The 144,179-nt window shown below is 43.9% G+C and overlaps 1 protein-coding gene across 1 annotated transcript; it reads right to left on the bottom strand.

Moving 5' to 3' along the window:
• Positions 1 to 31,316: 31,316 nt before the first annotated feature.
• BACE2 (beta-secretase 2) lies at positions 31,317 to 118,710 on the bottom strand. Its single transcript, XM_089677897.1, has 9 exons — positions 118,334 to 118,710; positions 75,982 to 76,070; positions 67,015 to 67,231; positions 63,248 to 63,376; positions 62,109 to 62,243; positions 57,284 to 57,385; positions 46,799 to 46,951; positions 41,723 to 41,891; positions 31,317 to 31,883 (listed from the first exon to the last, which is right to left on the bottom strand). The coding sequence occupies exons 1-9, from the start codon at positions 118,601 to 118,603 to the stop codon at positions 31,639 to 31,641; spliced, it is 1,509 nt and encodes a 502-aa protein (XP_089534023.1). The 5' UTR covers positions 118,604 to 118,710; the 3' UTR covers positions 31,317 to 31,638.
• Between the last annotated feature and the right edge of the window lie 25,469 nt (positions 118,711 to 144,179).

The following is a 144,179-nucleotide window of genomic DNA, read 5'->3' as shown; positions in this document are numbered from 1 at the left end:
AAACTCATTGAATATTTATACACTGACACGAATTGCAATTTAAAAAGCCACAGATGTGGGACATTAACCTCTAATTGGCATTGTAACCCGTGTGTGTCACCTTGTGTGTCTGTACCAAGGCCAAACATTCCAGGGGATGGAGACTTCTGATCCGGGCCATTTGGGTGATTTCTGTTATTATGATTTAAAACGGAGCCAAACAACTATTTGATAATAAATGGCTTCATATGATCATCATCCTTCAATAAAAGTGGATTTTTTGGCATGATCACTCATATTTTCAATATCAATGCCAAAATTTCACAATTTCTGCCAGGGTATGCAAACTTTTGAGCACAACTGTATAAAGCACTGTCAATTTTATGTAGCTCTTTAGACATACTTTTTATTGCCAAAAGTATTGGTCTCCTGCCTTTACACGCACATGAACTTTAATGGCATCCCAGTCTTAGTCCGTAGGGTTCAATGTTGAGTTGGCCCCGCCCTTTGCAGCTATAACAGCTTCATCTCTTCTGGGAAGGCCGTCCACAAGGTTTAGGAGGGTGTCTATGGGAAGGTTTGACCATTCTTCCAGAAGCACATTTGTGAGGTCAGGCACTGATGTCGGGGGAGGAGGCCTGGATTGCAGTCTCCGCTTTAATTCATCCCAAAGGTGTTCTATCGGGTTGAGGTCAGGACTCTGTGTAGGCCAGTCAAGTTCCTCCACCCCAAACTGGCTCATCCATGTCTTTATGGACCTTGCTTTGTGCACTGGTGCACAGTCCTGTTGGAACAGGAAGGGGCCATCTCCAAACTGTTCCCACAAAGTTGGGAGCATGAAATTGTCCAAAATGTCTTGGTATGCTGACGCTTTAAGAGTTCCCTTCACTGGAACTAAGGGGCAAGCCCAACCCCTGAAAAACAACCCCACACCATAATCCCCGTCCACCAAACTTTACACTTGGCACAATGCAGTCAGGCAAGTACCATTCTCCTGGCAACCGCCAAACCCAGACAAATCCATCGGATTGCCAGACAGAGAACCATGACTGGTCACTCCAGAGAACATGTCTCCCCTGCTCTAGAGCCTAGTGGCGGCGTGCTTTACACCACTGCATCTGACACTTTGCATTGCACTTGTTGATGTAAGGCTTGGATGCAGCTGCTCGGCCGTGGAAACCCATTCTGTGAAGCTCTCTATGCATGGTTGTGCAGGCCAGTCAAGTTCCTCCACCCCAAACTGGCTCATCCATGTCTTTATGGACCTTGCTTTGTGCACTGGTGCACAGTCATGTTGGAACAGGAAGGGGCCATCCCCAAACTGTTCCCACAAAGTTGGGAGCATGAAATTGTCCAAAATGTCTTGGTATGCTGACGCTTTAAGAGTTCCCTTCACTGGAACTAAGGGGCCAAGCCCAACCCCTGAAAAACAACCCCACACCATAATCCCCCTCCACCAAACTTTACACTTGGCACAATGCAGTCAGGCAAGTACCGTTCTCCTGGCAACCGCCAAACCCAGACAAATCCATCGGATTGCCAGACAGAGAAGCATGACTGGTCACTCCAGAGAACATGTCTCCCCTGCTCTAGAGTCTAGTGGCGGCGTGCTTTACACCACTGCATCTGACACTTTGCATTGCACTTGTTGATTTAAGGCTTGGATGCAGCTGCTCGGCCGTGGAAACCAATTCTGTGAAGCTCTCTATGCATGGTTGTTGTGCTCATCTGAAGGCTACATGAAGTTTGAGGGTCTTTAGCTATTGACTCTGCAGACAATTGGCGACTTCTGCGCACTGTGCGCTTCAGCATGTGCTGACTCCGCTCTGTCATTTTATGTGGCCTACCACTTGGTGGCTGAGTTGCTGTTGTTCCCAGTTGCTTCCACTTTGTTATAATACCACTAACAGATGAGCGTGGAATATTTAGTAGCCAGGAAATGTCACAGATGTACTTATTGCACAGGTGGCAACCTATCACGGTACACACTTGGAGTCACTGAGCTCCTGAGAGCGACCCATTCTTTCACAAATGTTTGAAGAAGCAGTCTGCATGCCTAGGTACTTGGTTTTATACACCTGTGGCCATGGAGGGGATTTGAACACCAGAATCCAATGATTTGGAGGGCTGACCCAATACTTTTGGGAATATAGTGTGTGTGTGCGCGTGTGGTCTGTGTGTGTTGAGGGATTATCTCAGTAGTGGGTTGTGCTTGACCCCCTGGATGAGTCAGAGCACGGTAAAAGAGGCACAGCACAACAGCAGGATCTTGGTGAAGAAAGTTTATTTACAAGGCTGGTGATCACAAGGAGCATATATCCAAAAACAGCAAGAAAAAACAAACAGAAAATAAAACCTTGCCACGTTGGGCAGCTACCTGCAGGCACAGGTGCCTATCTACTTGTCTGGGTGCAGCCTAACACTGCTCAGACACATGGCGTTCACACAGAGCGTCTCCAAATTCATAATCACACAGACTTACTCTCACCACAGTATTGTTTGGTTGCTCCCCAGTCTGTCCTGCATTACAAAACCGCCAAGTCATTACAAAACTGCCAACTTCCATCTGGTTTGGGCCCTAACACAATAGGACTGGCCCAATCGCTATTTAACTCCTCTATAACCCCCAGTTCGAGCATATTTTTTATTTCTTGGCAAATTGTCTCTCGCCGACCTTCTGGAATACGATAGGGTTTCAACTTGACCCTTTCCCCTGGGGGGAGGGGTTAATAATGTCATTCTCAATCCCGGCACCCACCCAGGGAATGCTGAGAATGTTTCTTTATTGAGAAGCACAAATTCTCTAGCTTCCTGTTGCTGTGTTTTTGAGAGTCTCCACTACCCCGACCTCTGGGACTTCCAAGGTAGGCGGAGCAGGAATCGGAGCAGTCTCAGCGACCAAGGATTCCCTATCCTTCCAGGGTTTTAACAAATTTACGTGCTACACCTGCTCAGGTTTTCGTCTTCCTGGTTGGCTAATTTTATAATTCACGTCACCCATTTTTTCCAACACTTCATATGGGCCCTGCCATTTGGCCAGAAATTTACTTTCGACCGTGGTGACCAACACCCTAGCACCAGGTGAAAAAGAATGGACCCGAGCCCCATGATTGTCATTTCTTTGTTGAGCCAACTGGGCTCGAGCCATATGTTCCTTCACAAAAGGCATTACTTGTGTAATTCTGTCTTGCATTTGGGACCACCTGTTCAATTACGCTTCTATGAGGGGAAGTCTCACTCTACCATGTTTCCCTCGCAATGTCCAAAGGCCCCGTGGGTGTCTCCCATACAGTAACTCAAAGGGAGAGAACCCTGTGGACGATTGGGGAACCTCTCTGATCACAAACATTAAATAAGGTAGTAGACAATCCCATCTTTATCGACTACCTTCTTCAACATTTGTTTTAACATTTTGTTAAACCTTTCTACTAACCCATCTGTCTGAGGGTGATACACTAAAGTACGAAGTTGTGTCACCTTCAGAAATTTGCAAAGTTCTTTAGTTACCTTAGACAGAAACGGGTGCCCTGGTCAGTTATACTTCTTTGGGAAGGCCTACATGGTTGAAAACCTGAAATAGCTCTTTTGGCAATTGTTTTGGCAGAGATGTTTCGGAGAGGAATTGCCTCTGGGTAATGGGTGGTATAGTCTATTATCACAAAGATGTGTTGGTGCCCTCTAGCGGACTTTAGCAAGGGGCCAACCAAATCCATGGCAATTCTCTCAAAAGGGACCTCAATAATGGGCAGGGGAACCAAAGGACTGTGGAAATGTGGCATTGGGGCAGAAATCTGACACACTGGACAGGAACAGTACATTTCTACTTGCTTAGTGATCCCAGGCCAATAGAACCTCTGTACGATTCTTTATCGGGTCTTTTCAGCTCCTAAATGTGCCCCTAGAATGTGCCCATGGGCCAGTTCGAACACCAATTTGCAGTAAGATTTAAGCACCACCAGTTGTTCTATGGTTTCCTCCGCCCTCTGACACCAGGTATAATAGGTCCCTTTCTATGATGAAGTATGGGAGGGCAATCCTCTCATCGGGATTCACCAATTCCCCATCTATTTTTACTATATTCTCTCGGGCCCTTAGTAATGTAAGGTCCTTCAATTGTTCAGTGGTAACATTTTCTCTGTGTACTTCTAAATCAAACACTAGGGGTTGCTGTTCCACTTCTGAGGTTGCAGGCTCTTCCCTAGGCCCTGTTGTTTCCTCTGCGAATACTGACAAGGGAAACTCAGATGAATCCTCACCCTCAGAGGATTCCTTAGGAGAACCTTCAGGCTCTGAAGGACCATTCAATGGGAAATCTGGGCCATTGCAGAGATCCCAGAATTTTGGGAAATCCCTCCCCACAATGGCGTCATGTGGTAGTTGGGGAACCAGAACCACCTGATGACACAGGTTATCCAGGGAGGTCTCAAAGGACACTGTTGCCACCGGATACTCTGGAGTGTCCCCATGAACATAAATGACTGCCAGTTTTCTAGGGTGCAAGGCTTTTCCTGTTACCAGTTCAGTTTTTACCAAGGTAACCAGGCTATCTGAATCCAACAATACAACATTTTTACCATCAATACACATTTTGCATAAAGGTTTCTCATTTCCCTTTACAGCAGTGCAAGTAACAGTTGCAAATAGGGACTGCCGTCTCTCTGTAAGAAAGTCACAGTGCATTGGTTCGTCAGTACTTGGGCAATCTGCTGCTACATGCCCCTCTTCCCGTCAGCGGTAACAAATTATCCGTCTGCTCACCTCCTGCGGGTTTGGCCTTCAAGGCCGCTCTCGCCAGACATGAGAAACAGTTCCCACAGTACCTTTAGTTGCCCTTTTCCATTCTCTCCATCCCCATCCCTTGGTGCAATCTTACCCATAGCCGGGGATGGTTTTGTCTTGGGGTGGAAAGTCTGAGTCCTTGAAGGAAAACGTAAGATTTTCGGTTGCTAGGTACCTCTCCACAAGATCCATAAGCTTTGTCTGCTGTTTCTGGATCTCCATGACTCACCCATTTCTGCAAGGTAGTAGGGAGAGACCTCAAAAATTTGTCCATAACCACCCTTTCAACAATCTTTGGTCCAGACAGTGTATCTGGCTGCAACCATTTCCTGGTCAAATGAATAAGGTCGTACATTTGGGATCGGGTGGTTTTCCCAGCTGAAAACTCCAGTTGTGTACCCCCTAAGCCCAGACAGCCAGGATTACGCCCAGCCGTGCCAAAATTTCTATTTTTAAATGATCATAGTTCTTGGCTCAAGATCAAAATAAGCCTTTTGGGATTCATCAGATAGTAGGGGGGCAACTAGTCCAGCCCACTGTTCTTTAGGCCAACTTTCTGTCTCAGCTGTTCTTTCAAAAGTGGTCAGGAACATGTCAGGGTCATCATCTGCAGTCATCTTTGGCAACAGGTGACTTACATGGAAACATGGTATGGTACTAGAATCACTCCCAGCCTCAGTCTGCTGCCTCTGCTGAAGCTGTTTCATGATGGCCGCAATTTGCTGTATCTGTTCCTGCAGTTCCAACGATTCCCTATGGCTGGCCTCCACCTGTTCTAGGGCTTGCTGCTGGGCTGCAAGGCTCTGTTGCAAAACTTGCTGCTGGACTGGAAGGCTCTGTTGCAAAACTTGCATTTGCTTGCTGCTGATTTGCTTTTGCCAAAGCAAACTGTCTCAGTATCTCTTTCATGCCGGCCTTCACCTGCCCCGCAAACGTCCACCATATGTGAGGGATTAGCTCAGTAACGGGTTGTGCTTGACCCCCTGGATGAGTCAGACGACGGTGAAAGAGGCTCAGCAGGATCTTGAAGAAAGTTGTGCTTTATTTACAAGGCTGGTGATCACAACATGCATATATCCAATAACAGCACACAAACAGAAAATAAAGCCTTGCCATGTTGGGCATCTACCTGCAGACACAGGTTCCTATCTACTTGTCTGGGTGCAGCCTACCACTGCTCAGACACATAGTATTCGCACAGAGCATCTCCAAGCCCATAATCACATAGACTTACTCTCACCACAGTTTTGTTTGGTTGCTCCCCAGTCTGTCCTGCACAGCAAACTTGTTCCAGGTTGGAGCATTCCCCCTAAGCAGCCTGGGAGTTTTATACAGCCCAGAGCCCTTAGGTTCACATCTGTGTGGGTGGTGCCGCTGAATATCTGCACGAACACATATATACACAGTGAAGGAAATAAGTATTTGATCCCCTGCTGATTTTGAATGTGCCCACTCACAAAGAAATGATCAGTCTAAAAATGGAATGTTCGGTGTATTGTAACACAGAGACAGAATAGCAACAAAAAATTCAAAAGAAATGCATGTCTAACAAAGTATGCACCGATTTGCATGTTCATGAGGGAAATAAATATTTGATCCCCTTTACAAAACATGACTTAGTACTTGGTGGCAAATCCCTTGTTGGCAATCACAGAGGTCAGACGTTTCCTGTAGTTGGCCACCAGGTTTGCACACATCTCAGGAGGGATTTTGGCCCACTCCTCTTGGCAGTTCCTCTCCAAGTCCTTAAGGGTTGGTGGCTGACATTTGGCAACTCGAACTTTCAGCTCCCTCCACAGATTTTCAATCAGATTTAGGTCTGGAGACTGGCTAGGCCACTACAGGACCTTAATGTGCTTCTTCTTGAGCCGCTCCTTTGTTGCCTTGGCCGTGTGTTTTGGGTCATTGTCATGCTGGAACACCCATCCACGACCCATTTTCAATGCCCTGGCTAAGGGAAGAAAATTCTCACCCAAGATTTGATGGTACATTGCCCCGTCCATTGTCACTTTGATGTGGTGCAGTTGTCCTGTCAGCTTAGCAGAAAAACACCCCCAAGCAGAATGTTTCCATCACCATGTTTGACAGTTGGGATGGTGTTCTTGGGGTCATAGGCAGCATTCCTCCTCCTCCAAACATGGCGAGTTGAGTTAATGCCAAAGAGCTCGATTTTGGTCTCATCTGACCGCAACACTTTCAACCAGTCCTCCTCTGTATCATTCAGATGTTCAGTGGTGAACTTCAGACGGGCCTGGACATGTGCTTTCTTCAGCAGAGGGACCTTGCGGGCACTGCAGGATTTCAATCCTTGTCGGCGTAGTGTGTTACCAATTGTTTTCTTGGTGACTGTGGTCACAGCTGTCTGGAGATCATTGACAAGATCCTCACGTGTAGTTCTGGGATGATTCCTCACTGTTCTCATGATCATTGACACTCCACGAGGTGAGATCTTGCATGGTGCACCAGACCTAGGGAGACTGACAGTTGTTTTGTGTTTCTTCCTTTTGTGAATGATTGCACCAACTGTTGTCACCTTCTCACCAAGCTGCTTGGCAATAGTTTGGTAGCCCAGTCCAGCCTTGTGTAGGTCTACAATCTTGTCCCTGACATCCTTGGACAGCTCTTTTGTCTTTGCCATGGTGGAGAGTTTGGAATCTGATTGTTTGATTGCTCCTGTGGACAGGTCTCTTTTATACAGGTAACAAAATGAGATTAGCTGAATGATAGGGGATCAAATACTTATGTCCCTCATGAACATGAAAATCAGTGCACAATTTGTTAGACATGCATTTCTTTTGACTTTTCTGTTGCTGTTCTGTCTCTCAATGTTACAATACACCTACCATTCGATTTTTAGTCTGATAATTTTTTTGAGAGTGGGCAAACATTCAAAATCAGCAGGGGATCAAATACTTATTTCCTTCACTGTGTGTGTATATATATATATATATATATATATATATATATATATATATATATATATATATATATATATATATATATATATATTGTACATTCACATCAGTTCCTAACCCTCATGGGGCGTACAATCTAAGGTTCCTAACTTACATTTATAAACATGACTAAGGTATAGCAGATATTACGGCTGCTCCTAAACCTTTAAAATCCCCCACCTAAACCTGTGACCTCCCTGATCAAAAATGACACTGACTCACATTGGACTTTAAAGGCCACAGCAGCCATTTTTATTAAACAACAAGTTTACAACATTTTCCAAAAATACAAATTCTTTGTAATAACTCACCTAATCATTAATCCCCTTACTGTTACTCCAGATTACCTCTTTAAAGTCTAGGGTCTTAGAAGGCGACTTATATATTGAACAACCGGCTTTATCTACCACCAACATACACATCAAGGCCCCCAGCCGCAAATACACCAACTCGGGGACAATTTCCTAAAATTACCCTTGATACAGCCAACTTACTCCTGCACCATTACTGCAGTAAATTTGCTAGTGTAGGTACACCCATACCTGTGATGGGTCCAACCCACCATTCACCAAAATAATAAAAACCGTCACTGCCTTCCAAGACCCTGAGACCCCTGCCACAAATGCCCAAGCATGAAACCTTATGCTTGGGTGGCCCTCCAAACCCCAAGTGCCCGTTGGATGCCCTCTTGCAAGCCCAAGAACCACGTATCTATGCCAGCCACACTAAGATGAACACCATCACAGCGCAAATATAAAGCGGGATCTTTCTCCAACTCCAAATGTCGAACTGCAAGACCCCCATTCCAAACAAAAAACCTGGCCACCTCCTTGTTAACTCTAATCCTAGCCTTATTAAGGCTAGCCACTGAACGAGCCAGGCGCCAACTGGTCCTGGCCACAATGTCTGACCACACTAGAACAGTGTCAGGAAAAAACAACCGTAATTGCAGAAAAAAAAAGGAAAAAAAAAAAGAAGAAAAATCGCACTTGATATCCGTGATGAAGTCACGCATAGATCATAACCCCAAATCATTCCCCCCAACATGTAACAATAAAATGTCAGGGGGCCCATCCAGCCTTGCGTACCTATGCACCTCTGGCAGTACCCTGGACCAGAACATGCCCGGGATTACACACCCAGCGAACCCTGACCTCCTGATGGCTGAAAACCAACTGCCGGCCATCAGGTCATACAGCTGCCCTCTTGGCCCCCCCAGTGGCCGAGGATCCAAACTAAACAGTCCGACGTATCTGCAAGAGCAAAAGGAGGAAAGTGTGCCAACACCAAGCTTGCCGCAAACTACAACAAACACAAAATGACAAACATTTAACAGTACGAAAACAAATCCCAGGCCACACAACCAAAAGCACTACAACAGATGAGGACGAACATATAACTGGAAATGCCGGTACTCCCAACACCCTATATGCTGAATAGCTTGCACGCTCAATCCCCAACCTGCGCCTTAGTAGCCGCACCTATCTGGAAGGAATGAGCCGAATAACCGGTAGTCGGACAACCAGCCAACCGCAAGGATTTTCGAAAACCGGAAGTGAGCTGGTATCTAGTTAAAGCAAAGCCATCAGCATGCCTCAAGAATGGCTGTCAGGAATGGACTTGCCAGTAATGGTGGGACTCACCTGCCTTGTGGGCTGCAGTACCAGGGCTGGCCAGCGGGTGCTCCCAGCAATCAGACTCAACCCTGCAGCCACCCAAACACCTGAAGTTGATTATACAGGTGTATTTAAGGGATGGCCAGACCTGCAGTCTCTGCCTTGGTGTGTGTTTTTCCTGGGCCCTGTATCTTGTTCCTGCATCCCTGTCCCTGTCTGATTCGTTGCTGACCCTGCCTGATCCGGACCTCTGCTGACTTCTCCTGTTTCATCCCTGGCTTGTGACCCCGACCATTCTCTGCCTGACCCCCTGTACCTACCTGCCCGATTGTTATTGACCTGGCCTGCCTGACGACGCTTGCATTGTATGTACTGTTATCTGTGGGTGGTTTGGTTCGTTTGCACTGTGTTATGTTTTAGTATTGCACTGCGTTTATGTTTGTATTGTTAGTCTTTAATAAATTATATTGTTCACAACTTATCTGAAGCCTGCGTTTCCCTGCGTCAGTCACATACCTCTGGTCACACCCCGGAGCCCTGACATTACACCAAGGCCAATCCTGACCAGAAGTGGCTGCACAGGGAAGCCATCTTGGCTTGTTGCTGGGAAGGATGGATCTTGATGAGGTTGTGTATTTATCTCTGCTAGTGTTTGATGACAGAGAGTATGCTTATCAAACTCTGAAGGAGTATCCCAGGGATGAACTGCTAGAATGTATACGGATCGCTCATGTTCTAGTAGATCAGGGCACAGAGTTCTCTGAGGTGCAGCCATTGATTCAGGTTTGTGCTGAGTTGGTTTCATCTGGTACCCCCGAATGCAGGGAGAGTATTTTTGCCGCCATTTAGTGCCGACCAGGTAGAGTGCCTGGTATGGTTATTATGATGTGGATTACTTTCTGGAGCGTTATTCTGCATGTTCACCACAGGTACTAAGAGATTGTATAAACGCAGTGCAGTCATTGACCAGACAGGCTTTGTGTAAACTGAGCTTTGTTCAACCCATACTGCAGACATGGTCAGACTTGTTGCACCCAGCCTCAGTCAGCTTACAACATCATTCCTCCACTCAAGGCACTCTTCCTGCATCCCCGACAGCACCCCCAGTGACTGCCCAGTATACTGTAACTACCACATACCAGTCCTCTGCTCCCACTCGCTGCACCTATCCTTTCTTTAACCCTGTAAAGAATTCCTCTGTAGCAACTGCTCCCTCCTCTGTTCCATCTTCCAGCTCTTCTCTGTCCTCAGCTGCTCCATTCGTTTGCAGACCTGCGTTTACTTGCAGTGCCCCAGTAGTTAAAACCAGAAAAAAGGGGAAATTCTTTCCAACCAGTACCATCCTGCCAGTATCCAAACCGGTGAGCCTGCCGTCTGAGAACCTGCCTTCCGTGGTTCAGCCTGGTGCCTCGGCACCCGCACTTCAGCCTGATGCCTGTACCCAGCCTGATGAACTGATCCAGCCTGATGATCCTATCACGCCTGATGACCCAGTGCCCGCTGTCGAGCCAGACGATCCGGTACCTGATGACCCGGTGCCCACTGTCATGCCTGGTGACCCGATGCCCGCTGTCGAGCCAGACGATCCAATGCCTGATGACCCAGTGCCCGTGGTAATACCTGGTGACCCGATGCCCGCTGTCGAGCCAGACGATCCAGCGCCAGATGACCCGGTGCCCGCTGTCGTGCCAATTGACTCAGAGCCCACTGTTGTGCCTGGTGACTCGGTGCCCACTGCCTTGCCAGATGACGCGGTGCCCGCTGTCGAGCCAAATGACCTGATGCCTGGTGACCCGATGCCTGCTGTCGGGCCAGACAATCCAATGTCTGACCCAGTGCCCGCGGTCATGCCAGTTGACTTGGAGCCCACTGTTGTGCCTGGTGACTCGGTGCCCACTGCCTTGCCACATGACACGGTGCCCGCTGGCGAGCCAAATGACCTGATGCCTGGTGACCCAGTGCCCGCTGTCATACCTGGTGACCCGATGCCCGCTGTCGAGCCAGACAATCCCATGCCTGATGACCCAGTGCCCGCTGTCATGCCTGGTGACCCGATGCCCACTGTCGGGCCAGACGATCCAATGTCTGACCCAGTGCCCGCGGTCATGCCAGTTGACTCGGAGCCCACTGTCGTGCCTGGTGACTCGGTGCCCACTGCCTTGCCAGATGACGTGGTGCCCGCTGGCGAGCCAAATGACCTGATACCTGGTGACCCAGTGCCCGCTGTCATGCCTGGTGACCCGATGCCCACTGTCGAGCCAGACGATCCAATGCCAGATGACCCGGTGCCCGCTGTCGATCCAGACGATCCGGTACCTGATGACCCGGTGCCCGCTGTCGTGCCAATTGACTCAGAGCCCACTGTCGTGCCTGGTGACTCGGAGCCCACTGCCTTGCCAGATGACGCGGTGCCCACTGTCGAGCCAAATGACCTGATGCCTGGTGATCCGATGCCCGCTGTCGAGCCAGACGATCCAATGTCTGACCCAGTGCCCGTGGTCATGCCAGTTGACTCGGAACCCACTGTCGTGCCTGGTGACTCGGTGCCCACTGCCTTGCCAGATGACGCGGTGCCCGCTGGTGAGCCAAATGACTTGATGCCTGGTGACCCGATGCCCGTTGTCGTGCCTGATGACCCGGCGCCCGCCGCCCCTCCTGGGGGCCCGGCGCCCGTTGCTCCGCCTGGGGGCCCGGCGCCCGCTGCTCTGCCAGGTGACCCAGCGCCCGCTGCTCCGCCAGGTGGCCTGGCGCCCGCTGCTCCGCCTGGTGGCCCGGCGCCCGCTGCTCCGCCTGGTGGCCCGGTGCCTGCTGCTCCGTCTGGTGATCCAGTGTCCAGCCCGATGTGCCTCTGCCCGGAGTCCAGCTCGATGTGCCTCTGCCCGGTGTGCCGCTGCCCGGAGTCCTGCCCGGTGTGCCGCTGCGCGGAGTCCTGCCCGGAGTCCAGCCCGATGTGCCTCTGCCCGGAGTCCAGCCCGATGTGCCTCTGCCCGGAGTCCTGCCCGGTGTGCCGCTGCTCGGAGTCCTGCCCGGTGTGCCGCTGCGCGGTGTGCCGCTGCCCGGAGTCCTGCCCAGTGTGCCAGTCTTTGATATCCCGCCAGTTACCAGACCCGGGCGGTGGAACATTTTGCCCAGCTAGGACTGTTTGGAGCGTCCTGAGGCCGCTCCTTGAGGGGGGGGGGGTACTGTCAGGAATGGACTTGCCAGTAATGGTGGGATTCACCTGCCTTGTGGGCTGTAGTACCAGGGCTGGCCAGTGGGTGCTCCCAGCAATCAGAGACTCAACCCTGCAGCCAGCCAAACACCTGAAGTTGAATATACAGGTGTATTTAAGGGATGGCCAGACCTGCAGTCTCTGCCTTGGTGTGTGTTTTTCCTGGGCCCTGTATCTTGTTCCTGCATCCCTGTTCCTGTCCCTGTCTCTGTCTGATTCGTTGCTGACCCTGCCTGATCCGGACCTCTGCTGACTTCTCCTGTTTCATCCCTGGCTTGTGACCCCGACCATTCTCTGCCTGACCCCCTGTACCTACCTGCCCGATTGTTATTGACCTGGCCTGCCTGACGATGCTTGCATTGTATGTACTGTTATCTGTGGGTGGTTTGGTTCGTTTGCACTGTGTTATGTTTTAGTATTGCACTGCGTTTGTTTGTATTGTTAGTCTTTAATAAATTATATTGTTCATAACTTATCTGAAGCCTGCGCTTCCCTGCGTCAGTCACATACCTCTGGTCACACCCCGGAGCCCTGACAATGGCTCAGCACCCGCCGTCTGCACCTGCAACCACTCCCCCACCGTAGTCACAGGACAAGCCGAAGAATGGGGTACCCAGCTCAAATCAACGTTGGCCCCTCGCCCCAACTGATCGGTCTTCGATGTACAAATCAGTAAATATAAAAAAAATTTTCCCCCAACGCCTTCACATCCTGAAAACGACAAACCCCCTTCACTGTTCCTTGAGGCACTAACCAGTTCACCTATTCTCAATGGCCAAAAAAAGGAAAAACAAAAACCAGTTTTAAAAAGCACCACTTCATAAGAAGAGGAACAGACTAGCGGCAACTGTTCTAAAATACTCCCCAGCAACTCAAACGAAACCGGGCGCCTAGAATTAGGAACCACCCTACTCGTCTTGAAACCCCGCATAATCTTCCAAACCAGAAATGTTTAGTAACATCCACAAAACCAGACAACTGAAACAGAAAAGCAAAACCAGTCATCTGGCACGTCATGGAAGACAGACACCCCTTCCTCAAATCTTTTCCCAATAAAATAAAGCAAATCATGCAACCGCTCTTCATTGCGAAAACATCTCCGTGCCAAACCTACCAACCCATGCCAGTCCTGCCAGACCTTCCCATAAGCAGTCCACGTTGAAGAACTCACTGAATTGCGTATCAAGCCAACTACAGTGGCAAGGCGATGGTCCACAAAGGGCAAGGGATCCCCAGCCGCTCTGCTTCCGGTGCCAGCCGACGGAAACTATGCCACTGAAGTCAAGACAAAGCATCAGCCACAGTGTTGGTAACCCCCGGCACATGCACAGCATAGACAAAAGAATTAAACAGCGCAACACCAAATGCCTAAGCAATCTAATAACGGGAGGGGAAGAAGCAGAGATGTTGTTGATGGCCTGCAGTACTCCCATATTGCTGCAATTAAACTTGACTTGCTTATTTCGAAATTCCAGTCCCCACAATTCCACAGCCAACACAATGGGGAATAATTCCAGGAACACCAAATTACTCAGCAAAGCATCCTCTCTCCAGGACTCCAGCCAGCTCCCCGCTCTCCAACTACCCAGAAAATCCGCCGCATAACGTGTTGTTAAACAACTCTGAATAACAATTAGACATGGGGGTGGCCATCCCAAAGATCGACCATTGTAAGATGCCAAAAACATCTCCCACATGGAGAGATCCTCCTGATTTTCTCTGGACAACCGGATGTAATGATGAGGAGTTGTACAGCCCGCTGTGGCATTGGCCAAACGGCAGCACAAAACCCTCCCCATTGGCATGATACGGCAGGCAAAGTTCAACTTGCCCAGAAGAGACTGCAAAGATTGCAGTCGAATTATTTTGCAACGCTTGGCCGCAACCACTGTTACCCGCAAATCCTCCAGCTTGTCAACTGGCAAAAGACATTCCATGGCCACCGGATCAATGACTATGCCCAAAAAATGTAATGTAGTGCAAGGGTCCTCCGTTTTATCAAGAGCCAGTGGAACACCAAACTGGGAAAAAACATGCAGCAATGTAGCCAACAACATCGTACAGATCAACTCGCCAGGCGGGCCGATCACCGAAAAACCATCCAGATAATGCAAAATGGAAGTCAAACCTGAAACGTCCTTCACCACCTATTCCAGAAAAGAACTAAAAGCTTCAAATAACGAAACACAATATTGTGCAACCCATGGGCAAACAACAGTCTACAAAGTATTCCCCACCCTAACGGCAGCCAAGCAAATGGAGACTCGTCGGGTGCACCGGCAGCAAATGAAAAGCTGACTCAATATCCATCTTAGCCAGCAAAGCTCCCACCCAAACCTGCGCACCCAGACCACTGCCTGATCAAAAGAAGCATGGGACACGGCCCACAACGCAGGGTCAATGGCACCATTGACAGATCCAACAGCAGGGTGGAAAAAAATGGTGAATAAGCTGAAACTGATTGGGTTCCTTATGGGAATTACCCCCACAGGAGACACAACCAAGTCCGTCAAAGTAGGAGAAGGGAAAGGGCCAACCATGCTGCCCAGTGACACTTCCTTAAATAGTTTAGCCAAAAACACGCACGGATGAGACTTGGCCGACCGCAAATTATCAACCTCAGGAGGGACGACTGTTAAAGAACAAGGAATCATGAAACCCTCCGAAAAACCGTGGAACAGAAGCCTAGCAGTCTCACGGTCCGGATACCTACTTAGGAACGGGGCCAATTTTTCCACCCTCACCGGCATCCTCCCTTTTTCTAGCGTCCACCCCCCTGCCCCTACCCTACTTGAAACATCTGGACAAAGGGTGTGTTCCACCACAACCCGAGAACTCATGCCAAAAGCGTTAGGAACCTCCAAAATCGACAAACCCCCTTGTTAAATTGCCAGCAGTACCCCTTTCAATTCGTGGGCAAAGGTGTGGAAGTCAACACGCCCCCGACCCCACCCTGAAAGGGGGAACTAGTACCTCTTGCCTGAGTCATGAGCTTCATCCGAAAGCTAATATCCTTGTGGTCCCATCTCAGTGAAGGTCTAACCACCTTCCGCTGCCGAAATTGTTCGTCGTAGCGCAGCCAAGCTCTACCGCCGTATATCTGTTGTGCTTCGCTAATGGAATCCAGATAACCGAAGAGGGGAGAGCAATTCTCCAATGCCCATTCCCAATCACACTGGCTAAAATGTTGAATGCCTGTAACCAGTTGGAAAAGGTCCTCAGGATCAACCGATAACGACGCCCTTCTTCTTCCTCCTTCTTGCCCTCGTGTGGCTTAACTCTATCGAGATTGAACTTCTCTAATGGCAATAACAAAAAAATCTCCACATACTCACCTCTCCATATTTATTCTCAGATATGATCAGTCAATCGAGCACCCAGTGCAAGCATGCTCTCCATGTCAAATAAAAAGTGATAATATGAGCGCTATCGGAAGTAAAATGTAGCGGCTAGAACACAAAAAGGTAACCAAATGACACCTTCAAAATAACATAAAAACAAAATAAGTGCAGCGCTGGAAATCAAGTAACAAACTGGATAAATATACAGATAAAAAGTAAAGTCACGTCACTCAAGGTGACTAATAAATAAACACATATAAAATGAATGTCCAAAAGGTATGAGGATCCCCTACGTGGGCTCCTCATACCTTTGGACATTCAATTTATACGTGTTTATTTATTTATTATTAGTCACCTTGAGTGACATGTGACTTTACTTTTTATCCGTATATTTATCCAGTTTGCTACTTGATTTCCAGCGTTGCACTTATTTTGTTTTTATGTCCTCCATGTCACTCATGCTGTCGGGCCCAGTCTGCAGGATGGCGAGGAATGAGAAACTTGTCCTACGCTGTCCCAGCTCCGACTGACTCCGACCACTTTGGAACCGCCCTACTAATTCTCCCAGCCACCCGGCCCCTCTTAAGCCCCCACCCGAGCCCCCTCCAATCAGCCACCACCTTCCCACTTCAAACCAAACTCCTCTATTAACCCTACGATGCTCCGCTCTGTCCTGACAACCTAGTCAAGTCGGGCCCTCCGCCTAATGCTGTGCACTGAGCTCCAGGCCTTATTCTTACTAGGGCCAATTTAGACAGGATCCAATTAACCTACCAGCATGTCTTTGGAGTGTGGGAGGAAACCCGAATACCCGGAGGAAACCCACGCAGGCACAGGGAGAACATGCAAATTCCAGGTAGGTGGTGCCGGGGTTGGGATTTGAATCAATGACCCTAGTACTGGCAGGCGGAAGTACTAACCATTTAGCCACTGTGCTGCCCTATACCTGATCTGTGTCTGCTGTACCCTGTACTTGTATGAAAACGTCTTCTGCTCTCTTTGTATTTCTTCTTTGTGTGAAATCCCTGGTGCTCCTGCCAGTCCCTCTGTGCTCCTATTAAAAACTGACCACACTAGACATGAGAACACAACATGTCCAGTTCTCTAATTGTGCTGGGAACTCAGTCCACTCTCCTCCAGTGATCAGACTTCTGTTGACACCCCCCTCCCCACTTCCACGCACACAGCCATTCACTGGGAAGATCAGTGTGCTGCAGTTTCTCTTCCTCCAGCTCTAATGCAGCTGAGAACAGAGGGAATGTGATCACTTATTTAAAAAAAAAAAAAAAAAAAAGAAGGGAAAAGTGTGTTTATAATGTTCTTTTTATATCTATACACAAATGTTTTGCCTTTCATTTCTATTTAAACAGAATGGGCTGTTTTATAGGGTGAGGGTTCACATATGAAACTAATAAGATCACAGCAGCTGTACTTTGCTTTTCTAAAAACACGCCAGGCCTAATCTGGATAAATTCAATTTTTATTGAGTCCAGACTTGTTTGCAGTTGTTTTATAAATACAAAAGATGACAGTAAACACATTCCGGATGTCACGCGCCGTATTCAGGAAAAGCAAAGAGCGATCGGCTATCGCCAACTGGAGTCTTCTCACTGACGGGCCCCGCTTTAAATATTGCCTGAGAAAAGAGCCCATCTGCACCTGTGTGTTAAAGCGGAGGCTGAAGACCTAGCAGCACATTCAGTATGTATGGCAAACTTTTGTAAAGCACATAGGGCTCATTCACAAGTGGTTGAGGAGCGGTAAAATGCAGTGGTTGAGCTCTGCTTTTACTGCCCCCAACCACTACCCCTCCCCCCTTTAGTTACAGAGGTAGCAGTCAGAAGTGTACACATGCTGTTTTGCGACCGCGGCAGAAATGATACCCCGTTTCTATGCCTGCTGAGTGCAGCCCATTCAGGTGAATGGAGCCGCTCTGCATGCACCCTGCAACCGTTTGTGATGCATGTGGTTGTGGTGCAGTAGTCCAGCATCAAAGGGGTTAAAAGCAGGAGGTGATAAAACACTTCCTTACCTGCCTCTCCAATGCTCCATGAAGAGCAATCCAAAACACAAATTGCTCTTCAGAGAGCACCAAATGTGTAAACTAGCCCTTACACAGTTTTTGGCAATGGCAAGTTTAAGGCTAGGTTCACACCTATGCAGTTTGTGTTTGACCCGTTTCTGCATTGCGTTTTGCGTAACTTTTTGCACCTGCGTTTTTTTTTTTTAATTTTTTTCCTTGTTGCTAGGCAGATTTAAAAACGCAAAATGCATCAAAACGTACTACGTGCTTTTCTGCAGCATTTCCATTGAAGTCTATAGAACCAAAAATACAACTTTTTGCATTAAAAAAATTCCCTGACCCTTTCCAAAAAACACACCGGGTGAAAACGCGGAGATGTGAACCTGTCCCAGAGGAAATAATGTTAAATGGACTGCTGTGCGTTTCTGCAAAACGCTTAAGTATGAGCCTAGGGTTATGCAGGATTTTTTTTAAGTCTTTAACCCCCCTGGCGGTATTCCCGAGTGTAGTTCGGGGTAAAGTTTCAGCACCACAAGCGGTAACCCCGAGCTACACTCAGGAATACCATGCGGCGTTGCTCCGGGATCTGTTCTTCACTTACCTTGTCCTGCGCTCCCGCGATGTCCCTCCTGCAGTGTCCCCTGCCATCTTCTCCGGCTGCTGACGGCATCCGTCATCCGGTCCCTGCGAGCGTCGGTACGTACGGGGGACGGAACTGGCGGGAAATTTAAAAATGTCAAAAAGTGACATTCACTAAATACACTAAAATCACATAGTATTACATTCCTGTATCAAACCATTTCACATACATATTGTCCCGAGTGCTTTGTCCTGCGCCCTGCCTGCATTTTTACTGTTCTTTCTGCCTGGAAACTGAGAAACGCCCATGGCGTCCAAAAAGCGTCTCTTTAGGTCAAAAGTGGTTTTAGACCGGCTAGAGAACAGCGATAGTAAATCAGAACCACTTGCAGAATTGAGTGATAATGATTTGTGGGGAAATTCATCATCAGACACTGAAAACGATTCTGCGACTTTGCTCAGTGATGTGCAAACTTGGCGCTATATTTCAAATTTCTGTGTTTTTGGTTTGATTATATTATTGAATTAAATTTATTATTTTTTATGATTATTTATTAAATTATAATTTATGATTTCAGGTTTCAAATTTTATCCTACCTGGGATGTTTACTAGACTCTTGTTCAGACAGATTTCAGTGAGTTATTCCTAAAAATTACAGGCCTACAATAAAAAAAAATACATATTTCCATGCAAAAAAATGTACCGCTTTGAGCACAGAAATACGGACATAATCAGAACGCTAGGGAGGCTACAGTGATAAAATAAAAAAATAAACTCATAGTGCTGTATGTATTACTACTCACCTTGTCTGCTGGTCTTTTTAAGTTTACAGCTGTGGCATTAGCCCCTTCCCATCCAGCCCCAATGTCCCTTTAACAGGTTCTGTATACCTGGGTGGGTGGGGGGCACAGGATGGATCAGATGATCACAAAACCTCCTTTATTGGCGGTCACAGTGGTCATATGATCGGGAGCCGGTTATATTCGTTGGCAGTAATGCCTGGAGAAAAGAACAGGAGGCTTGATTTGTGTAAAGCATCACCACGCAGCATGTGTACAGCTCTGGAAGGGGGAGAGATCACGGCTCAACCACCTGCGTTTACTGCCCCTGTTGCACATCTGAACAGCTTATGGGGAGATCACTATGGCACCATTTTCTGTTGCCCATTTTGGTGCTTTGTTCAAAATTTTACACAATAGTCAATAATAACACAATAGTGCTGTCAATCAGAACTTAAAGTGTAAGTTTACCTTTTCAGAAAAAATGAAAGATTAAAAAGGTGAACACCCTACAGCCCCCCTTCCTCCCCCCGTACTTACCTCTATGGGTGATGAGCCTTCAGAGGATACTGACATGGCGAGGAAGCAATGTGACCCCTCCTCCCTGCCTGTTTTAACCTCATTTTTGCAGATAAATATGCCGCAACAGCATGTATTGCATGTGGTTGCGGGGCGTTTGTGGCGCTTCACAATTTGCTTGGCTGTAAAGTGTTCAGCAGCCTTACTGCCCCACTGATCACTACATGTTGGGTGAATTTTGCCGCAGGTGCAAATCAAAGCGTCACAGCCGTGGCATGTCAACAATCCCATCCAATGCCTATTAAAGTTTAAAAGGGGGCGGTTGAGACTCCACCATGCATTTTTGCCACCCCCCTTAAAGGGTTAGTTCACCTAAAACAGTGAAGTAACACTGTACACCCTCCTCACGTCCCCTGGTCCCTGCTGTACTTACCTCCTTGGGTGATGAGCGGTAGGTGCCTATGAAGTTGGTGTAACGGTCTTGAATATGTAATCCCCACTATTCTCCCTCTTCTTTCTGTAGGGCTTCTACGATGGATCAGAGCAATTCTGCTTGGTCAGCAACAACACGACTGCTTTGACCAATCAGAATTGCTCTGATCTGTCCTAGAAGCCCTACAAAAAGAAGAGGGAGAAGAGCGGGGATTTCACATTCCAGACTGTTAAATCAACTTTAGGGGCACCGACAGCTCATCAGCCAAGGAGGGAAGTACAGCGGGGAGCGGGGGAGGAGAGGAGGGTGTACAGTGTTACTTTAATGGTTTAGGTGAACTAACCCTTTAAGGGGTTGGCAAAAATGCATGGTTATTTATTTCAGGTACTTATATAGCGCCGTCAATTTACACAGCTTAACATATATATTGTACATTCACATCAGTCCCTAACCCTCAAGGGGCTTACAATCTAAGGTCCCTAACTCACATTCATACATACACATACTAGGGACAATTTAGACAGGAGCTAATTCACCTACCAGCATGTCTTTGGAGCGTGGGAGGAAACCAGAGTACCCGAAGGAAACCCACGCAGGCACAGGGAGAACATGCAAACTCCAGGCAGGCGGTGCCGTGGTTGGGATTCGAACCCTAGTACTGCCAGGCGGAAGTGCTAACCATTTAGCCACTGTACTGCCCAGCTGAGCCACATTTGTGCCAACCGTCCCCTCAAACTGCAGTAGGCATTGGATGGAATGGTTTACATGCCGCGTCTGTGACGCTGTTTTGCACCTGCGACAAAATTCACCCAACATGTAGTGATCAGTGCGGTGGCAAGGCTGCTGATCGCTTTATGAGGAAGGGGTCAGAAATGCGCGATTGAGACACATTTTTGCCACCCGCTCTCTCTTAAGCTGCAATAGACAGCAGGGAACAGGGGAGGTGAGGAGGCTTTAAAAGGTTTACGTCACCATTTAATTGTTTTCTGTAAAAAGTGAACTAACTCCTTAAGGGGGAAAAAAAAAAAAAAGCGTTTATGCCGCCCCTCTTAAATTGCACTAGGCAGTGGATGGGGATGCATACTGTATAAAGCTTTGCTTTGCGCCCATGCAAAGTTACCCTGACATGTAGCAGGTCTGCCAAACACTACACAATCAAGCGAATGGGGAAGCGCTGCAAATGCCTCGCGGCCGCATGCTATGCACATGGCTGTGGCGCATTTGTCGGCAAAAGTCCTCAATGCCCGTCAGTAGCCTCTGACGTGCGATTGTGGATCCGGACTTCAGAGGCACACATCTAAACCTACCTGAAGTAAGTCATACCAATACAAGATTAATTCCAATTGGTTTGAATACTGCACAGTGTTCCTTGCGCATTACATTAATTACATAAGCCCCATACAGAGCATTTCTCATGTAATTCAGTGTACAGAAGTGGCACCGCTCATCTCTCTTCCCTGTAAGCTGAAGCACACAGACGCTATTCCAAAAGGGTTTGAAACGCAATGAATCAGAAAATGCTTAAAATACAATAAATATGCTTGTAGTCTTCAACACACGGGGGCAAATAGGCCTTCAGTTTGTTGGAAACATTTCATAAAAGAGAAACATAATGAAAATATTACATATCAGAATAACCAAAAAGAGACTCAGGTTTGGTAAATCACTTTTTAATCAGTTCTTATTGGCCACAATGGCTTTGAAGTATTACAGAAAATATTAACATATAATTACAGCAGCAAGAAAAAGATTAGACCTCTCTCCTCAATCAGCGAGACTCGTACCCAACGTATTCATGATTAAGACTCTTTGTACAATTAATATTTTAAGGGTTAATCCACTTCAAAATTATATTTCAGGTTTGGTAGATCATGGCAGCTTGTCTCAGCCCTCATTCTTCTGTATCCTGGGACTCTAGTGGGGACACTCCTGTGCTCAATTTTCCAGATTCGCCCATTGGCCGTAAGTATTAGATCTCATGATCTCCTTTTGAACTTTCCATGTGTTTTTATTATAGAGAATGCAGCAGAACTGAGACTTTCCATACCATAGGAGGCATAAGTCCAAAAGAAAATTTTAAGGTAAAAGCAAAGTACATTGGTAATACTATCTCTGGAGTTGAACCTTGGGTGATACCTGTAGCCAGTGGGTGATTCAACATATTACCATCTACATCAGAAGTCTTCAAACTTTCTTCAGACTTTAGGGGAGCTGGACTGTGGCCATTAAACAATGCCTCAGGCTTGGTGGTCATTGGAAGAAAAAAAAAAAATTATATAGTGCCTGCTGTCAACAGGAGGACTAGTGCCCCATAAATGTTATTAGAGGGAGAAATAGTTGTCCATCATTGGTATCAATGGGAAGAACGATGCCCCATCGTTGGTGGCAGTGGGAGCAATAGCACCCCATTGTTGGTATCAGTGGGAGGAACAGTGCTGCATTGTTGGTGTCAGAGGGAGGAATAGTGACTCAAGGGCTGGATAAAGGCAAGCAAAGGGATGCATCTGGACCATGGGCTACAGTTTGGAGATCACTGATGTAAATGATCAGCCTTAGGCGTTTTATGTGTGCAGACACAGCAACAAAATATGTCCAATTGCTTACTGTTCTAGTGACAACCTGGAAAGCAAATCTAGGATCTAAACTTTCAACATTCTATACAAAACCAAAAAAAGAGGTTTTTTGAGCTGGCCATTAGGGTAGGCATTGTCACATGGGTTCATACAGCACCTTACCAGACAGTTTTACTTGATGAAGAGGGCCTGTCACAGTTGTGGTAAGATACCTAAAAGTAGAAATGATGAGCAAATTGGCATTATCAAAAGATCGGTCAGAACATAACACACAATGGCTCTAGTGAAGCCACTCTTGACAAAAATAGGATATTACAGAGGAAGCCAGGATCCAATTTAAAGATGCACATGAACAAAAAACTAATGGGAGCACCAAAACAGCCTAAAAGACAACATACACATTTCAAGGGCTCTAGGACCTTCTTTCTTCAGGGCTTAAAAGTAATGGTTAGTCACAAGCATTCAAAAATGGACCAATCACAGACAGCTTAAACTAAGCTTGGAACGCCGCTGAAAGCCGAGGATTTTGCTCCCATGATCCACAGGAATAAAGGGATGCAAGCTGTCAGTATTTCTATCCAGAGAGATATGTGTAGTGAATAGAGGAAACACCTCTCTCCTGACCAGCCACCATAGAATGTCAGTGAGGATCGGCTTCAGCCTACAAGTCTCCACTAAGAAACCATGTTTTCAGACACATTTCGTCCCACCCTATGACTAAGCCTCAATGGGCAGGGTGAAATGCATCAGGGGTGAGGCTTTTTTTGGTGAAGACGTAGGCTGAAGCCAATCCTCACTCGTATGTTATGGTGGCTGGTTGGAAGAGCAGGGTTTCCACCATTCACTGCACAATCACAGAGAATGCTTTGCTGTATGGTATATGACAATTTTTGACTCTGGCTATACCATATAGAAAAAATAATTAACTCTTGGTGATATGACTTGAGTCCTTATGACTACCCCCTACATGTAAGTCTTGAAGAAAGAGGTCTTTTGAGTCTCTGAAACCTGTTGGATGTCCTAAGTCGGTTTGCGAACCAATACGAATTTAAATGTTTTATTGACTCTCAAACTGTGAGCATAAACAACATGAACCTTCTGTTAATAGAAAGCAGTAGAATGTATCCTAGAGTACACTGGCCACTTGTACAGGTACGTTCTCAACTGAGAATCATGATACAGTCACACATGAAGTATTGCGAGTATATGAACCTGGTGCCCAAATGCACACACTAGACTGAGTCATCTGACAGGACAAGTGCTAGCTTCCCCATGTCCTAACCTTCTAATCCTACTACTAAAGCTCATAAACAGTACCAACGCTAGTAAAGCAAGAACTAGTGTCAAACAAGACATTGCTGAAATACACCAAACATCCATAACTGGAGGAACCAAGTATGATGGCGATTTCCTCTTTTGCAGCATTATATTCAATACTAAACTACATTTGTTCTGTAAGTGCTACAGTGGCTGAGAGTATGAAAAATTCAATAAATTCAGCAAAAAAAAAATTCAAAGACCTGCTTGTACAAGGAGATAACCCAGATCACCACTGGTTTGGTTGCTGGGTTGCCAACCATCATGAAATTCAAGAACAATTTGTAAAAGCCATGATATTTACATATGTCCATTACGGACGGATTTTACAAACGGTCCATGAATTTACTGACAGTGGACAGCCTTGTTTGGTAGAATCTTTGATGCATCCATCCTACCAGAAATCAAGATGGAATGAATGCAATGGGGTCCTGTTCTCAGAACTTTACTAATCTTAGATCTTACAGCCCTACTGTTATGAAATGTTCTCCCCAATTTTAGCAGCTGTATTGTAACTTTAGAATCCCAAAAGTTGAAAATCCAAGTCAAGCGTTATTTATACCAGTCTTTCTCAACCTTTTTGCCCCAGAGGAATCCCCAAAATAAAATACATTTCAGGTCTTGGGGAATCCTTATTACAACCAATTCATCAGGGTCAATAGCACAAATTCCCCCTACAGTGGTGGCCAGTAGAAAAAGTGCAACTCTTACAGTGGTGGCCAGTAGAAAAAGTGCAACTCTTACAGTGGTGATCAGAATGCCACCCCTACAGCCTGCTAAAAAGATAAAATGTTGCTTTGTTTGCCAAGCGACATTGTTCCAGGAACCATGCAGGCACCATCAGTTGGGAGGTCAATCAACAACAGCTCAAGGAACCCCTCGCAACCTCTGGAGGAACCCTAGAGTTCTACAGAACCCTGGTTAAAAATGGCTGATTTACACATTTGAATATTGTATATGAATATATATCTTGCGATTTGCACAGCCAGGCAGGAGGCCTAACTTTTCAGTCTTACAGCTTCCTTTGTCAATGGCTTTATCGCGATGACAATTTATTGAGCATGTAGGTAGAGGAGTGTAAATCGCAAGACATTGTGACATATACACTCTCATTGGACATTCTTTTTATTGACAAAGCGGAATACCCATTATTTTTGCACCACCTTACGTTATGCAATTAACCATTTAGCCATTGGAATGTAATCCAATTAAAGTACATACCTGAACAAAGAGCCGCTAATTCACTTTCAACTTTTATTGGATCAGCAGGCCCTATATGCATTGGATGTTGCACAATTTTGAAACCCGATTTTATATAACTGCTACACAGCTGCCTATTGTCCGTTAAAACGGAACATAAAGTGTTCTCGCCACTTTGGCAAAAGAAAAGAGACCATGGACAGGCTAGAAAAGAAGATGATCAATACATACCTGCCCAGGGGGTGGCAAATCAAATTTTGCTTTTCTTCTAGAGATTCTCAAGATGCTGTAATCTATATGTGCCCCACTGTGGTTCCTCCCGTTACGTCAGCAGGAGAAAACAGTGTGCATGGGGGAGGGACACATGCTCTAATACGAAGAAGTGCATTAATTAATAAAAAAAATAATAATAATAGGACAAATGTCACATTTGTGCTGGCTGAACAAATTTCCCTGTATTTTCTGTAATAGATGAATTCCTATTACCATCAGCCCCATCTAGAGGTCAAAATACAGTAGTTTTCTGAAATACCTCAGTGAGAATAAATACCAAATTTTGGCCACTAGATGGATCCGAAGATTAGAATAATTAATCCACTTCAAAACATAAAGAGAAAATTTGTACAGCTAGCACGAATGTGTATGACGTTCATCCAATGAATTATAAATAGACCCCATAGAGCCAAATCTTTTTCTTTGAGAGATACCAGTGCCACTGCTGGGACACATTTATGACACATAAGCTGGTAGGCGAAAAAGCTTTGCGTCTCAACACAGGCTGCTGCAATTGTATTTGGTGGGTCCTGCTAAGGGTGCAGGAAGAGAGAGTCTGTCCTGATTCTGTATGAATATGTAAGCAGGGATTTGCCACACACCATACAAGGTCATTCATTGTCAACTGATGGCAGCCTCGGCCAGCTCCATCTGAGCACCAACGCATTTCACCCCGCCCCCCTGGAGCTTAGTCATGAAGGTAGAAGTCCCAAGTGAAAGTGCCACTTGGGACATCTAGTTCCATGACTAAGCTCTGGGGGCAGGACGAAACAAGCTGGCTCAGATGGAGCTGGCTGAGGCTACTATCATGAATGGCCTTGTATAGTGTGTGGCAACTAGAATACTTTCCCTGTTTACAGAAGCTGGTAGGACTAAAGTACGTGTTGGACATGCTTTCTGGCCCACCCAAGGTGTCAGATAGCAGAGGTTTCTGGGAATCTTAAAGAAAATGTTTTGACTCCCCACCTACCACACAGGTAAGTATTGATCTCAATTTATAGCCTGCCTGTGTCAATTTTACTTTAATAAGAACCATTGACATTCAATGAAACCAGCAACCACCACTCATTTTTCACCTGTCTATTCAAAAACGGCTGCAATAAATGGTCGTTGGGGTAACTGCACTTAATACATTGCACCAACCTAAACAGAAAACTCATATTAATGATTTTGGCATTGACTGCTGCTTATGTTGAGAATTGGGCCCTCAATTTAAAGGTGAGAATTATCCAATGGAAATAAAGATCATCAAATAAGAAATGTGGTATTGCGTTACCTGTAAGGTCCATATAGGTGAAGACTAACAAATAATTTTGCAGAGATCATCACACAATTCCTAGGATTAAAACAATTAGTTGATATTCCAAACTGGGAAAAGGTCCTACAAACGTTGCAGGTTTGCAACTTGTCCCTTGATAATGGTTTTTATGATACCCCTTTTATGAAGCCCCCTTTAAGCCTTGTGAGTGGACATCTCAATGACATCAGTATTGATAAGCACAAAAATTCTGAAAACTGAACCATGGGTCTGTCAAGTAGTGGTGCACCGAAATGAAAAATCTGGTGCTGAAACTGAAAATTCAAAATGCACTTTTGAAAACCGAAGTTTTTAAAAATGAATATATATTTTTTGGAAAAAATACACTTTGATTAAAAAAAAAATATATACCCCAATTGTTTTGGAAAATATGTAAGAGGATGTTATGGCGAGTAATTAGATACCCAACATGTCTTGCTTTAAAATTGTGCATGTCGTGGAATGGCATGAAACTGCATTATTTAAAAATCTCCATGGGTGATGCTTTAAAATCTTCTACAGGTTAGCAGTGTAAAGTTACAGAGAAGGTCTAGTGCAACAATTATTGCTCCTGTTCCGATGTTCGTGGCGACACCTCATATGTGTGCTTTGAACACCATTTACATATGTGGGCCTGGCCTACATATGCGTTCACCACTATGTGCAAGCACGGGGGGATGGGGTCACTTTAAACTTTTAAAAAAAAAACCTTTATTTAATGTTTTTTTTGAACGGTTCGTTTTAAAAAAAATTTTAATCACTTTTATTCTTATCACAAGCAATGCATGCATCCCTTGTGATAGAAAGAATTAGTGACTGGCCCTCTTTATGTCCTCCAAGGACATAGAGATGTGTGGCGGCCAACTTTCCTTCTCTCCTTCTCTATGCCCAGATCGATGGTTTCTCAGGTACGACTGAACTACCGAGCGGTGGCCGGTGGTGGACAGGCGGCGGCGAGGGGTGGGTTTTTTTTGGCACCTGTATCGGTGCTTTTATTTCATTTCGGCTGACAGCAGAAAAGGGTGTTTTTCGTCCGAAACGTTTTGGCCACTGAAATTTCGGTGCATCCCTACTGTCAAGGGATGGCTTTCACCAGATTTCAGATATACCCCAGCTGGAAAGGAATTATTTAGAGTCTACAGCACAACTTTAAATGAGGTTCTTCTGCAAATAGTTAAACCCTTGCCACCTATACACAGGTAGCCCTATTCAAGGGTTGACAGCTCTCAGCTCCTTATCTTCCACGGGAGGCTGTGTGAGGTCTGTACCAGGGGCGGACTGACCATTTGGAAACTCGGGCACTGCCCGAGGGCCCGGGGTCAGAAGGGGGCCCCATGAGATGCCCCTGGTACCTGTTTCATAGGCTTTTTTTGAGTTTGGGCAAGGACACGGGCCCCATGATCCCCTATTGCCCAGGGGCCCTATGAGTTGTCAGTCTGCCCCTGGTCTGTACCCCAACTTAATTTACCAGTGCTAGGATAAGAGCTGCCCTAGATCTCGACTTAGCCTGGTAAGCATCTATGGCAACACCTGCAATGGATTTCAAACAATGATTAGCCTGGTAAGCATCTATGGCAACAACGGTTAGGCTTCCAACAACCCTTGTTCTGCATTGTAAGTTAATGAGCTGAGGTCTAAAAATCTCTGTGTGAGTATTAATGGTTTTATAAAGAACATCATCTGGAATGAAAAGAAGAAAAGACATCAAGTGGGTTTCCGAAGATTAAGTGCAAAGAGATTAATAATCTACAAAATTTAAGGTACACCTGTTCTAAGGTGCAACAGGAGTAACAGAACAAACAGCCTTGTATAGGTACCCAAGAACACTTCCAGCATTTCTGGAAACCCCTAACAGCTGCTCCAGCCCTGCCAAAGATCCAGTGAAAACAAAGACTTTCTATAATTCAGCATTTGATCAGCTAGAAGTCCACTTGAAACATATGGATAAGCAAGAGATAGGACTTCTGTCAAATTTAAAAGGCATTTTCCATTGGAGAGATTTAACCTGACTTCATTGTGATTAACCCCAACGCCACTGGAAATGGCAGTTAGGACACTCAAAGGTTCTAACCCTTCCACACACTACTAAAATTGCAGTTACCTTGCCGTCTTTGTTACTGATGGAATCATATAGCAAAACACTAAGGGGTCTATGTATGAAAGATTTGTTGGACAACTGTCACAAACCCTCACAAATTCTGGCCATACCTTGCTTAACACATTTTGGATAAAGGAAGAAGCCAACAAAAGAGAAAATATATCAAGTGTATTGAACAAAATGTAAAGAGGACATAGTTGACCATATCCATGCAATATATCCAGGTATAATTCACACCTGTACTACAGAGAACATTCCTGTCTTTACATAGAAGGTCCCCGTTAAGAAGCTCGACACAATTTGAAAACACTTTCTTCTTCAGGAGTCAATGTGAATACGTATGATATCCAAGAACATGGGTCAATGCATTAAAAACAATGTCCAAACAAAATCAACATTCTTTTTAATGCATTGACCCACATTCTTGGATATCATATGTGTTCACATGGGCTCCTGAGGAAGAACGTGTTTTCAACCGCGTTGAGCTTCTTATGTGGACCTCCTTTGTAAAAACAGAAATGTTCTCTGTAGTAGAGGTGTGAATTATACCTGGGTTAATTTCATGGATATGTGCACTACCATTTGTATAATGGAAGTGCTGCCGCGGCCATGTTGACTGCTGATATTTATTAAATTATCCCTATACTTGGAATATCTATTATAGGAGTCTCCTTTGCTTTATGAGGAATATGGAGGATGGGCTCTTGAAGTGAAGGAAACCTTGGAAGTAATTCTTGTAACCAGGAATATCGAGCTAAGCTTACGAATACTACCAGAGGGTAATGGTATTTAATATCACTATTTGGAGTGGTCACGGAGTGCTCACTAAATGAATTGAAGTGGTTGCGGAGTGTTCGCCATATGTATTGAAGTGTTTTAACATAGGATTTGGTTCACATGTACTTTAGTTGATGATTTAATGGGCAGCACAGTGGCTAAATGGTTAGTACTTCCGCCTGGCAGTACTAGGGTCGTTGGCTCGAATCCCAGCCGCAGCACCACCTGCCTGGAGTGTGCATGTTCTCCCTGTGACTGCGTGGGTTTCCTCCGGGTACTCCGGTTTCCTCCAACACTCCAAACACATGCTCGTAGGTTAATTGGCTCCTGTCTAAATTGTCCCTAGTATGTGTATGTATGAATGTGAGTTAGGGACCTTAGATTGTACACCCCTTGAGGGTTAATGACTGATGTGAATGTACAATATATATGTAAAGCGCTGCGTAAATTGACGGCGCTATATAAGTACATGAAATAAAATACCTGAAATAAATAAATGATTCTTATTTAATTTTTGGATAATATATATATATTTTTTATTTTTTTTCCTCTTTCTTTCGCATGATTCACAAGAAATCACAGTTGTAGTGGTTTTGATTTTGTGCACGTATTCATTCATTGCACTTTATACTGATATTTGTTATTTAGAAGATGATGCACTATAGGAGTATTCTTTTTTCGAGGTATCACGAGGATTGAAATAGGATTTGGAATCCTTCATACTGGACATATTTGGTTTTGGTGGACTTTTGATTTGGACTTTATTGGGACTATTGTTAATTTATTTATGTATTATCTATTTTTGGGAATATTTGGTTAGGTGGTTAAGAAATACTCAGATTACTCACTTGGTTTTGGTGAGTTAGGTGTAAGAAAGGTTTATATCTTATCATTTGTACAATACGCTTAGCATTTTATGGTAAATTTTCTCTTTTGTTGGCTTTGTTCACTACCTATATACTACTGACCTATAGTCTCTTTGTTCAAAAGGTTTTTTGTTGCTTAATCCATTAATTGCCTATGATCATCGGCTCCACCTAGTGGCCATATTGTGATTTTTATCAGATTAAGGCATTTTAGGAAAATGTGCAGATTATGGCCACTAGTTGGCGCTGACGATTATAGGAAATTAATGTATTCGGCAAAATACAGGCAAATTCCTGAGGGCTAGGTGAATGCTTGTGAAATTAACCTAATAAATGCTTTATACATAGACCCCTAGGTGAGAGTAAGTCTACCCAAAAGAAGACAGAGACAGAAATATAAGCCTTGCAGGGGTAAAACAAAAGTTTTGGGTAGACTTCTGCTTTATGCAAGGTATTCTCCCTGACCCGTAAGCACCAACACCTGGTTTTGGCTATAGGCTGCTCAGATCATTGTGGTTGGACATTCTGGCTTATCCCATACCTCAAAGGCTGGTGTGTGTTTTGGGGGTTGGAGAACCATTTAGAAGGGGCTCAAGGAACGTTGGATGTGTGCCTGGGTGCCTTGAGAATCTTACTTTTCATAATCTTTGTAAAATTTACGAGGTCTCCTAAGTTGAGGTTCACTTTAAGAGTAGCAAGGATGCCACCATTATGGCTTTAGTGGTCATGACTATGGCTTCCATAAAATATCAAAAAAGGCATAATTGTTTCAATCACCAAAGTCCAGAGTGCATCCGGTTAGAAAATGATCAGTACAGTAGTGAGACTTCGCTCTGGTGTGCGCTTTGAAATCTGCCCGGAACGTGAAAAGTAATAAGTTACAAATGCCACTTGCTGTGGACAGCTTTGGTTGTGATTGCGACATTCCCAGCAGCAAAAAAATAAAAACAACAATATTACTGGGTGAGAGTACACCAAGTCTGCTGGCCAAAAGCTCCATTTTGGTATACAGAGTCCTCTTGGCTATTTCCACCGATGGCGCACTAGCGAAGACTCATCGTTGACCGCCTCGGGGAGATTGTCCCGTCTTTGGGGAATAAGCAGCAAGACCACCAGCACCAGCAGGATAATGCCGCAAAAAGTCATGAGCGCGTACGATATCATCCACATGACGGGCTCTCGGAACGGGTTGCTGGAGATGCAGTTACTGGACATGTCCGCGGTGCTGAATGGACCGGCGATCTCCGAGACCTTTACGCCATTCACATCTGCAAAAAAGAACAAGATTAAAAATGAGGCAATTTCCACTTAACCTCTTTGCGCCGGCCACACGCAAATGTACGGCCTCCTGGCCTTGACGCCGAGTGGCTGCACATTTGAGTGCAAATAAGAAAAACATATGTGCTGAGAGCGTGCTCCCATCACAAACTCACGGTACTCACAGAAAGGTCCCGATCTCCTTTTTCGATTGGGACCTTTCCCGATCATGTGACCACCGTGACAGCGAATCACAGCGGTCACAGGACCCTAAAACCCCACCCTGCCTCCTGAAACCCTTAAAGGACCGGGAGGTGCCGGCGCCAAGGGGGTAAGATCCTATGCAAGAGGTTCTATAGGTTAGGGTCACACCCAGGGGCGGACTGACAACTCATGGGGCCCGTGTCCTTGCCCAAACTCAAAACAGCCTATGAAAAAAGGTACCACGGGCATCTCATGGGGGCCCCCTACTGATCCCAGGCCCTCGGGCGGTGCCCGAGTTTTCAAATGGTCAGTCCGCCCCTGGTCACACCTATGCAGGTTGCAGTTTAATGCGTTTTTGAGATGTTTTAATAAAGCTATGGGGAGGTGTCTGTCATCATGCATAAAAACATACCACAAACGCATGCATTTTTATTTGTTTTTGCGTGTCCATTGAAGTCTACTGAACCAAAAACGCAACCTGCTGCAGGCAGAAAAAAAATCCCTGACCCTTTCCAAAAAACCTACCAGTTGAGAATGCAGATGTGAACGTGACCCATAGGAAATCATGTAAAAGGGACTGTAGGGAGTTTCTGCAAATCCAACAACGCACTGCAAAATGCACAGGTGTTAACCAGGCCTAAGATTGTATAGAACAGCATTCAATGTACAAAAGAAAAGCGGGACTCAAAATGTATCTGAGCAACACAAACTGAAAACGATTTAATTAATTATAAATATTCAAAGCAAATTCCCCCATCCATCCATGTCTCCATACTATAATTGGTTGAGAAAGAACTTTGAAAAACACCCCCCTAGCATCAGTAGCCATGGCCATCTTGAGTAAGGGCAAATGTAGCATTTACTTCCTGGAATCTATCTGCCCTAAGCTTAGGCATGCAGGGAGGAGGGTGTGCTTGGCAAAGAAAGCCCCTCCTCCAGATAAAAGAAAAAAAATGTCCATGAAGACTCCTGCAACGTGACATCATTTTGGCCTAGGTAAGGATTCAGGAAGCAACTAAAGAAATGTAAAAAAAGAGAAAAAAGTTTACAACCTAAATCTAATATTCCTTCCGATCAATTTAGGAATGCTAGCAACATAAGGATTAAAAATAGTCAGTATTGATTGACAGGAGTTTAGTTCTACTTTAACATGACTAAGGCTTGGTTTACACTGCTGTGACCCCAAATTCGTGTGACTTCGCATTGCGACTCTGGGACCAAATATGTCAAAAACTTTTCGTGCCGCTACTAGAAAAGATGGGACTATTGAGACAGCAGCAAACACCTGGCTATACCACTAGCAAAAAACAACAAACAGAAAATTGATGTTGCGCTAATCACAATAATTCCACAGACATTCCAAGACAAATAATGAGATGAGAAGACAATAGATAATACACCATAACATAATCAGTAAATGGAAGGAATATGGGAGTGAAGGGAAAGGTGAAATAATAAAGGTCCAAAATGAGGACCAAAAAGGTTTAACAGACAATAAACCGTGACCATGGTGAAAAGGCACAGAAATGATCAGGGAAACATAAAATTATTAATTAAATCACAGTAAAAGTGGGACATAGGAGTCCGTCATAACATAAATTAAATAAATACAACTGATGAGAAAATGGAGCAAAATGTGAAAAATACAAAAGTAAGTGCTTAAATATTAAAAGTGGACAAACCACTTATCACAGAAGAATGACAATAACAACGCACCATGAGACCAGAAATTGTGACCATGCGACTAAAGCAGGGCTTACAATTTCAAGTCCTCAGCTACTAGCCAGGCCTTAGAGTTACTCGTCACCAACAAACACAAACAGAGATACCTGTACACACACACACACACACAGAAACATGTACACACATACACAGAAACATGTACACACACACACACACGTACATACATACATACACACACAGAAACATGTACACACACGCAGACATGTACATACACAGAGAAACGTGCACACACGCAGGCATGTACATACACACACAGAAACATGTACACACGCAGACATGTACATACACACAAACATGTACACAAACGCACAGAGATACACGTACACACATACAGACACATGTATACACACACAGGCACGTACAGACATACATACACACAGATACATGCACATACACAGAAATACACACACACACAGACACATGTACATACATACACAGACATATGTACATACATACACAGACACACGTACATGCATGCACACACACATGTACATACACACAAACACAAGTACAATTGTACATGCATACACACATGTACACCCCCCCCCCCCCATAAAAAGTTGCAGTACTTCGTTGCTCACTCACAGATCCGGGTACTGCACTCTAGGGGGAGGCAGAGAGCACAGCACACACTCCTTGCTTTGCTTTCACTGCGCTCAGCTATTGAGCAGTCTGACAGCTCCTAGTGCCATTGACAGATCCGGCCTGAGCTCTGAGTCTGCTCAAGAAGTTGGCCCTGGGGGACACATTCGCCCCCACCATAATTTCCACTCGCCATTGGCGAGCAGGCGAGTGGAAATTTCAAGCCCTGGACTAAAGGATCATAACATAGTATGCATCAAAAGGCCATGTGACATAAAACGACTAATAAGTGACCATATAAATACCATAAATAAATGTGGCAAATATAAGTAGAGTGCAACTAGTATAAAATAGAAAATGGTGATACAAACGCACAGTGAAACCAAATGAATGTATTACTGTGCAACGTAAAATACAACACAATGAAGAAATAAATAAAATGTGACTAAAAAATCATAAATGCGACAAAGTCCATGTGCAAAAACATCCCACAAAAACGCATCCAAAAAAACCCAACGTGGATAGGTAAATGATTATTGAATCCCACACCGGCTAGAAAAGGATACAGCGGCGACCTTTCGTCTAACAATATTTGCATTGCAACTTGATGCGACTTCAATGCAACCTCCATGAAACTTTCGTGAGCCTTTGATGTTTTGCTACTGACCTAAAAAAAAAAAAAAAACCCTCTGAAATCTAAAGTTGATCCAGGGAATATCTGATTTCCTCTCGGGGGATCAGGAAGGAATTTTTTCCCCTGCAGGAGCAATTGGATCATGCTTTGCTGGGTTTTTTGCCTTCCTCTGGATCAACTGTGGGTATAGGATTATAACTTTTTTTTTTTTTATTTTATTGGTTGAACTGGATGGACTTTTGTCTTTTTTCAGCCAAAATAATTATGTATGTCACATCCAGAGTTGCAAACATAAGAAAGACTTGCGAGTTTTGTGATTTTAACATTGCAGTCTATAGCAGTCATGTCGCACCAAAGATGCAAAAAATCTAGTGCAGGAACAATTTTTTTCTATCACTGCAACTTGAGTCAAAGCAATTAAGACAGCACCCATTGAAATGAATGTGTTTTTACTTGTCTTGCGACTTTGTGGGGCAGGTCGCAGCTAGTCACATAGTTACATATTTAGTCAGGCTGAAAAAAGACAAAAGTCCATCCAGTTCAACCATAGAAAAAAAAAAAAGTTATAATCCTACACCCACAGTTGATCCAGAGGAAGGCAAAAAAACCCCAGCAAAGCATGACCCAATTTGCTCCTGCAGGGGAAAAAAATTCCTTCCTGATCCCCAGAATCCCCAGAGAAGCAATCGGATATTCTCTGGATCAACTTTACCTATAAATGTTAGTATCCAGTTATATTCTGTGTATCCAAGAAAGAATCCAGGACTTATTTAAAGCAATCCACTGAGCTGGCCAGAACCAACTCTTGAGGGAGTCTATTCCACATTTTCACAGCTCTTACTGTGAAGAAACCTTTCCGTGTTTGGAGATTAAATCTCTTTTCCTCCAGATGTAAAGAGTGCCCCCTTGTCCTCTGTGATGACCTCAGGGTGAAAAGCTCTACACTGAGTTCACTATATGAACCACTGATGTATTATACATGGAGATCATATCCCCCCCTTATGTATTATACATGGAGATCATATCCCCCCTTATGTATTATACATGGAGATCATATCCCCCCCTTATGTATTATACATGGTGATCATATCCCCCTTATGTATTATACATTGCGATCATATCCCCCCCTTATGTATTATACATGGAGATCATATCCCCCCTTATGTATTATACATGGTGATCATATCGCCCCTTATGTATTATACATGGTGATCATATCCCCCCTTATGTATTATACATGGAGATCATATCCCCCCCCTTATGTATTATACATGGAGATCATATCCCCCCTTATGTATTATACATGGTGATCATATCCCCCCTTATGTATTATACATGGAGATCATATCCCCCCCCTTATGTATTATACATGGAGATCATATCCCCCCTCTTATGTATTATACATGGAGATCATATCCCCCCTTATGTATTATACATGGTGATCATATCCCCCCTTATGTATTATACATGGAGATCATATCCCCCCTTATGTATTATACATGGAGATCATATCCCCCCTTATGTATTATACATGGTGATCATATCCCCCTTATGTATTATACATTGCGATCATATCCCCCCCTTATGTATTATACATGGAGATCATATCCCCCCTTATGTATTATACATGGTGATCATATCGCCCCTTATGTATTATACATGGTGATCATATCCCCCCTTATGTATTATACATGGAGATCATATCCCCCCCCTTATGTATTATACATGGAGATCATATCCCCCCTTATGTATTATACATGGAGATCATATCCCCCTTATGTATTATACATGGTGATCATATCCCCCCTTATGTATTATACATGGAGATCATATCCCCCCTTATGTATTATACATGGAGATCATATCCCCCCTTATGTATTATACATGGAGATCATATCCCCCTTATGTATTATACATGGAGATCATATCCCCCCTTATGTATTATACATGGAGATCATATCCCCCTTATGTATTATACATGGAGATCATATCCCCCCTTATGTATTATACATGGTGATCATATCCCCCCTTATGTATTATACATGGTGATCATATCCACCCTTATGTATTATACATGGTGATCATATCCCCCTTATGTATTATACATGGAGATCACATCCCCCCTTATGTATTATACATGGAGATCATACCCCCCTTATGTATTATACATGGAGATCATATCCCCCCTTATGTATTATACATGGAGATCATATCCCCCCCCCCTTATGTATTATACATGAAGATCATATCCCCCCTTATGTATTATACATGGAGATCATATCCCCCCTTATGTATTATACATGGAGATCATATCCCCCCCCCCCTTATGTATTATACATGAAGATCATATCCCCCCTTATGTATTATACATGGAGATCATATCCCCCCTTATGTATTATACATGGAGATCATATCCCCCCCCCCCTTATGTATTATACATGTTGATCATATCCCCCCTTAATCTCCTCTTCTCAAGAGAGAATAAATTCAGTTCCTCTAATCTTTCCTCATAGCTGATCGCACCAGAAGTTGCAGCATTGTGAACCAGAGCTGAGGGCCCGTTCATACTATAATCCAGTGCGGGAAACTGGAGTTCTGTGCTGGTTTCTGGCACTGCATTCAAATCGTGCTGCCCTTGCTATCTGCAGCAGGTGTCAGTGCCAAGTTATTGACACCCGAAACGCAGGTCGCAAACGCAGTGTATTTGCCCACACCGAATTGCATGGTACAAAAGTATCATGTGATTTGGTTGCAGTGCGTTTCCAAAAGTAATTCATGCACCATTTTTGGTGCGGTGTGATTTCAGCTCAATGATTGGGCTGAAATGACACTGCACAAACTATTTGGTGAAGTTTCTATGCATTTCCAAGTGAAGAGCAGCTGCAGTGCGATTCTGCAGAGATTTTGTGATTTCTGTTCTGGTTAGTTTGGTAACATGGGTGTATCTTGCACTGAAATTGCATTGCATTACATTCAAACACCTATGCGTTTATACTGCTAAGTCCATTCAAGTCTACGGAGCTGAAAAACGCCCCACACTGCGCCAAACATGCACAGGACCCTTTCAGAAAACGCATTGCTTTTGAACGCATATTAGTGATTGACCCCCATAGAAAGCCATGTTATCTCCCTTGACATGCGTATCAGTGCATTCTGAAACGCATCCAAAATCGCATCGTGTGAATCTCACAGGAACTGCAGCGCGAGTCACATGCAGTCCCTAGTGTGAATCTGCACTTACGCTGGCCATACATTATACACATTTCTTGAGAATTTTGCTTTAGATTTACCAAAAACCATATAATATGAGGTCAAACCTAAACAACACTTTCAATTGTGTCCAATCAGGCAGGCCCTTGCACTACATAGTTGAAGGAAATTAGGCAGAAATTGGACAGAAAATTGTATACAGTGTATGGCCAGCCTTAGAGCTGTTGCAACAGATTTTACTTCTGCCCCCTGCTGGTGGAATCTGAGAATGCAGCACAGCCATGCAGATTTCACAAGAGCAGTGCACAGATTCACTAATACCCGGAAATCATGAAGAACCTTCCAGACTTCCTCATATAGAATACACATTAGTGGGTGCCAGCAGGTTCCAGGGGAATGGAGGAGTCGATTTTCACTCCATAAGGGCGGAGGACGTCACCGGCTGGTATTTAATAATCCAGAATTTATACCGCCCCAGGCACAATCTTCTGTTTCATTTGGTTGAACATTCTGTTTGCCTGTCTAATTGCCCCAAACCCGCGTATAGGTGCAGCTATCCATTGAGTCAACACTTCAAATGAAATCCAATAAGTCTTACTTAACTTGTTGGCAAAGTTTCCTCCTCCAGAATAAAAATCCGATGTAATGAGGTTTTTGTAATACGAGATTTGGCTGCTACAAGGACACATTATGGAGCATTTTGAAAAAACAGCGCCAATATAAACAGACACCTCGCCAGCAGGTAAACAGAACGATTAAAGATTTCCATTTCTGCTCTGCTGGGAGGACCTGGGAAACACTCCGCTCATATATCCGAATACTACAGAGTAAAGTCGTTTTTTTAAAGACTGTCATCCGTGTAAAAAAAAAAAACAGCAAGTAAAAGCAAAAAAAAATCAAATAATATACCATATCAAAATCATATAAATGTTTAAAGTGCTATTAAACCCCGGGGCCCTGCATTCACTATATCCGGTTTCCCCGGACCCCGCATTCACTATATCCGGTCTCCCTGTACCCTGCATTCACTATATCCGGTTTCCCCGGACCCCGCATTCACTATATCCGGTCTCCCCGGACCCCGCATTCATTATATCCGGTCTCCCCGGACCCTGCATTCACTATATCTGGTCTCCCCGGACCCTGCATTCACTATATCCGGTCTCCCCGGACCCCGCATTCACTATATCCGGTCTCCCCGGACCCCGCATTCACTATATCCGGTCTCCCCGGACCCCGCATTCACTATATCCGGTCTCCCCGGACCCCGCATTCACTATATCCGGTCTCCCCGGACCCCGCATTCACTATATCCGGTCTCCCTGGACCCCGCATTCACTATATCTGCTCTCCCCGGACCCTGCATTCACTATATCCGGTCTCCCCGGACCCTGCATTCACTATATCCGGTCTCCCTGGACCCTGCATTCACTATATCTGGTCTCCCCGGACCCCGCATTCACTATATCCGGTCTCCCCGGACCCTGCATTCACTATATCTGGTCTCCCCAGACCCTGCATTCACTATATTTGGTCTCCCCAGACCCTGCATTCACTATATCCGGTCTCCCACAGTACACACAACATGAAAATGTAATTATTTTAGTAAATTTAAACTGCTAAATACCTTTTCTCATCAGCAGTATATAGCCGTCTTGCGACTTCTAGCAGTGTTCAGCAGAACACTGGTTAAAGCTTGTAGGAGGAGTTTTCATTCTGCTCTAGGAGGACGCAGAACCCCTGACGTCGGTCTGGACAGTCATGATTGGCTCTGGGCTGATCACTTGCACTCTCCCAAGGAAAAAAAAAAAAAAAAAAACCTCTCTAGCAATACACACCAAACTGTGCATGTCTCCACACCGTATGTCTTATCAGAAGATAAGAGGGGGACACTGGATGAAGGGGAGGATCAGAGAAGTCTGGATCAAACCGCATGTTTACACAATGCAGAGAATTAAACTCTTAGATTCCACAGTGAGTATAACAAGCATGCTTTACTGCATATACAGACTGATTGCACTGTTGTGGTTTTAGTAACACTTTAACAGCTTCGCTGCCACTCTGTAGCAGAAATACTGCTACAGGGCGGCAGGCTGTGCAAAATCACGTATATATACACAAGATTTGCATTTCCAGGTAGGAGGTGTGTGTGCGCTGCCCTACCCACACAGCCATTGGCGGCTACAGATGTCGATCACCGAGTCCTGGCCAGAGATTCCCCGCCGGCACCCGGCGATCATTGAGTAACACTGACAGAGGAGAGATCTGCGTGTAAACAACACAGGTCTCTCTCCTGCCAGCAGTAACATGCTTCCCAAGTAAAACACACACAGCACCAGGGGCGAACTGACCATTTGGAAACTCGGGCACTGCCCGAGGGCCCAGGGTCAGTTGGGGGCCCCATGAGATGCCCCTGGTACCTTTTTCATAGGCTTTTTTGAGTTTGGGCAAGGACACAGGGGCCCCATGATCCCCTATTGCCCAGGGGCCCCATGAATTGTCAGTCTGCCCCTGCACAGCACATTATGTTAAAGAGCACTTCCTGCCCAGTGTCCATAGTACATAGTTTTTATTAGCACTGATCTCTGTATTAGTGTCATTGGGATGTCAGTGGCAGTTAGTCAGTTCCCCCCCAGTGTCAGAATGCCCGCCGCAGTCCCGCTATAAGTCCCTGATCGCCGCCATTACTAGTATTAAAAAATAAAAATTTGAGTATACCGCCATTTGTAAACGCTATAACTTACACATGAACCAATTAAGTTACACATATTGGGATTTTTTTTTTTTTAGCAAAGACATGGAGCAGAATACATTTTGGCGTAAATTTCTGCCGAAATTTGATTTAAAAAATTTTTTTTTTTACATATTTTATAGCAAAAATTAAAAAAAATTGTGTTTTTTTTTTTTAAATTGTCAGTCTTTTGTTTATAGCACAAAAAAAAAAAAAACCGCAGAGGTGATCAAATACCAGCAAAAAAAAGCTCTATTTGTGGGGGAAAAAAAAGACAAAATTTTATTTGGGTGCAGCGTTGCATGACTGCGCAATTGTCAGTTAAAATAACGCAGCGTTTTCTGGAATGGGGGTAAATCATCTGGAGGGTAAGTGGTTAAGATAAACATTTTTCAAGCTTCATAATACAAAAAAAAAAAAAAACACAAAAAATGCACGAAAAGCATGTAAATGCATAAGCAAAGCTACCACCTGGAACACAGAAGTTGTGGAGTGATCCAACCCCTAAAGGAAGTATGCAAGCAATGCAGAGAGCCATATGTTGTTGTGTTTGATATTCTCTGACAGTTAATAAAAAAAGTTTTATTTAAATGAAAAAAAAAAAAAAAAAAAGTTTCAGTGATAACAGTTCAGTTTTTGGAAAGTGGAGCAGAACTGACATTACTGTGTTTTTATTTCTGTCTGTGACCCATCGGCAGGATTTTCTCTCATTTCATATCAGGAACTCTTGGTTCAGCTTCACCCACCTGCACAGCTGCTGACCGCAAAACCGACCCGCTTCTGTGCTCTGTCGAAAATGACGTAGAAACCTTCCATGACGGTGGCCCCGATAACCAGCGCGTTGGAGGATGGCGAGATGCCGAAGCGGTAACAATGCATGTCCGTACGGAAGGTCATCACGGACTGGATATACAACTATGGAAAATAAGAACATCATTACAACAGTGCATGTGTACAGAAATATACAGACAGGATATTACAGAAAAACAGCATATGCGCTTTGTTTTACTATTTCTCACGAATATACAGGGGTTGGACAAAAATATGGAAACACTACCTGATTTGCAGGTGTGACAGGCTTGGCATTGAAAGTGGAAGTGTTATAACATTCTTTTGCTTCCACTGTGTGATGAGACACCTAGCTAACAGGTGGGAAGCCTCACTTTCATCATTCACTGCATGCGCTGCTAGTAATACGGAGTCATGTCAGAGCTTACTGAACTTCTAAGAGGGCAAATTGTTGGTGCCGCTTAGGTCAACGTGGTCAAATGACCGAAAGAGACAAAAAGGACATTGCGCAGGATTGTGACTCTGAGTAACAAAAAAAACAGATGCAAAAGTGTGCTATTGTATTCTGACAGCAGGACGCCTCCGCTCAGCAAGACGCCGCCGCTCAGCCAGCAGGACGCCTCCGCTCAGCCAGCAGGACGCCTCCGCTCAGCCAGCAGGACGCCTCCGCTCAGCCAGCAGGACGCCTCCGCTCAGCCAGCAGGACGCCTCCGCTCAGCCAGCAGGACGCCTCCGCTCAGCCAGCAGGACGCCTCCGCTCAGCCAGCAGGACGCCTCCGCTCAGCCAGCAGGACGCCTCCGCTCAGCCAGCAGGACGCCGCCGCTCAGCCAGCAGGACGCCGCCGCTCAGCCAGCAGGACGCCGCCGCTCAGCCAGCAGGACGCCTCCGCACAGCCAGCAGGACGCCTCCGCTCAGCCAGCAGGACGCCTCCGCTCAGCCAGCAGGACGCCTCCGCTCAGCCAGCAGGACGCCTCCGCTCAGCCAGCAGGACGCCTCCGCTCAGCCAGCAGGACGCCTCCGCTCAGCCAGCAGGACGCCTCCGCTCAGCCAGCAGGACGCCTCCGCTCAGCCAGCAGGACGCCGCCGCTCAGCCAGCAGGACGCCGCCGCTCAGCCAGCAGGACGCCGCCGCTCAGCCAGCAGGACGCCTCCGCTCAGCCAGCAGGACGCCTCCGCTCAGCCAGCAGGACGCCTCCGCTCAGCCAGCAGGACGCCTCCGCTCAGCCAGCAGGACGCCTCCGCTCAGCCAGCAGGACGCCTCCGCTCAGCCAGCAGGACGCCTCCGCTCAGCCAGCAGGACGCCTCCGCTCAGCCAGCAGGACGCCTCCGCTCAGCCAGCAGGACGCCTCCGCTCAGCCAGCAGGACGCCTCCGCTCAGCCAGCAGGACGCCTCCGCTCAGCCAGCAGGACGCCTCCGCTCAGCCAGCAGGACGCCTCCGCTCAGCCAGCAGGACGCCTCCGCTCAGCCAGCAGGACGCCTCCGCTCAGCCAGCAGGACGCCTCCGCTCAGCAGGACGCCTCCGCTCAGCAGGACGCCTCCGCTCAGCAGGACGCCTCCACTGTCAGTGTACACTGATCAGGGGCTGCACCCAGGTGGCTGCAGCTGCTGATCGATACAAGATTTGCAACATTCCCATTCAAGTGTATCGTGAGAACAACTTCTGACAAGCGGGAATGGCCATAGATGGATTGAAATCTTTTTGGCAGTGCATTGCACTGTTACATTGCATGTTTGGTGAAAGGTGCGTTTGGAGTCCGATCAGAAATCATGGCTCCACATAGCATAGTACCAATGCACTGAACAAGAGCTGAAGTAAAACAAACCATCAATGCCAGCTCCATACTTCTAGAATAGCAGGTCAAACAAAAATTCAAATGTATCTAAACACATGAACCAAAATGCAATATATTGCAACTTATCAGTCCTTTGATGTTTTTCTGTATTTGCAGAAAAGAAAAACTAGCCACATCTGTTGAAAATCCAGTGTCCTTGCATCTTCATGTGCCCAGAACCGATCTCTAAAACAACGTTATCATCCTTCTTAAATACCTTCTACAAACTACAAAGCACCTCCTCTCCATGCAATGCAGGTGAGGAAGGGGGAGGTGTTCTGTAGCCCTAACCTAAGTCAACTACACAGCTCCTCTATAAATACAGTACAGGGAGTTAGCACTGACACTCTAGGACAGGAAGCACGTTTCTGGCAGAATCACCAGGTGAAAGGACGAAAAGCATGACAAAAAGAAAACTAATGCAACCATCACATCTAAGGGCCAGTAAGGTGCCATATATAAAATTTTTGTTTTTTGGGGTTTGGATATACTATTTTTTGGGAAATGAGAATGAACTGAATGTGTTCTCTATGCAGCGTTAGATCTGCTATTTTGAGAAGTGTTTGTTTCTAACTGTCTGCAGGTTTGGACAGGCTGAACCTATTTCGCAACATGGAAAATAAACCATTCTTGCTTTGTGTAGAGCTGTCAGCAAATCACAGGCCGAAACGACAGTTTACTTCTCCGAGTGCAAACACTGGTGCTTTATGGACATAAATCCGGCTCACCCAGAACCTGGCCTGATGTAGAACATGTGTTGGCTGCCTTATCAATTGCTGGGAACCATATGAATCAAAGAGCACAAATAGCAGATCATTTTAAAGCATTCCCTAGGAGACATCCATTATGGATGGATCCAGATATAGACAGCCACAGATCTATATACATATCATTTATGAGTACTTCTATAGGTTAAAGCCATACTTCTAAATATTTACATCTAGAGAGAGAAGGAATAAATGAAAAACTACCACACAGAGCCCTTATGCCCATTGGTGGTTTTAAAGTTGTCAGAGGTGGGATGGATGTTCTGCTAGAACCACAGTTGGGCTGAACCATGTAAGAGCACATATGTGACCCACCACTACCATGGCTGAACCATGTGAAAGTAACTATGTGAGCCACCATCATCGTGGCTGAGTCATGTGAGAGCACATATGTTACCCACTATCACCATATCTGAACCATGCAAGAGCACCTATGTGACCCACCATCACCATGGCTGAAACGTGTGTGAGCAACTATGTGACCTACCACTACAATGGCTGAACCATGCAAGAGCACCTATGTGAGCCACCACCACCATTGCTGAACCATGTGAGAGCAACTATGTGAACCACCACCACCATAGCTGAACCATGTGAGAGCAACTATGTGAACCACCACTACCATGGCTCACCCATGTGAGAGCAATTATGTGACCCACCACTATCATGGCTGAACCATATGAGAGCACCTAGAAACAGAATAAATACGAGTGCTGGATAAACAACCAGAGAGCGACTAGCATGAAAGGCAAATACCAGGAGCCTCAAAAGAATTATATATCAAACAGCCATGCAGCGCTAATACGTACAAAGATGCATGCAAATAGTCATTTGGTGCATTTAATAGCTAGTAAAGTGAACACCACTTAGTACTAAAAAAAGATCTTGGAAATTATCTAAAGTCCAGGAATAATAATGATGGTGAATATAAATCTTTCAACAAGAGTGTTCTTGCGGTGCATAATATATAGAATTTCAGGACAACAAGGTGACACAATAAGTGACTTCTGTGACCATATTCCTCCCACAGAAATGAGTGTAGATTGCACTAACCAGAGAGCGCAATCTTAATGCGCATTTGAGTGTTAACCAGCTCCTGGTCATCTGGCTACTGCAAACTGGAACTGGATCACAGAGTGGTCATCTGGCCTGCATCAGCTGGGCAAACATCACAACCTCAGGGACACCAGATATCAGAGGGTGTGTAGTCGTCTCACCACCGGGGGGAGTCTAACCAATCCTGATGTGGCCACCAGATCATCCCAATAAGCCTTGAAGGAGGGGGGGCTCGGAAGTAACGAGCCAAGACAATAGAAGATTCTGATAGTGCAGTACTTTATTATCCAGCAGAAAAATATACAAATAGCTGAAAATCTTACTCACATGTGTAGTGAGCAGCTCGTAGCAGGGAATTCCAAAATGGCCACCGGCCGTCCACAGGGGCCATGCAGTGTGACGTCACAGGGTATAAGGCACCTCCCTAACGCATTTCGTGCGATGGCACGTTATCAAAGGGGATAATTTCCAAGATCTTTTTTTAGTACTAAGTGGTGTTCACTTTACTAGCTATTAAATGCACCAAATGACTATTTGCATGCATCTTTGTACGTATTAGCGCTGCATGGCTGTTTGATATATATGAGAGCACCTATGTGACCCACCATCACCATGGCTGAACCATGTAAGAGCACCTATGTGACCCACTATCACCATGGTGAACCACGAAAGAGCACCTATGTGACCCACCACCACCATAGCTGAACCTTTTCACAGTACCTATGTGACCCACCATAACGATGGCTTAACCATGTGAGCATAACTTTGTGACCCACCATCACCATGGCTGAACCATGTAAGAGCACCTATGTGACCCGCCACCACCATAGCTGAACCTTTTTTCAGTACCTACAGTATGTGACCCACCATAGCTGAACCTTTTGACAGTACCTATGTGACCCACCATCACCATGGCTGAACAATGTGAGCGGAACTTTGTGACCCACCATCACCATGGTTGAACCATATGAGAGCACCTATGTGACCCACCATCACCATGGCTGAACCATATGAGAGCACCTATGTGACCCACCATCACCATGGCTGAACCACAAAAGAGCACCTATGTGACCCACCACCATAGCTGAACCTTTTGACAGTATCTATGTGACCCACCATCACCATGGCTGAACCACAAAAGAGCACCTATGTGACCCACCACCATAGCTGAACCTTTTGACAGTATCTATGTGATCCACCATCACCATGGCTGAACCATGTGAGAGCAACTATGTGACCCACCACGAACAATTAAAATGGGCCAGTCTGCCAAACCTGCATCCCCTTGTCACAAATTAGGCCTACTTATGGCCATCTCCCATCTGTACATTAAGCGGCAAATATTGACATGACAGAAGCAATAAATGGAAAGACAACCTGAGGCTTCATGGTGAGGCGGAAGGAGTGACTGGAATTGTCTTTGTCACGCAAATAGATGGAGAGGTCCGGGAAGTATGTCCATGGCTCATCTGCTTTCTCCCAACAAGCCAGCTGTGAACCTGTCCAGAATTCACTATTGAAGTTCTGAATCTGCAGGACAGAGGAATTCAACGTTAGTTTGAAATACCAATATTTGCTGGACAAGATAATAGGTCAAACTCATTATATAAAGGGGCAGTATTCAACCTGAACTCCAGGCAGATGCAAAAGACCTACATATATGCAGCTCTGTATTCATCAATACATCATTAATTTGTTTTTTTTTTTTAAGCACTGTAAGGACCTGACTGCGATCTGGTATCAGCCTATTGCAGTCCCTGTACAGCAGAACTGGAATGGAAAAGGAAAAAGCTGATAGGAGGAGAGAACAGAGTGACAGTGAGAGAGAGTTCATCACTTTGTTTAATCTCTGTACAGACAATCACAGACTGAGGGTAGATCCAGTAAAACCTGGGCTCAGAGGAAGTGGGCTTAATGGTGCTGGCCATCAAAGGACATCTAGTGGCAGAAAAAGGTGGTGCAGGGAAATCTCTGGATTGAAGATGCATATTGTAGCAAAAAAGGAATTTTGACTTGCATGTAAATTCTATATTTTGGAATTACAGGCTGAACATTCATAGGCTAAACAGCCTGTGAATGTTCAGCCTGTATCCTGTACTGTATGATTAAGATAACTGGTTTTATTTCATTTTTAATGGGCTATTCATTTGTATTGTCTTCGTTTTGGCTGCAGTTTGGCTTTAAATATACCTTTATGTGAACAATCCTTCTTGATCAGGAGCATCAAAATCCTCTCTTTGTGTTGGGGAAAGGTGCTGCCCTATCCACCACCCAATTGATAGAGACATATGGGAACTGCCACTACTGACTTGTTTTTCAAGGTGCACGTTCCAGGGCTATCATCCTTGGGCTCGCTTCACTATCCAAAACAAGCGTGCAGCCTGGGACTGCCCACTAAACCAGATGAATGCTAGTTTCGGGCCAGTGACTCACCAAGAAGGTAAGACATCCACTTTGCGTGCATCAAATGTCTCTGCAAACCCAGATAATACTTTGAAAAAGTAGCAGTGACATACATCTATATGCTGTACATAGCCTGTGCAGGGAGTAGTGCTGTGGGAGGGACCCAGGAGGCTCCACCCACTACCGTGTCTGCAGAAACATACAGGGGGGGCAGAGACTAGACCAGTCACCCTGCACATGGACAGAGAGTAGCAGTGAGCGGTCTTTCTTACAGGAAGTCTCACACGGGATTACTACACAGATCAGAACCAAACACCAAGATTCAATGAAGAATACACATGATGAATGTATTTAGATATTATTTACTTATCCTGAAGTTCAGAATTAAATAGAATATACCACTGACAGTGTAAAAAAAAAGAAAAAAATTCATGTTATGTCAAACACTCAGAGCTGTCCTGTGTCATTTCAAGGAGTCTAGTTAGCTCTGATCTTGGGACTACAGAATGATTACCTTCTAAGTTGTGGCAATGTCAGAGTGGGTGGGTTTTTGAAATGTTTAGCAAAAGACAACCGGACAGGGCTGACACCATTCCTTGTAATTTCAGTCCAGAAGGATTTACTAAAACTGGAGAAAAAATCTGGTGCAGCTCTGCATAGAAACCAATCAGCTTCCAGGTTTTATTGCCAAAGCCTAATTGAACAAACTGAAGTTAGAAGCCGATTGGCTGCCATGCACAGCTGCACCAGATTCTGAGTATAAACAGTTTTAGTAAATCTCCACCACTGTGTTGTCAATAGGATATACAGTGAGGAACAGAAGTATTTGAACCCCCTGTGATTTTGCAAGTTCTCCCACTTAGAAATCATGGAGGGCTCTGAAATTCACATTGTAGGTGCATTCCCACTCTAAGAGACAGAATTTAAAAAAAAAAAATTCAGGAAATCACATTGTATGATTTTTAAAGAATGTATTTGTCTTGCACTGCTGAACATAAGTATTTGAACACCTGAGAAAATCAGTGTTAATATTTGGTACAGAAGCCTTTGTTTGCAATTACAGAGGTCAGACGTTTCCTGTAGTTCTTGACCAGGTTTGCACTGCAACAGGGATTTTGGTCCACTCCTCCCCACACAGATCTCCTCTAGATCTGTCAGGTTTCGGGGCTGTCGCTGAGCAACACGGAGTTTCAGCTCCCTCCAAAGATGTTCTATTGGATTTAGGTCTGGAGACTGGCTAGGCCACTCCAGAACCTTGATATGCTTCTTACGGAGCCACTCCTTGGTTATCCTGGCTGTGTGCTTCGGGTCGTTGTCATGTTGGAAGACCCAGCCACGACCCATCTTCAATGCTCTGACTGAGGGAAGGAGGTTGTTGCTTAAAATCTCAAAATAAATGGCCCCATTCATGCTCTCAATACAGTGCAGTCATCCTGTCCCCTTCGCAGAAAAGCACCCCCAAAGCATGATGTTACCACCCCCATGCTTCACAGTAGGGATGGTGTTCTTGGGATGCAACTCATCCTTTTTCCTCCAAACACGACGAGTGAAGTTTAGAGCAAAAAGTTCTACTTTGGTCTCATCTGACCACATGACTTTCTCCCATGCCTCCTCTGGATCATCCAGATGGTCATTGGCAAACTTCAGATGGGCCTGGACATGTGATGACTTGAGCAGGGGAACCTTCCGTGCAATGCATGATTTGAAACCATGACGGCGTAGTGTTCTACCGACAGTGACCTTTGAAATTGTGGTCCCAGCTCTCTTCATGTCATTGACCAGCTCCTCCCTTGTAGTTCTGGGCTGATTCCTCACCTTTCTTATCATCAGTGATACCCCACGAGGTGAGATCTTGCATGGAGCCCCAGTCTGAGGGAGACTGACAGTCGTCTTTAGCCTCTTTCATTTTCTATCAATTGCTCCAACAGTTGATCTACTTTCACCAAGCTGCTTGCCAATTGCCCCATAGCCCTTTCCAGCCTTGTAGAGGTCCACAATTTTGGTTGCTGGTGTCTTTTGACAGCTCTTTGGTCTTGCCCATGGTAGTAGTTGGCGTCTGATTGACTGTGGGATGGACAGGTGTCTTTAAAGAGCTCAGACAAGTGCTACTAAGTTAGATTAATGAGTGGAGTAGAGGTGGACTTTTTAATGGCACAGTAACAGGTCTTTGAGAGCCAGAATTCTTGCTGTTTCTTAGGTGTTCAAATACGTGTGTTCAGCAGTGCAAGACAAATAAATTCTTTAAAAATCATACAAAGTGATTTCCTGATTTTATTTTTTTAAATTCGGTCTCTCAGGGTGGGAATGCACCTACAATGTGAATTTCAGAGCCCTCCATGATTTCTAAGTGGGAGAACTTGCAAAATCGCAGGGTGTTCAAATACTTCTGTTCCTCACTGTAGAAGCGGAGTGCTGGGGGATCAATAGGTATTTTTCTGTACTTGCAGTGTACATTTTGGGGAATGTCCATGTGTTGTAGAGGTGTATTGCTTGTGGAGTTTGTTGCCCTGAAATACATTTAATCTACTTTAATATATTTATCTTTTATTCTATACAAGTAAAAAATATAGACTCTGGCTTCCTCTAAGCCCTGAAAATGGTAAAATGGAAACACCATTTCTGTAGAATTTTCCATCTCTAGTCCTTGTGGTTCTAGAGGGCGAGGTTGTGCCATTTCATCATAACTCGCCCCTCTTCAATAAACAAAAACACGTCAATGGAAACTGCCGCCACTGATCCAGACAGGCGGCTCCGACATTTCCTTGTCACTAGAATGTAATGCTGAACGCCGACTTCTGCAGATGGGAAACTTGAGAAGGGAATTTACTACCTATATTGTTTCCTTATGTTCCTGGTGCCCAACCTTCAGCCTTCTGGCAGTTTTTGTGAGGCCCCATGGGGCCCCTACAGGCACTTACAGTCATGGCCGAAATTGTTGGCACCCTTGATATTTCTCCAGGAAATCATGTATTTCTCACGAAACGTATTGCATTAACACATGTTTTGCTATACACATGTTTATTCCCTTTGTGTGTATTGGGACAAAACAAAAAAAGGGAGGAAAGAAAGCAAATTCGACATAATGTCACACAAACCTCCAAAAATGGGCTGGACAAAAGTATTGGCACCCTTTCACAACTGCGGATAAATAAGAATGTTACAAGCATGTGATGCTCCTGTAAACTCACCTGGGGCAAGTAACAGGTGTGGGCAATATAGAAATCACACCTGAAAGCAGATAAAAAGGAGAGACGTTCACTTAACCTTTGCATTGTGTGTCTGTCTGTGCCACACTAAGCATGGACAACAGAAAGAGGAGACGAGAACTGTCTGAGGACCTGAGAACCAAAATTGTGGCAAAATATCAACAATCTCAAGGTTACAAGTCCATCTCCAGAGAACTAGATTTGCCTTTGTCCACAGTGCGCAACATTATCAAGAAGTTTGCAACCCATGGCACTGTAGCTAATCTCCCTGGTCGTGGACGGATGAGGAAAATTGATGAAAGATTGCAACGCAGAATAGTCCGGATGGTGGATAAGCAGCCCCAAACATGTTCCAAAGACATTCAAGCTGTCCTGCAGGCTCAGGGAGCATCAGTGTCAGCGCGAACTATCCGTCGACATTTAAATGAAATGAAACGCTATGGCAGGAGACCCAGGAGGACCCCACTGCTGACACAGAGACATAAAAAAGCAAGACTACAGTTTGCCAAAATGTACTTGAGTAAGCCAAAAGCCTTCTGGGAAAACGTCTTGTGGACAGATGAGACCAAGATAGAGCTTTTCGGTAAAGCACATCATTCTACTGTTTACCGAAAACGGAATGAGGCCTACAAAGAACAAAACACAGTACCTACGGTAAAATATGGTGGAGGTTCAATGATGTTTTGGGGTTGTTTTGCTGCCTCTGGCACTGGGTGCCTTGACTGTGTGCAAGGCATCATGAAATCTGAGGATTACCAAAGGATTTTGGGTCGCACTGTAGGGCCCAGTGTCAGAAAGCTGGGTTTGCGTCCAAGATCCTGGGTCTTCCAGCAGGACAATGACCCCAAACATACGTCAAAAAGCACTCAGAAATGGATGGCAAAGAAGCGCTGGAGAGTTCTGAAGTGGCCAGCAATGAGCCCAGATCTAAATCCCATTGAACACCTGTGGAGAGATCTTAAAATTGCTGTTGGGAAAAGGTGTCCTTCCAATAAGAGAGACCTGGAGCTGTTTGCAAAGGAAGAGTGGTCCAAAATTCCGGGTGAGAGGTGTCAGAAGCTTATTGATGGTTATAGGAAGCGACTGATTTCAGTTATGTTTTCCAAAGGGTGTGCAACCAAATATTAAGTTAAGGGTGCCAATACTTTTGTCCAGCCCATTTTTGGGGTTTTGTGTGACATTATGTCATATTTGCTTTTCTGCCTCTGTTTTATATTTGTTCCAATACATACAAAGGGAATAAACATGTGTATAGCAAAACATGTGTTAATGCAATACCTTTTTTGTGTGAAATACTTGATTTTCAGGAAAAATATCAAGGGTGCCAACAATTTCGGCCATGACTGTATCTGTGTTTCCTCATTCCCCCTGTTATAGCAGTGATGTCTAGCAGTCTGGTGTAATAGGTCTCCAGGCATGTTACGAGCCTCTGACCATCTCTAGCATCATGCCCACAGCCTCTGACCATATCTTGCGCCGTGCCCACAGCCTCTGACCATATCTTGCGTCGTGCCCACAGCCTCTGACCATATCTTGCGTCGTGCCCACAGCCTCTGACCATCCCTGGCGTCGTGCCCACAGCCTCTGACCATCCCTGGCGTCGTGCCCACAGCCTCTGACCATCCCTGGCGTCGTGCCCACAGCCTCTGACCATCCCTTGCGTCGTGCCCACAGCCTCTGACCATCCCTGGCGTCGTGCCCACAGCCTCTGACCATCCCCGGCGTCACGCCCACAGCCTCTGACCATCCCTGGCGTCGTGCCCACAGCCTCTGACCATCCCTGGCGTCATGCCCACAGTCTCTGATCATCTCTTGCATCCTGCCCACAGTCTCTGATCATCTCTTGCATCCTGCCCACAGTCTCTGATCATCTCTTGCATCCTGCCCACAGTCTCTGATCATCTCTTGCATCCTGCCCACAGTCTCTGATCATCTCTTGCATCCTGCCCACAGTCTCTGATCATCTCTTGCATCCTGGCCACAGTCTCTGATCATCTCTTGCATCCTGGCCACAGTCTCTGATCATCTCTTGCATCCTGCCCACAGTCTCTGATCATCTCTTGCATCCTGCCCACAGTCTTTGATCATATCTTGTGACATGCCCACAGCCTCTGACCATCTCTTGAGTCATGCCCACAGTCTCTGATCATCTCTTGCATCATGCCCACAATCTCTGACAGGGTGGATTGGATTTAAATCAAGTTGATTTAAATCACTAGTGAAAAGCCTCAATTTAAATCATAAGTTTTAAAGAGCAACTGTCATCTCTGTCCCGCATTAGCACCTCCTCTGACCCGCTGTTGACTCCCCGACAGTCCCATTCACTTTAATGGGACGGCTGGTGATGTGGCAGTGACACAACAAGATGAGGGATGTGGCGGCAGCAGATGAGTGGATGCCCACTAACAGGCGCTGCCATGATGGATCTAAAATGACAGGTGCTCTTTAAATGTAAGGAATCCGACTCATTCTTGCTGGTAGTTAGAATCTTTAATATTTGCAAATCAAATGAAGGTTTCCTTTTTAGAATTATAAGCGGTCAGGTTAGTAAAACAGCGATATATCAGAACCGATTTTAGGTTAATAGGTTAACCACACATAGCTGGAGAACGACTCAGATTCTTTTATTTCATGTTTTTTCTCATGATTACTGTGACATTGTGTGAATGTAACAATGCAGTGCATGTTATCTCCGCTTGCAGAGCTTGGATTCATTGAATGAGTTTACCAAAAATGTAAATATTGCAGAATATACAGCCTCATGGTACATAACTAAGCTCTATTTCATGCTGAATAAACTACATTATTAATGTATCTTAAATAGAAAAAACAATCTTTAGATAGATTTTTACTCCAAAAGCATTTTATTAAAATAAATTTGATAAAAATAAAAAAATCAGATTTAAAAAAAAAAAAATCATCGATTTTTATCCACCGTGGTCTCTGATCATCTCTTGCATAATGTCCAGTGTCTCTGACCATCTCTTGTATCATGCCCACAGTCTCTGATCATCTCGTGACTCGTCCGCAGTCTCTGATCATCTCTTGTGTCATGGCCAGTTTCAAAAAATATCTTGCAATATGTCTGCAGTCTGACCATCTCTTCAGCCAAGCCCACGGTCTTCGATCATCCCTGGTCTCATGCCCACAGTCCTGGATCATCCCTTGTCCCATGCCCACAGTCCTGGATCATCCCTTGTCCCATGCCCACAGTCCTGGATCATCCCTTGTCCCATGCCCACAGTCCTGGATCATCCCTTGTCCCATGCCCACAGTCCTGGATCATCCCTTGTCCCATGCCCACAGTCCTGGATCATCCCTTGTCCCATGCCCACAGTCCTGGATCATCCCTTGTCCCATGCCCACAGTCCTGGATCATCCCTTGTCCCATGCCCACAGTCCTGGATCATCCCTTGTCCCATGCCCACAGTCCTGGATCATCCCTTGTCCCATGCCCACAGTCCTGGATCATCCCTTGTCCCATGCCCACAGTCCTGGATCATCCCTTGTCCCATGCCCACAGTCCTGGATCATCCCTTGTCCCATGCCCACAGTCCTGGATCATCCCTTGTCCCATGCCCACAGTCCTGGATCATCCCTTGTCCCATGCCCACAGTCCTGGATCATCCCTTGTCTTGTGCCCACAGTCCTGGATTGGATCATCCCTTGTCTCATGCCCGTAGTCCTGGATCATCCCTTGTCCCATGCCCACAGTCCTGGATCATCCCTTGTCTCATGCCCACAGTCTCTGACCATATCTTGTGTCATGGTCACAGCTTCTAAACATCTTTTGTATCACGTCTGCAGTCTGACCACTTTTTGTATTATGCTCATAGTCTTTGGCTATATTCTGTTATATGTCTGCTGGTATAAGTAGGGCCCTTTGGTGATGTCAGTGGCAGCACTTGAGGGTCCCCGTATCCAGAAAGTTGACCACCACTACCTTACGTGTATCCTCCAAGCCTTAGAGGCATGCAGTGGGCCCAACTAGCATACATGCAATATATTTCACATAAGAGTAGAGGCTCTGTATGCACAGCAAGCGTTCGTAACTAGCGAAAGACCTGACAAAGGATTTTGCTAGCACAGGACTGGATCACCAGGGGCCCCTTCATACCCAAGTGTTGCAGTAATGCACCATGACAAATCTGCATTGTACTGCCAGAGCACTACTGTGCATTGTGGTACGCTGCGTCACGGGGAAAAAAAAAAGTGCATTTGAGTTTTGTCTTTTGTAGTGTGTAAGAAGCCTCAAATGAATAGGGTACCCTAATATGATGGATGTGAATGTACCTGCATTGATACAATGCACCAGAACAGCAAGTACAAAGAGACCAATAAATTTGCTAATACCTTTTTTTTTTTTTTACTTTGCAGAAAAATTTAAGTTCCTCTGTACTAAACTATCTCAACCAGTGTTTGCAGCTCTCATTCATTTTTTCTGTGAACTACAGATCTCCTCCCCCTATGTTATGAAGGTGTGAGGGGATATGTGTTTAGTCCAAATCAGGACAGCAGCAGCACCCAAAAGGTAACAATGCTGCTCCTCCATAGATACAGTACAGTGTAGTTGAGTATCTATGTATCTACAGTAGAGTGCTGTCTCCCTAGGAGAGGAAGTGTGTTCCTGGCAGGATCATCAGGTGAAAAAAAAAAGGATAGCACCTAAAAATCTAATGCTGCAACTAACCGTCACATTTTGTTCTGGGTTTAGATTAAAAGGGTGGTGAACATGTAGGTTTGAAGTTATATTTATAAATGGCACTTCAGAAACCACAGTTGGAATGTCCAGTGTGCTCGTGAATGCCACTGGACAGCTCAGATCACAATGTACAGAGCCAGTCAGAGTAGCTCTGTACCTTGAGATCACTGTTGACCAATTACAGCCATCACACTGGAGGGACTTACAAACATTCAGCACCCCTTCCTCCATTGTGAATAGGATGAATGTGTGTGTGTTGTGTTCTTAAAGGGCCACTGACCACCAATGATTGTGTGGTATTTTTTGTTTTTAAATGTGGGGGTATTTTAAAGTATCACTGACCACCAATGAGAACGTTTTTTTTTTTTTTTTTTTTTTTTTAAGGTGGGGGGGGGTTGAAGGGGCACTGGCCACCAATGAAGATGAAGTCGTTTTTATTAAAGGGGGAAGGGGGGTGTTCAACGTTCCAATGACCACCAGTGAATGCATGTTTTGTTTTTTTTTTTAAAAGGTGGGGGAATTTTTAAGGGCCATCAACGACAATGGGTTTGTTTTTTTTTGGGGGGGGGTGGGGGATTTTAAAGCGCCACTGATCATCTATGATTGTGTGTGGTTTTTTTTCTATAATGGTAGGGGGATTTTAACGGGCTACTGGCCAAAAACGATGCAATGATGATGGGATCATTATTTTAATAAAGGAGAGGATTTTAAAGTGCTACTGATCACCAATGGTTGTGGGACTGAAGGGTAAATGTAAGCAAACCAAACTTGTTGCCCTTTTATCTTTATATATGGTAAAAATTAAAAAGCGAACAAAAAAAACAAACTACCTCCCCCCCAAACAAACACACACAGCCTAGTGGTTACTATACATCACCAATAAAAAAAAAAAAAAAAAAAAAAATATGAAATGTATTTGGGTACAATGTTGTATGACCAGGTAAATGTCATTCAAACTGAATGAAAAACTGAGAAAATGGCCTGGCAATGAAGGGCAATACACAGACTAATACTTCAATGGTTAAGATATGTTGCTTCACTTTCCCTACAATTAGATTTACCTATAAAAAAAAATGCAAGGTTGGGAAAATATGACAGCTAAAATTTCACTTCCTACATCAGCAAGTCCAAGAAGATTTGCATCAATATGTTAAACCATATTTCAAGTCTGGCTTTAAGAACATCAGATTTTCTTTGCTGTGTGGGGCAGCACTGTCATGGTGTAAACTAGACCCAATTTCTTTATTATTCCTTCAGTTTCTTGTAGTAAATCTCGTGTTATACCACACATCAGGGGCGGACTGACAATTCATGGGGCCCCCGGGCAATAGGGGATCATGGGGCCCCTGTGTCCTTGCCCAAACTCAAAAAAGCCTATGAAAAAGGTATCAGGGGCATCTCATGGGACCCTCTACTGACCACGAGCCCTCGGGCAGTGCCCCAGTTTCCAAGTGGTCAGTCCACCCCTGCCACACGTGTACAAGACCATTTGGGCTTCTTTGGACCCCCACATAGGAGACAGCAGTTATTCTTTGTATAGGAAGATCTTACCAAAGATGTTTGCATGATCGCTTCCACCATGGCATTGAAGACCTTGTCTGGGAGACGCAGGAGTGTTGTGCCGCTGTCCACAATGGCTTTGTCTGAGTTGTACTGGAAGAAAAGAAAAGGGCCAGAAGTAGTGATTAGGAGATAAACACTGGCATGGGAGCCTGTCCAGGGGCCCGGACATCTAAATCTCAAAAAACAATAACATTCTATTATATTATATTAAACTTTTAATACAATAAATTCAAATATTTTAAAGCGGTATTAAACCCAAAATGTAATATATTGCAGCTTGTCAATCATTTGATGGGGTGGCTGCATTCATTTTCTTTTTTTTACACCTCCCCCTCTGTTTTCACCTGGTGATCTGGTCAGTAACATACCTCCTGTATTACAGCAACTCCATTGTGGATGAAGGAGCACCTTGTGACAGCAGCATTGTCAATCTGGGGGAGGGGAGTGTTAACTGCAATAGCAGATTTAAATGCACTAACAAACTGAAGCCACACTCCAGCTCACACTTTAAAAACAGTTACAGCAAACAGTTGTGTTCCTTTTGGGATAAAAGTTTCATAGAAATAAATACAAGCTGATCCTTGTAAGCAAGCTTATCATGAAGTAAATGGTCTGGCGCTGACTTGCTGCAGCTTCTAAAGCACATTGTGAGAAGTGCACAGTGTGCGGTGAAATCAGAGTAAGCAAATTTCAGTCCAGGAGAGGAGTCTATACAACTGTGCAATACTGAAGGGAAAGCTGGAGGTCACCTTAAAGCCTATTCTTATACGGACTACTGGGAAAGTATAGGTGCATTTTATGGATATACTTTTTGTCAGCACTGGGTGCCTGGTGCTGGTAGTTTTTTTTGCACAAGTTGAGAATTAGTGTGCAGAGAATAGCTGGTCAGCATTCTGGAATAGAATCTTAATACTTCACCACTAAAAGGACCTTAATGCCTAACCTTTCCCAATCCTAACTAACCTATCTGCTAAGTGAGCCCAACAGTAACCGAACCCTTAAAGGGGATCCAACACGAAACGAACCGCTAAAGCGGATCCAACACGAACCTAACCGCTAAAGCGGATCCAACACGAACCTAACCGCTAAAGCGGATCCAACAAGAACCTAATCGCTAAAGCGGATCCAACAAGAACCTAACCGCTAAAGCGGATCCAACACGAACCTAACCGCTAAAGCGGATCCAACACGAACCTAACCGCTAAAGCGGATCCAACACGAACCTAACCGCTAAAGCGGATCCAACACGAACCTAACCGCTAAAGCGGATCCAACACGAACCTAACCGCTAAAGCGGATCCAACAAGAACCTAATCGCTAAAGCGGATCCAACAAGAACCTAACCGCTAAAGCGGATCCAACACGAACCTAACCGCTAAAGCGGATCCAACAAGAACCTAATCGCTAAAGCGGATCCAACACGAACCTAACCGCTAAAGCGGATCCAACACGAACCTAACCGCTAAAGCGGATCCAACACGAACCGCTAAAGCGGATCCAACACGAACCGCTAAAGCGGATCCAACACGAACCGCTAAAGCGGATCCAACACGAACCGCTAAAGCGGATCCAACACGAACCGCTAAAGCGGATCCAACACGAACCTAACCGCTAAAGTGACCCAGCACTAATTAACCCCTAAAGTGAGCCCAGCACTAACCTAACCCCTATAGTGAGCCCAGCACTAACCTAACCCCTATAGTGAGCCCAGCACTAACCTAACCCCTATAGTGAGCCCAGCACTAACCTAACCCCTATAGTGAGCCCAGCACTAACCTAACCCCTAAGGTGAGCCCAGCACTAACCTAACCCCTAAGGTGAGCCCTGCACTCACCTAACCCATAAAGTGAGCCCAGCACTAACCTAACCCATAAAGTGAGCCCAGCACTAACCTAACCCCTAAAGTGAGCCCTGCACTAACCTAACCCCTAAAGTGAGCCCTGCACTAACCTAACCCATAAAGTGAACCCTGCACTAACCTAACCCTTATAGCAAGCCCAGCACTAACCTAATCCCTATAGCGAGCCATGCACTAACCTAATCCCTATAGCGAGCCCAGTATTAACCTAACCCCTATAGCGAGCCCAGCACTAACCTAACCCTTATAGCGAGCCCAGCACTAACCTAACCCCTATAGCGAGCCCAGCACTAACCCCAACCCTTATAGCGAGCCCAGCACTAACCTAACCCCTAAAGTGAGCCCAGCACTAACCTAACCCATAAGTGAGCCCAAGACCAACCTGACCCCATAAGTGAGCCCAAGACCAACCCAATCCCTTAAAGCGGAGGTGCTGCCAAATTAAAAAAAAAAAAAAAAAAGTCAGCAGCTACAAAAACTGCTGATAAAACAAGAAACTCACCTGTCCATCGATTCAGCGGTGTGTTCACACCAGCCGGGTTCACCAGCCACCCTGCGTCTCTAGCACCAGCATCTTCAGTGTGGGCACCCGGCTGTGACAACTTGCGGACTCAAAGCTTGGTGCCCACTGCGCATGTGCGAGTAGCGCTGCACTTTGTGATTGGCCCCATAGTCTTCTGGGACCTGTCATGTGTCCCAGAAGACTATGGGGATGGAGGGAGGAGGACAACTTCCACTTCCGATCACCTAGATGATCGCAGAAGTGGGAGTGGTTACCTGTCAAATTCAGGGTAAACACCCACCCCTGCTTCCCAAAGCTGCCAATCCTTAACGGGGAGTGGGGGATGAAGCCTGAAGCCTAAAAGTGGAACTTCCCCTTTTGGGTGGAGCTCCACTTTAAGTAAGCCCAATACTAATCTAACCTCAAAAGTGAGCCCAACACCAACACCAACCCAACCCCTAAAGTGAGTCCAACACTAACCCAACCCCTAAAGTGAGTCCAACACTAACCCAACCCCTAAAGTGAGTCCAACACCAACCCAACCCGTAAAGTGAGCACAACACCAACCCAACCCCTAAAGTGAGCACAACACCAACCCAACCCCTAAAGTGAGTCCAACACCAACCCAACCCCTAAAGTGAGTCCAACACCAACCCAACCCCTAAAGTGAGTCCAACACCAACCCAACCCCTAAAGTGAGTCCAACACCAACCCAACCCCTAAAGTGAGCACAACACCAACCCAACCCCTAAAGTGAGCACAGCACCAACCCAACCTCTAAAGTGAGTCCAGCACCAACCCAACCCCTAAAGTGAGCACAACACCAACCCAACCCCTAAAGTGAGCACAACACCAACCCAACCCCTAAAGTGAGCACAACACCAACCCAACCCCTAAAGTGAGCCCAACACCAACCCAACCCCTAAAGTGAGCCCAACACCAACCCAACCCCTAAAGTGAGCCCAACACCAACCCAACCCCTAAAGTGAGCCCAACACCAACCCAACCCCTAAAGTGAGCCCAACACCAACCCAACCCCCAAAGTGAGCCCAACACTAACCCAACCCCTAAAGTGAGTCCGACACCAACCCAACCCCTAAAGTGAGTCCAACACCAACCCAACCCCTAAAGTGAGTCCAACACCAACCCAACCCCTAAAGTGAGTCCAACACTAACCCAACCCCTAAAGTGAGTCCAACACCAACCCAACCCCTAAAGCGAGTCCAACACCAACCCAACCCCTAAAGTGAGCACAACACCAACCCCTAAAGTGAGCACAACACCAACCCCTAAAGTGAGCACAACACCAACCCAACCCCTAAAGTGAGCACAACACCAACCCAACCCCTAAAGTGAGCCCAACACCAACCCAACCCCTAAAGCGAGCCCAACACCAACCCAACCCCTAAAGTGAGTCCAACACCAACCCAACCCCTAAAGTGAGTCCAACACCAACCCAACCCCTAAAGTGAGCACAACACCAACCCAACCCCTAAAGTGAGCACAACACTAACCCAACCCCTAAAGTAAGCTCAACACTAGCCTAACCCTTAAAGTAAGACTGGACACCAAGAACTACTCTTCTACAAACTCACCTGCTCTTGCCCTGGGAGCCTTTACGGACTCAAACAGCCAGAAAAACCTGATCTGACATTTTAGTGTTAAACCAAGGGACACATTGTTTACCAAGCACTACAGGAAATACAAGCAGAGTCATCTGTAAACAGTTTTACAGTCTCATAAAACAAACTGCCACGCCAATAGCAATAATGTTTTGATTTTGTATATAAATACATAAAGGTATTAAAGCTGCACGCTTACAGGGTCCCATCTTTGGGCTTTATATAATTTTGAAAATGGTTACAAGGAGGAACAAAAGATGAACCGATGTGTAAAGGGATCAAAGGGGACTCCTAATGCTTGTATTAATTTAGCCAATAAAAAGTATTCCTTCTTTAAATTTCTTTTAAGTATTTTTTTTCCCTACAGTTCACTTTCATCATTCTCGCCAAGCCGAGGATGATGTATCCAGACTCAACACATATGCAGGAGTGCAGGTGGGTCACTCTGGGTATTTCAGGGTGCAGATCATGGGATGAGGTTTACTGGCAGGAGTCTGCAGTGTGTTTGTACATGCGCAAGGGGTCCAGCACATTTGCAGACATGCCATGGAGATCTGCCAGGCCTTGTAGACCTGGTAAAAACTCCTACAGTGGATGCACCGATAATGAATTCAAAATGGCGGTGACGGAGAGGAGCAGTGTAGAGAACTTTCCTTACAAAACAAGACAACGCTGGACCCCATGGACTAGCATGTTTTTTTTTCACTTTCATACAGGGTTTAAAAAAATTTATTTTGATAGCTCCAAACTGCCTGCATTAGTCAATGGCTTACATGATACAAAGAGAATACATAAGAGAAATACTTTACACATCCTTAATAGACCTCGTACCTCTATGCAGTCCAGGTTCAGGTTCATCCCACCAACTTCAAACTTGAGAACTTCCACTTGATAATACCACTCCTCCATGATGGCGGTGTACCAGATGTTCCCTGAGTAAAGTGTTGGTTCTATCCCACCCATGATCTGCAAGCACAAACACGTCTATCAGAATGGAGCTGAATTCAAAATGAAACAATCTGCCATCTTCCAGTTAACACCAAAAATGTAAACTGTGTCCCCCAAAAATGCACTGTTTATCTTGAATTGTTATTGAGCAATAGCAGTGCAATTCTTGTGCCTAGGTACTTCTATGCCTTGAGCCTCATAGCTGCATATCTGCAGTGTAAGATCTTCTAAGGCACGCATGTCTCTGACTGCTAGTCTCTTCAGATTTGGGGTGAGATTCGGTAATCTAATTACTGTGCTGTTCACTGTTCCCCTTGCTGGAGAGGAAGCTGTCCCTGAGGACCTGCAGTGCAAGGATCTCCCTGCTCCATTCATTCTGTGGATCTGTGCTTCCTCCCATATTCCAAGAATTCCTGCTAATTCTCTCTTCTGCTATGATGGCCACCTCCATGCAGAGACACGGAACAAGACATGATAGGTCATGTCACAGAGATCACAGGCAATAAGGGTGGACAGTGCTTTGCCCTCTGCCTGCATCTTGGGTATTTCTTTACATGATTATGTCACAGGAAGTAATACAATTTGTTTTTTTGCTACAGGAACATGAAGAGAGAAAAAAATAAGTGTGGGATGTGATCTAAAAGGGGAGAGGAAGGTTTGGGGGTAAATGCCTGGGCACACATTTTAAAGCAGTAAAACCAATGAGCTAAAGGGGACCTCAAATGGTGACACCACCAAAGGGCCGCACATAATGTTCAATATACAATCACCAGACACTTTACACCTTGCAAGTACCGGGTTGAACCCCCTTTTGCCTTCAGAACTGTCTTAATTCTTTGTGGTATAGATTCAACAAGGTGCTGGAAACCCACCAACATATTGACATTGTCCATGTTGAGTTACTGTTGCTTTTCTATTATCTCGAACCAGTCTACCCATTCTCCTCTGACATCAACAAGGCATTTTCCTCCACACAACACAAAATAAAAGCATAGGATGAAAGGACTCCTGGATGTACTTACAAGACTGCCACCATTGAGTCCGGCCCCAGTCGTGGGCAGGCCAGCCCCACACATCTGCATGGAGAAAATGTTCGCAATATCTGCCTGCTTCACCAAGGAATCAAAGAATGTTTCCACAGAGCTTGATGGCTGCAAGGTTATATAAAAAAACGTTTTTTATACAATTACTTATAGCAATAACTTGGGCATAAACTGTCTCAAAGTAATGTAGCCATTGAAGTTATGGCCTCATCCACACTACATGTAGCAGGAACACATATTCCCAGTTGCGATTTTGCGTGGGCAATATTCCCGTGATTCCACATGTTGCGCGCATAGGGCAGCCAATTCATTTCAATGGGCTTCCCTATGCGCAATGGTTGCCCAAACGAAGCTCCTGCTCCTTTTTGGGCAACAAGCTTCATGAGATTTTTAAAGGTGCGTTTTTCCTAAAATTAATTTTAGGGCACATACAGTGCACACAAGGCCCTCCATTACCATTTGATAGGGGATGCTTTTACGATCGGTTATGACTTATTACAGTTTTTAACAATTATGTGTAAATAATAAAGCCTTTTGTGATCTCAACTGTACTGGTAAAGTCAAGAATGTAGCATTTTTTGGTTTACGTTCTTGTAATTACGGATGGGGTACTAGACTGATCCCTCTAACTTGTATGTGTACGCATCATAAAATCCTTAGGACACAGTCAGAATCTAGACCCCTGACTTGCAGGTGCCGCCATAAGGCCTCATGCACACTGCTGCTCATGAACGTGAGTTCAAGCACTTTTGGCATTTTTTTCGCCAAAGCCCCTGAACTCAACTCAATAGTCTATATGTCCATGCAAGGAGTTTAACAGCAGCAGCAGCATTTAGGGTCAGTGAAATGTCCCTCCCCTGAATGAAGACAAAAAGCATTCAGGAAAGGAACGTTTTGGCCAAAAAATGGTCCTCTCCTGAAGGCAGAAGAATCGTGTTCAGGAAAGGAAAGTTTTGGCCAAAATATGGTCCTCTAAATGCAGAAGAATCACGTTCAGGAAAAGAACATTTTGGCCAAAAAATGGTCCTCTCCTGAAGGCAGAAGAATCGTGTTCAGGAAAGGAATGTTTTGGCCAAAAAATGGTCCTCTCCTGAAGGCAGAAGAATCGTGTTCAGGAAAGGAAAGTTTTGGCCAAAAAAAATGCTAAAACATGGCAAAAACACGCCTAAGCACTAACCACATTTAGCGCTTGGAGCCAGTACTCTGGCAAACTAAATGAATAATCCAAGCGCTAAACATAGCACGGCAATTGCAACACGGTAGTATGTCAATTAGTGGTTTAAATGAAGTGTGAGGAGGCGACACTGTGTCTGGTGACCTTTGACTTTTCCCATGTTGTTCAGTGAATATCCCATCACCCCGGAAAAGTTTGATTATTGGCACTGGCTATCAACTCTCAGCATCACTGGGAAGATCTCCCAATCCCCGGCTACACACCTGATTATACTTGAGGGACCAGGGCATATCCAGAAGCTTATGATACAACGCACTTTTCATTAGCGCTTCCGGTGAGTGCGCATTTTATATGTTTATATATATATTCATCCAAATGGAATCAGTATTCTGGGACTATATAGAAGTTTTTTGAAGATATTATCAGCTTTAAGAAGTTTATACAATTTTGGACATTTTATATCTTTGTACTTGTCATGACTTAATGTTTCTCATAGATATTTGCATTATTTTAATTTTATATGCTCATTTTCTGAGTAATATTTCTCAGTATTATTTGCATCACAAAACGCATCGATCTTACACATGCATTTGGGAGACGATATTCAATATTCATTTAGTGCTGCACTATTTTTTATTGATTCATTTGAGGGCTTTCTTGGTGTACCCTTTAGTGTGTTCAGCTGCTCATTACCGGTATCAATATTAGCGCTCGCTCCACTATCTATATATCTATAATATAATTTTGTCTGCAGACGAGAAAGGGTTCATAAAAAGGGCTGACCATCATGGTGATACAACCAGATCAAAGAATGTCAAAAAGAGCCACAAGAAGCTTAGGTACTGGTGGAGGTCTGGCAAGCCAGGACGGCCAGACCTTGTCAAATTTCTTAGAACATCCTCCACTTTTTGCTTTTAACATTTGATTTTCGAACGAATGGACTTTATCAAGCGCAAAACCACATACGCAGTTAGAAATGTGTTCATACATCCTGCTCTCTCACTTCTAGTCACTGTGGTCAAAAACAAACGTTGATTTGACTCCTAATGATTAGAAAAATGAATGAACGTTCTTAGAACATTCTTTGGCCAGCTTAACCCAATGGTCAAGGATCATGAACTCTGCCCATTGGGTTATGGCCAGGTTTATAGGTAATAAGTCAATGATTGAGTTATGGTGACAGCTTCAGGTCAGGGATCATGATTTCTGCTGTGTACTTCAAGGATTTTACAGCACATACAAAAAAAAAAAAAAGTGTTTTTCTTTTTTTCTCATTTAAGGACAAAGCCAAGATCTTGATCTTTGACTTGAAGGTGCCACCATAACCCCAAGGCTCAAAGATCAAGATCTCTGATGCGTCCTTCAGCAAACAGAAGAGAAATACAAAGCTGATGCAGCCAGCACATGTAAGGACTGATAAGTTGCAATACATTGCATTTTTGGGTTTAAATAGAAGATTTTGGAGGGAGATTATTACGATAATGATCAAAAATTGAGTTTTTCCTTTAGTATCTCGAAGACCGTTACCAAGTAGCAGTCTATCGTACTTTATACTCCTTTGGTCTAGGGATGATGGAGCAGGGAGTTTACTGCATGCGTAGAGGGAGGGAGTCTGAGGGACAAAGATAAGAAGTTCAGGTTAATGACTTCATATGTGTGGACATTGTGTTGACTTTGGGTGTAGTGAACTATCCTGAGATAGAACAAACATAAGTATTGACTTATCACCTATAAACCCTGCGCAGGAAAACACTGAAATCAGGTTTGGTTATATACGCAATCCTTTTAGCAGCTGGCCATGCCCCGAGCTGTCCAGCTTTCTCCAACACAAGCCCTGTATTGCGTCAATATATTGGAATGTGTGATGTCTGGGTTCTGCTCTTGTTAGGAAGCATTAACTTATTGAAGGAGGACAAGCCAAGCTCCATGTCCACCACATTGTATATTTCTGTCCATACAGGACAGGTAAGGGTGGAGGAAATAATGGTTATATTTACCTTATTCTTCACTCAGGCATGCTTCCTCCACACTGTGTGACTGGACTATAGAAGACTCTTCTGTAAGGCACACTAGCTGGCAGTCATGTTGTGACATCATGACATACAAAGAAGGACCAATATCCCTACACTCTAAGAACATGGGCCTGCCCACAAGCTGGAGTATTGGAGGGAACAGGTCAGCGTTGGAAGCCTAGCGGGGCAAGGAATAGGGTATCACAGCTTATTCCTCAACTCCTAGACTTACCAATCATTAAACCTTGCAGTGCAGGGGATGGAAGGGGTGGGCACTGCACCACACTTCCCTTTGCACAGTGCAGACTATTGGTCTTGCTTTGTATGTGATGATATTGGAGACCTGTCACACGGCATGGGAGGAAGCCTGCCGAAGCAAAATATAAGTAAGTTTGGGACTGCAAGAACATTTTTTTTTTTTTTTTTTTTTTACATTTTAACTTCCATGGGTGAGCAAAGGGCCAAGTCAAGTTGGAACCTATAGCTGTCTTTGTATTCAAACTCCACTCCTGTGTCTGTACATACAAACGTTTTCATATTTATACAAAAATATGTCTCACCTTGGCCAAGGTGCTGTAAGCCAGTCCCAGAATCCCTTGCCATTTGATCTGCGGCATGAAGAAACTCTCAGACTCCAAGATGGAAGCTATGTTGACCAAATACGTCCCATTCACTCCTTTCGGGAGGTTGATGACATCTTTCCCAAGAACCCCACTCCAACTTCCCTGAGTGTACCGGACGGTTACATCCACTCCAAGAGGCTGGTACGTAGAGGATCTGCAAAACCAACACCAGATGTATTCCACGCAGGAACACGATATGCATGGGTGTTAAAACAATTGCAAAGTATCACAAAAACATATGCTATTTCATGAAAATTCATGCAAAGTTTTCTGGCAATTATCTGGCAGAATACAGGTCATTGTACATTGAGCCCTTTAGAGAAATAAAAAGTTTAAAATGGCTCATGGCTAAAACAGTGGTCAAAAGAGGGCAGGCACGGGACAAATGACTAATCACAGGTATTGCCTGTGGTCCTTTCCCCATTACGGACTTACCAGGCTTTGTTCTACACAGTGTCTCTGTATGGAGGTTGCCATCTTGGTAAAGGCAGGGCTGTGCTTCCTCATATCAGAGTCTCCAGCAAGGAGAACAGTAAACATCACACAGTGGTGACATCAGATCTGACTCCAAATCTCCTGAGACTATCAGTCAAGGCAGCAGTGCCTCAGAATTCAGGACAAAGTATATTTTTCAGAGTATGGCTTAGGCACAATTACCATTTCTAAAAGTTCCTTATAAAATAGGACTTTCATTTTTTTTTTAGTTCAGGTGTAGTATAAAGTGACTCTTTCCTTTACCCAAGCATGACAAGGAAAAGAGGTTCACTGTTTATCCCCCCATTCTTTCTCAGCAGTAAATGCTCACCTGCCCTTTGCTCCCAGGGGCCAAGCAGAGGTGGAGCAAATTGAAATACTCACCACTTACAGTTTTTGGTGAGCGTGTGACACCTTCCTTAGGACCAGTCAAGCTGACAGGCAGCACCACCTTTCAAACTCAACCACTCAAGTCAAAGGGGCCATGGCTCAACTGTGAACCAAACCCTTGACTCAGCTGCAATTAGTTCCATTGTAGGTTGGCATTTACAGGCATTCCGGACGAGGCAGGATCGCCTTCTGAATCCCTTACACAGGCTCCACTAGTGATCGCTTTTCAGAATGTGGGCTAGTGTGACTGACCCACAGTTGTCACTTTGGACAATAAAGGAGTCCATAGCTCTGGGTAAGAACCAACAAGTCTTTTGGTGTTTTCAAATGCCTTCAAAGGACTTTCTTTCCCTGTCCTGGCAGCTTTATGGAGCGCCATGAGCGCGTGTAGATGAGATGGTATCAAAAAGTTTCAAGACTAGTTTTGTAACATGCCAACAGATGGCAGCACAAGGCTGCACTCTCAGTCACAGGGAGCACTGACCTTCACAAGTCAGTGTGCCAAAAGACATCATCCTGTGTACATCGGGAGCTGTGCAACTGGTGCTACTCTAACCACGTGCGTTACCACGCCGGACATTTCACCATGGACAGCAAGTTAGAACAAACAGTAAACGTGACATTTGCTAAGAGATTTCCCCCTCCTGCACATTTTTTGTGTATTTACCTGTTAAAACCAATAAAATTATATATATATATATATATATATATATATATATATATATATATATATATATATATATATATACACATACATACATACACACACACACACACACACACATATATATATACATACATATACATACATACACACACACACACACACACACACACACACACACACATATATATAAAAAACACAGTATCTCCCAAAAGTGAGTCCACTCCTCACATTTGTGTAAATATTTTATTTTATCTTTTTCATGCGACAACACTGAAGAAATGACACTTTGCTACAATGTGACGGAGTCAGTGTACAGCTTGTATAACATGTAAATTTGCTGTCCCTTCAAAATAACTCAACACACAGCCATTAATGTCTAAACCGCTGGCAACTAAAGTGAGTCCACCCCTAAGTGACAATGTCCAATTTGAACCCAATTAGCCATTTTCCCTCCCCGGTGTCATGTGACTCTTTAGTGTTACAAGGTCTCAGGTGTGAATGGGGAGCAGGGGTGTTAAATTTGGTGTCATCGCTTTCACTCTCTCATACTGGTAAATGGAAGTTCAACATGGCACCTCATGGCAAAGAACTCTCTAAGGATCTGAAAAAAAGAATTGTTGCTCTACATAAAGAAGGCCTAAGCTATAAGAAGATTGCCAAGACCCTGAAACTGAGCTGCACCACGGTGGCCAAGACTATACAGCAGTTTAACAGGACAGGTTCCACTCAAAACAGGCCTTGCCATGGTCGACCAAAGCAGTTGAGTGCATGTGCTCAGCGTCATATCCAGAGGTTGTCTTTGGGAAATAGACGTATGAGTGCTGCCAGCATTGCTGCAGAGGTTGAAGGGGTGGGGGGGTCAGCCTGTCAGTGCTCAGACCATACGCCGCACCCTGCATCAAATTGGTCTGCATGGCTGTTGTCCCAGAATAAAGACGATGCACAAGAAAGCCAGCAGACAGTTTGCTGAAGACAAGCAGACTAAGGACATGAATTACTGGAACCATGTCCTGTGGTCTGATGAGACCAAAAGAAACTGATTTGGTTCAGATGGTGTCAAGCGTGTGTGGCGACAAGCAGGTGAGCAGTACAAAGACAAGTGTGTGGTGGGAGTGTCATGGTCTGGGGCTGCATGAGTGCTGCCGGCACTGGGGAGCTACAGTTCATTGAGGGAACCATGAATGCCAACATGTACTGTGACATACTGAAGCAGAGCATGATCCCCTCTCTTCAGAGACTGGGCCACAGGGCATTATTGCAACATAACGACCCCAAACACACCTCCAAGATGACCACTGACTTGCTAAAGAAGCTGAGGGTAAAGGTGATGGACTGGCCAAGCATGTCTCCAGACCTAAACCCTATTGAGCATCTGTGGGGCATCCTCAAACGGAAGGTGGAGGAGCGCAAGATCTATAACATCCACCAGCTCCATGATGTCATCATGGAGGAATGGAAGAGGACTTCAGTGGCAACCTGTGAAGCTCTGGTGAACTCCATGCCCAAGAGGGTTAAGGCAATGCTGGAAAATAATGGTGGCCACACAAAATATTGACACTTTGGGCCCAATTTGGACATTGTCACTTAGGGGTGGACTCACTTTTGTTGCCAGCGGTTTAGACATTAATGGCTGTGTGTTGAGTTATTTTGAAGGGACAGCAAATTTACATGTTATACAAGCTGTACACTGACTACGTCACATTGTAGCAAAGTGTAATTTCTTCAGTGTTGTCACATGAAAATATATAATAAAATATTTACAAAAATGTGAGAGGTGGACTCACTTCTGGGAGATACTGTATCTATCTCTCCAAAACTATACAAATGTATCCTGTCTGAAGTTCATGTTTAAAGTGCACAAAAACATTCTCTTAACCTCTTGCCGTTTGCCTGCTGTTTATAAACGGCAGGACGGTGGCAGTCCAGGGGCGGGTTGCCGTTCCAAAACGGCACCCGCCTTTTCTAGCTGTGCGTGCTCCCTGGGAGCGCGCACCACCGCGATCCGTTGCCTGCTGTGTCCTCCGGACACAGTGAAACACCGATTGTTGGACGGGACCTCTGCACGAGGTCCCGATCGTGTGATCACGGATTGGCGAATCAGTGATCACATGCAAAGTAGTAAGCAAGATGTCACTTGTGACATCATTGCTTACTACGTGTGAATGATCACAGAGGTCACATGGTACAAGGCTATTCACAACAGCCTTGTACCATGTGACAAGCTGTGACCAATCACAGCTCACTCAGTACTTCTCAATGACTGCAAGAATGCAGACAGAGAGAAAGAGAAATGATTGCTTTTACATCCTATATGGGTCTAAAAGCAACCAGTGTAAAAAAAAAAAAAAAAAATCTTCATCACCCCCCACAAGTAGTACAGTGTCACCATGGTGACACTGTACTGCTAGGGTGACAGTATGTAAAAAAATAAAATAAAAAAATAAAATTTTAAAAAAATTAAAATAAAAATGTAAAAAAAAAATGTTTAAAAATTATAATTTTTGGTTATAAACTAATTTGGATTTTTTTTTACTAAAAAAATAACGGAATAAATTTTGGCCAAGATTTATGATGAAATATTATTGATTTGCAAAATTTTATAAAAAAAAAAACACTTTTTAAAATTTTTGGACATTTTCATTTACATAGTAAAAAAAATAAAAATCCCAGCGGTGAATAAATACCACCAAAATAAAGCTTTATCTGTCTCAAAAAAATGGTAAAAAATTCATATGGGTACAGTATTGCATGACCGCGCAATTGTCATTCAAAGTGTGATAGCGCTGAAAGCTGAAAATTGCCCTGGACAGGAAGGGGGTAAAAGTGTCCGGACAAGAAGTGGTTAAAACTCCAGCATCATGCAAATTGTTTCTGACAATGAAGGTGATGGAATGTCATCTGAGCTGGAAGGAAATAATGGCCAGTAGTTAGCAGGAAGAGAAGTTATCACATCTTTTCTGAAATGTTTGCTCCCACCATTGGAAAGGAAATAGAAGTGTATCAGGATGAACATACTAAGCTACATTTTATTGTGTGTCTGCGGGAAATCAAAAACACGACTAGAGCAAGATGTCCGACAATCTTTTACAGTTTTTTTTTTTTTTCAGCAAGTTGAATAGTCCACCTCTAAAATCAAACCTGTGCTCCATTTTAAACTTTTGGAATAAAAGTCTTGCCCTAACCCTAATATTACCACAATACTGAAGAAGAAAAAAAAAAAAAAAGGCAGGTGGGTGGATATTTACTTACGGAGCACTGTACAAAAACGACACGATTTACCGCTTGCTCACATGCACAATGCCAGACAAAGTAGATCACAGGCAAAAGTCAATCAGATTGGCTCTGCGCCTTGTGATCCTTCCTAAAAAAAAAATGCCTTTGATAACCATCTGTGCAAGTATTGTGCAACATAAAAAAAACTGCAAATGCCACCATTTAATTTCCAGGCCCCTGCTTTCAAAAAACCTAGAATTGTTTTGTGGTATAAATTACTTTTCTAGCCATGTAGATTTTACATATGTGTGAAAAACGTCCTGGGTACAAAAGTGCTCAAAAAGAACCGCCAGCAACCTCAGGAGGAGCCCTGGTGAGGAAAGGCTGAACAACAGGAAAGCAGTCATCCAGCCACAGAAACCAAATTCCATCAATCTCTGGTAGAGGTGAAAAAAAGAACAAACAAATAATAAGTTACTGTGGTAAACACGAAGATGTGTCCACCAGTCACGGAATGGTCAGCACCCACCGCACACAGCACATCTATGATGAGCAGGCACATGCGAGCGCTGGGGAGGTGGTAAGAGTTTGGAGGTTATCAAGGTTAAAACCTAATCATACATTTAACCATAACAGCATGGCGCATGCTTGCAGGTGAACGAGCCCTGATACCAGCCATTGTCAACCAGGGTCTCGTAGAACACGAAGGCTTCTCTAGAGGGGTTCACTGAGCAGTAAGCAAGGTCTCAATCCAGATAAAAGTGAAGTTGGCAACCCGGCAAATATACAATGAAAATGTGTTGATTAGAAATGCAGAAAAAGGTTCCAATATACAAAAAAAACAGCAACGCGTTTCAGCATCAGAAAGCCTTAATTATAGCTCAGCTGGTGTGAACAAGTTCTTATACCAGTCATCGTCAACCAGGGTTTGATGGAACACTAGGGTTCCTCCACAGGTTGCTTGGGGTTCCTTGAGCAATAAGCAATGTCTTCCTCTCAGATAAGTAACCAGTGACACCACTGACCTTTATAGCCATCTGTAAGGAAGGGGGGTGGGGAGAATTCTACTCAATGACCTCAAATGAAAGGCGCATCCCAGTGACATCACATTAATTTAAGGTCAGCTGTAGATATGTAGAATTATTAGCAGGGGTTCCCTGAGACTGCAGAGGTGTTTTAAGGGTTCCTCATTAAAAAGGTTGAGAAATGCTGCCTTATACTTTGCGTGGAAATGGATTATTTGAGAGTGCAAATTTTAGCTTGAGCTGTTGAACCTCGTAAACTTGATTTTTTTTTGTAATGCAGGAAGGAATTTGGAAACATGTTAAAAAGAGGACCTGCTAGCAGGGGCGGACTGACAACTCATGGGGCCCCCGGGCAATAGGGGATCATGGGGCCCCTGTGTCATTGCCCAAACTCAAAAAAAGCCTATGAAAAAGGTACCAGGGGCATCTCATGGGGCCCCCTACTGACCCCGGGCAGTGCCAGAGTTTCCAAATGGTCAGTCCGCCCCTGCCTGCTAGCCAAATATCGATTTTTTTTAATTTGGATTTTTTTTTGCACTTTTTTTTTTAAATAATACATTTAGAAGTCCTGATTGTAATAAAAAATAAATACAAATTTACAAAAATGTTCCTTTTGGCCTTTCCTTTCTAACAAAAGGCTGTAGCTTATTAGGAGGTCAACCGTCCCCGGCACACAATGACAATACCCTTGGCACGTAAGCATTGTTCACAGACGTGGATCAGCAGCGGTGTCATTGCCTTCCTGGTAAACAGCGCAGATCCCATTACGTGTGTCACCACCATTGCACAAGGATGTGAGGTGTGTGGAGGATAAACAGACTGACAGCAAACAGTTCTCTTGGCTTCAGACAAAATCCTCCGATCTTATCGCATTGTCAGCTTCACATTCTGATTAGTAACCTGAAACTCCACACACTATCTCACTTTCCTTCCGCCTGCTCTGCAAACTGCCTGCAATACTGTACAGGTGGAGAACCAGCCTCAATGCAGTACTATAAAACATGGTCAAAACTTGTTAAACCCTAATGGAGAAGACTGGTGTACTGCCTTATGGTGACCATACACATTTCAATTTTTTTATCCAATCAATTTGTGATTTGATCAAAACAATCAAAATCTGCAAAAAAAAAAAAAAAATGGGAGTAGGAATAACTTCCCTTCCAATCCACTTAGACTTCATTCCGAACGGCTTTGGCAGAAAATTATTGATTATTTTGCATTGATCAGCAGCACTGAGATACTTGTTCATGAATATGATCGTATTTGGACTGATTAGATTATGAGATTACATGGTGGAAACAGAGAGGCAATTAAGGATTTACGTTTGCTGGTTACGATCACATCTCAACTATCAATTGAAATCCACTTTCCCATGTGTGGCATATCAATCAAATGGATCATTGACTATAGATTAATTATTCCCACTGAGGAAATTAATCAGAAAAGAAATCAATCATTTTTTTAAGTATGTATAGATCAAATTTTGACCATTCAGCCTCCGAAAGAAAATCACTTGATTTCCCAAACAATGATAAACAGCAAGTATGGAGGAACTGCAACTATATTCAGGAAACCACAGTTCCCGCAGCTGCTGGCACTGCCAAATAGTGACTACATCCGAGAGGACCCCACCCCAGAGGACCTCATCTGAAAGGACCCTGGAGGACCCCATCCCAGAGGACCCCATCCGAGAGGACCCTGGAGGACCCCATCCGAGATGACCCTGGAGGACCCCATCCGAGATGACCCTGGAGGACCCCATCCGAGATGACCCTGGAGGACCCCATCCGAGATGACCCTGGAGGACCCCATCCGAGATGACCCTGGAGGACCCCATCCGAGATGACCCTGGAGGACCCCATCCGAGATGACCCTGGAGGACCCCATCCGAGATGACCCTGGAGGACCCCATCCGAGAGGACCCAGGAAGACCCCATCCGAGAGGATCCAGAAGACCCCATCCGAGAGGACCCAGGAAGACCCCATCCGAGAGGACCCAGGAAGACCCCATCCGAGAGGACCCAGGAAGACCCTATCCGAGAGGACCCAGGAAGACCCCATCCAAGAGGACCCAGGAAGACCCCATCCAAGAGGACCCAGGAGGACCCCCATCTGACATCTTCCTCCCTAACTCGGCTTATCACTGAAAGGCTGGCACCCTGTTCTACAGCGATAAGGAAATGATCTCTAGATCACAGCCATTGAAGCAATATTTCCAGAAGGGGGGTGGCTTCAGCAATGGCAGTCTCTGAGCCTCCTGAGAACAGGATTCTTTTAAAGCTATACTCCAGGCAAACAGCTAAAAACACCGATAAAATACATGTACTGATCAGCCATAACTTGATGACGACTAACTGGTTAAGGGAATAACATTGATTATCTCATTACAAAGACATCTGAAAAAGTCAATGGGATATATTAGGCATCAAGAGAACATGTTGTTCTGAAGTTGGTGTGCTGAAAGCAGAAAAAAAAAATGGGCATTGCAGTTTGTTGTGTATGGAGCTGTGTAGCCGCAGAGCGGTCAGGGGGCCCCATGCTGACCTGTGTCCTCAGCCATAAGCGCCTACAATGGGCACATGAGAACTGGACCACAGAGCGATGGAGAAAAGAGGCCTGGTCTGATGAATCACGTTTTCCTTTCATGTAGATGGCCGGGTGCATATGCATTGCTTACCTGGGGAAGAAATTTTACCAGGATGAGGTATGGGAAGAAGACAAGCTGGTGGTGGCAGTGTGATGCTTTGGGCAATGTTCTGCTGGGAAACCTTGGGTCCTGCCATTCATGTGGATGGTACCGGACATGTACCACCTACCTAAACATTGTTGCTGACCAAATACATCCCTCCATGGAAACAGTTTTCCCTGATGGCAGTAGGATAATTGAGCCCTGCCACACTGCAAAAATGGTTCACGAATGGTTTGAGGAACACAACGAGTTTGAAAAGTTGACTTGGTCTCTAAACTCTCCAGATCTCAACTTCAAGCAAAAAATTACATAATGAAAATGGAAAGATTTTATTTTAAAAAATAATTAGCATTTTGATTTGGGGAGGGCAGGAAAGGGAAAATATAATCAGAAAGGTAACATCAACAATACAATATACATTGAAGGGAACATAACATGTCACTCACGCTGTTAAATGATAATAATTTGAAATATCAGGATTTGGAGCTCCGGCAACTGCAAAGTTACTGCTTCCCGTGTCCACCAAAATGTTTACCTGAAAAAGAAACAAGATATATCCAGTGAGTGCCAACACATGTAATGCCACATACGTAGAGCAGGGGGGGGCCAAACAAGGTCAGCTTTTACCCCAAATGTAAAAATGGATGGCAAACCTAAAAGGACTCTGGCCACAGACAATGGTGGCATTGATTTTAGCAATTGCTTATTAATTAAAATTGAATTAGTTTCTGCAAATGTTCACCCTGCTTCAGGGCTGTGAGTTCATAAGCTCCCTTTCACCATGATGTATAGTTATGATACTTTACCCTTTTTTGGATATAGTTCTCATGAAGGACACCAATGGTCATCTAACCACCAATCTACACCATAATCCCACAGATTTTACATGCATCTAGCTTTCATCCCAAAACTTTAGTTAACTCGACACCCTATAGTCAGTATGTTCAGAAGATCATGTATTTAACCTCTTCACGCCGGCCGAACGCAAATGTGCGGCCTCTCGGCGTCTGGGCCTAGACGCCAAGCAGCCGCACATTTGCGTTCTATTAAAAAAAGACGTGCTGAGAGCGCATGCCCTGTGCGCTCCCAGCACATGTCCGGTACTCACGGAAAGGTCCTGATCTCTTTCGATTGGGACCTTTCCCGATCATGTGACGGTGGTCACATGACCCTAAACCCCTCCTCACCTCCCAGCTTCTGAAACCCTTAAAGGGCCGGGAGGCACCGGCACAAAGGGGCACTTTTACCCCCTTTGTGCCCAGGCCAATTTTCAGCTTTCAGCGCGCTCACACTTTGAATGACAATTGCGCTGTCATGCAACACTGTACCCATAAGAATTTTTTAATATTTTTTTTCACATACATATTAGTTTTCTTTTGGTGGTATTTAATCACAGCTGGGTGTTTTATTTTTTGCACTATAAACAAAAAAAGCAAAAAATTTGAAAAAAAACCCCAAAAGTTTATTTGTTTCGATTATAAAATTTTGCAAACAGGTAATTTTTCTCCTTCACTGATGTGCATTGATAAGGCTGCACTGATACAAAGCACTGATGAGGTGGCACGGATGATGCTGCAATGATGGGCACTGATAGGCTGCACTGATGACATGGCATGGATGATGCTGCGCTGATGGGCACTGATAGGCGGCACTGATTAGATGGAATGGATGATGCTGCACTGATGGGCACTGATAGGCGGCACTGATGAGATGGAATGGATGATGCTGCAATGATGGGCACTGATAGGCAGCAGTGATAGGCTGCACTGTTGAGATGGCAATGATATGCTGCAATGATGGGCAACACCGACGGGACTGATGGGTGCAACTGCTGGGTCCTGATCATCAGTGCTGATCTGCTCTGTGGCAATTGCCGGTTATAAGCAGTACTTTCCTCAGACTGTGACAGCCTGAGGAAAGTACAGCCGATAACTGGCAACTGTATTTACTCGGTGATCCGCTGTGATTAGCCTTTTACCTCATTACGTGATCCGTAGGACACAGCAAGCACAGAGACCGCCGGCTGCGCTCGGGAGGGCGCATTCTGGGAGGACGTCATAGGACTCCCTCCCAGAACTGGACAACAGCGCTGTAGCCAACCTTCGGCTACAGCGCGGTTGGCAAGTGGTTAAAATGGAAGCGGATAAATTGAAGGAATGACTACTTGCCAGGGGATATTCCCTCAAATGTCTAAAAAAGCATTTAGACAAGCTAAAAACCAGACACAACTTATTACATTGGCAAAAATGCACTAAAGAAACCAATACAACTAGAATTATTGCAAGATACTCAAATCAGCAAGACAACATCTATAAAATTGTCCAAAAATATTGGCACTTATTGTCCATCGATCCCAATAGAAGTCTCCTTGTGTCAGATAAGCCAGCTTTCACTTTTTAAAGAGTCAGATCCATACGGGATGATTTAGTTCAGAGCGAATAAAAAGGTACCCATCGTGGTGATCCTTGTAAACTCATTGGAAACTTTAAATGTGAAGGTGGTAACTACTGGCAATACATGGATATTCGTAAATCTGCGACGCTTCCACATGGGCTCAAATTTGAGCCGCAAAATTTTGCGAATTGCAAAACCAAAGGGGTAGTTTATCTGCTCCTATGTGAAGGCAACTGTTTTTATGTAGGGAAAACCACGTTAGAATTTTGGAAGCGAGCTTATCGTCATATCACAAGTAGGAGAACTTGTGACAAAGATCTTCCACTCGGACGACATGTTAGAAATCTGTATGGAGGGATTTTTCCAAATATACACGCTGTCTTAACTTAGATTGAGTACATCCAAGTCCTCAAGGGGGTGATTTGAACAAAACGCTTTTGCAGCGTGAGTTTAGATGGATTTACAAGTTGGGAGCTACATCCCCTCCAGGTTTAAATGAATCTATATAGTATAGGCCTTATTTGGAGGGTTGCATCTCTAGTGGTTGGATAGAGTAAAACATATCCCTGGCTTATCTCCCATTTTTCTATATGGTTGAGTCCCCTTTTCTTATTGATTCTATCATAACATCCAATTTTGGCCTCCCCTTGTCATTTGGGGTTTGTTGCTTATTCTTTGTCTATTTGCCAAATGTAGTAGACTTATGTTGTAAAATATTAATGTTATTACTATTTCATCCACTTGGGGGAAATATGGGCCTCTCTTTCCCTTTCCATCACCGCCCCGACGCATGTAGGCCAATCCACCATCAGGGTGGAGGCGGCCATTCTTTTGGGTGTAGCAGTTCAGCTGTGCTGGCCAGACCAAGGCTTGGTTTGTACTTGTGTTCCGACCTCGTTCCAGTCCAGCTGTGGAGCTTCCCACCCCACATGCGCAGGTGGTGATGCAACGCGTGACATCATCCTGCCCCTTGGGGCAGGGCCACACCACGCACCAGGTTCATTCCAGGGGGTTGCTTGCAGCCGGCATTGGTTTGTTCTCGGGCTGGGGAAAAGGAAACGGTTTATGGCATCCGATTGGCAGCTTCTCGATCCTCATGGGCCTTTATAAGGTGGTGGTATTTCAGCCATTTTCTCTCTGCTGTGCATGGGCACACAGGGGCGGACTGACCATTTGAGCACTCGGCACTGCCCGAGGGCTCGGGGTCAGTAGGGGGCCCCATGAGATGCCCCGGTACCTTTTTATAGGCTTTTTTGGGTGTGGGCAAGGACACGGGGCCCCATGATCCCCTATTGCCTGGGGGCCCCATGAGTTGTCAGTCCGCCCCTGCCGCCACATCAACCACACACCGCCACTCAGGTATGTCATGCATTTTGTTTAGGGATATGTACTCAGCGGTCTTATTTATATTACACATAAGGTTGTGTATTTTATTCCTTTTGGTCCATTAAGGCTTCATTGTCCCCCCCCACTTTTTTTCTTGTTTTTTCAGACCGCAAGCTCTTTGACCATACATCATATGTAATCACCACAACTTCTTCACTGACATTTTCGCTTCATTTGGCTAGCTACCCATTGTTACCATAGCAGCTTTACATTTTCCTATGGATTTCTCACTCTTCGTGACATCTATATCCCACTGAAACTATCTTCTGAAAACGGGATAATTTTTTTCTGAATGTAAACTTGCATACATATATTTTTTCCCTTTTTGTTATTTTTTTATTTTTTTTTTTAAAGTAGTGAATTGTGATCTGTTCCTCCACCGCTGGTGTGTGAATCTTTGGTCTGGCCACTTATGGTGACCTCAGTGGTGTGGACGGAAGCCCAGATGATACCATCTCCCAGCATGTAGTTTATATACAACGTCTGGTCCACTTAAAGTACTTCTAATCATTCTATCTATATGGGTTAGTAGAAATCTCTTTTTGGATGGTATAACTTAATGTGAGAATATTTGACAATATACATTATTTTAAATGTTTGTATAGTAGAAAATAGTTTACAGTCATCAGGTACATCCCTGAAGAAGAGAATTTGTATCTCGAAACGCGTTGAATGCCTGACTGTTATCCTCTGTAACTACTATTGTCAACATACATGTTGTAATTCTTTTTAAGTCTTTTGGCTAAATAAATCTGTCCATCTTTTATATATAATCACACTTGGCTCTTTGTTCAGTACTGCTTCACAGTCCCATAATCGTTTTGGGGAAACAGAATTTTTGCATTTTCATAAGCTCCCTCACCAGCGCTGACATCTTGGCCTAGTCTTCCTCCAAGTTTGGGATCCTTGGCTATCTTGACTGGTGGGGTTGGCTGACCACTCCGTTGCACATGTGTATGAGTGGTCATTCATTACAGCAGCCAGCAGATGGCAAGATTGTACACTGAGCTGAGCATGGGCAGCTTAGTGCACATATTCAACAATCTTGCAAACAGAAATTTAAAAAGTAAAAAAGACGCCAGGTTGAGGACACTTATTTTATAAAAAGTGAAAGTTATTTTCAGTCCAATGATCTATGCAATTTGCAGTCACAGCAGTCCCTGATCGGAGCTCTGAAACCCTTCAGGTTCGGTCAAGCTGACAGTTGGGGGCAGCAAAAGCACAGGGGGCAGCAACTGCTCTAATTTAGCTGCAGCACCCAAGACAGGAATTACTCCTCCTGTTACTTTTGATGGGAATTACCGCTTGCCGATCACCACTCACTCAAGTTAATGTGGGCCACTCTACAACCGGCCCACAGTGGCTAGTCCGGGGTTCAAGGGGTTGCAGAAGGCAAATGAGGTCACCACCTATCGAAAACTCTCTGTACAATAATCCAAACCTGGATCACTCTTTGAAGAGCCAAGCAAGTGTGAATGAGCCCTTCATCATCTTTGTTTTCCAGCAGAAAGACGCATGCAGGAGAAGTTTGAATCTTCTTTTCCTTATAGGCTAGTCGACATCTATGTGCAGCAGCATAGTGCGTGTCTATCATACAGGATTCTATAATTCTGTGTCCTAAAGCTAAATTCCAGGTATGGTTTTTTTGTTTTTGCTTAGTTACATTGGTCTAACTTGGACCAATAGCAGTATGCATATTCCATTACTAGCTTATCCATGTGGAAGAGGAGGATCACTGTAGTAGCTGCTGCTGCTACTACAGTGATCATGGTTGTCTCCCAGGTCCCGTGCTGATTGGCTGCCCTGTTGCACAGTAATCACAGGGGGGTAGCATTCAGAGAGCACCATGAAATGGGCAGCATAGTGGCTAAATGGTTAGCACTTCCGCCTGGCAGTACTAGGGTCATTGGTTCAAACTCCAACCACCGCACCACCTGCCTGGAGTTTACACGTTCTCCTTGTGCCTGCGTGGGTTTCCTTTGGGTACTCCAGTTTCCTCCCACACTCCAAGGACATGCTGGTCAGTGAATGGATTCCTGTCCAAATTGGCCCTATTATGTATGAATGTAAGTTAGGGACCTTAGATTGTACACCCCTTGAGGGTTAGGGACTGATGTGAATGTACAATATATATGTAAAGCGCTGCATAAAATTGACAGCGCTATATAAGTACCTGAAATAAATAAATGTACTTTTTTCATGGAATATAAAGGCTTTCTTTGATTGGACGAGTTGAAGATTGCAACATCACTGCCAAGCTGCTCCACACAGGGCTGTCATAATGTATGGGCACCCCTGGGCACTGCCCAGGGACCCCAGATGCATAGGGGCTCATGATAATCTTGCATTACATCATGCTTGCAAGCTGTCCCGATTTGCTAGGACAGTCACGTTTTTTACTAAGCTGTCCCAGGAGAGCATGTCAGAACCTGTACTGTATTCTTGATCCCAGTATCGTGCCCTCCTGACTCCCCCTATACTGTGCCCTTCTGCCTCCCTCCCCCCATACCGTTACCTTTATGTTGATTAGTCTTCAATTTATGGCATGCTTCTTATGGTTTAAAATCAATTTTATAGAAAAGTATTAATAAATATATGTTTAATTCTATCAACTATTTATAGTTTAATTCTTGAACATAGGTGTAAATTGGGGCACGCTGGTAGGGGCCCCGGTGCATTACTTTGCCCAGGGACCCATGATGCTATTAAGATGGCCCTGCCAACACAATCAGTAAATACAAAGCATTCTTTAAACAAAACGGCGCCCATGCTGAGTGACCCCCTTGGTTACCACACAGCAGGGCAGCCATTCAGCACAGGATCTGAAAGATAGAGAGGATCACTGTAGTATCAGCAGGTACTACACTGGTTTTCTGCTTCCACAGGGATCGGACAGGTATGCAAAATATATCCTAACATTGGTCCAACGTGACAATGCACTCCAGGAAATTGCAAAGAGTGCATTCTTGTGGGATTTAATTCCGGCAGCCAGCTATGCTAGGGGGCAGCAGTGAGCAACAATGAGGTCACCCCTGCCCCTGGAAGCACCTCTACTTCAGTGATAGTCACTGGCTTCTGGTTCGCCTGACATGGATACCATTTAGAGAGCACTTTCCATTTTCTCAAGGAGTGCAAAGAGTTTTCTGATTGGATGAAACGGAGAGGTATCATGGTCTCCACCTCATCCAATCAGAGAATGCATTGCACCCATAGAGAAAATGGAAAGTGCTCCCTGAATAGTGCCAGTGCCGAGCAAATGACCTCCTGTGGTCAGTAGGAAGTAGAAACCATTAGCTAGTGGAGAACTCTAGAATAGCGGTGCCTAGAGATTTCTAGCTGCCAGGGGGATCCCACAAGTACGGCATATACATCCAATGGACCAATGTAACTATTACTAATGAGGCATGACATGCACAATTGACACTTTTTGAATGTTGTATTTTTTATTGGTGGTGGTGGTGGTGGTGGTGGGGGGGGGGGTTGGTGGGCATTTTGCACATTTTGATCTTACAAAGCCCAAAATTCTAGGAAAACTCTACTACTGGACAAACATAGCACATTTTTTGGACAGACTTCCCTTGTACAGTACATGAATAATTGAAGCAAAGACAAAAGCAATGTATAAACTTATTAATTAAATGGATTTACTATTGGTACCCGGGCCTGCAGACAGATGCACATGGAGGTTTTAACAAGAATGTGATAATGGGGAGGTTGACAGTGAGCCAACGTTTAAATAGCCATGGCTCTGACAGTGCGGAGATTAATATAGCGCTGAGCGAGCAGTTTTTGAAATATGTTAATACAGCAATATATAGAAAAGCCTTCTACAGCTTACCATGGGCCTATTAATCTCACAGAAAGGTCAGACCTCATGTTAGGGAGAAATATGCGGAGTTCCTCTGTGCGGATGAGGAATGTTACACGGCTTCCTCCTCTGCAGTATAGAAAAGACGCATTCATGGCTCCCCTCATGGCTTGGTGTCACCCACACACTGGCCTGGCAAAGGCCACACAGGAGCATTGTATGCTATACAACAGCCACAGGGGGGGGGGGGGGGGCGGGCAGGCGGGACAGTCCTGGAAATGTAAGCCAGTTCAGAAGACGGGCCTATCTTGTTTTCTGGAAAGAATGTCAACACACAGGTATCACATCAAACTTATCAAACTCATCCACTTACATATATATCAAGAAAACGAGAGGACGGCTACTCTGTGCAGCATCGTGTGTGTGTGTGTGTGTGTGTATACACACACACACATATATATCTATATATATCTATATATATATATCTATCTATATCTATCTATATCTATCTATCTATGTGTGTAATTATATATATATATATATATATATATATATATATATATATATATATATATATATATATAATAATAATATATTATTGTCCTATTTGTCCAGTATCCATTATAATGATAGTTAACAAAAGGCAGAATACAATACTTTTTTTTTTCATTAGTAAGGTGGATATCTTCTCCAGAAAACAAGATAGGCCAGTCTTATGAGCATTTCCAGGACTGTCCCTCCCGCTAACCTGTGTACCTGTTAAAATTTATACTGAAAAAATATAATTTTTCAAGTTTCGTGTGTGTGTGCGCGCACACGCGCATCACCCACACTCAGGAGCACTGTATGCTATACAACAGGTACAGGGGAGAGGGAGGGACAGGCCAGGAAATGTAATAAAGTTCATAAGACTGGCCTATCCTGTTTTCTGCAGAAAATATCCACCTTATTAAAAGGCAGAATACAATACTTTTTTTGCCATTATTAAATATTATCATGGATACTGAACAAATAGGACAATATAATATTATATTAAATATATATATATTAATATTACACACATACATAGATATATAAACACATACACGTGACTCTGCACAGAGTAGCCGTCCTCTCGTTTTCTTGATGTATATGTAAGTGGATGGATTGGGAGTCCACTTTTGATGTGATCCCTGTGTGATAAATGTGTGTCAAATTGGAAGTGACTCATCCTGTTTGAGATATAATATAATTATACACACACACACACATATACACATATATATATATATATATACACATACATACACACACATATACACACATACAGTGGGGATCGAAAGTTTGGGCACCGCAGCTAAAAATTTGTATTAATGTGCATAAAGAAGCCGAGGAAAGATGGAAAAATCTCCAAAAGGCATCACATTACAGATTAGACATTCTTATAATATGTCAACAAAAGTTCGATTTTATTTCCATCATTTACACTTTCAAAATAACAGAAAACAAAAAAATGGCGTCTGCAAATGTTTGGGCACCCTGCAGAGTTAATATTTTGTACTGCCCCCTTTGGCAAGTATCACAGCTTGTAAACGCTTTTTGTAGCCAGCCAAGAGTCTTTCAATTCTTGTTTGAGGTATCTTTGCCCATTCTTCCTTACAAAAGTCTTCCAGTTCTTTGAGATTTCTGGGCTGTCTGTCACGCACTGCTCTTTTAAGGTCTATCCATAGATTTTCAATTATGTTGAGGTCAGGAGATTGTGAAGGCCATAGCAAAACCTTCAGTTTATGCCTCTTGATGTAATCCCCCGTGGATTTCGAGGTGTGTTTAGGATCATTATCCATTTGTAGAAGCCATCCTCTCTTTAACTTCAGCTTTTTCACAGATGGCATCAAGTTACCATCCAAAATTTGCTGAAATTTTATTGAATCCATTTTTCCTTCTACTCGTGAGATGTTCCATGTGCCACTGGCTGCAACACAACCCCAAAGCAAGATTGATCCAACCCCATGCTTAACAGTTGGACAGAGGTTCTTTTCATTAAATTCTGTGCCCCTTCTTCTCCAAACGTACCTTTGCTTATTCCGGCCAAAAAGTTCAATTTTAACCTCATCGGTCCACAGAACTTGTTTCCAAAATGCATCAGGCTTGTCTATATGTTCATTTGCAAAGTTCAAACGATGATTTTTGTGGTGAGGACGTAGAAGAGGTTTTCTTCTGATGACTCTTCCATGAAGACCATATTTGTACAAGTATCTCTTTATAGTGGAATAGTGTACCACAACTCCAGTGTCTGCCAGATCTTTCTGGAGGGATCGTGCAGTCAAAAGTGGGTTTTGAATTTTTTTTCTCACAATCCTGCGAGCTGTTCTGTCTGATATTTTTCTTGGTCTTCCAGATCTTGCTTTAACTTCCACTGCTCCTGATGACTGCCATTTCTTAATTACATTCCGAACAGAGGATATTGACATCTGAAAACGCTTTGCTATCTTCTTATAGCCTTCTCCAGCTTTGTGAGCGTCAACTATTTTCAGTTTCAGTTTTCTACACAACTGTTCAGAAGAACCCATGGTGCTGATTGTTGGGGCAAAGTCAGATGAGTCTGGGCATTTAAAACCTTTGAGATTGACATCACCTGGTCTTCCCAGACGATGATTGAGAACAATCCATGACACTGGCAGGGTTCAGCTTGGCAAAGGGGGCAGTGCATGCCATAAATTCTGCAGGGTGCCCAAACTTTTGCAGACGCCATTTTTTTGTTTTCTGTTATTTTGAAAGTGTAAATGATGGAAATAAAATCGAACTTTTGTTGACATATTATAAGAATGTCTAATCTGTAATTTGATGCCTTTTGGAGATTTTTCCATCTTTCCTTGGTTTCTTTATGCACATTAATACAAATTTTTAGCTGGGGTGCCCAAACTTTCGATCCCCACTGTACATACATATAGACACACACACACACACACACTATACATATGCACACACGCACACACACACACACACACACACACACACACACACACACACACACACACACACATATATACAGTGGGGCAAAAAAGTATTTAGTCAGCCACCAATTGTGCAAGTTCTCCCACTTAAAAAGATGAGAGAGGCCTGTAATTGGCATCATAGGTAGACCTCAACTATGAGAGACAAAATTAGAAAAAAAATCCAGACAATCACATTGGCTGATTTGGAAAGAATTTATTTGCAAATTATGGTGGAAAATAAGTATTTGGTCAATATGAAAAGTTCTCAATACTTTGTTATATATCCTTTGTTGGCAATGACAGAGGTCAAACGTTTCCTGTAAGTCTTCACAAGGTTGGCACACACTGTTGCTGGTATGTTGGCCCATCCTCCATGCAGATCTCATCTAGAGCAGTGATGTTTTGGGGCTGTCGCTGGGCAACACGGACTTTCAACTCCCTCCAAAGGTTTTCTATGGGGTTGAGATCTGGAGACTGGCTAGGCCACTCCAGGACTTTGAAATACTTCTTGTGAAGCCACTCCTTCGTTGCCCGGGTGGTATGTTTGGGATCATTGTCATGTTGGAAGACCCAGCCACGTTTCATCTTCAATGCCCTTGCTGATGGAAGGAGGTTTGCACTCAATCTCACGATACATGGCCCTATTCATTCTGTCCTGTACATGAATCAGTCATCCTGGTCCCTTTGTGGAGAAACAGCCCCAAAGCATGATGTTGCCACCCCCATGCTTCACAGTAGGTATGGTGTTCTTTAGATGCAACTCAGCATTCTCTCTCCTCCAAACACGACGAGTTGTGTTTCTACCAAACAGTTCTATTTTGGTTTCATCTGACCATATGACATTCTCCCAATCCTCTTCTGGATCATCCAAATGCTCTCTAGCAAACTTCAGACGGGCCCGGACATGTACTGGCTTAAGCAGGGGGACACGTCTGACACTGCAGGATCTGAGTCCCTGGTGGCGTAGTTTGTTACTGATTGTAGTCTTTGTTACGTTGGTCCCAGCTCTCTGCAGGTCATTCACTAGGTCCCCCCGTGTGGTCCTGGGATTTTTGCTCACCGTTCTTGTGATCATTTTGACCCCACGGGGTGAGATCTTGCGTGGAGCCCCAGATCGAGGGAGATTATCAGTGGTCTTGTATGTCTTCTATTTTCTAATTATTGCTCCCACAGTTGATTTGTTCACACCAAGCTGCTTGCCTATTGCAGATTCAGTCTTCCCAGCCTGGTGCAGGTCTACAATTTTGTTTCTGGTGTCCTTCGACAGCTCTTTGGTCTTCACCATAGTGGAGTTTGGAGTGTGACTGTTTGAGGTTGTGGACAGGTGTCTTTTATACTGATAACAAGTTCAAACACGTGCCATTGATACAGGTAATGAGTGCAGGACAGAGGAGCCTCTTAAAGAAGAAGGTACAGGTCTGTGAGAGCCAGAAATCTTGCTTGTTTGTAGATGACCAAATACTTATTTTCCACCATAATTTGCAAATAAATTCTTTCCAAATCAGCCAATGTGATTGTCTGGATTTTTTTTCTCATTTTGTCTCTCATAGTTGAGGTCTACCTATGATGCCAATTACAGGCCTCTGTCATCTTTTTAAGTGGGAGAACTTACACAATTGGTAGCTGACTAAATACTTTTTTACCCCACGGTATATATATACATATATACACACACACATTTATTTTTTTCAGGAAATTTTATAATATATAGGGGATACAGAAGTGATTGGAAATTTCTCTATAGGAACCCCGGACTGCAGTAAATACCAACAGGATTTTGAATCCTCTCACGCTTTATCCACCATGATATGCACTTTAACACATCACTCTACTTGGAAAGTTAGTTCAGGTTTGGTTGGATTTCTGCAACCAGAAACGCATTTTTCATTCTTTAGATCCCATTTTTCAGGACGGTCCGCCTTCTGTAACTCTTACCATTACGTACTTATTACCCTTTAGTAAAAAAAAAAAAAAATACTAATACATTACAAAGCAGGAGTTGGGTGGAGGGGGGTTAGTAATAATAGTGTTCAAATTGCACATATGCAAGGGACACAGTAGAGGAGAAGAGGACCCTGCTTACGATTCAGAGTTGACTCTTCATATAACAATCTGGTTGTAGAATTTTCACTAGATCTGTCAGAATCTGCCTGATTGGCTATAGATTGAATAGATTACAACACACATTTCGGGCTCTGATTGTAAAACATTGTATATTTGCGCTCAGACAGTAAGAGAAATATTTACAATGGCACAGTACCAGGAGAGGGTGTTTATAGTCCATACTGGAGTTTTAGCAAATTAGACCAAGCCCTGATGAAATGGGATATTCTGGTCTCCAAAACACATTGATTAGTACTTGTCTACCTATTGTCCATAGACACACACTATATTGCCAAAAGTATTGGTCGGTCTGCCTTTACATGCACATCAACTTTACTGGCATCAAAGTCTTAGTCCGTAGGGTTCAATATTGAGTTGGCCCCGCCCTTTGCAGCTATAACAGCTTCAACTCTTCTGGGAAGGCTGTCCACAAGGTTTAGGAGGGTGTCTATGGGAAGGTTTGACCATTCTTCTAGAAGCACATTTGTGAGGTCAGGCACTGATGTCGGGGGAGGAGGCCTGGCTCACAGTCTCCACTCTAATTCATCGCCAAGGGTGTTCTATCGGGTTGAGGTCAGGACTCTGTGCAGGCCAGTCAAGTTCCTCCACCCCAAACTCACTCATCCATGTCTTTATGGACCTTTCTTTGTGCTCTGGTGCGCAGTCATGTTTATTTATTTATTTATGGTACTTATATAGCGCCATCAATTTACGCAGCGCTTTACACACACACATACATACATACATACATATATATATATATATTGTACATTCACATCAGTCCCTAACCCTCAAGGGGCGTACAATCTAAGGTCCCTAACTCACATTCATACATACACATACTAGGGACAATTTAGACAGGATCCAATGAACCTACCAGCATGTTTTTGGAGTGTGGGAGGAAACCGGAGTACCTGGAGGAAACCCGCACAAAGAGAACATGCAAACTCCAGGCAGGTGGAGCCGTGGCTGGGATTCAAACCAGCGACCCTAGTACTGCCAGGCAGAAGTGCTAACCATTTAGCCACTGTGCCGCCCATGGAACAGGAAGGGGCCATCCCCAAACTGTTCCCACAAAGTTGGGAGCATGAAATTGTCCAAAATGTCTTGGTATGCTGACGCTTTAAGAGTTCCCTTCACTGGAACTAGGGGGCCAAGGCCAACCCCTGAAAAACAACCCCACACCATAATCCCCCCTCCAACAAACTTTACACTTGGCACAGTGTAGTCAGGCAAGTACCAATCTCCTGGGAACCACCAAACCCAGACACGTCCACCGGATTGCCAGACAGAGAAGCGTGATTGGTCACTCCAGAGAACACGTCTCCAATGCTCTAGAGTCCAGTGGCAGCGTGCTTTACACCACTGCATCCAACGCTTTGCATTGCACTTGGCGATGTAAGACTTGGATGCAGCAGCTCGGCCATGGAAACCCATTCCGTGGAGCTCTCTGTACACTACTGTTGTGCTAATCTGAAGGCCACATGAAGTTTGGAGGTCTTTAGGTATTGACTCTGCAGACAGTTGGTGACTTCTGCGCACTGTGTGCTTCAGTATGCGCTGACCCCGCTCTGTCATTTTATGTGGCCTACCAGTTTGTGGTTGAGTTGCAAGCCACAGACAAGGACATTGCATTTCTGTCAGGATCAATGGGTATTTTCTGTATTTACTTAAAATAAAAAATAATGCAGCCATCATATCTAGGCATTGGCAGGCTACACTAGAATACATTTTTGTTCTTGAATTTAGATCTCCTTTATCCCTTTCGATGCCAAGTTCTTATGTTGTATGGACCTAACATCAGGGGGTTTACACACACTCCCAGTGGCTCTCAGATGTAAGCAAGCTGGCACTTCTGGCAGCACCCGATTGCTTTCACACCCCCGGTAACAGGCCCCCACACCATGTATCCCAGGCTCCAATTGCCCATCTGCGGGCCTGGGTCCAGCATAGCAGGTGCCGCCGGGTAGTGGGGGGGGGGGTAACCGAGCAGACATGCATCCCTCTCCTCCCTTTTTGTTACTGACCCGGTAGTAATGTGTAAAACGTCACCTCCCCTATTCGTTTCCCCAGCTAGCATGGCCGGAAAAAATGTAACGCAATGTGATCTGCTCTACATTATATTCCGTGGAGCACAGAGGAGACATGCAGGGTCTTTTAGACCCCGGATGTCTCATGAAAGAGAACCGGTCACCAAAAAAAGTCATCACATAGGGGACTTTTTCCCATATGTAATAAATAAAAAACTTTTTAAAAAAAAATGAAAAGTTACACCCAGGCATATAAAACGCCCCCTAACAAAAAAAAAAGTTTGCAGCCTCCCCACATATGAATGTAGATGCACGTATCGGGGGCACCTATGCATGAAAACGGTTGATTGCGATACACATTGCATATCGCTGCACACACCGGAGTGAGCTATATTTCTAACACCAGACTTCCTCCATAACACTGACCTATGGGGGCTTTTAAAGCGTTGTATTTAAAAAAACGGGGAACTGAAGTTTGTTCAGTTTGTTGAAGTTTGTATGGGTGCACGCAAATTTGAGGTTTGACATGTTGGGTATCTATTCACTTGGTGCAACCTCATCTTTTATATTTTACCAAAAAATGGGTAAAATATTGTGTTTCTGTGCCCTAAAATTAAATTTAGTGTATTTTTTAATAGAAATTTTGCATTTACTAGACCTTTGCAGTAATGTTGCCTGACATAAAAATTTGGAACCACTATTTTATTTTCTAGGGTGTCTTTTTCAGAAAATATACAATGTTTTGGGGGTTTATGTAATCTTCAGGCTTAAAATGATTTTTTAAACAGGTGCAAAAAATGCAAAAATGGCTCTGACAGCAAAAGAGTTAAAAGACTGAGATAGCAATGGCAGCTCCCATTCTTCTACCCTCCAACGGTTTTTTAAAGACTTTTTGAAGGCTCGTTGCCAAGATTAGTGGGACCACAGCTATTTTACGTCACTACATAGGTCCATTTACACTCTTCCCTTGTAGGGTGTCCCATTGATGTATGTTAGCACTTTGTGGTGTCATACATTTTGAATCGCACCCCAATGCACTAATGCAATAGAGCTCTAACACACGAGTTGTAGTGCACCACAATGGCTGGTAACGTACTATTGTATTCTGTACTGCATTGACAAAAATGATATATGTCAGTTTTTGGGATGCTGTGGTGTTTTGCCAGCTCATTCCCTTTGAATGGGCTGCCTTAACGCATTGCACATTATTGCGTGAAAAAATGCATGAATGCAATGCACCAAGACGTCAAGGTCCGACCTGTCATGTGAAAATTGACAGCTGGATTCCGATTGGTTGAACGGGCAACACAAGGGTTTCTTTCCATCCTTATACATCATCGTCCATCAGCATCTCCCTCCAGCTGCCTGGACGGAAAATTAAACATTTCTTTACTGCTCAACGACCAGAAATCACTTTAAAACATCTTGCGGCTCTCCATATTTTTCAGCGAGTTAATAGATGTGAAAATTAGCAGCCAATTTAAATAATGCCTCATTTAACACAAAGATTCCTAATTACATTACAAGCCCATCTGCTCCGAAAACGGCTTGCGAGCGCCGCAACACTCAATCGCTTTCTGGCCTGGCTCGGCTGGGTTTTTGCGCGCCATTATTACATGTTATTATTGGCGCTCATTTTGTTAATCATGTTCTTTTGGCACTTTATAATGAGGGAAGCAGCTCATCTGTTTAAACATATGTTTCGTCAAAGGAACTGCCTGGCGCCGTGTCATGCATCATATCTCTACCAGCCATACCGCCATCTGTCGGAGGATCCCCCAATCCTCAGGAAAAAAGAAAATTAAGAAAATAAAACCAGCAAGAATTTACAAAGCGGGATCCTGTGCTGAGATATAAGCAGTCATCGATGTCACTTGATTTAGTGGCTATGTGCTGTAAACACGTTAACATACAAACAGCAGTATATTGTCAAACTGGAAACATTTTTATTCAAGATTTACGCAATCTAAAACACAGCTAAACTGCGCTTGAAAGGAGGTCATGGGGGGCCATGTGCTCCAGAAAGGTCAAATCCTAGATTGTAAGTTCCAAGGAGCAGGGCCCTCATATCCAGGGGCGGACTGACCATTTGGAAACTCGGGCACTACCCGAGGGCCCGGGGTCAGTAGGGGGCCCCATGAGATGCCCTTGGTACCTTTTTCATAGGCTTTTTTGAGTTTGGGCAAGGACACAGGGGCCCCATGATCCCCTATTGCCCGGGGGCCCCATGAGTTGTCAGTCCGCCCCTGCTCATATCCCTCTTGTATTGAACTGTATTGTTGCTGTATTGTCTCCCGTTATATTGTAAAGCGCTGAGCAAACTGTTGGCGCTATATAAATCCTATATAATAATAATAATAATAATAATAATAACAACAACAACAACAACTTCTGGCTTGCAGTATAGGGTGCAAAAGAACAAGACGGCCTGGGTGAGTTTTCATCAACTGCAATTACCCCACTGGAAGACCAGACATTTTCTGACACTTTTTGTTAACATATAAAAATCAGTATTTTTTAAAGAAAATGATTAGATATTTTTTTAAAGCAGAGGCCCTAGAGAATAAAATGGTGGGTGTTACAATTTTTAATGTCAAACGGTATTTGCGCATTCAATTTAAAGAAAAAAAAATACACTTTAATGAATTTTAATGCACAAAAACAATATAATACTCAATGGTTTGGTAACATAAAAGATGATGTTACGCCATGTAGATACCAAACATGAAAAATAGAAAAAGCTTCCTAGTGCCACATCCTAGTAATAACAAGAAAAAAGGCTGGATGAAAAAAAACAAAAAAAAAAAAAAAGTACAGCTAAAGCGGATTTTTTGGGGGCACAGTAAGAGACCACACAATAATATACATATAACCATTTACTAGCATAAAAGAGTCATATACCATGTATGAGACTCACAATACATACACGACCCCCAAAAAGGGAAAAGGGACACAGGTAATTACAAAATAACTCCCTTGCATACATCATAGTCACCTAAAACATACGTATCAGATACAGAGTAAGAGATCCAAAAATGGTCAACGCATTTCGCCTGTACATTGGGCTTCTTCAGGACTGTACTTTGAATGTAAGGGAGAATAGTGCTACTACATATAAAAACATGAAAATTAGGTCTACAGACAAGTCCATTGAAATACATACAATGAACAATAATTACATCAATGAACGCACAGTGAACCAGTAGCAAAGTAGTCTGGGGAGCGTGCATAGGAGACCAGGATATGGATGAGCCAAAAAAGATTCAAGGGACAGATATATTGTAAATAGATCCTATAGAGGAATACATTTACCTGCTGGTGGTGTCATATTTTCCTCTATAGGATCTATTTACAATATATCTGGCCTTTGGAAAAAAAAGCTTAATTATTGTTGTACAGCGATGCAAAGCAATGCAAACACTACATGTTTTTCACATGTGAACAGCTCTGTCTGCTTTCCATATTATCCACTGCAGGCTGCTTTACTAGGCATTCGAGGAGCAGCAAATACAAGCCTCAAACACCTATTTCTAATGCCATTGTGAACAGGGCCTTACAGACAACCCATTTACCACTGACAGGCCTGCTTACAATGATCAGCTTTTATTCATGTAAAATCTTTATGCCAAAAGAAAAAAAAACAAAAAAAAAAAACTAGTGACGTAACTGCATCTAAATCTGCTAGTGAATCTAAATCTGCTAGTACATCTAACGCTCTCCTTCCCCCAGATGTACAATGCTGTTGTCCAAAGCTACAGTATATACAATTTTTGATTTTCAGTTTAATACTGCTGTAAGACTGCCAAACTGGGCTTCATAATAAAGGGAACCTGACTTACACTCTAATTTGATACTCAAAAAAGTCATCACTGGAGTCCATACATAGGCTGCACAGTTTATATAAATAAAATCAACTGGTCCAGTACACAGCAGAAAGCCATCGTGTTTTGGCTAACAAAACCTTACTCCAGCTATGAGCAAGCTGAAATGTGTTAATTTTCTCCTGTATACTGGACCACTTGATTTCTGACATTCTTCAGAATATTGCGCATTACCTCAGTAACCAAAATTTATTAATTGTAAAAAATATACTCACAAACAGTGAATGAAATCAGGCATGTAAGTCCTCACAGGGACTTGAAGATAGCGTGAGTCCCATCAAGGGAATGGGTGTTCAGTATAGCTGACGTGTTTCGAAGGGAGTCCCTTCTTCATCAGAGCTTCATTGAGCTCTGATGAAGAAGGGACTCCCTTCAAAACGCGTCAGCTATACTGAACACCCATTCCCTTGATGGGACTCACGCTATCTTCAAGTCCCTGTGAGGACTTACATGCCTGATTTCATTCACTGTTTGTGAGTATATTTTTTACAAATAATAAATTTTGGTTACTGAGGTAATGACCAAGGTTGGTGCGCTTCTCGTTCTCGTTTTCATTTCATTCTGCAGTATTGATTGGGCTTCCCCAGCCTTGTTTTGGAGCCGCACAGCCCTTTATGGATTGTCGGACGATTTCTCCAGGCCTGGTTCCATCTATTCGCCACCTGTCTGAGTCCTAGAGCGCAGGAGAATTCGTCTTTGATTCTTCAGAATATGTATGGACTCCAGCGATTACTTTTTAGAGTATCAAGTGTCTGGGGCTGACAGTAGCCCAGTTGGGAAACCAACACCCTCTGCATGATCACAATGGCCAGATGATGGAGCTTGGCTCAATTTTTTGGCAAAACCTGCACTCCATCTTAAAGTTTTGGAATACTGGGCGAACACAAGATAACTTCAGTTATATTACCCAGAAAAGCTTCTTTTGTGTCCTTTAACTTAGTTCCACTTTGTTACTGGGGCCAGACTTCATGGATAAACCCCACCAAATGCCCTTCAACATCAATAGACAAAAAAAGGCACTTTCACGGTCATGGATGTGACAGATGTCAGAGGTTAGTATCTGAGTTATGGAAAGTTAGGCCTCTGTAACAAGGGGGTTGCTCACACCATTGGCCTTTTGATACAGTGGCCACTGGTGTATGCGGTGGTAAGAGCAGTGCAGTGCACTGGTGTGAACTGAATTCATAGGACTCAGGGGAACATGCCTTGTCTATGCATTGGGACTCCCTTGGGCAAGGCTGCTTCAGTGCAGTCCAATGCATATTATTATTATTTCTTCAGGTACTTATATAGCGCCATCAATTTATGAAGCGCTTTACAAATATATTGTACATTCACATCAGTCCCTAACCCTCAAGGGGCGTACAATCTAAGGTCCCTAACTCACATTCATACATACACATACTAGGGCAAATTTAGACAGGATCCAGTTAACCTACCAGCATGTCTTCAGAGTGTGGAAGGAAACCGGAGTACCTGGAGGAAACGCACACAGGCTCAGGGAGAACACGCAAACTCCAGGCAGGTGGTGTCATGGTTGGGATTCGAACCAACGACCCTAGTACTGCCAGGCGGAAGTGCTAACCATTTAGCCACTGTGCTGCCCAATGCATATGGTGTGAATGAGCCCTAAATCAGCACATAAGCAGCTCTTTTCGATCTAAAATTTACTAGAATGTGTCTTGTGGTATCAGCTCTTAGGTAGAACTTTTACATTTAAACCCAAGTAAAGTTCACTTTTAAATGTTTCTAATCTAAAGTACACAAGTGTCCAAGCACCATGGTAAAAGTTGATGTGATTTTGGCTTGTGTCATTGGCATCAGTTGGACATTAGGCTGGCCATATATTATACAATTTTCTTGAGATTTTTGGTTTAGATTTACCAAAAACCATATAATAATAGGAGGTCAAACCTAACAACACTTTCAATTGTATCCAATTAGGAAAGCCCTTACACTACATAGTTGCAGGTAAATCTAAAGGAAATTGGTCAGAAAACTGTACGAAAAGTGTATTGTGTATGACCATCCTGAGACAGGTCATACATTATATAATTTTATTGAGAATTTTGCTTAAGATTTACGAAAAACCATATAATATGAGGTCAAACCTAAACAAAACTTTCAATTGTATTCAATTAGGCAGGCCCTTGCACCACATAGTTGAAGGTAAATCTAAAGGAAATTGGGAAGAAAATTGTAAGAAAATTGCATAGATGCTTTTGAAATCCTTAAGAATTTATTGACAAGTCCTTTTGACCTAAAGGTGACCTCCTTCTGACTTGCTTTAAGTAGGTTTTACCTTCCCATAGATTAGTCCAGAAATGTCACTTGAACCATACAAAAGCCTCTAGATATACAACCCTTACTCTTCAAATTGAACTTGTGTCTTGGTAGGCAAGGTCTGTGAATGGGGCTTCAACCGCTGTCAAGTCGAGCTGAACAGGTCTGCGACTAAAAAGCTGTTTGATTATTTTCATCTAATTTCCATGTATTTTGGTGTGCTGAAAACAAATAAAATATTGAAAAAACTCCTAGACATCATGATTTGCCACAAAATGCAAAATGGTCTTAAAATTTATCAAATAGTTTTAAATTTTTGGTATTTTTTTTATATTATGGGTTTTTTAAACAAATTTAAAGTCCAAATTACTATTCATTAATTCACAGAAGTGCATTTAAGCTATAAAATGCTAAAAAAAAACCTTAAAGGGGTTGTCTGAGTTATGTAAAAAAAAATATAGCACTGTAAATCTGATGGTCAGCAATATATACATAAGGTAAGCAAGTTTTAGGGGAAAAAAAATTCTATTTCAGCATTTCCCTAGTTCTCTTCTGGCCCTTTGTTGTTATAGATTCTTCAGAAAGAAGTCTCAAAGCAGTTTTACTCCACACTGGTGGTTTTTACGCTTCCATACCTGTAGGTCATTCCGTACACTTGAAGGAAACCTACGAGAACTTGGAATTGGTTCTTTGTAAACTTAAATATGAAGACCATGGTTGGCAAGTGTGTGGGGACTTGAAGGTCTTGTGCATGCTGCTTGGGCAACAACCTGGGTATGCCAAATACCCTTGTTTTCTGTGTCTATGGGACAGTCGAGACCAACAAAATCACTGGAGCAAGAAGAGTTGGCAGCCGAGGATGCTAACAGTCGGTGAAAAAAATGTCCTCCGAGAAACTTTGGTACCTTCCCATAAAGTTCTTCTACCACCTCTCCACAAAAAATTGGGATTGATGAAGCAATTCGTAAAATCACTTCCAAGAGATGGAGAATGCTTCAAATACTTGGTCACCAAGTTTCCAGGCCTGTCGGAGGCAAAATTGAAGGTGTGTTCATTGGACCAGACATTAGAAGGCTTATAGTTGATCAAGAGATTGTCAATACCATGACGAATCCTCAGAAAGAAGGGTGGATTGCATTTAAAGAAGTCGTACAGAAATTTTTAGGCAATAACAAAGATCCTCACTACAAAAAGATCGTCGGACGAATGCTGAAAGCAATTCAAGCTTTAGGTTGCCTGATGAGTTTGAAAGTGCATTTCCTCCAGTCCCACCTTGACTACTTTCCTGAAATGTTGGGAGCTGTGAGTGAGGAACAAGGTGAACGATTCCACCAAGACATTAAAGAGATGGAAAGAAGATACCAGGGAAAATGGAGCATTACAATGATGGCAGACTACTGTTGGATGCTTCAGAGAGACATTCCAGATGCTACTCACAAGCGTAAATGCACCAAGAGGAGCCTCACAGGGAAGAAGAATCGAGTTTAGTGTGTGTAGGTGAGCTCATTTTAGTTTAAAAAAGGATTTTCATGAAAAAATTGTAATAACTTTAATTTTATAAGTCTATTTCCATTTATTTTGAGGTATTGCCTTATTTAACATAGTTACTTAAATTGTCAGGAAACGTGATGTCCTATGACAAAATGGAGGTCATTTTCGGATTCAGCACACCAAAAAACAAAGATTATATGGAATAACCAAAACAGCTCTTGAATAAAATTTTTTTGCAGACCTGTGTCTCTATTCTAAAGTATCCAAGTGTCTTATGATACCTTCAAGCACTTCGGTAAGGGCCTGTGTTGACTGGCTTTTGGCTTGCGTCATTGGCTGGACATTAGTTTAAGATGCTTTTCAGATCCTTCACAAATTTCTTGACAAGTCCTTTTGACCTACAGGTGACCGCCTTCTGATCTGCTTTTGACTTGCTTCAAGTGGGTTTTGCCTTCCCATAAGATTAGTATGGAAACGTCGCTTGATGCAAGCAAAAGCTTGTTGACATACAAACCTTACTTTTCAAATTAAACGTCTTGGTAGTCAAGGTCTGTATATGGGACCTCAACTATTGTCAAGTTGAGATTAAGTCCTGTTGCCATATATAATCTCCTGTCATATTGCACTTTCAAGAGCACTGGCTTGTATTTATACAAGGACTGTAACATCAGTGGACTCTCTTGACAGGTTTGCCTGATAGAGGTTCCCCATGCTAAACAAAATCATCTTCACTTTCTAAAATGACAGAGCTAGTTAGAACACCAACTTTTAAATGTCATACCATCTGCAGTTAGAAGGTTGTCCACACATAATGCATGCTGTAACATGCATTTAAAAAAACACATTATTGTGTACGCATAAATCTAAAAGCGCCCAAAAACAGGAAAAAACTGGATTATACCAACCAGTCTATGTGGAGATAACATGTGGAATCTGACTGCAACAGCAAACACATCGCACTTTCCCCAAGATTGTATGAATATAACCCACTGATCTGTATGCAATAGGGGACCCCATCATGGACTTCTCCTGTGGGTTGTCTAGCAGCAGTCTGAAAATATTTTATTAGTATGGATTCTGTTACAGCAGTATATCAATGTGTTTACTGTAAAGGGTTTCCAGGGGAAAAAAAAAAACAAAAAAAACCACAACATTCCATTGTCCGTGAACCAATCTCTGCTCATGGTGGTCATGGGTTTGTGACATCAGACCGGGGAACCTGTCAGACTTGTGCAGTGGCATTTCATTACCATGATCAGTTCAGCTTTGCAACACGTTACAGCTTTTTCCTGTAAAACACCCTGACAACCTACAATGCCGGTTTTAGAACTTATAATTGTAACCTGTGTACAATGTACAAGTGCTGGCCATCCACACCTCCACCATGACCAACCACTGGACATTACCATAATACAATTCTATTACACTCTATACATAGAACACTACACCCCCAACATGACCCACCACTGGACATGACCATAATACAAATCTATTACACTCTATACATAGAACACTACACTTCCAACATAACGACCACTGGACATGATAATACAATTCTATTACATTCTATCCATAGAACACTACACCCCCAACATGACCGACCATAATACAATTCTATTACACTCTATACATAGAACACTACACCCCCAACATGACAGATCACTGGACATGACCATAATACAATTCTATTACACTCTATACATAGAACACTACATTCCCAACATGACGGACCACTGGCCATGATAATAATACAATTCTATTATACTCTATACATAGAACACTACACCCCCAACATGACCGACCACTGGATGTGATCATGATACAATTCTATTATACTTTGTATATAGAACACAATCATAATATAATTCTATTACATTCTATACATAGAACGCTACACTCACAATATGGCGACCACTGGACATGACCATAATACAATTCTATTACACTCTATACACAGAACACTACACCCCCAAAATAACCATAATACAATTCTATTATACTTTTTACATAGAACACTACACCCCCAACATGACGACCACTGGACATGACCACAATTCAATTCCATTACACTCTATACATAGAACACTACACCCCCAACATGACGACCACTGGACATGACCACAATTCAATTCCATTACACTCTATACATAGAACACTACACCCCCAACATGACCCACCACTGGACATGACCATAATACAAATCTATTACACTCTATACATAGAACACTACACTTCCAACATAACGACCACTGGACATGATAATACAATTCTATTACATTCTATCCATAGAACACTACACCCCCAACATGACCGACCATAATACAATTCTATTACACTCTATACATAGAACACTACACCCCCAACATGACAGATCACTGGACATGACCATAATACAATTCTATTACACTCTATACATAGAACACTACATTCCCAACATGACGGACCACTGGCCATGATAATAATACAATTCTATTATACTCTATACATAGAACACTACACCCCCAACATGACCGACCACTGGATGTGATCATGATACAATTCTATTATACTTTGTATATAGAACACAATCATAATATAATTCTATTACATTCTATACATAGAACGCTACACTCACAATATGGCGACCACTGGACATGACCATAATACAATTCTATTACACTCTATACATAGAACACTACACCCCCAACATGACCCACCACTGGATGTGATCATGATACAATTCTATTATACTTTGTATATAGAACACTACACCCCCAACCTGACTGACCACTGGACATGATTATAATAGAATTCTATGTGTAACCATACAAGCAGACAAGAGACATTCCAGTTCCCATTGTGTGACTCCCACACTAGATTGCACATTACACAACACTTTCATGTACAATGACGCCACAGTGTTCAGCAGAAGTCACATGCCATGTCAGGCCCATGGGGAACGTCAGGTGATGAAACTCATTTGAGAATCCTTTAGGTCTCTTTGGGTCAGGGGTTTGAACACGGACCTCTCTGTGCAGCTCCATCAGCTGAGGGATTCCTGAGAGTCTCTGATGATCACATGGAACCTCATGACTCCAAGCTTTACATCTCGCTGACCAGAAATTTCTTTAATCCTCCGTAGCTCAGAAAAGAGGTAAATGACGGGACAGACGATTTTCACATAACAGACTGTAAAACCAACTCCTTCCATACCAGGCTATTTGACGGAATTCACATGGGTGCAAGTTACTACCGAATGATCGCTGAAGGCGAATGAAAGTGCAGTGTTGGTGTGAGGCAAAGCAACCAGAATAATATACAAAAAAAATAAAATGTTCAGTTCAGAGAATGTTCCATTCCCCGTTTCCTTCTGTGACCAATGACCCCAGAATGAGAAAAGAGTTAGATAAAATAAAATAATTTACATTTTCTTTAATGCACCTATATCACCTCCCATACACACCCCATAAAAGGAAAAAAAATTGGTATAGGGTGAGCACGCAAGTACACATCAATTGAGTGACACATGTAAGGTATCATCACAAACGTAGCGAGAGCAATAATTGTAGGACCATAATTTATGGTCAACTCTAAACTCATAACCCGTAAAGGCTTTCAAAGTGTCGCCTATGGAGATTATTACCATAGTTTTTTGCAAGTCCACAGGCTTGCACAGTTTTAGGACATGTTTGGTATCAGTTTACTCGACACAACCCCATCTTTTATCCTTTACTAAAAAATTGGGTTGTATACTTTGCTTGTGTGCACTAAAATTCATTTGGCCCCAGTTCACACAAGAACGTGGTTCGGGAAACCCATACTTGGGTACGCATTTCCCACACCGCTTTCAAATCGCACTGCCCCTGCAATCTGTAGTGGGTGTCAGTGCATTGCATCTACTCTGACAGGAAGGAGGTGTAACAGCATGGATTACATCATATCTTCTCCTCTCTTTCTGCAGTAAAAGGAAACTACAGTTCCCATCAACCACAAGAAATTGTAGTGAATGTGGGCGGGTACACTAGACCTGTGCATGTTGAATGTGTCAGAGTCTCGGTCCATCCACCACTGCATTAAGGTTGAATGACATCACTGCTTCCTGGAGAAAGAACTACAGAAGGGATGTGCCAAGACCAGTGGCTTGGGGGATAGGAGGCATAACAGCCACCAGTTTTACAAACAGGAAACCAAAGAATTAATGGTTTGATTTGAAAATGAGTAGGCTATTTCAGAGCAATTACTGAGTGAACCAGAAGATGGATTACATATTCAGTGACGGTAAAAAATCAGCAACAAGGACATGGAAAGAAGCTTTTGCCTGGAGTTCTGCTTTAAAGTGTTACTAAACACACAACAGTAATATCAGTCTGTATATGCAGTAATGCTTGTCATACTCACTGTGGAGCCTAAGGGGTTAATCCTCCGCATTGTGTAAAAAGGCGGTTTGATTCTGTCCCCAATCCATCTGCTGATAGCACAGAGCCTTGTGGGCACTCTGCACATGCTCAGTGTGATATGTATTTCCAAAAAAAAGTTTTGTTTTTTTTCTTGGGAGAGTGCATGTGATCAGCACGGGGCCAATCAACACTGTCCAAACAGAGGGTCAGGGGTCCTGCAGCCTCATAGGGGAGAGTGAAAACTCCTCTTTAAAGCGGAGTTCCACTCACTCTGTAAAAAAATAAAAGTCAGCAGCTACAAAAACTGTAGCTGCTGACTTTTAAAAAACAGCCACTCACCTGTCCCAGAATCTCAAGGTGCCCCCGCCGCCAGTGGAGTATTTAGGTTTCGTGCTGCCCTAGGCAACACAAAAGTCAAATCAGACACCCCCCTCCCCAGCAGAGAGAGAGCATCACACTGATCAACACCAGACACCCCCCCCCCCCCACGGAGAGACAGTGACCAACAACACCCCTGGATGGACTTTTGTCTTTTTTCAGCCAGACTAACTATGTAACGCCTGTCCCATCCCCCCCACACCCAAGAGAGCCTACACTAACACCCCCTCCACAGCGGCAGAGAGAAAGACATGCACCTTCACAGCTTTGGACATCCCCGAGAACAGTTGGGCTCTGCATGCACCATCAAGCAGCTCGAAGCCTCTCTCGGATCCCACCTGGTCCCCATGCCGTATATGTCCCTTCTTCCAGGGGGCAAGGCTGCCCCCCCTAAATAATGCCGCCCTAGGCAAATGCCTTGTGGTAAATACACCCCTGCCCGCTGCAGCCTGATTCACCGGCCGTCCTGTATTCCAGGAGCCAGCATCTACAGTGTGGGCACTTTCAGCTTCACAGCCGGGTGCCCACTGCACATGCATGAGAAGAGTTGCGCTTCCTGAATGGCCCTGTCTTCTGGGACCTGTCACGTGTCCTACAAGACTTCGGGGGAGGAGGGTAGAAGGACAACTTCTGCTTCCGATCGCCTAAGCAATAGCAATGGAAGTGGGAGCGGGTACCTGTCAATTTTGGGTACCCTCTCCCCAAAGGTGCCAATCTTTAATGGGGAGCGGGGGACCAATCCTTAAAGTGGAACTTCCACTTTTGGGTAGAACTCTGCTTTAATATGTGCTCGGCTGGACACTGATAGAAGTCACAAGACTGCCATATACTGCTGATGAGAAAAGCTATTCAGCAGTTTATATTTACTAATATAACTGCAGTTCCATGTTCTGTGTACTGAGAGAGACCAGATATAGTGAATGCAGGGTCCGGGGTTTAGTAACACTTTAATTCTCTCCTGTGAAGACCAGATGTTCAGGGAAGCAGCACAGAGACAGCAGATGCCAGCAGTATTGAAAGCTGTAAACTGAAAGTGCTGGGGTGAGAATTTTACTAAATAGTTTACAGGGGAGTTTTCTTTTATTGTGTTCAAGGTGTTACTTTGCGCAGAGGGTTTAGTACTTACTCAAGTATGTAGGGTGACCTTGTTTGCTTTGCTTTAGCTGATTCCCAGAAGAAATCTGAACCCTTTTGTCACGCTCTCCAAAGAGCACTCAGCTAAATACATGATTCATTCACTTGGCTCTGATTAAATTGTATCCAAAAGATATAAACACGCCAAAAGTGGCCAAAAGATATTACAATGCAAGAAAAGCGAACGAGAGGCCGCCCCTGCCTGCCCCCCCCCCCCTCCCCTCTACAGCTCTCTGCATATTTGCTGCCACTAAGCAGGTTTGGAAATAAATGATGTGGCCTCTGGCTGTGTTCTTGGTGCAGCTCCCTTCCTTTCATGTGTGCAGGCTGTACCTCCCCGTACAAGAGAACATGTTTACACAATTAGAGAGATCTGCTCAGCCTCTGATCCTGGAATCCGGCTGGCTCCGTACCGGGACACATCTCTTCCACGGGGAATAGGAGCCATGGAATCCAATGTATAGAATGGAACGGGAGCAGGCTGCAAGGACCATCCCGCCAAACTGGCTGGCTTTAAAGAGAACCTGCCACCCAAAAAAAAAAATCAAATAATTTAAAGTGGCTGCAAAGCTCAGATATGAACTATGAACAACACATATCCCTCTATAGCAGGGGCAAACTGACCATTTGGAAACTCGGGCACTGCCCGAGGGCCCGGGGTCAGTAGGGGGCCCCATGAGATGCCCCTGGTACCCTATTCATAGGCTTTTTGGAGTTTGGGCAAGGACACCGGGGCTCCATGATCCCCTATTGCCCGGGGGCCCCATGAGTTGTCAGTCCGCCCCTGCTCTATAGGGTGTACGTTTCTCAATCCAGAGCACTAAGGCCGGGTTCACACCAATGCAGTTTGCGTTTTGTCCGTTTTGCAGTGCTTTTTGCGTTATCTTCATGCAGGTTTTGAGGCTTTTTTCTTTGGGGGGGGGGGTTGCTGGGCAGATTAAATACTAAAAAGGCATCCTCCTGAACCATGGAAGCCATGATAGAGCCTCGGCCTCTAGGCGGCGTTATATTGCTATTAATGTTCTTAAATATTTGATCATCACCTGTTACTCTCCTTATTGGTGATTTATTGTACGGCATCCCTGCGCGGGCGATCAGCTATTACTGTATTACTTAGCGTTTCAATAAAAACTTTTGACAAAGGAAAAAAAACAACTAAAAAACGCGTCAAAAGCACCCTGAATATGTTTTTCGTGTCTCCATTTAAGTCTATTGAACCAAAAAAAAAGCAACATCTGGCTTTTCAAAGTCCCTGATCCTTTTCAAGAATGCAGCAGCTCAAAAAAGCATAGATGTGAGCGTGTCTCATATGAAACCATGTTAAATGGTGTCTGCAAAAAAACAAAAAAAAAACAAAAAAAAACACACAGAGGTGTCATTTCTGTCTGCCGATTCGTTCCCCTGCTATCTGCAGGAGTCACTTCTGACAAGTTTTCCTGACACCACAAGGGAAAAACCCCCCCAAAAAGGACAGGGGAGGGAGCTACAGCACACAGCCTGCGATTGATAGTCTCAGCTCTGTTCCTGTGTGAAAGGGGGGCGGTGGATGGGTGTTTCCACTCCAATCAGGTCTCACTGAGTTCTGCAGAGTATAACTTCAGCTCTCCACCCCCTGCTTTCTGAAAGCTCAGACAAGCAGTATAAATTCTGCATTTGCACATTTGTAAAGAAGAGAATACTGCAGATAAACAGGTACAACTTATGTAGGAGGACCCGTTTCATCTCTGTGTATATAAAAGGGATTGCAACCACTTTAAAATGCATTTTTCCTTTCCATACACGATTTATTCACTTGCAACATGCCTTTTGAATTTGGAAAATTTAGAGTTAATTTCCTAGCACATCCCACTCCCTTCTTGCATGTCACAGCCCTCTCCTCTTCTAGTCTAATTACGGTCTGTGCTGACCCAGCTCCTCTACCCCTTCTTTCACCTCCCTACATAACCTTTTATGTAGCTTCTGGGAAATAAGTGAAGGGGAATACTATGAAGTGACATCTGAGTCTGCTGACATCACATCTAAGATGACAACACTCAGCAAATGTCTACAAAAGGGACATTTTTACAGGTAAATAACATGCATGAAATACACAGCTCAAAAAAATTAAAGGAACACTTTTTAATCAGATTACAGCATCCAGTCCATTAAATTCCTGGAATATTGATCTGGTCAGTTAAGTAGCAGAGGGGGTTGTTAATCAGTTTCAGCTGCTTTGGTGTTAATGAAATTAACAACAGGTGCACTAGATGGGGAACAATGAGACAACCCCCAAAACAGGAATGGTTTTACAGGTGGAGGCCACTGACTTTTTTCCCTACTCATCTTTTCTGTTTTCTACTAGTTTTGCATTTGGCTAGGGTCAGTGTCTCTACTGGTAGCATGAGGCTATCCCTGGACCCTACAGAGGTTGCACAGGCAGTCCAACTCCACCAGGATGGCACATCAATACGTGCCATTGCTAGAAGGATTGCTGTGTCTCCAGCACAGTCTCAAGAGCATGGAGGAGATTCCAGGAGACAGGTGGTTACTCTAGGAGAGCTGGACAGGGCCTTAGAAGGTCCTTAACCCATCAGCAGGACTGGTATCTGCTCCTTTGTACAAGGAGGACCAGGATGAGCACTGCCAGAGCCCTACAAAATGACCTCCAGCAGGCCACTGATGTGAATGTCTCTGACCAAACAATCAGAAACAGACTTCATGAGGGTGGCCTGAGGGCCCAACGTCCTCTAGTAGGTCCTGTGCTCACTGCCCAGCACCACGAACTCAATTAGCTATTGCCATTGAATACCAGCATTGGCAGGTCCACCACTGGCGCCCTGTGCTTTTCACAGATGAGAGCAGGTTCACCCTGAGCACATGTGACAGACGTGAAAGGGTCTGGAGAAGCCGTGGAGAATGTTATGCTGCCTGTAACATCGTTCAGCATGACTGTTTTGGTGGTGGGTCAGTGATGGTCTGGGGAGGCATATCCATGGAGGGACGCACAGACCTCTACAGGCTAGACAATGGCACCCTGACTGCCATTAGGTATCGGGATGAAATCCTTGGACCCATTGTCAGACCCTACACTGGTGCAATGGGTCCTGGGTTCCTCCTGGTGCATGACAATGCCCGGCTTTATGTGGGGAGAGTGTATGCAGTTCCTGGAGGATAAAGGAATTATCATTGAATGGCCCCCACACTCACCTGACCTAAATCCAATAGAATGCTTCTGGGATGTCATGTTTCGGTCCATTTGACGCTGCCAGGTTGTACCTCAGACTGTCCAGGAGCTCAGTGAAGCCCTGGTCCAGATCTGGGGGGAAATACCCCAGGACACCATCCGTCGTCTCATTAGGAGCGTTCCCCAATGTTGTCAGGAATGCATACAAGCACGTGGGGGCCATACAAACTACGGAGGACCATTCTGAGTTGCTGCAATGAAATTTCAGCAAAATGGACTCGCCTGCTGCATCATTTTTTCATTTTGATTTTCGGGGTGTCGTTTGATGATTTAACGAATGTCTTTTAGTTCTTTTTTATTACTTACATAGCGCTGTCAATTTCCGCAGCTCTTTACATATATATTGTACATTTACATCAGTCCCTAACCCTCAAGGGGTATACAATCTAAGGTCCCTAACTCACATTCATACATACACATACTAGGGCCAATTTAGACAGGAGCCAATTAACCTACCAGCATGTCTTTGGAGTGTGGGAGGAAACCAGAGTACCGGGAGGAAACCCACGCAGGCACAGGGAGAACATGCAAACTCCAGGCAGGTGATTTGAACGAATGACCCTAGTACTGCCAGGCGGAAGTGCTAACCATTTAGCAGCTGTGCTGCCCCATCCAAAAGTACTTGGAAATTAAATTTACTTTTAACATTTACTTTTGTGACAAATTGTCTTTGCCACATTAAAAACTATACACGCTGGTTGGCTACATGAACACCAAGCTCCCTTGGAAGCCAAGCTCTCCTGGCAGCTGAAAAACAGTAAACGCTGCAAAAACACATGTAAAACGCAGTACCACGAGTACTTGCCACTGAAATGAATAAACGCCCAAGTTGGGCTTACACGTGTTTTTGCAGTGCTTTTTGGCCAAAACGTTCCTCTCCTGAACATGATTTTTCTGCGTTCAGGAGAGAGAGGTTTAACTTCCCTCAACGATGCCGCTAAACTCTGGTAAAAGCCTATGTGTGCATGACTTATTACGTTGCCTTTAGGGGCTTTGGAAAAAAAAAAATTCCAAAAGCTCCTAAATTCACATTTATGAGCAGCAGTGTGCATGTGGACTTAAGCCGGCCATACATGAATCAAACTTCAGCTGGTTCAGCAGGGAACGGATGAATTTCAGTACATCTATGAAAAAGCTGGTTGCACACAAGTTTATTCTATGGATCGACTTTTGTACAACCAGCCTGACGGGTTTTTCCAGAACAATCAGTCCTGCCGGCTATAGCCTGCGACACTGATCATTGTATTTTGCCAGTGGGGAAGGCTCACTACCCACAAAATACAATAGCTCATTGGGAGTGACACTAGGTTCACAGCTATGTAGATTGCGCAACTTCACAGTACATTTTGAGTTTTCGAACAAGCATTCTTGATTCATTTTACGCTCTTTTTTTTCCTCCAATAGGAAGGTATTGACTTTGTGTGGGTGCAACTTAGGTGCAACTTTTTTTGCTAATAGGAAAGTATAACAATTCTGTTCATGTAGTGCAACTTTGATGAGACTTTACACTGGCACTCAAGTAGAAGCAAAGTCACACCCATTAAAAGTCACATTGCAGTCAATACTTTCCAATTTGAAAAAAAAAAAAAATGCAAAAAACACATAAAAAAACGCAACAGTTGCATTTTTGCTGCGGGTCCATTGAAGTCTATGACATGCAAAACACAATCTGCTGCAGGAATAAATAAGTCCCTGACCTTTTCCAAAAAATGCACAGATGTGTACCAGGTCTATAGGAAATAATGTTAAATGGACTGTAGTGCAATTCTGCAAACTGGAAAACGCCCTGAAATCCACATAAGTGTGACCCTAGGGTGATTCCCCCATCCATATTGAATGTGGGTGGAGGAAATTGGTTCTTTTTTTTTGTTCTACCCGCTAGTTGAAAAAAAAAAAGAAAATATTATATATACTATGTTGCCAAAAGTATTGGGTATCCTGCCTTTACAGGCACATACACTTTAATGGCATCCCAGTCTTAGTCCGTAGGGTTCAATATTGAGTTGGCCCCGCCCTTTGCAGCTATAACAGCTTCACCTCTTCTGGGAAGGCCGTCCACAAGGTTTAGGAGGGTGTCTATGGGAAGGTTTGACCATTCTTCCAGAAGCACATTTGTGAGGTCAGGCACTGATGTCGGGGGAGGAGGCCTGGCTTGCAGTATCCACTCAAATTCATCCCAAAGGTGTTCTATGGGGTGGAGGTCAGGACTCTGTGCAGTCCAGTCAAGTTCCTCCACCCCAAACTGGCTCCTCTATGTCTTTATGGATCTTGCTTTGTACACTGGTGCGCAGTCATGTTGGAACAGGAAGGGGCCATCCCCAAACTGTTACCACAAAGTTGGGAGCATGAAATTGTCCAAAATGTCACCTTAAGAGTTCCCTTCACTGGAATTAGGGGGCCAAGCCTACCCCTGAAAAACAACCCCACACCATAATCCCCCCTCCAACAAACTTTACACTTAGCACAATGCAGTCAGGCAAGTACCGTTCTCCTGGCAACCGCCAAACCCAGCCACATCCATTGGACTGCCAGACAGAGAAGTGTGATTGGTCACTCCAGAGAACACGTCTCCACTGCTCTAGAGTCCAGTGGCGACGTGCTTTACACCACTGCATCCAACACATTGCATTGCACTTGGTGATGTAAGGCTTGGATGCAGTTGCTTGGTCATGGAAACCCATTCCATGAAGTTCTCTATGCACTGTTGTTGTGCTAATCTGAAGGCCACACCAAGTTCGGAGGTCTTTAGCTAATCTGCAGAGAGTTGGTGACTTCCGCGCACTGTGTGCTTCAGCATGCACTGACCCCGCTCTGTCATTTTACATGGCCTACCACTTGGTGGCTGAGTTGCCGTTGTTCCCAGTTGCTTCCACTTTGTTATAATACCACTAACAGCTGACCGTGGAATATTTAGTAGCAAGGAAATTGCACAGGTGGCAACTTAACGCAGTAGCACGCTTTTCACTTCACTGAGCTTCCGGAGTTCAAATGGAAGGTGGAGGAGCACAAGGTCTCTAACATCCACCAGCTCCATGATGTCATCATGGAGGAGTGGAAGAGGACTCCAGTGGCAACCTGTGAAGCTCTGGTGAACTCCATGCCCAAGAGGGTTAAAGCAGTGCTGGAAAATAATGGTGGCCACACAAAATATTGACACTTTGGGCCCAATTTGGACATTGTCACTTAGGGGTGGACTCACTTTTGTTGCTGTGTGTTGAGTTATTTTGAGGGGACAGCAAATTTACATGTTATACAAGCTGTACACTCACTACGTCACATTGTAGCAGGGCCTGCCTTAATAATTTGGAAAAAAAAATTCCATCCTGCGCCTTTCAAATTTTCTTGTCACTATGATGAAAAATAATCATCGATCTGACCCCTCTAACCACTAGAAAGTAGAACAAACATTCCAAAAATGGAGATTTACAACTGAAATTCTAGTGGTGTATGGTCAACGTGTAAGTGCTCCCCCCTCCTTCCCTTTGGTACACCTTTGTTCTTTAATCAGGCTTGTTGGAGCTCCAGGCTATGGCCTGCAAGTAAGTCCAGATCTGCTTGGAGCTGTGAAAATCCTTTAAATGGGGATCATTATTGTGAGATAAAACAAAAGCCACAAAAGACCTCTGACAACTAAACACATTGTGACCAGGCTTATCACCTCTCCTGGGATAGATACCCTGCACTGCCAATATGCACACCAGGACCCATTATGGCAGACCATGCTAGGATAAAATCCCAAGTCCATCCAAAGATTTAAAGGGCAACTCCACTTAAAAAAAAAAAAATTTCAAATAAGAAAATTAAAATAGCATATGCAATTGCAACACAAGTTCCAAATGACCTTTCCTTTTTAATCTGCAGCTCTGTAATTTTACAGGGTAGATAAAAAAAAAATAAAAATAAAAAAATAAGAAAATCAATGATTAAAATAATTAGGATTTTTTTTATTTAAATCGGATTTTTTAAATTTTTATCAAATTTATTTTAATAAAATACTTTTGGAGTAAAAATCTATCTAAAGATAGTTTTCTATTTAATCATTTAGTTTATTCAGCATGAAATGGAGCGTAGTTATGTACCATGAGGCTGTATATTCTGCAATATTTAGATTTTCGGTAAACTCATTCAATGAATCCGAGCTCTGCAAGCTGAGATAACATGCACTGCATTGATACATTCACACAATTTCACAGTAACCATGAGAAAAAAACATGAAATAAAAGAATCTGAGTCGTTCTCCAGCTATGTGTGATTAACCTATTAACCTAAAATCGGTTCTGATATCGCCGTTTTACTAACCTGACAGCTTATAATTCTAAAAAGGAAACCTTCATTTTGTTTGCAAATATTAACCACCTCATGTCCGGCCGTTGTATATAAACGGGCGGACGGTGGCAGTGCAGGGTCGGGTGGCCATTTATAAACAGCCTCCCCGCACCCTGCTTGTGAGGGCTCCCTGGGAGCGCACAGCAACACGATCCAGTGCCCGCTGTGTCCTCTGGAGACAGTGAAGACCAATCGTCGGACGGGACCTCTGTACGAGGTCCTGATCATGTGATCAATGATTGGCCAATCAGTGATCACATGCAGAGTAGTAAGCAAGATGTCACTTCTGACATCATTGCTTACTACATGTGAAATCTGTGAATGATCACAGAGGTCACATGGTACAAGGCTATTCACAACAGCCTTATACCATGTGACAAGCTGTGACCAATCACAGCTCACTCAGTAGTTCTCAATGGCTGCAAGAATGCAGCTAGAGAGAAGGAGAAATGATTGCTTTTACAGCCTTTATGGGTGTAAAAGCAATCAGTGTAAAAAAAAAAAAAAAAAATCTGGTGACACTGTGCTGCTAGGGTGACAGTATGTAAAAAACAAAAATAAAAAATATAAAAAAAAAATTTAAAAAAAAGTTTAAAAATTATAATTTTTGGTTATAAACTAATTTGGGTTTTTTTTTTTTTTTTACTAAAAATAGAACGGAATAAATCTTGGCCAAGATTTATGATGAAATACTATTTATTTGCAAAATTTTATAAGAAAAACAGTTTTTTTCAAAATTTTTGGACATTTAATTTACATAGCAAAAAAAATAAAAATCCCAGTGGTGAATAAATACCACCAAAATAAAGCTTTGTCTCAAAAAAATGCTAAAAAATTCATATGGGTACAGTGTTGCATGACCGCGCAATTGTCATTCAAAGTGTGATAGCGCTGAAAGCTGAAAATTGGCCTGGACTGGAAGGGGGTGAAAGTGTCCGGACTTGAAGTGGTTAAAGATTCTAACTACCAGCAAGAATGAGTCGGATTCCTTACATTTAAAGAGCACCTGTCATTGTAGATCCATCATGGCAGCGCCTGTTAGTGGATATCCACTCATCTGCTGCCGCCACGTCCCTCCCCTTGTTGTGTCACTGCCGCATCACCAGCCGTCTCATTAAAGTGAATGGGACTGTCGGTGAGTCAACAGCAGGTCAGAGGAGGAGCTGATGCAGGACAGAGATGACAGGTGCCATTTAAAAATTATGATTTAAATCGAGCCCTTTCACTAGTGATTTAAATCAAATCCACCGTTATTTTCAGAAAAATTCAATGCAATATGGCATCTGAACACAGTTGCAGCTCCCCCCCCAGAAACATTTCCTTCTTGTGTGACTGGCTCACTTATTTTCCAAGAAGTCTGCACCAAGATACAAAGCAGATTTCAGGCATCCCCTGCAACAAAAATGTCATTTTTTGTAAGATACTCCTAATAGGAAATCTTATCTAAAAGGGATGCAGACCCTGCCACTTTCCTCAGAGCCCTGCAGATGCAGCAGCTGACTGATAATGATGAAATCACTCCCATAAGATTCACCTTCCACATGGTCACAGACAAACAGCTCTTTCTTCAGAATAACAAAAGGCAGGAACAGGGGCGGACTGACAACTCATGGGGCCCCCGAGCAATAGGGGATCATGGGGCCCCTGTGTCCTTGCCCAAACTCAAAAAAGCCTATGAAAAAGGTACCAGGGGCATCTCATGGGGCCCCCTACTGACCCCGAGCCCTCAGGCAGTGCCCGAGTTTTCAAATGGTCAGTCCGCCCCTGGGTAGGAATCTGCCAGAAAGTTTGTTGAAATCCCTGCAGTGTATGTTGATCACCCAGAGGGCAAGGTTTTTTTTTCTCAGCAGTAGCGGAGTTACTCTTTAAGCTGGCCAGAGATGGATCAAAATTTGGATGGTTCTGATAGAAATCGATTTAATGATCGATTTCTCTAAAATGGGACTGTTAGAAAGCTTTCATTCGATCAACACCTGCACTGCTGTCAGGTTTTTTTTTCTGGACGATCAGTGCTGCTGGCTACAGCTGGCAACACTGATTGATGGAAGGGATGGTTCCCTGCTATCAGAATACAATACCACAGAGGTCTTAAGAAACCCAAATTACAATTCTTACAGTTGTCACCAGAACAGGAAGCGAAGGGACATCTGTAGAAGAGAGATTAACTGTTACAGCCTATCGAGCCAGCCATACCTAGATTGAATCTCAGGCAGTTCAGCAAGGACCGGCTGACATTCAATCCGTCTATGGGCAGGCTGGTTGTACTGAAGTCCATTCAACGATCGACTTTGGTGCAACTAGCCTGTTGGATTTTTTTTACATATGATTACTGTCGGCGGCTATAGCGGCTAGCAGTAATCATTGTGTTCTGCCGGCAGTGAGGCTCCCCACTGGCAGCATGTAATAGTGCTGCGGGAGGCATTCTCCCATCAACACTGAATGAGTTGATGGGGGAAATTGGTTGCAGGACAGAAAATCAAATCATCTATGGCTCTCTAAGGGAGATCACCTCAGTGGTATACAGACAGCTATATAATCATTTTATTATTACAGGTACAAATATAGTGCCGTGCTTCATATATATATTGTACACTCACATCAGTCCCTGCCCCCAAGGAGCTTACAATCTAAGGTCCCTAACTCATATTTATACATACACATACTAGGGACAATTTAGATGGGAACCAAGTAACCTACCAGCTTGTCTTTAGGGTACAGAAATAATAAAAAGATAATATGCGAGCGCTATCCGGGGATCTCAAAGGACAGCGGCTAGAACACCAAAAAGGTAACCAAGAGAGAACCTTCCAATAAAGTACATATAAATATATATAAAAAAACATATATAAGGTGCAGTGCTATAATAGTAAAAATGGCATATATAACATATTATAAATAAAGTGCAAATGTCAAGTCACACTGCGGTGAGGTTAAGTGAGATGAAAAGTCCCAAAATAAGGTCAGGGGATCCAATAGATCCTAGTAGGTGCGTGGGATGAGATTCTGTGTATCACACGGTAAATCTGGGGTAAAAATTGCGCACTCACCAGAAGTGCATCAAAAAAACGCATGTAAGATTTATCCTGTAGTATCTGATAGCGGTCATCAATTGCCAAGATAGGGACAGGGTCATACACCTTCCAATCGCAACTTGGGTAAATACTTCAAATTTCATATACGTGTCTCAGGCGTGTCACCATCCGGGGTCCCCTTTTAGAGCAGAATCTGCAAGTGGGGACTCTCATTGAAGAGAGCCCAATAAGGGACACCACATAGCGTGATACCGTATACACTGAGTTTATTAAAGGTACAACATGAATTGTAGAGGTAAAATGCAAATAAAACACTGACCAGATAATAATCAGGATGGCCACCTGCGGTGGTCAGAAGTGCAGATACTGCAGCCCCCTCTGACGCGTTTCGTGCGGTGCACATTATCAAAGGGTCCTGGGATTACATGCAGGGATGTCAAAGAGCTGTTTATATATCAAAATTCATGTGGAAAAGGTGCCAGAGGAAACCGGAGTACCCGGAGCAAATCCACACAGGCACAGGGAGAACATGGGTGCTGTGGTTGGGATTTGAACTGACAACCCTAGTGCTGCTATTTGAGGTTTTAACCATTTCCTACTCTACTCAAGTGATGTGCTGTAATTCTAAACAGGAGCACACATACAGTCTAGTGAGACTCCATGGGTCCTGGTGGGCTCAAGGGGCACCCACTTTCTGGGTTTCAGCCAGCATGACTGGGGCAGAATTTGTGAAGCAAGAAGAGAGAAGAAATGTTTAATGTAATTATTAAAAAAAAAAAAAAAAAAGATTTCCATCTGACGGTTATGATTAAGCAGCGAAGAAACATTACTTCTTTGCAACCAACGCAGCACCTGGCACATTATACAGAGCACCCCAAAAATCCCATCTCAGGGATGCACAGACCTTGCATGAACTCTACACACCCCAAAAATCCCATCTCAGGGATGCACAGACCTTGCATGAACTCTACACACCCCAAAAATCCCATCTCAGGGATGCACAGACCTTGCATGAACTCTACACACCCCAAAAATCCCATCTCAGGGATGCACAGACCTTGCATGAACTCTACACACCCCAAAAATCCCATCTCAGGGATGCACAGATCTTGCGTGAACGCTACACACCCCAAAAATCCCATCTCAGGGATGCACAGACCTTGCATGAACTCTACACACCCCAAAAATCCCATCTCAGGGATGCACAGACCTTGCATGAACTCTACACACCCCAAAAATCCCATCTCAGGGATGCACAGATCTTGCGTGAACGCTACACACCCCAAAAATCCCATCTCAGGGATGCACAGACCTTGCGTGAACTCTACACACCCCAAAAATCCCATCTCAGGGATGCACAGATCTTGCGTGAACGCTACACACCCCAAAAATCCCATCTCAGGGATGCACAGACCTTGCATGAACTCTACACACCCCAAAAATCCCATCTCAGGGATGCACAGACCTTGCATGAACTCTACACACCCCAAAAAGGATGCTCAGGCTCTCCTGATATTCTACACCTAAAAGAAGAACTGCGGGATAGAAAAATAAATCACCCATTAGTACACCCCCCTACACAAAACACTAAACAGTGATTAAAGTTTTGAAAAGCCTTCCCATTTAGGAGAAAAGTCTAATTGAATTTTCATGATCTCATCTCTGTCATTCAAAAGATAAGAGCATCTGCTCTACCAGGAAGGAGGTGTAACAGCTGAGATTACATCATATCATCTCCTCTCTCTCTGCAGTAAAAGGAAACTATAGTTCCCATCAACCACAGGGAATTGTAGTGAATGTGGGCGGGTACACTAGACCTGTACATTTTGAATGTGTCAAGAGTTTTGGTCTGCCCACCACTGCAAGTGGGGCTGAATGACATCACTGCTTCCTGGAGAAAGAAATACAGAAGAGAAGTGCCAAGAGCAGTGGATGGGGGAATAGGAGGCATAGCAGCCACTGGTTTTACAAACAGGAGACTAGGGATGCACTATCTTTTTTTTTTTTTTTTTCAGCATGAGCACCAAAACTTTGCGGTGTGATTTGTGTCCATTCAAAATGTATGGATGTAAATTGCACCAAGAATAGCATGCGATTTGAACAGGAATGCGATTCCTGTCCAAATCACATGCAGTTTCCCCACTGCTTCTCTGTGAACCCAGGCTGCACACAGGAGCGGTGCAGGGAGGTTTCCCGCAGCTAAGAGTGGGCAAGTGGGGATGTATATTATGGAGGCAGATGCTCCATATTCTCAGTGGTAGGAGAGGAGAGAAAGCGGTAGGGAATTTGAAATCCAAATTAGCTTTTGCCCAGAGTTCTGCTTTAAGCCAAGGACCAGAATGGACCCCATGTATATAGTATGCAGGGGCGGACTGACCATTTGGAACTCGGGCACTGCTCGAGGGCCCGGGGTCAGTAGGGGGCCCCATGAGATGCCCCTGGTACCTTTTTCCTAGGCTTTGAGTGTGGGCAAGGACACAGGGGCCCCATGATCCCCTATTGCCCAGGGGGCCCATGAGTTGTCAGTCTACCCGATAGTATGTATATATCAGTATGGATGGGAAGAGGCAATCTCCCCCAGTACAGTGCCCCCCCCTCCAGGTGGGAAATGACAACAGCTGTGCACCCCCCCATCTGGTTCTCAGTATGCCAGGAAGGAGTCCACATGGGTTGCAGGGCTCTCCTGCTTGTTATAGTAATAGGAGTGTAAACAATGTATCGTTATTGTATAAAAACAAACTTCAGTTTATAAACATTTGAGGAGAAAATAAATTCAGAAAAGCAGGAAATGCTAACAAATCCATCCACATCAGAGGCCATAGGGGAAATAAGTGATCTCTATAATGACCGGGAGGGGGGTCTCTATAAGGGGAAATAACTGGGGGACAGAGCACCCGCAGCTACCCCAGGGCCCCTATAACTAGTCTAGTGGGGAAGAGGTGGGGGGCACTGCACTGCTACTGTGACTACGCTAGTTGGGGATTGGTGGGGGGCTTCACTACTCCTGAAGCAGGGTGAGGACTGAGTGTGATGGAGAAGTGGAGATTGCACTGCCCCATTCATACCCAGTGGGCGGGGAAGGTTGCACTACTCCTACAACCACTTCAGTGGGATAGGGGAACCTTACAACTAACCCAGTAGGGAGGGATTTTACTGCCCCACAACTACCCCAATCAATTAAGGGGGAATCCTATAGCTACCCCAGTGGAAGCAAACATTGCACTGCCCCATTAAAAACCCAGTGGGTGGGGGAGGGGGAAATTGCACTACTGCTACAACTGCGTGAGTGGAAGTGGAGATTGCACTGCCCCATAACTAACCCATTGGTTGGGGGAGGGATTGCACTACTGCTAAAACTACCCCAGTGGGATAAGGGGGATGTTACAACTACCCCAGTGGAAGTGGAGATTGCACTACCCCATAACTAACCCATTGGTTGGGGGTGGGATTGCACTACTGCTAAACTACCCCAGTTGGATAAAGGGAATGTTGCAACTACCCCAGTAACTAACCCGGTGGGTGGGAGGTAGAGCAGGCAGGTTACATTACTCCTATTACACCTGCCTCATTGGCGTGTGGGGGGGTTTACTGCCCCCACAACTACTACCCCAGAGGGATAAGGGGAACCCTTCAACTATCCCAGTGCAAGGGAAGATTGCACTTCCCCAAAACCAAACCAATGGATGTGGGTGGTGGGCAGATTGTGCTATTCCTACAACTTCCCAGTGGAAGCGGAGATTGCACTGCCACATAACTAACTCATTGCTTGGAGGGGGCAGATGGCACTACTTCTACAATTGCCCCAGTGGAAGCAGAGATTGCACTGCCCCATAACTAACTCATTGCTTGGAGGGGGCAGATGGCACTACTTCTACAATTGCCCCAGTGGTGGAGGTAGAATTAGTTGTTCCCTGGAGGACTGAGCAGTCCTGAATATTGTTACACACCCCCTCTCCCCCATAATCTATGGTGACTTACTGACTGTGGGGGGGTCCCGATCATCATCTCCAGGTAGTAGCCCCTGCCGGAGTCCCCCTCCAGGTTGTTCACCATGGTCATGAAGTTGATATTCCCGCTGGGGTCGGAGGCCAGGGCCAGTCCCATGATGTCCTTGGCAGTGGTGGTGGGCACAAGCTGGGGCTGGTTGACCAGGGCTGGGGAGATCCGGAGAGGGAAGGTGAACCTGGTCCGGGCCCCTCCTAGCACAGCCAGCAGCAGCAGGGTGAGGGTGTGCAGAGCCCCCCACATTCTCCACCTTCACCTACACAGTCCGCATGACTGCCCGGTACCCACCGCCCGGCTCCGGGGAGGAGATGGCCTCTGTCCCGGGACAGAAGAACGGATATGGCGGGGAGGAGTCTGCAGCCAACTTCTACAACTGGACACAAACTTACCAAACCCCGGGAGCGACTCCGAGAGGTGCGTGCCCGCCCCCTCATGGATGATTATGGGTACTGCAGGGCGCTGCACTGTGCAGCGGGCGGGGTAAGACACTACTTGTTTATCGGGGAAAGTTGTGAAAGTTAAAATCTGCATTTTTTAAAAAATGTTTTCTAGAAAATGACCCCACGAACAATTCTATTGGAGAATAAAGAATAAAGTGGCAGCAGTTTCAATTTTTTAAGCTATACAATATTTGAGCAACTACGTTTATCAAATGCATATTTTCAGCAAAAAAGTGCAACAACATACATCTTAGTGTAAAAAAAAAACCAAAACAATAGAATACAAATTTTTTAAGTGAAAAAAAAAAGATTGGGCTGAATCGAGTAAATACATACCAAACGTGTCAAACCTGCATGCATCCGTGAAATTGTGAAAAACAATTGTACCCGAAATTGACCATAGGTGGCGCTTTAAAAGCCTTTACAGCAGGGGTAGGAAACCACTTGCCCTCCAGGGGATTTACCCCCATTCCTGACCAGGCCATCTGCGTTACTTTGACAATTGCGCAGTCATGCAACACTGCACCTAAATGAAATGTCAGTCCTTTTTCCCCCACAAATAGAGCTTTCTTTTGGTGGTATTTGATCGTCTCTGGAGGTTTTTATTTTTTGCACTATAAACAAAAAAAAATCAATATTTTTGACTTTTTGCTACTAAACATCCAGTAAAAAAAAAAAATGTAATTTTGTCATAAATTTAGACCGAAATTTATTTTGCTACATGTCTTTGCTAAAAAAAATCCCTATATTTATAAATTAATTGGTTTATATGAAAATTATAGTGTCTACAAATGGCGGTATATATACTGGAATCTTCTTTTTTTTTATACTAGTAACGGTGGCGATCAGCGACTTATAGCAAGACTGTGGTGGGCATTCTGACACTGGGGGCGAGACTGACTTACTGCCACTGACATCAACAGTGGCACCAATACAGTGATCAGTGCTAATAAAAAGCACTGACACTGTACTAATGGCACTGGTCAGGAAGGGGTTAACATCTGGGGCAATCAAAGGGTTAACTGTGTGCTGTCTTACTTGATGTGCTGTGTGTGTTTTACTATGGAGACATGCTGTGCAGAGAAATACACAGCAGCATGTCCTTGCTGGCAGGAGCAAGACCTGTGTTGTTTACACACAGACCTCTCCTCTGTCAGCTTTCCCCAACGATACCTGCGGGGAATCTCTGGCTAGGACCCGGTGATTGACATCCCTAGCCACCAATGGTGGTGAGGGTATGGTGGCGCGCTCCCTACCCAAAAATGCAAATCGCGTATATAAATGTGATTTTGTGCCGCCCTGTAGTAGTACTTCTACTATAGGGTGGTGGGCAAGTGGTTAAACCCCACAAACAATTCTATATTTACTGAAAGCGGAGGCCCTGGAGAATCAAATGGCAGCACTTTCAAATTTTTTAAGCTATACAATATTTGAGCAACTGTTTATCAAACGCATATTTTCAGGAAAACGTTACATTTTAGTGCAAAAAACACAAATTTTTGAGTAAAATATAAAAGATTGGGTTGCATCGAGTAAATAGATACCAAACATGTCAAACCGTATGATTGCATGCCCCCGTGAAATTGCGAAAAACGATTGTACCCAAAATTGACCATAGGTGGCGCTTTAAAAGTCTTTACAAGTTATCAATTTAGAGTTAAAGTAGAACTTTTTCATTTTGTATAGACCAAGGGAGGGTTATAACCCCTGTCAGGTGTTTTTTTTCACCATCTGTGTGCACAGTGGCAAAATGGTTAGCACTTCCACCTGGCAGTACTAGGGTTGCTGGTTCAAATACCAACCATGGCACCACCTGTGTGGAGTTTGCATGTTCTCCCTGTGCCTGCGTGGGTTTCCTCCAGGTACTCCAGTTTCCTCCCACATTCCAAAGACATGCTGGTAGGCTAATTGGCTCCTGTCTAAATTGGCCCTAGTATGTGTATGTATGAATGTGAGTTAGGGACCTTAGATTGTACATCCCTTGAGGGTTAGGGACTGATGTGAATGTACAATATATACAGTATATATAGCACTGCGTAAATTGACAGCACTATATAGGTACCTGAAATAATAATCTGTGTCCCATTGTGGAGATTTCCCTTTACTTCCTATCCCATAGCCAAGCAGGAAGTGAGAGGAAATCCCAAACTAAGGGAATCCCTTGGAGACCCTCCCAGGTCACCAGAACTAGTGTCCCCATTTGAAGATTTCCCTTTTATTACATTTCTGGGGACAACCCAAAATTTGGGATTTTTTTTACTTTCACTTTTAATGATAATGGTAAACAGGACAAATAGAGAAGGGGGAATCTGCTTAACCACTCGCCCTTCAGAGGATTTACTCCCCTTCCTGTCCAGGCCATTTTTTGCGTTACAGCTCTGCGTTACTTTAACTGACAATTACGCGATCATGCAACACTGCACCCAAATTAAATTTACGTCTTTTTTTTCCCCACGAATAGAGTTTTCTTTCGGTGGTATTTGATTGTCTGTGCGTTTTTTATTTTTTGCTCTATAAAAAAAAGGCCGACAATTTAAAAAAAAAACCAATATTTTTGACTTTTTGCTATTAAACATGTCCAGTAAAAACATTAAAAAATCAAATTTCGTCATAACTTTAGGCCAAAATGTATTCTGCTCTGTGTTTTTGCTAAAAAAAAAAATCCCAATACGTGTAAATTAATTGGTTGACTTGAAAGTTATAGCGTCTACGAATGGCAGAGTTTATATACTGGAATTTTTTATTTTATTTTCATTTTTACTAGTAATGGCGGCGATCAGCGACTTATAGTGTGACTGCAGCGGACATTCTGACACTGGGGGGGGGAACTCGCTTGGTGTCACTGACATCCCCAGTGACATCCCCACTGACACTAACACCAATACAGTGATCAGTGCTAATAAAAAGCACTGCAACTGTACTAATGGCACTGGGCAGGAAGGGGTTAACATGTAGGGCGATCAAAGGGGTAACTGTGTGTTGTGTTCTGTTTTACTTGATGTTCTGTGTTTGTGCTTCACTGTAAGTACACTGCTTTGTATGGCTGTGCTGTGCATACAAGAGTTACAAGAGATGTCTAGAGACTGCAGACATGATACAAGAGATGGTCAGAGAATGCAGACATGATACAAGAGATGGTCAGAGATTGCAGACATGATACAAAAGATGGTCAGAGACTGCAGACATGATACAAGACATGGTCAGAGACTGCATACATGATACAAAAGATGGTCAGAGACTGCAGACATGATACAAGAGATGGCCAGAGACTTCGGCCATAATATGAGAGATGGTCAGAGACTGCGGCCATAACATGAGAGATGGTCAGAGACTGCAGACATGATACAAGAGATGGTCAGAGACTGCAGACATAAAATAAGAGATGGTCAGAGACTGCAGACACAATACAAGAGATGGGCAGAGATTGCATACATAATATAAGAGATGGTCAGAGACTGTGGACATGATACAAGAGATGGTCAGAGACTGCAGCTATGATACAAGAGACAGTCAGAGACTGCAGACATGACACAAGAGGTGGTCAGAGATTGCAGACATGATACAAAAGATGGTCAGGGACTGCAGACATGATAAAAAAGATGGTCAGAGACTGCAGACATGACACAAGAGGTGGTCAGAGATTGCAGACATGATACAAAAGATGGTCAGGGACTGCAGACATGATACAAGAGATGGTCAGAGATTGCAGACATGATAAAAAAGATGGTCAGAGACTGCAGACATGATACAAGAGATGGCCAGAGACTTCGGCCATAATATGAGAGATGGTCAGAGACTGCGGCCATAACATGAGAGATGGTCAGAGACTGCAGACATGATACAAGAGATGGTCAGAGACTGCAGACATAAAATAAGAGATGGTCAGAGACTGCAGACACAATACAAGAGATGGGCAGAGATTGCATACATAATATAAGAGATGGTCAGAGACTGTGGACATGATACAAGAGATGGTCAGAGACTGCAGCTATGATACAAGAGACGGTCAGATACTGCAGACATGACACAAGAGATGGTCAGAGACTGCAGCTATGATGCAAGAGTTGGTCAGAGACTGCAGACATGATACAAGAGATGGTCAGATACTGCGGCCATAATACAAGAGATGGTCAGAGATTGCAGACATGATACAAAAGATGGTCAGAGACTGCAGACATGATACAAGAGATGGCCAGAGACTTCGGCCATAATATGAGAGATGGTCAGAGACTGCGGCCATAACATGAGAGATGGCAAGAGACTGCAGACATGATACAAGAGATGGTCAGAGATTGCAGACATGATACAAAAGATGGTCAGAGACTGCAGACATGACACAAGAGATGGTCAGAGACTGCAGACATGATACAAGAGATGGTCAGAGACTTCGGCCATAATATGAGAGATGGTCAGAGACTTCGGCCATAATATGAGAGATGGTCAGATGCTGCGGCCATAATATAAGAGATGATCAGAGACTGCAGACATGATGCAAGAGGTGGTCAGATACTGCTACCATAATATAAGAGATGGTCAGAGACTGCGGCCATAATATAAGAGATGGTCAGATACTGCGGCCATAATACAAGAGGTGGTCAGAGACTGCGGCCATAATACAAGAGATGGTCAGATACTGCGGCCATAATACAAGAGATGGTCAGAGACTGCGGCCATAATACAAGAGATGGTCAGATACTGCGGCCATAATACAAGAGATGGTCAGATACTGCGGCCATAATACAAGAGGTGGTCAGAGACTGCAGCTATGATACAAGAGATGGTCAGAGATTGCAGACATGATACAAAAGATGGTCAGAGACTTCGGCCATAATATGAGAGATGGTCAGAGACTTCGGCCATAATATGAGAGATGGTCAGATGCTGCGGCCATAATATAAGAGATGATCAGAGACTGCAGACATGATGCAAGAGGTGGTCAGATACTGCTACCATAATATAAGAGATGGTCAGAGACTGCGGCCATAATATAAGAGATGGTCAGATACTGCGGCCATAATACAAGAGGTGGTCAGAGACTGCGGCCATAATACAAGAGATGGTCAGATACTGCGGCCATAATACAAGAGATGGTCAGAGACTGCGGCCATAATACAAGAGATGGTCAGATACTGCGGCCATAATACAAGAGGTGGTCAGAGACTGCGGCCATAATATAAGAGGTGATCAGAGACTGCGGCCATAATATAAGAGATGGTCAGAGACTGCTGCCATAATATAAGAGATGGTCAGATACTGCGGCCATAATATAAGAGATGATCAGAGACTGCGGCCATAATGTAAGAGATGGTCAGATACTGCTATCATAATATAAGAGATGGTCAGAGACTGCGGCCATAATGTAAGAGATGGTCAGAGACTGCGGCCATAATATAGGAGATGGTCAGAGACTGCGGCCATAATATAGGAGATGGTCAGAGACTGCGTCCATAATATAAGAGATGGTCAGAGACTGCGGCCATAATATAAGAGATGGTCAGAGACTGCGGCCATAATATAAGAGATTGTCAGAGACTGTGGCCATAACACAAGAGATTGTTACAGACTATGGACATGCCATGGGAGTTGTTGGAGACCAGAGAAATGTTTCAGGAGACAGTCATAGACTGGAGACATGAGACTGCTAGTAACCATGTCTATAATAGGACAATTGGAAAACATGCACAGATTAACGTCTGCAGGGGCCCCAAGGGCCACACAAATGTGTCAAAATTCAGCAGGTTGGGCTCCAGGGACCTACATGCACGGTACATAAGGAGAACACTCCCTCTAGTGGTTGTTGGTGTTTCACTGCAGTCACTCAGCCTCCCTGATCAGAAACTGCTAAAATGAAATCTCGCAATGTTCATATATAATAGATGACAGATTGGGATGATCTCACATCTGTGGGCTCGGTCTATGACTGCTGGACAACTGATTTTTGTGGGAGGAATCAATTGAAGTTTCCATGTCCTAAGCTTGCTCCGGCCCCCATTGCAACTTATTTGAAAGGAAGCAGAACAAAAACATTCATGTAAATAAATTCCTCGGTAGCCACAAACGATATAAATTTCCCTCGTGTGCACAAAATGCCTTTTCAAACCCAGATACTACCCTCTAAATATAGCAGTGACATCATCACTGTACATAGCAGAGAGCAGAGCTGTGGGAGGGGCCTAACTGGCTCTATCCACTACAGGCTGCCTGCAGAAAACTACAGGAGGGGCGGAGACAAGACCAGCCATCCTGCACAAGGAGAGAGAGCAGCAATGAGCGGTTTTTATTACAGGAAGTGAAGTCTCACACAATAAAGAATACAAATGATGAATGGATTTAGATAATATTTGCTTGTCCCGGATATAATAATGTGGAATGCAGTATTACTGATATAGTAAATTTGCCTTATCATAGATTTGTTCACATCAGGTGCAATGCGTTGTGTTGATCAGCATTGATTGATGCATGAAGGTGAAAAAACCTTCTGTGTGCAGCAGTGCCCCAGACCACTCAATACTTACCTGAGCCTCATCACGATCCAGCCATGTGAATGACAGCCTCAGCTGTCCCGGGTCTCTGCCTCCTCATTGGCTGAGACAGCAAGCGGGAACCATTGGCTCCCGCTGCTGTCAATCACAGCCAGTCAGCCAATTAGAAGAGAGAGGCACTGGAACTGCAAGCACTTATGTGAACTATGACATTGAGAACCATATAACCTACTTTCTGTGCGTTTTGGATGCAGAAAAAATGCAACTGAAACGCATGTAGTGTGAACCAGGCCTAAGGGCCAGTTCACACTATACAGATGAGTTCCGGATGCGTTTTTGTATGTGTGTTTTTGACGCGTTCCGGTGCGTTTTTGATGCTTTTTTTTACACGTTCCAGTTCATTTTTCCCCCTTTATCTTCATTTTAAATAGGAACATGTGCATTCCAGTACGGTTTTGGTGCGTTCTGTTGTGTTTTTGAAGCGTTTTACTGTGTTCCAGTACAGTTCTGTGCAGAGAAAAATGCAGCCTGTTCTTTTTTTTCTGCAACTGGAACGCACTGAAACTGCAAGCACTGATGTGAACTATGACATTGACAACCATATAACCTACTTTCTGTGTTTTTTAGATGCAGAAAAAAAGCAACTGAAACGCATGTAGTGTGAACTGTCCCTTAGGGCCACCCTAGGTTCACACCTAAGCCTTTTGCAGAAACGCAGTACAGTCCATTTATCATGATTTCCTATGGGACACGTTCACATCTCCCTGTTTCCACCCGGTGCGGTTTTTGGAAAGGGTCAGGTACTTTTTTGAACGCAAAAAGTGGCGGTTTTAGTTCTATAGACATCAATAGAAACACTGCAGTGAAGCATGTAGTGCATTTTTGCCGCATTTTTGATGCGTTTTGCATTTTAAATCTGCCTAGCAACAAGAAAAATTAAAAAAACACAAAAAAAGAGCAAAACGCATCAAAAACGTTGCAAAACGCAGGTGCAATATGCAATGCAGAAATGGGTCAAACGCAAACTACATAGGCGTGAACCTAGCCTTAGGGACAGATGTGAATGTACAATATATATATATATGTAAAGCACTGCATAAATTGACGCTGATATATAAGTATATGTAATAAATAAATAAACAAAAGAAAAAAGTAAACAGTGCCGTGTGCTGTAACAAGGCATCGCATATTCCCTACCAGCGCAAACCAGTGGACACACGCATATTGCACGCCCGCCAGTGTGAATGTGGCCTATACAGTGGATAAAGCAGATTTTCTCCTGGATATAACAGCTCCCCGGAGGAAATGCAGACTTGGCTAATGCAGCTACATGTGTAACAAAGTCATCAATCAGGACGGCCGCCTGCCAGCAGATAAGAGTCTTTTCTATACTTTGTATAACTTGAATGGAACCCGATATTTGTATAGCCTGGAAGAATGGATCCGTCCCAGGGGCGGACTGACCATTAGAGCACTTGGGCACTGCCTGAGGGCCCAGGGTCAGTATGGGGCCCCATGAAATGCCCCTGAGACCTTTTATAGGCTTTTTTGGGTGTGCTTTGAGTGTGGTCAAGGACACAGGGATCCCATGATCCCCTATTGCCCGGGGACCCCATGAGTTGTCAGTGCGCCCCTGATCCGTCCTATCTGTGATCAATGGTGTTGAGGAGGCCACTTAAGCTAGCCGTATACATCTGAAAATGCGATCCATGCAGGGGCGGACTGACCATTAGAGCACTCGGGCACTGCCTGAGGGCCCAGGGTCAGTAGGGGGCCCCATGAAATGCCCCTGGTACCTTTTATAAGCTTTTTTTGAGTGTGGACGAGGACATAGGGGCCCCATGATCCCCTATTGCCCGGGGGCCCCATAAGTTGTCAGTCCGCCCCTGGACCCATGGGTGGCTGTTTCTGCTCAAAGAAGGCTGGTTTAAGGGCTCATTCACACCAGGAGGTGAATCTGGGTTTGTGCATTTTTTAAGCATTCCTGTGTGTTGCGTTTAGGACTTCTTCACACCAAAATGAGGTGCGGGAAACCCACATTCTGTGCACATTTCCCACACCGCGTTCAAAACGCATTGCACTAGGGATTTGCAGGGGGTGTCAGTGGTAAAGCGGTTGTAAAGGCTCAAGGTTTTTTACCTTCATGCATTCTAAAAAAACAGCAGCACCCCCATCCCACCCCTCAAATACTTACCTGAGCCCCATCCTGATCCAACAATGTGCACCCAAGCCTTGGCTCTCCGGGGACTCTCCCTCCTCACTGGCAGAGACAAATGTTAATCACAGCCAGTGAGCCAATGGGGAGAGAGAGGGGGCAAGGCTGAGTCACAGCTCTGTGTGTGAATGGACAAACAGAGCAGCGGCTCAGGAGCAAACCTGCTTATGTGCCCCATAGCAAGCTGCGTGCTCTGGGGGAGCTCGGCAGGAGGGAGGGGCCAGGAGTGCCGGTGGGGGACCTGGGAAGAGCAGGATAAAAGCTGCTGTGTGCAAAACCATTAGAGAGCAGGCAAGTATGACTTGTTTGTTATTTTAAACAAAATTGCATTTATTATCACTTTAATGACACCACAAACGCAGGTTGCAAATGCAATGTATTTGCCTGCTCCAGTGATCCAGTAGTACCATGCAATCCAGTTCCTGTGCGTCTTTTAAAGTAGAGCATGCACACATTTTGGCACTGTCCATCGTGAATTTATTCCATTTAAATGAATGGGCTGAAATCGCACTGCACCCAGATCGCATGCAATTTGCATGGGAATGCACAGCATTTTCCTGTGCAGTTCATGGTGCTAACTGGCCCTTACCCTGTTTACATCCGCTAATGTCTGTTTACATCTGTTAATGAACTGTTTACATCCGTTAATGTCCACATCCGTTAACATCTGTTTTTTGAATGGAAGAAAACCCTATCTTTCTTCAGTAAAAAACCCGGAACGGGTGAAAAACGGATGTAAACGGACAAAAACGGATGGAAAATGGATGTAAAGGGACAAAAATGGATGTAAACTGATATAAAATGGATGTAAATGGATGAAAATGGATGCAAATGGACAAAAAAATGGATGAAAAATGGGCGAAAAGCAGATGTAAATGGATGAAAAACGGATGAAAAACAGATGTAAACTGATGAAAAACGAATGTAAACTGATGTGAACTGCTGAAAAACTAACGTAAACTGATGAAAAACTGACACGAACTGATGAAAATCTGACGTAAACTGATGAAAAACTGATGTGAACTGATGAAAAACTGATATAAACTGGTGAAAATCTGACGTGAACTGATGGAAAACTGACGTGAACTGATGGAAAACTGACGTGATTTGATGAAAACCTGATATAAACTGATGGAAAACAGACGTGAACTGATGAATAACTGATGTGAACTGATGCAAAACAGACATGAACTGATGAATAACTGATGTGAACTGATGTAAACTGATGCAAAACAGACATGAACTGATGCAAAACTGACGTAAACTGATGCAAAACTGACATAAATTGATGCAAAACAGACGTGAACTGATGAAAAACTGTTGTGAACTGATGCAAAACTGAACTGATGAAAAACTGATGTGAACTGATGCAAAACTGACGTAAATTGGTGAAAACTGACGTTAACTGATGAAAAACTGTTGTGAACTGATGAAAAACTGACGTGAACTGATGAAAGACTGATGTAAACGGATGCAAAACAGACATGAACTGATGAAAAACTGATGTAAACTGATGAAAAACTGATGTGAACTGATGAAAAACTGATATAAAATGGTGAAAATCTGACGTGAACTGATGGAAAACTGACGTGAACTGATGGAAAACTGACGTGAATTGATGAAAACCTGATATAAACTGATGTAAAACAGACATGAACTGATGAATAACTGATGTGAACTGATGCAAAACAGACATGAACTGATGAATAACTGATGTGAACTGATGTAAACTGATGCAAAACTGACATAAATTGATGCAAAACAGACGTGAACTGATGAAAAACTGTTGTGAACTGATGCAAAACTGAACTCATGAAAAACTGATGTGAACTGATGCAAAACTGACGTAAATTGGTGAAAACTGACGTTAACTGATGAAAAACTGTTGTGAACTGATGAAAAACTGATGTGAACTGATGAAAAACTGACATGAACTGATGAAAGACTGATGTAAACGGATGCAAAACAGACGTGAACTGATGAAAAACTTATGTAAACTGATGCAAAACTGACGTGACCTGATGAAAAACTGTTGTGAACTGATGCAAAACTGATAAAAACTGATGTAAACTGATGAAAAACTGATGTAAACTGATGCAAAACAGACGTGAACTGATGCAAAACAGATGTAAACTAATGTAAAACATATGTAAATTGATGAAAAACAGATGTAAATTGATAAAAAACTGACGTGAACTGATGCAAAACTGACAAGAACTGATGCAAAACAGACGTGAACTGATGCAAAACAGATGTAAACTAATGTAAAACATATGTAAATTGATGAAAAACAGACGTAAACTGATGAAAAACAGATGTAAATTGATGAAAAACTGACGTGAACTGATGCAAAACTGACGTGAACTGATGCAAAACTGATGAAAACTGATGAAAACTGATGTAAACTGATGAAAACTGATTTAAACTGATGAAAACTGATGTAAACTGATGCAAAACAGATGTAAACTAATGTAAAACAGATGTAAATTGATGAAAAACAGACATAAACTGATGAAAAACAGACGTAAATTGATGTAACACTGATGCAAAACAGACATGAACTGATGAATAACTGATGTGAACTGATGAGAAACTGATGTGAACTGATTAAAAACTGACGTGAACTGATGAGAAACTGACGTGAACTGATTAAAAACTGACGTGAACTGATTAAAAACTGACGTGAACTGATTAAAAACTGACGTGAACTGATGAGAAACTGATGTGAACTGATTAAAAACTGATGTGAACTGATCCATTCATTCATGGAAAAAACATGGCTGAACTGATGAAAAAATGGAATGCCCGTGTGCAAGGGGCCTAAAAGTGATTGGGCGGCTCTAAAGCCTCCCGAATCGCTTTTACTGAACAGCCAATCGCCAACTGCAGCTATGAGCTTGTTTTACCCTCTTCAACTCCAGAACATTTAAAAATGGCCTAAGTACCCCTCCCTCCTAGATTGTAAGCTCCCAGGATCAGGCCCTTCTAACCCTCTTGTATTGAACTGTATTGTTGCTGTATTGTCTCCCGATATATTGTAAAGTGCTGAGCAAACTGTTGGTGCTATATAAATCCTGTATAATAATAATATAAATCCTGTATAATAATAATATAAATCCTGTATAATAATAATATAAATCCTGTATAATAATAATATAAATCCTGTATAATAATAATAAAGTATGTGAAGTGGTGAACATGAAGATATGTATCTGACTTTCAGTTCAGAATTTGAATGCAGAATCTAAGTTCTTTTATAACAGTTGGGGGTTAACTGCCGTGAATTTCCTTTTTAAAGTGTTTTAGGAAAAAAAAATATTATTATTATTTTTTTGAGCCTTCTGTTGGTGTCATATCAGTTTTCCAGGCCAGGAGGATATGAGGCTTGTGGCTGGGAGGGGTTGGGGGGGGAGATTTTGTAGAGTTTGATTGTTCCTCTCCTTGGAGGAGCTCCAGGACTGAACTGACCTCCAGAAAGCAACACAAGGCTCCTAATTATCTTCTGCTCCGCACTGCGCCGCGCTCTGCCATCTTCAAAGGGATCCGTCTCCTTTCTTGTCTCTGTGTCCGGGGGAATATTGGCTTATCAAAGAAGACCTCACACATCCATCATTCCCATCACCCACCAGCCTGCTTCGTTTTGTACAGTCGCCCATGTTTTTCCTGCCACCGAAATGATGACCACTTAAAGGGGAACTCCACCATTAGGCCTCATTCACACAGGCATACTCAAGGTGTGCAATCCCAAGCAGGCAGTCCCTTTCATGTCAATAGGAACACAGCAGCTGCACGGACACAGCCGTTGCTCCCAATTTGACATCTGCGCAGCTGCTGTGTCCCAATTGACATGATTTGGACCGCCGGCACGAGGATCCACGCAACACTCATGCATCCCCATGTGGACATAGGTTGAAGTACACCGATGTGAATGAGGCCGTACTAGCCCATGGAGTCAAGCATTATCTTGCTTGTCAGGGAACGTCACCCTACAATGCTCCACTCTGGTGCTGCTGCCTTGAATTCTGTGCACAGACAAGCCGCATGGATATCTGCCAGGTCTACATGACGGTGCATGCACCCCCCCCCCCCACGCATGCGCAGACATGCCGCTGGCCTTGTCATTCAACTGGCAGAGCCTCCATGCCATTTCTGTACATGTGAATGCTTTGCGGCTGCACCAAGAATTAAACCCCGCAACACTTTTGGTGAGCGCAATGCGTGCAATTCATGCAATGCACACGGTTGCGACACACTCACTAGTATGGAGATCAAGGGGTTAAAGCAGCAGGTGAGGAGGTGTTGTATATGCTCTTTGAAGAGCGTAAAGATGTTTAAATGTCATTACATGTGGGAGATGGTGTCAAAAGACCCTACATATTTTCGGGGATGGTTGTTTCAGTTTGGCATTGGTGCCCCTGATGACGTCACTGTGGTGAAACACATGGGGTGGAACTTAACAATCCAGAAGAGAGACCGAGGTACACAATGGAGCTCACGAGGAGGCAGCAGCTCTATATATTTAGTCAGGTTTGCTGTTAGAAACCACAGGCCCCATACAGCCAATCTGACAGCCCCCGCCCCTCCAAAAAAAAACTGTTTACAAGGCTTCAGTTATAAATGAACACAGTGAGTGGTTGGCACAGATCAGTCATTGTGGTCATTCAGGAAAGGAAGGAAATGGTAAATGTGACATATTTACCAGACCCTTCCCCTACTTGCCATCCTGAAGGAGGAAACATATGGTGCACAGGGAGGGTGGTAGATGTGGTGGTGGTGTGGTGTGGGGGGGCAATTACTGGAACCGATCCCCCTGTATGGCCCTTTCTGCAGCAACTGAAAGCCAATGAGAGGGAGAGGAGAAGAAGCCAGCTTTCAGCTGCTGCAGAGAGAGCCATACAGGGGATTGGTTCCAGTAATTTCCCCACCCGCCCCCCGATCACTCTCCCTGCCCACATCCGATTCACCCTTTGGGCCCCCCTGCTGGTCTGGGCCCTGTACAGGAGGACTGGTGGTACCCCCTTTTCCACGGCCCTGTTTCCAGTTAGCCTGCATGTTTTGTATACAAGTGAGCGAATATCTACCGTTTTACCAATAAAGCTATTACATACAGTGAGCACTATGATATACACTATTTTTTCCTTTGAGCGGGCGGGGGGGACATGTCAGTGATTCTTCTAAAGCTGGGCCTGCAACATCCATCTGTGGCCACCACTTCTGACCCTGGCTTGTTCCATAAGCAGTCAACAAAGATCCATTATCTCCTGCGTTCAAAGACTCAGAAATAAAAAAATAAATATATATAATATAATTTTTTTTTATATTATATACATATTTTTTAATTCTTTTTATATTATATTTTTTTTGTATACGATATATTATATATGATTTTTAGTTTTACTATTATTAGGTATATTTTTACAATTATTAACTATTTGATTAATACATTTTTTATACTACAGATACATTTTATGGTTCAGTCTACATGACTTTTAATTGCTAATTGATCTTTAACCAGCGATTTTTATGCCAGTTTTACAATTAAGCATTCAGTTTTTTCCATCATAATTTTTTTCCATCATTTATTTCCATCCATTGTTTTATATTATTATTATTATTATTACTACGAGTTTATATAGCGCCAAAGGGTTTGCTCAGCGCTGTACAATAGGGGGGACAATACATGGCACAGTACAACAACAACAAACAACGTACGAGGGGTAAGAGGGCCCTACTCTTACGAGCTTGATGGAAAAAACTGAATGCTTAATTGTAAAACTGGCATAAAAATCGCTGGTTAAAGATCAATTAACAATTAAAAGTCATGTAGACTGTGAACCATAAAATGTATCTATAGTATAAAAAATTTATTAATTTTATATATATATATATATATTTTTTTTTTTTTTTTTTCTGTAGGTGTTTTTTATATATTTATTTTTTTCTGTATGTGTTTTTTTACCTTATTATTATAAGTACTACCATTTGTATGAGTATTTTTTTGCGTATTGTCATGCTCATCTACAATATCACCCCCGTTTATACCATGTTGAATATTCATGATTCATGTAATATTTTGAGGGGAATTTGTATTTGTTTTTTTGATCAGCTCTGATGAAGAAGGGAGCACTCTTCGAAACTTGTTAGTTTGTATCCACACCCCCCCCCCCTTTGGATTTTCCTGTAACCCTGTGCTGATTTTGGTTTACTTATGCCTGTTTTACCATCACTTTTGTGAGCATATTTCCGAAATAAAATAAAATGAGTTGCTTGTTCCATAAGCTTCATTGACCACTACGGTGAGGGCCAACTGTGAGCACACACCCTTGGGGGATTTGGTAGAGGTTCATAACACACCTTCATAACACACTGACTTATGAAGGTCGGTGCTCCCTGTGACTGTATGTGTAGCCTTGTGCTGGCGTATTAAAAGACTAGTCTCGAAACGTTTTGATACCACCTCTTGAGGAAGATACAGTAAAAGGGCCACACAGATATTTTTTATGAGAGTTACTGGAGCCACAAACTCGGCACTGCAAAGCTCCCAGTCTGCCTGCATTCCACTGCAGACTACATCCGTAAAAAAACATCTTCCAGGAACATCTGCTGATTTTAACCATGAATTATGAGCTGACTCAGCAAACAGTGCCTGCCATACGTTTGCATGTAACACAGAATTCTACTTCCTAACAGCAGAGGGCAACGTGCAATCAAAATTATAAATGAAAAAAAAACAACATAAGTAAAAAGTGATCCTTTAAACAACATAAAGACGTATTCACACAAACATGTTGGTAAAATATTTTTTCACTATATCATAAAATAAAATAGTTTAAGGATCCCTGTCCTGATAGAAATGTGTAGGACAATACTGACCTCCTTTAAAAAAGAGCTATCCAACCTAGCAGTCATGATGATCCTCTTTCTTCCAAATTCTTCAAAGTTCTGGTTTTCCCGGCTGCAAACTTTGTACTGGCTATTGACTGCCTTAACCACTCGCCCTCCTGAGGATTTACCCCCCTTCCTGACCAGGCCATGCTTTGCGTTACAGCGCTGCTTTACTTTACCTGACAATTGCACGGTCGTGCAACGCTGCAGCCAAATGATAATTGCATCCTTTTTCCCGACAAATTGAGCTTTCTTTCGATGGTAATTAATCACCTGTGCATTTTTTTATTTTTTTGTGCAAATTTTGAGACAAAAACAATATTTTTGACTTTTTGCTATTAAACATGTTCATTAAAAAAATTTTAAAAATCAAATTTCAACATAAATTTATGCCAAAATGTATTCTGCTCCATGGCTTTGTTAAAAAAAATCCCAATACGTGAAAATTATTTGGTTTACGTGAAAGTTATAGCGTTTACAAATGGTGGTATAGATACTGGATTTTCTTTATTTTACTAGTAATGGCGGCGATCAGCGACTTATAGCAGGACATCAGCAGGCATTCTGACACTGGGGGGGAACTGACTTGGTGTCACTGACATCCCCAGTGACACCAATACAGTGATCAGTGCTAAAAAAAAAAAGCACTGACACTGTACTAATGGCACTGGGCAGGAAGGGGTTAACATCTGGGGCGATCAAAGGGTTAACTGTGTGCTGTTTTACTTGTGTGTTAATTCAATTCATTGCCTAGAATAATCATTGATTCTGAGGTGTGCACAGCCATCCAAAGCAGTGTGCACGAGCTGACAGGGAAAATAATTGTATTGTTTACAGTTTTCCTTCCCGTCGGAGATGCTCGGCAATCACCAGCATGGACCCGGGGATTGACAGCTGCGACCACGAATGTTGGCACGGGTAGGGTGCGCGCGCCCCCTACCCAGAGATGCAAAATTTTGCGCACCCGTGCTGCCCTGTAGCAGTATATCTGCTATAGGGTGGTCGGGAAAGCGAATAATGAGGACCTCTACCCTTCAGCCTCATGCACACTGGACGCCTTTCTTCCTGGTAGTGGTGTTTTGGCAGAAAAAGTGCTTGCCACTTGTAAACGCGTGCAACGCGTTTAGGCACGTCAAGTGTTGGGTGTTAATTCCATTCATTGGCTAGAATAATAATTGATTCTGGCCACTGAAATAAATTAGCTGCTTCAATACACTTTTACCTCCTTCCTGCCCAGGCCATTTTTCAACTTTCAGCCCTGTCGCACTTTGAATGACAATTGCGCGGTCATGCTACACTGTACCCAAATGACAATTTTTAGCATTTTTTTCACACAAATAGAGTTTACTTTTGGTGGCATTTAATCATCACTGTTTTTTTTTTTGCTAAATAACAAAAAGAAAAGAAAATCATTTTTCTTTGTTTCGAAATAATAATTTTTAGCTAAATAATGAAAAAAAAGAAAAATGATTTTCTTTGTTTCGCAAAAAAATAATTGTTCTTCATAAATTTAGACTAAAATGCATTCTGCTACATTTCTTTGGAGAAAATAACCCAATCAGTGTATATTATGTAGTCTATAGGAATGTTTTAGAGTCCACAAATTATAATATATATATATTATATTGTAAAGCGCTGAGCAAACTGTTGGCGCTATATAAATCCTGAAATCCTGTATAATAATAATAATAATATATATATATACACACACACACATACTGTACATATATCTATGTATATATTGAACAATCCTGATGTACTGACGATCTATCTCATTTCTTGTGGCCCCTAACATCCCAGGACAGTACAAATGGCCCCCAAATGACCCCTTTTTGGAAAGTAGACAGTCTGAGGTATTTAAGAGGCATGGTGAGTTTTTTGAAGTGGTAATTTTTTGTCACAATTTTTTGGAAAATGAAGAAATGCGAAATGTTTTTTTTCACAATATAAAAAAAATAAATAAATTACTGCCACCAGTGCAGTACAGAGTCATCATATAATTGGTGTGGCGGTGATCAGGGACACTGACTTGTGACAGTATGTAAAAAAAATATTTTTCTTTCTTTTTTATAACCTTTCTTTTCTTTTTTTTACAATTTTTTCTTAAAAAAAAAGGGTGAAGGTTCGTTTTATGGTTTGAGCTCAGTAGGAGGTTGCTCATCACATTAAAGGACCAATAAACAGGTTCAGGAAGTGGAAGGGGGCAGGGCCAAACTAGACTTTTTTTTTTTTTAGGAAAAGTGATTTGCATACCATTTGAGCTGTTTATATTTCTGGATCTATTGATCCTTTTAGACATGCTTTAATTTAGGCTTAGTTAATAATTTCGGTTGGGGGGGGCTGAAAAAATAGACCATTAAGCAGCATCTTTAGTACCCACCCCCCCTTAAGCCACAAAGACAACCTAATGAGGACATATGCATGCCACAGGTATGATGGAAAAAGTATGCCCCCCCCTTGGCAGCAATATCACTTCCTAAATCAGGTCAGCTTGCACTGCTCTATGAAAAGTAATTCACTGTGGATTGCTCTTCACAGAGCAACACATGTGTAAATGAACCCTTCAGATTTACATCCATGCATGACAATCCATGTTACATGCATAAAGACAGTTTGAATAGCACCCCAACACACTAAGGGGCTACACATGTAGTGCAATACGCTACACACCATAGTGCATTGTGGTGCACTGCAGCCAAATTGTAGTGGCATTTTTGGGACGTTTTGTCGCATTGGATGCCTATTGATTTCAAAGTACTTCCTTAACACAACAAGTATTATTGTGTGAATTGACCAGCGTCAAGTGCAATGGAAAAATGCAAATGCATCCATATGGTAACAACTGCTTGTTCATCTTCTCATTATATGCTCCATTCGGGACTTGTAACAGATTTTCTTGTAGCCTCCCTAGCGGTCTGATTATGTCCGTATTTCTGTGCTCAAAGCGGTACATTTTCTTGCATGGAAATATGTTGTTTTTTTATTGTAGGCCTGTAATTTTTAGGAATAACTCACTGAAATCTGTCCGAACAAGAGTCTAGTAAACATCCCGGGTATGTTAAAATTTGAAACACGAAATCATAAATTATAATTTAATAAATAATCATAAAAATTAATAATACAATAATAATAAATTTAATTCAATAATATAATCAAACCAAAAACACTGAAATGTGAAATATAGCGCCAAGTTCGCACATCGCTGAGCAAAGTCACAAAATCGTTTTCAGTGTCTGATGACGAATTTCCCCCACGAATCATTATCACTCAATTCTGCAAGTGGTTCTGATTTACTATCGCTGTTCTCTAGCTGATCTAAAACCGCTTTTGACCTAAAGGGACGCTTTTTGGACGCCATGGACGTTTCTCAGTTTCCAGGCAGAAAGAACAGTAAAAATGCAGGCAGGGCGCAGGACAAAGCACTCGGGACAAAATGTATGTGAAATGGTTTGATACAGGAATGTTATACTATGTGATTTTAGTGTATTTAGTGAATGTCACTTTTAAAATTTAAAAATTTCCTGCCAGTTCTGTCCCCCGTACATCCCGACGTCTCAGGGGACGGAACCCAGAAGACGGATGCCGGCATCGGCTGAAGGACATTGCCGGGGACACTGCAGGAGGGACATCGCAGGAGCGCAGGACAAGGTAAGTGAAGAAGAGATTCCGGAGCAACGCTGCAGTGTATTCCCGAGTGTAGCTCGGGGTTACCGCTTGTGGTGCTGAAACTTTACCCCAAGCTACACTCGGGAATACCTCCAGGGAGATTAAAGTTGCTTTTAGGCCCCATTCACTCTTTGTGTAGTGGGAACACACGTTCCCATTCGCTTTGTTTGCGTAATTGTGCTGCATTTCAAAAACACAAAAAGAAGCTCATGCACCTTTTTGGGCAAAGGGCTTTGCACTTTTTTTCACACGCCAAAATTGCACCATGTTTTGTGGAGCCATTAAGAATGAATGGCACCCAAACCTATGTCATTCTAATGTTAGCATGATCTAAAATTTCTAAATCGCGTGATTCCAGATACACAAAGTGATTCAGACATTAGAGATTTATTTACTTTGTTTTGACCTGACTTTTTGTTTGATGGTCAAAGTTAGGAGGTCTAGTGTTTGCCATTATCAACAGTCTGACCACTGCTTCTCAGTGAGGGGCCGTGACATCGTGATCTCCACCTCATCCAGTCAGAGAACACTTGCATTTGAGTGTTCTCTAAATGGTGCCCTTGCAGAGCAAACCACCTCCTGTGTTCACAATGCAGTTGGGAAGCTGCTCAGTACAGGACTCAGGAGGTAGTGGAAACTGACACATTTCACCCCACCCCCGGGGCTTATTCATTGAGGTCATAGAGTCTATGACTAAGCTCAAAGGTAAGGCAAAATGCATCAGTGGGCATGGCTTATCAGGAGGAGCTGTGGCTGGGGCCATTCTCTACTTTCCAAGCACTCAGAGCTGTGTGGGACTTAGTCACAGAGTCTATGACGAAGTCCCAAGAAGGGGTGAAATGCATCATTAAGCTGGGCCTATTTGGAAGAGCTGTGGCTGAGGCCATTCTCTACCTTCCAAGCACTCAGAGCTGTTTGCTGTGCAGGACTTAGTCACAGAGTCCCAGGACACGGCAAAAAGCATCAGTGGGCATGGTTTATTGGGAGGCGCTGTGGCTGAGGCCATTCTCTACCATCCAAGCATGCAGAGCTGTTTGCTGTGCGGGACTTAGTCACAGAGTCTATGACGAAGTCCCAGGACGGGGCAAAACTCATCAGTGGGCATGGCCTATCGGGAGGAGCTGAGGCTAAGGACGTTCTCTACCTTCCAAGCACTCAGAGCTGTTTGCTGTGTGGGAATTGGTTGCAGAGTCTATGACTAAGTCCCAATACAGGGCAAAACGCATCAATGGGCATGGTCTGTTGGTAGGAGCTGTGGCTAAGGCCGTTCTCTACCTTCCAAACACTCAGAGCTGTTTGCTGTGTGGGAATTGGTTGCAGAGTCTATGACTAAGTCCCAAGATGGGGCAAACTGCATAAATCGGCATGGCCTATTGGGAGGCGCTGTTTCTGAGGCTATTCTCTACCTTCCAAGCACTCAGAGTTGTTTGCTGTGCGGGACTTAGTCACAGAGTCTATAACAAAGTCCTAGGATGGGGTGAAACGCATCAATGGGCATGGTCTACCAGGAGGAGCTGTGGCTGAGGCCGTTCTCTAACTTCTAAGCACTCAGAGCTGTTTGTGACATATCACACTGCTTGCTGAATTAGCACACACGCCAGCACCCCATCCAGAGTGGGACAACAGAGCCATCATTTTTGGAGCGGCCCTCCACCAAGCATACGCAGAGTCAATCATCAAAGCCAGTAATTCTAGCATGCCCTAGAGTTCAGTGCTAGGAATCTGAAAGCTGATTGGAAGCTTCAATCCTCATCAGCCAATCAAAAGTCAGGTATAATCGGTTTCCCTTTGATGAGATTAAGAACATCTGGCTTGCCGTCGATGTCTATGGGTGAAAACACATCAATGCCCCTGGAGCCATGTTGCCCATGGAGAAAGCATCAAACCAGATTAGAAGGAAATAGTGAATAGGAGATAGATCCATAGCAAGATTATCCCCTCCTGTACAAAGACAGTTTGGATCTCTTCCAGCATCCACATCCCTGGCGCTCACAAGTAATGACCCTCACAAGAGCTTGGTATTCGTGTCAGCTGCTGGACCAGCCTGGGTTGCCCTGGCAACCGTGAAATAGCATGCAGAACGGTCAGTATGACGGCGGTTAAGGTGCCTGCCTTCTCCTTGCTCTGCAGAAGCATTGCGCTCATGACAGTGGAAGAAAATGCGAGATGAAATGATGCCCAAATGCAAAATAATTCCCTGAGGTTATAAAAGAAATGATGTGCGGGATATATACCGATTGACCTTTGCTGCTCTATACCCGTTGTGAGCTATTATTAATGTTCACCGGTTAATCTGCATTGTATTTTAAATTTAACACCAGCGAGGTGGTAGATAGCCAATGCAGTTGCCAAAGGTCTACTTACCAGGGACAGAGCCTTGCTTTAAAAAAATGTCCCTGGAAATGTTTGGTCCTCCAGGTATACCCTACAATGTACCACATAGAGGCTTTTTTTAAGTCTAGGTTCACACCTATGCAGGTTGTATTTGAGCTGTGTCTGCATTGCATTTTGTGTTGCAGTTTGTGTTTTTGCTGCGTTTTTGATGCACTTTTTTTCTTGTTGCTAGGCAGATTTAAAACTCAAAGTGCAAAACGCCTCAAAAACATGGCAAAAACGCAACACATGCTTTTCTGAAGCGTTTCCATTGAAGTCTATAAAACCAAAAACGCAACTTTTTTGCATTCAAAAAAGTCCCTGACCCTTTCCGAAAAAAACACACCTGGTGAAAATGTTCAGATGTGAACGTTTCCCATAGGAAATCATGTTAAATGGACTGTACAGCGTTTCTGAAAAACGCTGCAGAAAATGCTTAGGTGTGAACCTGAGGTAAATCACAATACCAGGGGCGGACTGACAACTCATGGGGCCCCCGGGCAATAGGGGATCATGGGGCCCCTGTGTCCTTGCCCAAACTCAAAAAAGCCTATGAAAAAGGTACCAGGGGAGATGCCCCTGGTACCTTTTTCATAGGCTTTTTTGCGTTTGGGCAAGGGGCCCCCTACTGATCCCGGGCCCTCAGGCAGTGCCCAAGTTTCCAAATGGTCAGTCCGCCCCTGCACAATACATAGTTACATAGTTAGTCTGGCTGATAAAAAGACAAAAGTCCATCAATTTCAACCATTAAAAAAAAAGAAAAGTTATAATTCTACACCCACAGTTGATCCAGAGGAATACAAGGAGCAAATTTCTAAGAGCCATGACCTCTAACAACAGCCAACTGGATTTCCTGGTGGAATCCATAGATTTATTTATATATACGGTATATGTGTGTGTGTGTATATATATATATATAGTATATAATAGGAAACCTCTTTTTCAGGAGAAACGTAAAGGAACACAGTTCAGTCACCTCCAGCACTGAATGTATTGCATGTGATAGAAAGGTCTGTTGATGCTGGCTGCTAAGGGATCTGTTGTCACTGGAGGGGATCTTTTTTTTGCGGAGACATGGTCTATTGAAGCCAGGGAGGTCTAATGTTGCTGGTGGGGGATCTATTATTGCTGGGAGAGGGTCTTATGTTGCTGTGATGGATCTATTGTAGAGGGAGGGGTCTATTATTAATGTCTGCAGGGAGATCTGTTGTTGTTGCCTGGGGTCTATTGTTGCTTGCTGGTGGTATTTTGTTGGTCCATTGTTGTCTCAGAATGTTCAAAAGGATGTTACAGATGAAATCAGTTACACCAATAAAACAATTTGCAAAGGAGATAATAACAGTTTCAGGAATATTGGGTACCCAGCACCCTGGTCCAGTGGGCAAAGGCTAGACCTCCTAGAGCCCAACTTAAGGGGATGCCCTAAATTTGAAAACACACACAAGGGCCATTAAACATACATAGAGAATATTTATTAAGGGTGTTATAGACTTCCTTTAGAATTCCGTTAAGCCGCTGCACCACAGTGGTCCATGCATGTGGCCGATTAATGTACCTGTCACCGATGGTCAACCGCACCTGTCCAATGACAGATGCAAGGCAGAGAAGTTTTGTAATGCAGTGGGCTGAGACTAAAGGAAAACTGAGAGACTTGTTGCCACCATTTCTGGCAAAAGGGCTCCAGACTCTGCCACCAAGGGAGTGCCAGGATCCTCTGAGGCAGACTACAATCCCCCTCAGTAAGAATTTCATCCTCTGACTCTCTACCTTGGCTGCTGTATCCTCAACCAGTACGGCAGTTTGAATTCTGAGCTAGGTCTAAAAATGCTCTGGCCTACTCAGCGCAAATTATTGCACACACCTCAACAGTCCACAGCCACTCCCCAGACACTTATATCCTTCCTTGGCATGCACCACTGGCCAAGAACCTCCTAGTGGTTGCCAGAGGAGACATAAATGCTCATTAGCCCAAGATTGTCCAAGCAAAACCAAGTGAAAAGACTTTAAATGGGCCTGGGCAAACTACTTCTCAGGAAAGCTAAATTTACTAGACACCTCTGATGACAGGGTGGCTACACATTGAAAAAAATAAAAGGCATACATTGAAGAAAATAAAAGACATTCATTGAATGGCGGCAGTGCTGATCAATTGGCCCCCTATGTGCACTGTGCAGAGGGGAAGCTGCTGGAGCAGAACCTTGAAGATGGAAGCTACTGTCCGTAATGTCCTCTAGGTTTAGCTAGATACTGTAAGTTTTTTGTTTTTTTTTTAGGTAGAGGCTGAATAGTAGTCATGGATAAGTCAGCCTGGGAGTGAGGCAGGAGTTTACCTCAGGGAGGGCTGGGAGGTTCTACAGGTCAGAGCTTCTGGAGCCCTTCCACCCTTCCAGGAACTGTCAGAACATTCTGGAAAAAGTTGGAGAGGAGGCCCAGATCTGCATGTTTGAGGGTCCTTGGCCAATCACATGTGCATGCAAGAATGCATCTGGAATGCTTTTCTATAGTGTGAACTGGTCCTTAGTCTAGGTTCACATCTAAGCGGTTTCTGCAGCGTTTTGTGTTTTGCAGAAATGCACTACAGTCCATTTAACATGATTTCCTATGGGACACGTTCCCATCTCTGCATTTTCATCTGGTGCGTTTTTTGTAACGTCAGGGACTTTTTTAGATGCAAAAAGTTGTGTTTCTGGTTCTGTAGACTTCAATGGAGATGCTGCAGAAAAGCATGCAGTGTTTTTTTTATGTGTTTTTGATGCATTTTGCTTTTTAATCTGCCTAGCAACAAGAAAAAAAACAGCAAAATGCAGCAAAAAAAGCAGCAAAAACACTGTAAAAATGCATATGAAAAACCGCAAATTGCGCAAACGGATCAAACGCATACTGCATAGGTGTGTACCTAGCCTATACGCAGCTATCTGCTGATTCACTCAAAGATGAATGATGGTCGGCAGGTGATTGCACATCTTCTGCAGGTATGATTAGCTCTTTTAACAAAACCTCACTGTCTTCATTAACATAACAAATGGCTATGATTCCCTGTTTCCATTTCCTGAGCTGCCCGCCTCTATAAAATCTGTTTTTTGACATTTCTGTGATCTTTAAAAAAAAAAAAAAAGATGAATGAGGTCCTCAGGTTACCAGGCAACTGGATTCTGCTACTCTCCAGCACAGGAATATGTCATTAAACCCCCCCGACCACCCCCACCCACCCAAACACACACGGCATAACCCAGCCAGCCACATGGTTCTCCCAGCACAACAACACAATAATAATGAATGAATGGCCATACGGTATAGAAGGTAGTGCGCACCGCTGATGCAGATCCTTTGTTGATGCACCAAGCAACCTATGGGGAGCACTCAGGACAAGGTTTAGGAAGAGTTGCACCCAGGGCTGCTGTTAGAAACCACGGGGCCCCGTACATCCAACTTGACAGGCCTCCCCCCCGAACCCCCCCCCCCCACAGTTTACTATGCTTAATTTATGAATGAACACAACCAGTGATCGGTACTGATCGCTCACTGTGTTCATTCAGGAAAGGAAGGGGCTGGTAAATGGGACATATTTACTGGAGACTTCCTCCACTCTCCATCCTGAAGGCTCCTATTGTCCTAGTGCCTGCAGCTGCCGGTGGAAAGGAAAGGAGGGAAGCCGGCAACACCGTGGGGGCACACAGGGGGGCCTGGGCAGCAGGGGGAAACATATGGTGCACAGGGAGGGTGATGGGCTTAGCGGAGGGGCAATTACTGGATCCATT

This window comes from Staurois parvus, unplaced genomic scaffold, assembly GCF_062004578.1.
Source record: "Staurois parvus isolate SC_StPar_1 unplaced genomic scaffold, SC_StPar_1.0 ptg000195l, whole genome shotgun sequence".
Lineage (NCBI taxonomy): Eukaryota > Metazoa > Chordata > Amphibia > Anura > Ranidae > Staurois > Staurois parvus.
Note: the sequence above shows the minus strand (reverse complement) of the source record. Positions and strands in the feature narration are given on the sequence as shown.

Excerpts from the sequence above, each read along its gene's own strand:
- BACE2 (XM_089677897.1), bottom strand. The coding sequence starts at position 118,603 with ATGTGGGGGGCTCTGCACACCCTCACCCTGCTGCTGCTGGCTGTGCTA. Across the intron at positions 57,386-62,108 it reads TGAACCTGGACTGCATAGAG|TACAACTCAGACAAAGCCAT; the intron begins GTACGAGGTCTA and ends CTTTTCTTCCAG. Across the intron at positions 46,952-57,283 it reads CGATCATGCAAACATCTTTG|ATTCAGAACTTCAATAGTGA; the intron begins GTAAGATCTTCC and ends TCTGTCCTGCAG.